Raw genomic sequence first — 113,835 nt, forward strand, 5'->3', positions numbered from 1 at the left:
TTTAGAAATGCTCTCTCACACTCTATCATTTGACACAAGACAATGGGCAATTAGTCTCATTACTGCCATCGCACCAGTCTTGCCTTAGAAACATGGAAGTGAGAGTCAGTCCGGCATGTCTGTGATGACTTGTTGACTTGCAAATGAGCATCATGACACTACAGGGAAGGAAAGGTAAAAGCCAGTTAAGGGTGAATGACAGCCAAGAGCCATGGCATCATGGTCTAGCACTGTAGATGTTTGGTAAGGGGGTGCTGAAAGCTGATAGCACAGCATTCAAGAGTGTCAGGGATCTAGTCATCTAAAAATAGCACTGCTGCAAGACCATGGGTAGGAAGGCATTTCCAGGGGTCAGGTCGAAAGGCGGGCAGCATGTTTAATATGCAGGGCGTGCGTGCCGCTCGGCGCGGTTTCCTTTTTCCACTGTGCAGCAGGAGCATGCCTATAAAAGCACAACACGCCGCGCACGGACATTAGCGTATTCGCATTGCTCGCGTGCTAGTTTCCATCCCAAATCAGTTTTAAACCAGCCCTTTTCTCTCCCGTGACCGTCACCTTCCAGGGTCTCTTTTACAGCTGAGTAACTTCTATGTGAACATTAACCTCTGCACTCAGTGACACGACTCCATTTGCGAGCATTTTTTCAGTTATTCTCTTTAGGTGCTCTAATTCTCATTTAAAAATTTTTTTTACATTTGGCTTTATGTTCATTGTGCCTGACATAAATCCAGTCCATTCTATCAGACATAATGCCTGACATTTAATAACATAATTTGTTCCCTGTTAATATATATTCCTAGTACCTGAGGAAAGCAGGTTGCATTGCTCACAAGGTGCTTAAGATGGACAATATTTGTGTCATGTTCACTGGGCCAGACTGACTCGAACTTGATTCTTTCACCCAGGATAATTTGATTGTATACCTGAAAAAGAACATTTTGAGGGCTCAAAATGGAATGTTATTTAGTGAGGTAACAGGTCTAACCTTGAGAGTGGCTGGGTTCCACATGACTCCAGGGGTCCTATTAGACAATGAGAATGGGGAACCTGACTGAGAGCCCAATGAGAGCAGGTAGGGTACAGGGTTGCCCTTGTTGTATAAGGGCAAACTGGGCCATGACTGCCCTTGAAAGGTGTCAGAAGGGAAAAGAATAACTTCCCAGCTTATTCAGCAGCTCGCTTATAGCAAAAGCTCCGGAGCTGTATTGTCGAAGGTTACCAGGTCAGATTAGGTTGCATGTAAATCCCCAGCCAAGCCTATTACAGGCCCTTGAATGCATAGATGGAAGCTGTCCAATGCCACTAGTCTGATGCCTAACACATTCTGGTGCATGCATTATGCTGATTCCCTCTTGTACTGAATATTTAAATGGTATCAAACGTCTCTTCAGCTAACTTTTTTTTTTTGCATGATATTTTTCAAATATAATCACTTTAATTCTGCTTCCATTTAAGAATGCATTAACATTACCGGGATATCCATCCTGGTTCTACTTCACTATTCACTGAATGAATCACTTATCCAGGATTAGGATTTATGGAAGCAGGGGGAATTAATGTCCAACCTAACAACATTCACCTCTAATGAATCTCAGGGAGTCCCGTTAGCCATCAGAGGCAACCAGCATGATTATCCACACGACAGAGCGTGTGGATTTTGGTTTGAGCAGCTGACAGGAGGCTGGGGGGACGGCGGTGGGATTCCTCAGCGAAGAGTAACATCCTATACTGCCAAGGCGGAAAAGGAATTCCAGTGAATTCCTAATTAAAGAGGCCCAATAATAGCCACCCGTGGACAAACAAAGGGCTGCATGCGCTCACCAGGAGACAGGATGCCACTGTAGATCAGCGATGACAAAACAATTAGAGCGAGTCCCCAGCCAGGGAAGTACAGCAAGGATATAGGAAACAGGGGATTGCACACAGGAGCGTGGCCCTGTCCCAATGCAGCAAGCCCCGCGCTCTCCCCCACGTACTCCTTCAGGTATTTTCCTGTTTACCGACCGCCACTCTCTCCGGTGTGGACGCATTTCTTCACTCCCCTTAACCGTTATCCTCCCAGCAGGCTTGCCTTTTGGCTGTCTGCCTGACTTAAGTGCTCTTTTTTGAGGTCCGGATGCCATTAAAAAAAAGGACTGCGCTTGTGCCCCTGGGAAGAGGGACGGAGCTGAGCTCAGCGTCGCATTGTTGTGACACCGCTGCGTCTTCGCGCCCCGCTATTTCGGGAGCCCTCGTTATTCTCCCCGCGCTCAGCTGTGCGAGGCGGTTATTTTACGCCCACGTCTGCGATTCAAAACAAAACAATGGCACTTCCAAGGACCGCTCTGTGAATAGGCTAAATTTCCTTTTCCGAATGACCGCTCGCTGTCTGGCGCGTTAGAACTTCGTTGGGTTTGAATTCGACCTTGAATTAGAATTCAAATTTGAATTATTGACCTTGGTTTTCACATGGGAAATGAATATTGCGTAATACCTGGCAAAGCATGAAAGTCCTTAAAGTGGGATTTTGAGAGGGAAACGTTGAACAATAAAGTTTTTAACGGAAAAAAAATTGACACGAACGAGTTGGGCAACAGGGAGCATGTTTCTGATCTTAGTCTGAATAGTGTATTGTGCAGGCAGCCACCCGGGTGCAACAGGCTCGTCTCACATCCGCTCTGCCTCCAGACAAGGCTCTGCCATGGCCTGGTCAAAGCTCTGGCCTCCAGTACTGGAGTAGCTCAGGTGCAATCCAGTTTGATCCACGACCTGGGTGAAACAACTACAGTGTTGCTAGCAGGACCCTATTATTAGATACCAGCCTTATCTGACTATCACACTAAAACAAAGTGTTGAGAGGTCCTTGATCCCAGCCAACTAAAACAACCTGTTGGCTTGTAGGGCAACCCAGCTGTGCTTTGATCTTGATTGACTTTCCCTAATGGCTGCAGAAAGAACGGTTTGATCTGAATAATGTAGCGGAAGCAGCCAAGCACTATGAGTGCTCATCACTGTCACCCAGCAGATAGTTTATTGAGGTTTGTGCCAATAGGATCTTTAGAGTGGGTGTACCTGTCAGAACTCATACATGCTACTGACACATATGGCACTGGCACAAATTATGGGAACACTGCGCTTAAAGAAGTTTTGTACTCTAAAAACTTTTGTGCCCTTATTTTGTTGTTGTTTCTCAGAGCCATTTTATCCTATAAAAATGTATTTGAAATAATTGACCCAATAGTAATGTCATTGTGACAATTATATTAAACATATCAGTACCATTTTAAATAAAGTATACAAGCCAAAAAAAATGTTCTTTGCGTGAATATTATCATTATCATCATTTTATGTAGAAAAATACTGGACAAATCAGTGGTTGCTTTAACGTAGATGTTTATTACACAGAAAAAAGAGCCAAAACAGAGGAAGAAAATACACAGGATTCTATAAACTCAGAAATTCAGAGTTCTTTTTTTCCCCATTTAGGATGAAAACAGGTAATGACCCAGACTTGAACCACAATAAAATAATTACTCTTTTCTTTGAGCCAATCTTCTTTCAATGTCTGACATGTGTGTTGTTTATTTCCACAGCCATTGCTAGCATTGCAGATTCAAAAACAAGATGTTCAGCAAGTTAGCTAGAGCGTGACATGTCACGGTTGAGGAGGGTGGGACGCAATTGCGGACCGAGGGGATCTAAAAAAAGTTAACCCTGAGGGGTAACCACAAAATCGCCGAGCGATAGAAAGGGAAGGGGAAATGCCAAATAATAAAGAGCTAAGTATTCGCTCCCTCCACTCACTGAAACTTCTGTCAGCGGGCTCAGAAAACTAAAAGAAATGAAACTTCGCCGCAGCGTAGCTACCCAGAAAGAAAAACCCCACTAGAAAAACAGAGTGGAGTCACTTACAAAAGAAAAAGGGCACGCGCAGCCTGGCAGGTAGAAAACAAAAGGAAAACTAAAGAGACGAGGGCAAAATGTCCTCCACAGCGCAAAGAGATAATCAGCTCGAGAAGAAACTAAATGGTGATCAAATCTGGCAGATAGGATCAATACGGTAACTTCTGTCGATTCTTACACCCCTACACACCAAGAGCATGACAAACAATGAGTCTGCACTGAACCCCAGAAATCAGGGGCTAGATATAGGCCTCCCACACCTGACCCTCATCAGGGACAATTAGCTCAGAGCAAATGCCTGTGAGGTGCCATCACCTCACCATAGCACTCACACACCTGCCCCTCGTCAGGGTCAATTAACCCACAGAAATCAGAGTGAGAGGTGCCACCACCTCACAGAACAGAAATTGCTCCTAGGGTTTAAAAAAATAAATTATTAGCCCGTGTGACAAAAATTCATTTTGATAAGAATGCCAAACATTATTTGTAGTTTGTCCTGCTATTTTATTCTGTTACAAGTGTCATAATAAAATTATGAACAACACACATTTATTGTGTTATTATTGCGGGTTTGCATATTATGGCAAAATTGTTATTTTTATCAGAACGTGAATTTTTATCAGAGCATGAAATGTCCTGCATTCCAAAGATGCAGCATTCCATGGGCTAGCAGAAACACGGACAAATAAATATATGCTCAAACTGATTATAAAATTTCCAACAGTAAGACAGATTAGACTGCTCAATTATGAATGAAGTAATCGATATAGGAAGGTGTAATGATTATTACTTGTTTAGTACAGATGATTCACTCTGTGAGGTGATCGTAGTGCTGTCCAGAGAATTGGACTGAGGAGAGACAATGAGGTTATCCAGCTACTAGTAAATCCAGCCACTAAGCCACAATGAGATCAAGGTAGTATGCAGTACATGGACTTTTAGCAGAGCTAGTTGACTGTGGGATGGTCCCTGGTGAGGGTTAAAAATAGAAGGGAAAGGAAAATAAAATCTAAAACAGTTGTTATCTGAAGCAAACTGCAACCGTTGCCTCAGAGTATTTTGGTGTTACATACCCTCTTCTCAATTTTAGTTCTGACTGATCTTGGGACATTTTCCACTTGCTAAATAATTGTCAGTTGTGCATGCTGTTTGGTATATTGTAGATACAAATGATACAAAATGCAATACCTGCAGCACTACAGAACTCTGGTTCTATAGAGATAGGAAGCCTTAGCCTAAAGCAAATGGCTTGCTCACGTATTTTGAATTCTATGAATTTCATGTTGACAACTGCCATACTTCACAGCAATGTTGGCTCCAACTTCAAATTACATTTTACACTGTCTGTTTCCCAAATGACCTCAAATAATCTCCCTTGGCTGGGGATGGAACTGTTTCAAAGCTAAATTTCCCATCAATCATGCCGGAGAATGAAAGCTAACAGGTCCTGAGATCACGCTGTATCACCGCTCAGACGTGTCTGTTTAGTCTTCCCAGTATTTGATCAGCGGGAGTCCGGAACTTTTCCTGAGATCATGGAGCAATGCTTCCTTTCTTCAGCCCCCCAGCCAGCAATAAGTCTCTCTATGGCAGCACTGGAGGAATGGTTGCCTATTTTATCTCCTCTCTCAAGCAAATATACTGGAGCAAGTTATAGGACAGTACACATTTCCACACAACTTTCGCACACCTGTGAGTGTGTGCGTGCGTGCGTCCGTCCGTGTGTGTGTGCACACATGTCTTTGTGTGTCCCTTAATAACATGGAGGGCTTTTCAAGTGCTGTGACTGAAGATCGTTTTACAGTCTATTCTGACTCTGAGATCAATAGAGCAAATTTACCTTAGCTAATGCTCTATAAATGGCCATGGCAAATCATATGCAGGCGTGTGAGAGATCTCTATAGGCTGTCGAATACAATTGGCAGGTACATGTCTAGAGCATGGGATTGGCTCCCCACCTCTGCCCTGCTGACCCCCAGCGGAGATTTGACTGGTGGGTGTTCCACCTGTTCCGACAACCCAACGCCTGATGCTAATGCTTAGCCTCTGTTGCCTTTGGAGTATATCTGGTTTTAATACTGCACCAGCTGTCTGCTGACAAGCCCTCTCCCAGGGCTTTTGAAAGGGTGATTACCTTTTCTAATGAATCATCGGAACTTGTGCATTGTCTGCAGGAGGAAAAGAGGGATATGAGTTAATTTTCGGTATGTCAGAGAATTGGAGCTATGCTCTATAATGCCTTCAAGATGTTAGGCTTAGGTGGACAACTTATAGTGGATGCAAAGTGAATGCAGTAATAGCTCTATTTTTTTCACCAATGCCCCACAGCCCATCTGTGTCCAACAACTGTAAACTGTAAAATAAAGAGACCCTGACCTGAATCGGATCAAACAGATATCATTCTCAGCCCAGTAATGTACAGAAAGCGGAGCACTAAACAGAGTTACTCTAATGCAGGAAGATACAGTATATGTAATCTAAACGAAACAGCCCGAATGACAGTCCACATTCTAACACCCTAAAGTTGTTCTAAAGAACAGGAGGCAGATACAGTGCATTATGGGTAATGTGAGTAGTGCCCAGTGTCTGTTACAGATTACCGGCTTGGGTCAAGCCAGCCGCTGATGTTGTACGTGACTGTGGTCACACAAAAGCTCAAGCAGTTTGAGATAGAAAGTTTTTCCACCATTGACATTCAGTCCCTGCCAGACCAACAAGGTCATACATGAGAACCAAATGCACAGAATTCAGCATGTGTAGACAGGGGAACCCACAGCACCCCTGTACCCTTGCTCGCCTGTTGACAAGCCTCCCAGGCCTCATTGCCGATGCATTCTGGGTACATGGCCGTGAGTGCAAGGGGTCCCTTGGCCATAAAGAGGGAAATGCGCATGTACATTGTTAGCATCTTCAATGATTAACTGAACATGCGGCATCGCACACAGAGGGTTTAAGCGCTCTGAAACCCTTCAAGCACTCTCAGCTGATTCTCTAGTCCACTGTCAAAAATGTTGAGTGGTTTTACAGGAAGCCATATATAAACCAAACAAACGTGTGAATGAGCATCACTGAGTCTACTGTTGGGTGATTTGTGTTTAATCACAATACTCAGTATTCTGGACTCTCATTTTAGAAACTGTTCTTTGGTCATTTGTGTTTACATGAATCAGCCGCAAATGGTTGGGATCAGTTGACTGGATAGCAGAGAAAGTATAATATCACCCTTCTCACCTCTCTGACCAGGGTACGGCCTCTTTCTTCCCTTCTCTGTTTGGCTAAAGCCACTCCATCTCACAGCAGGTCTGTTGCCAGGACTACCATTCATTCACATTTATCCATAATTTGGATGGATGTAGCTCTGATTGTGTCAGAGGAAAAAGCTTGTATCTATGACATAAAATCTACAATATAAAATGTAGGTGGAATATACTCTGTACTCCAGTTTCCTTTTGCTGTGTGCATGTGTGTTTGTGTGTGTGTGTGGAAGAGAGTGAAAGTGTGTGTGTTTCTGTGTGTGCAATGCACATGCATGTGTGAGTATGTGTTAAAAGAGCAAGTGTATGCGTATATGAGCATGTATTTGTGTATGTGTATGTATGTATGCATAATGTGTGATAATGTGTGCACGTATAATTAATGGAGGAAGGACGAGTGCATTTGTGTGTGCGCGTGTTTGTTGGTGTATGCATTTGCATGTGATACAGCTGATGATGTATGGCAAAATTTAACATAAAAAAACAATGAAGATTAGTGCTACTGTGGCAGCTACTTACTCAGTTATCTTGTCAGGTGGCTCCCTCTGTTGTTTTGGTGTACACATTACAGTTTCTGATGTAACATTTTTGTCATTGTTTAATGCAAATAAAAAAAACTTCTCGATGCCATTGGCATATATATTTCTACATAAAATGCACAATATAGAAAATAACAAGAGCAATAATATGGGGTACCAAATGAAAGTGAAAGACATCACGATTTCCTATGTTTTTTTCCCTCAGATTTAGCCTAAATACAGCATTTTCTTAAATTTAACAGTCATATGGACTAAATACGTTGTTTAGTTTATATTTCATATTGTCAAATCTCAAAATATATAAGCAAAATATACAACTTAAATTTTAAATGAGATTTTCAAAAATAAATATTTAATCAAAATATTAATGTTTACTTAACACCTTACAGACAGGTGACAGAGGAAAAACCAACATAAACTGTCTTGGTAAGATGTTGGGCCACCAGAACAGCTTCAATGCACCTTGGCATACATTCAACAAGCCTTTCAAGCTCTACTGGAGGGATGGAACACCATTCTTCCAAATGATAAGTTGCCACGTTGAAAGTCACTGAGCTCTTTAGTACGACCCATTCGACTGCCAATGTTTGTCTATGGAGATTGCATGGCTGTATGCTTAATTTTATGCACTTGTTAGCAAAAAGTGTGGCTGAAGTAGCCAAACCCACTAATTAGAAGGGGTGTCCACAGACCTTTGGTCATGTAGTGTATATCCTAAATCTTCTGTTCCAAATTAAATATTTAGTTTATATCCTAAATTCTGTTTTCTAAACCAAGATTTAACATTTAAGTTAATATTTATTTTATTACAAATCTCAGTTTAAAATGTGAATCCTTAACCAAAAAATTTTTCTAAATCTTATAAATTAAATATTTATCTCATCTTAAATCCTTTTGGAAACTAAATATTTAGCTAAATCTAAATCCTTTGTTTAAATCTTTTGAATGATATATGCATTAGCCTTGCCCCTTGATAACTGGTATCCAAAGGAGTGAAGAAATGACTGGCTTTAGTGATAGGGGCAATTTAAGGTCTTTTAATAAGGCTGTGAAACTTCACATAACAAGGACTATATTAATTCCTGTTCGGCACGGACTATATACAGTAGAAACGCAAAGCATGTGCCTATGCAGTATCTGAGAAGACACCTGTAGGTTACCTAGCTAGCTAGCTTGTGTACTGACTTCCACGTGTTAAATATAATCCATGTCCACAATTGCTAATTGTGGTCAGCATGACATGCCTGGCAAACATTTGGGGCATATTCATGGCCTGTTACTTCTGGTGACCCAGACTTATTTTCTATAGTGAAGTTGAAGTAGTGACGCAGTGAGATTGTGTCCTGCAGGTTTGTACAATCAGACCTGGCCCCAGCATGCTATTATCACTGTATCACTATCAACCATACTGATATGTGATGTGGCACTACAGCAGAGATACTGTACTGTACTCAACTCTAGTCATCGAGGCCAGGAGTACTGCCGGTTTTCATTCCTCCTCTCTAATCAGTGACCGATTTAAAAATGGAGTACCATATGAGTTAATTATCTGGCCAGTCAATGATTTTAAGGAATCAATTACCTATCCGGTGGAAAAGAAATCCAGGGATATTATTGGTCTCAAGTGCTAGATTTGAGAATGTCTGCACAACAGAAACAGCCATGTGATTTGTGAACCACAGCACCATTCTAACCACAAGAGGGTGATCTTTACCTCCATTTCTAACTACACTCTGTTGCCATTCAAAATGTTTGTCGATCAGATAAAGACAAATATCACAATTGTCTTCAATGCTGCGGTACCAAGCTCTAACCCAGCTAGTGCAACTCAAATGCTCCTGGTACAACAACTGATGTGTCACCCGAAATACACTGAGCTACAAAATATTGTGAAAGATGTGTTCAGCCTACATCAAGAAGGACCAGCCACAGACCAGGAACCTAACCTTTGGCTGTAGATTCAATTTTCTGTCAATTTGCCCATGCAAGGGAAAAGTAGTGTTATAGATACTATTTTACAAAAAGAGCCTTCATTCTGAATTTATTATGTACTGATTAATCAATTAAATTCTCATAATGATTAATGTTACACGTGCCACCTGTGATTATTCCTAATATAATGATCTATATCTTTATACAATTTGTTTTATAAGACAATGATGTTAAATAAAAATGTTACAATGGATATAATAATTGCAAGTGCCACCTTTATTTGTATTAATCATAAGATTAATACAAATAAAGGACTACTTGTCTCTTCTGGCCTAATAACATTTAGTTTCAGGTGGGATCAAATTCACAAAGATGAAAGTGAAATGACCTCCTGTAGACTTCGTCTCTCTGTTTGGATGACGCAAGCTGTGTATTCTCTCGTAGCAAGAACTACCTAACAATTAGTCCGCATTTCAGTCCTCACTTACGTAGAACAAGCCTGTCCGTGACCTGAGGGGACAGTCCAAGTGATCGATGTAGATACACTGTGGTAGCTCCCCTTCATTTTTGTAATATATCCTACATGATTCTGAATATGGCTTTATATCGAATACACTTCCCTGTCAATCATTGCGGCTGCTGTCATCAGTTACTCTGGGGCACTTTTGATCCTTTTGTGTGTTTTTTGGCCCAAAGGAGGATTTTCATGAAAGCCACATGCAAATACACAAAAAAGAAAAAAACCCCTTTCAGACTTCCAGGAAGTTACACGGAAGTGACAAGGCTGTCAGAAGTTCTCACTTTTGACTAGAGCTGTTTTTTTTTTTTTTTTTTTTTTTTTTTTTTCATTTTCTGTCTTCTTGATTTTGTTGAAATTTCTTGAAATCCAAGTTGTCCGTTGATCCACTATCAACTGAAATGCTTTTGAAAATGAATGTTGTGCTTGCAGTCCTAGTGAATTACCTGGACAAGTGTCAATGTATCACAGTTACAGTACATTGCTAATTAGCTGCAGCAATTTTATCATTATTACGTTTGGCTTTTACTGTATGCATATTTCACCATGAAATGGTGTCAGTGAGTGTACTTATATATACTTACAGTGAGCTATATAACGTTTCGGACAGGACATATTTTTTCTTGATTTGGCTCTGTACTCTAGAATTTTTGATTTGTAATCATTCAGTTGAAACATGTTTAAAGTGCACATTCTCAGTTTTTTTTTTTTTTAACACATTTTGGGTTCACCATGTATAAATTACAGCACTTTTTGGAATATCCTTTGCATGCGGTGACTGCTTGAAGTATGTAACTCATAGATATAACCAGGTGCTAAGCATCTTCTCTGGTGATGCTCTGCCAGGCTTGTACTGCAGCCATCTTCAGCTCCGGCTTGTTTTGGGGCCTAGCTGCTTTTAGTTTTCTCTTCAGCATATGAAATGCATGTTCAATTGTATTCAGATCGGATTATGACTTGGCCAGTCAAGAATTTTCCAGTTCCCGGCTTTGAAAAACTCCTTTGTTGCTTTAGCAGTATGGTTGGGATCATTGTCTCGCTGTAGGATGAAGCACTGTCTGGAGGCATTGGAATTTAGAGGCATTTGGTTAAACTTGAGCAGATAAGATGCTTCTGTACACTTCAGAATTCATTATGCTGCTGCAATCAACAGTTACAATATCAATGAAGACAAGTGAGCTAGCACCTATGGCAGACATGCATGCCCAAACCATAACACCCCCACCACCATGTTTCATAGATGAGGGGGGCAGGATGCTTTGGATCTTGTGCAGTTCCTTTTGGCCTCCACACTTTGCTCTTGCCATCACATTGATACAAGTACATTTTTGTCTCATCAGTCCACAAAACCTTTTTCCAAAATTCTGCAGGGTCTTTTCCAGTAGGTATTTCTTAGCAAACTGTAACCTGGCCATCCTGCTTTTGTGGCTAACTGGTGATTTGCATCTTGCAGTGTAGCCACTGGATTTCTGTTCCTGAAGTCTTCTGTTTTCTGTTACGATGCAAACATTGAATAACTGACCATGTTGGTCACAAATCTGCACCCTGAGCCGACCAGAGGATGGGATCCCCCTTGATCCTGGTTCCTTCCGAGGTTTCTTACCATCTGCCAAAGGGAGTTTTTCCTTGCCACTGTTACTTTAGGCTTGCTCCTGTGAGCGTTTATGCCAGGGTTGTCTGTGAAGCAATTACAGCGAAATACGCTATAAAATTTGATTGATTGATTGATTCTGTTGTCACCAGTCACTGACACATCCAAGCCTTTCTCCTGAAGAGTGTTCTGATCTGTCGGATAGGTATTTTTCCTTCATTCTTTGGTCATCAACTGCAGAGGTCATTATTAGCCTACCAGGCCCTTTGCGATGACAGGGCCCATCAGTGCTTTCTTTCTTCTTAATGACGTTTGAACATTTGATTTTGGTAAGCCTAAGGTTTGGTCTACATCTCTGACAGTTCTTTTCTTATTTCCCAGCCTCAATTGCTTCCTTTATTTTCACTGGCAGAACTCTGGACCTCATGTTGACAAATGGCAATAACAGATTGCAAAGGCAGTGAAAAGCCAAGAATCATAACTAGATGCTGAAAGCTCTCTGTTTCTGCATTCTCACCGTGATGCACTGGACCCCCAAGCTGTCCATTTAATGAGTGGTACTATACAAATAGTGTAAGCAGGTTCCTTCGTATAAATGCCTCTATGGGATCAATATGAACTAGTGACATAGCCAACATGGAAGACTGCCGGCACTTGATTGGATAAACCCTGGGAAGTCCTTGGTTTTGGCTCCCCTTTTCAAAATGGAACAGTATGGGAGACTGTTGGTAAACTTTTTCTTTTTCCACCTAAACTGTCCACTGAAATATATTTCTGAAAACATTTGAGGCAAGAAATAGGCAATGTATTTGTTTAATCTTGATTCATGTTTGATCTGCTACACCTAGTTTGACAGTATGATTCAAGTTTTGTGAGCCAGAGCGAGCTATGTTGGTTGCCTTCATTTGCATAGAACAAAGATAGAGTACATTCTATGCAAATACAGAACCGGTGATGGCAGCACACCACAAGCCAGACCACTTCCACCATGCACCGCGCAGCCTGTCTATAGAAAACAAATACGATGAGTTGAGTACCGGATCCGGTTTAAAACCCCCTTTAAACCTGCACTAACTCTCGAGCTCCACCGGAGCATTGTGTCACGTCAGCATTGCATTCGCCGTCAGTATTGTGTCATTGTCCCATTTGACCTGCTCCACAGCCCGCATTCGGAGCATGTTCAAGTTTATTTGCTTTTAGTGTTTAAAAAAAAAAAAAACGAAAAGCGCCATTAGTTATTGGAGATTGGTGTTCACTGTTAACTGGAGACCTAAAATGGGTAAAACTATGTTAGCTAGGTTGCACAATGTAAACAATTAAAAGTACTTTGCACAAATGTGAAGCTGACGAATTTAGGCCTGAAGTTTGAAATGCTGGTTTAAGTTGTGCAAATATTTAGCACAGTCTGAATACATTGTCCACGGATATATCTATATGTATGCAGCAGGCCACAACCACACAAACCGCTTTCAGAGGAGTGAAAACAAGTTGACTGAATTGAAAATGGAATTGACCTCCAGTAAAACAAGTGATGTGTTACTGCGCCTGTGTGCATGACAAGTCTCAGCTCACCCTTCCTGAACATGCAGGAGATAAGCTCACACTTAAATAAACCATGCCTACTGAGGTGCTGTCGCTAGGCAACATTTTGTCAGAAGTGCAGAGAAATGTGTTTGGTTTCACAAGGTTCCTGCTCTTTGCACGTTTCTTTCATTTCTGCCTTTTGCAAGACAGAAACCAAGTCAAGATATTACATCACACCAAAATGCAATGCACTTAGGAAAAAACCCCACAAATGCCATAAACCTTTGGAAAAAATTATTTTGTTAAAATATTGCCTCGTTCAAAATGTTTTTAAATGTGATAAAGATTTGTAGAAACTATGATAAAAGCAGACATGGAACCTGCTATTTGAATTACATGTCCAAAAAGCGCAAAGCTTTGTATAAATTTGGATATCTGTAAATACATTGTTTTGTTAGCACGTGAGCTAAACAGGAAGGGCAACAGTTTGAACTATAATCAAAGAAAGAGGACTCAAGAAACAATGGGATGTTGTAATCTTTGACATCATCCATCATGGTTCTTCCTGAAAAAACTAAGAGCATTTCCTGAAATAAGCTTGCAAAATCTCTTTCCTTCTGACATCACCCTTCACATAGCACCTAGTTCATCAACAACCTGCATGAGATGATCAACCTGAACACAAGATTTTCACTGGGGATTTTCCTGGTTATTTTTCTGCCATTTCAGACCCCGTGGTATTGTAATTGATCAGTATCTACTTAGTGCTCTTTCACTTTCACTGACGTGTGTTAGCATCGTTTGTGACATTCAATGGTTTCAAAGAATGTGAAAGACAGAAATGTACCCTAAATTATAAAAATTATAGTTTTTGTGTATGTGAAGTCTATATAATGTTGCAAACATAGTCACATTTATCAATCCAATCCAATGCAATTAAATATCCAGAACAAAAGTTCATATTGTGACACTGTTCTTTTTCTACATATGCCAAAACATAACTTCATGAGATGCCACCTGTCTTTATGCTGCACTGGTAGTAAACTGAATCGCTGTAACTGGTAACACTGGGCAGTTAATAATAGGAGGCTTCTCTTCACATCGCAGGAAAGCGAAACTGGGCCGATCTCCCACAAACAGGTGGTCTGAAAACACTGGTGGGTTAACAGCTCTGACTCATCTACCAGGCCACACATACACACACACCCACTCATACAAATTTGTCTTTGTTGATGGAGATGTGAGAAAAGCTGTATTTTTTTATATACTCTATAATGTACTGGACAAAGACATGTTTTTTTTTCTTGATTTGGCACTGTACTCCACAGCTATAGATTTGTAATCAAACAATTCACCCATACTTAAATTGCAGATTCTCTGCTTTTATTAAAGGGTATTTTTAAACATGTTGGTTCCACCATGTAGAAATAACAGCACTTTTTATATATATTCCGCCCATTTCTGGGCACCATGATATACATACACCAGATGTATGTTCTTCCTCACCCTTCCCAAGATGCAGACTATGGAGGGGTACATCCAGGATCCATTGGCTGCTGGACACGTGACCTTCCATGTTGCCAGCTGGCAAAGGCTTCTTCTTTCTTAGCAAGAATGGGGGTCTTCATTCGTGCATTAATTATCAAGGTCTTAGTCTGACACTATGGATATAGACTGTGGGTATAAGCCCGCTATTGGCCGATTATTTCATTCGGAATTTTCCTCCCCTTCCGCTATCTGCCTGTTACCGTTTTCAAGGGCACCGTTGCTGCATCCTGGGCTTAGCACCGCCCAAGACTAAAGATTGTGATTTGTTTAAAGAAGTACAAACAAGCCAGAGCGTTTTTTCCGCTATACTGGAATGATAATGGGTTGAGCCAGACCTTTCTCCAGTGCTGGCACAGCGCTGAAATTAAATGTGAAGATAGCTCTGGCTATGCGAGACTATCAAGGTCTTAACAAGCACAGAGAAATATATTATTGGTCACCTAATCTGAATTCCAGTTGAACATGAATTTCATATGCTGAAGAGAAAATTTAAGGAAACTAGGCCCCAAACCAGCAGGAGCTGAAGATGGTTGTAGTACAGGCCTGGTAAAACATCACCAGAAAAGATACTGAGCACCTGGTGATGTCTATAGGCCTCCAACTTCATGCAGGTATTTCATGCAAAGGGTATGTTAGGTTACAAAACATAAATATGTCACAAACGTTATAATGCCCTGTAATAAGGGGGCTATTTATAAAATGTGATGTAATTTCTACTCAGTCGTCGGAAGGGACGAGAAAGTGATCCAATCCAAATTTCTTGAGTCAGGGGATTAAAAGCCTGGCTAGACAAGAGCCTGCAATCTTAGCTGAAGGGCTGTGCCCAAGGGTGTCATTACTCATGTCACAAGTGGAGAACAGACTGGATACCTTGTTAATTCTGCAGGGACGTTTCTGTGATCTGCTCAATAACTGTGACATTTGTTCGCCTTCACTTTTCCACTAACCCAATGCCAAAAATAAGCTTGTAAACTGAGTCAGACAGTTTTACCTTTTAGTGCCGAAGGGCAAAGTCAAACACCTGGGCATAGACACGTTATTCCTGGGTCATTGGTCCTGGCTCATAACTACAGTCACAATCAAAGCCAGTTCATCCATTCTTATTTTGCTTAGTGAAACATCAACGCCATCCTGGTTGAACTGTCTCATTGCTCTATTTTCGACATAACCTCACCACTATCTTCACTTCAGCAGCATGTTTAGCTGCAAATTTCACACTTAAGGTTCATGCTTTGCATTTCCTGAGTAAAAGGCACAAATTTGACTGGTGTGAGAAGAACCTGTCAAGTCAAAGATATGAAGTAGTTAGTACTGATAAACTAAAGCTGAAACCCAAGGACTTTTTTTTTTTTACCTGTTCCAATAAATAAGGGAAATTTCTCAGTTGGAGATTTTTTCATGTAAATATCTTCATGTTCAAATGGATTTTTGGATTTTTAAAAATTATTATTCTTTACTCTTCTTTGTAATGAAATGCTCAAAAACATTTGTGATGATTTTGAAAGCCTTGACAGAGGCAAATATGTATCTCTTCACATGAGTGGTTTTTAAACAAGTAAATATGCTCTCAGTGTGTGTGCACGTATGGATAGGTGAATGTTACAATGTAGTTGCTGAACTGACAATGTAGTAAACAATGTCTGATAATTGCTATGTGAGTGGATATAAACCTGTTTCAACTGAAATTGGAAATTGCGACGTACAACAGCGTCTGCATTTCACTGTGGGTCAGCAGTTAAAACCTAGCAACAGATTTACGCCAGGTCTTTGACACTAGCTACCCAAAGGCATGCTTCCTGCTCTACCAGAATGCCATATTTGATACAGATACTTCCTGTGCAGTCATATCACTTCCTCTCCTCCTTTTGCTCCACTCAGAGTAACAACCTACAGTTTTCTTGTCTGTCTCATTTTGTCTGTTACTGATTACCACAGCGCTAGAGTGACCGGACCTTGAGTCGTCGTCAGTTGAATAGAGATACCCTCGTTTGCACGGCTGTGGAGAAATCACCCCTCTGTGTAGGATGCTTCGGCGGAAATCTTCCAACGCTTCTGAGAAGGAGCAGGGGCAGAAAAAGAAGGTGAGGTACTGGGGGCTGCTGGGGGATCAGAAGACAAGGGTTAAAGAGGTGGCTGTGACATTCAGCCACTTTAGAAGGGCTAAATGGGGCAATACTGCTCTTGAGAAAGATGAGGCAAATATCAAAATCCAATATAGTGTTTAATTGATGATGAAATAAATAAAATTCATTCATTTTGAAATAACAGGAGTAGCATAGGTTGGAGTGCAGTTCGTACGCAGGATTTTATGTTTAAAGTAATTATGTATTTGATTCTGTTTCTCAGCTGTCCACTCACTTGCAAATGTGCTTCAGATACTGACATTGTTCTATGGTATTTTGTGTTAATTTTATTTCCTCCAATAACACTGAACATTTATAGTGGCAGCATGTGAGAAACATGAACACTGATTGTGTATTAGTGGGTTTCACTGGGATCTTTTAGAGGTTAATTTTTTTTGCAAACAGGAAAACTAAGTGACAAAGGAACTCTGCCTATGAACACATACGTACCTATTTACAGGTAGTACGAGCACCACATCATGAAACAAATTCAAGTGATCTCTCTCTCTCTCTTTATATATATATATATATATATATATATATGCCAATTTCAATATATGACATGAAGGAATCCCTGAGCAGCCTTGTGAATGTTTACTGGCATGTACGATTAAATAGAAAACGTCAATAAATGCATGCACTTTCCTAGCTAAAGGATCAATACACCTACACATTGAGTCAAACGCAACAATGTTACATCAGCCAAGCTTTGGATTAAGAGGGACTGGTTTCCCTCCTTCTCTGCCCTAGCAGACTCATTTTGTACAATGTTTGTCATCAGTGTTGTCTGCTCCACTTCACTATATATCGCATCTCAGAACCTTCTCACTGCACCCAGTCGAACAGCCATTGCACTTTTGAAGCTGCTAATTTCACACTGTTATTTAGGGACAATCCATTACTCTTGTTGACAATTCAGCAGAAATGACTGCAAAGCAAAATTTCAGGTTTCACTAGACAATAGCCAGACTTATAAAGAAATTTTTGCTTGTAACCCACCCATTTTAATAATAGGTACTAATTATGATGATGACAGCATTTGATTTGTGTCCACTAAAGTACACTTAAATGTTACCCTGCGTTCAGATTATTAATAATGGCACCACATGAGAGAATTCCATGATGAAGAAATCAGCATTTTAATGGCACCTTGATGATTTTTTTAGTCTGGATGCAACTGCAGTGTTACATATCCATATCATTACAATGAATATTTTTCTTTTGTAAGTGGCACTAGAACTTCTTGTTTTTGGAAAGTGTTGTGTGCTGTATATATAAATTAAAAAAGACACTTGAACAAGTGTTTGGAAAAAATAAAATGCTATGAGTGCAGCAATTTGGTTTTTTCAGTTTCATTGTTCTTTCTTTCCCCACCCCTACTCCTTTTTTTCTGATTTCTGTGGTTGATGATAACGGTTTTGTGTGCTATTTGAGATGAACAGCGTTTCAAGAGGTCAGGACCAATTTGCAAGTAAAGAAATGAAAAGAAGAAAAACTTGTAGCAGGGAGCCGATGCTTCTCAAGGGCTTCCTGTCTAGATAGCTGCAGCTATACCCCGCCTACTCTTATGGTTTTCTCTGAAGCAGGAAGAATGGTCCAGATAAAGGTGCACAAACCACAGTGTGACTAAAAAAGTGATAGATGCATGTCTCAAACAGAAACCTCATTTTTCCGTGTAACAGTTTGGCAGATTAAGCAAAAGCAGGAGGCCTCAAACTTCTACAGTTAAGGAAGAATCATGCAGTCAGTGTGCTCCTAAATAACCATAGAAGCTGGTGGCTTAATTAAATGCCCAATGGTGTACATTTATAATGTATAGTGTTGCTCTTGTAGTCAATGGCAACACTGAAAAGCTAATGGTTACAAGGGTTCAGCTGCTGTTGTTGCATGTTATTGAGTTCATAATGATTATATACATGCTCTAAAAATTAATGACAGTGAACATTATAAAACCATTGATTTCTAAAACAGTAATAGCTCCCTTCTGTACATAATTGTCCGTATGTAATAGTCTGTAGGCCTATATAAATGACTTTCTTCTAGTAATCTGCATTTGCCTCAGGTGATATCAGAGTTGACATAATCATTAGAAACCAAAATGCAGTATAAAATGGAAATGATTTAGGATGCCTTTTTACTTTATTTACAATGTGATTTGAATTTCCAGTAGCCAATCTAAGTCAAACCATTGAAATGGTCAGAAAATGAAAGACCAGTAAGAACTGTTTGCTTGGAAGGTGTCATTTTCTTCCCTGTATGCTTCGCTTTGGTTTACAAGCTGGTGACCTTTGAGGCTGCCCTTGAGGCAATGCGTTAGGCGCTGATCTTAAGCGCGCTACCTTAGAGCTCTTCTGGGCAGGAACTCCGCCTGCAGATTTCTTGTAATCGGCGCTTTTCGCTGACGTGTGACTTTTTCTCAGGGCCCTGGTCGATTGATTTCTCTGCCTGGGAGAGTGAGCGCAGAGTACCTCCGGCACAGTCCCTCTTTTCTCCGTCAGCAGAGTTCAGACAGCCGAATGAGAGCGCAGAGCCTAATGTCTCACTCACACGTACAGTGTTCACAAAGACAAATGCCTCACTGTCACATGCAGCATTGGTGTTGCGAGCCCTGTAATAGCCAGAATAGACAGGGTTAGGACTGAATCATCCAGCTTGAGGCCAGTATGGATTTTTTTTTCTTTATCTTACTGTGAACCACTGTGACTTCTGTAAAGCCACTCTTTACTTAGAACCTGATTGAAAATGCTGAGCTCTACCAATGCATATAAAAGTACATTGAGCTCTGGCATTGAAGTGTTTCATGAAAGATCAAAGTGGCGCAGACATGGTTGGCTCTTGTATGGACATATGTCCCACTGACTCTTTATTTAAAATATGGAGATAATCCCAGTACTTGGGACACAACAGTCCCTAGAATGGTAGGGTCTTTTCCATTGTTTTAAGGTGCATGGATTTGGGAGAGTCATCATGTGGCAGGAGCCATGTGTCTGCAAATCTCTGTTGGGACCCTGCAGCTTCCTCTATGAATCTCAGAGTCATCCTACCGTGCCTTCATCTGCCTGGGCAGCAGACGCAGACATCCTGTCAGACCCAGCTAGCTTCCCCTTGGCCAACATGTGACGTTGCCCCAGAATTTACCTAATGCCCCAACAACATTATCAACTCAATTAAAACACGATACCACCTTGAGAGAACACTAGCACTAACATCAGCATTGCAACAAGTGTGAAGACTCCTGCGTGATCACTGTGTGAACCTGAGAGACTGCTGCATCAGACCAAGCCAGACAAATTGCGATACTTCTTGTCTGCTCTGAAATTCTGGGCAGTGATATGTGATGCAATTTTTCTCAGGAACTGAAGCAACAAGTGTGCGTGTGTGTGTTTTAACCAAATCATCCTCTTCACTGAGATGGTCCACAAGTTCTGTAAAAGCCCTTGTTTCTCTCAACAGCTCACTCTCCAGAGGTCCAGCAGCTTTAAAGACTTCATGAAGCCAAAGCCCTCCTCCCCCACAGTGGTAGACAAGCCATTTCCCCTGGAAGAGACTGTGAGTGTCTTTCTACCCATTTGCATGCCTTCCTACCACCGACTCTATTAGGTCAATTAGACAATTAAATCAAACACTTCATATTAAATTTAATGTTGAACAGGGCCAAAGAACTGTGAACCTGCATCCTTTCCCCTGTATTCACAATAAAGCTAGGTGATTAATAATTAAACAGATAGACCAACCAAGGCCCACTTTAATTCCACAATGAAAGATTTATTTGCATTTTCTTTTTTGTTTTTTTTTACAAACTATAGGTTGGCAAAGCAGTCTCATTCTGGGTGTACATTTTATGAAGGCATAATTTAAAACAAATTCTTCTAAAAGAGATATATGAACTATCAATCACAGCCAAAAGCAGCTCTTTGTATTTAATCGAAACAGTATCATACTGACCAACAAAACAACTCATTTTCTTCTGTTAACAGGATGTCATTATTTGAACTTCCCCTATTATAGAAACACGTATCCCATTTACTGAAACTTAGACTAAAGTTGAAACTGCATGCTTATTTTAAGCAAGGAAGAAGTATTGGTGAGCAGCCAAAAAAAGAATTGTGCAAATGTGACCATGGAAACGAGAACCCATCTTTTTGCACTTCCTCCTGCAAGTAAACACTCCCTGATTCAAGTACATTCATTGCCATAAAACAGCTCTGATCTTTAGGATGGCAGTGGAAGACAGATGAGAAAAAATGAAAGCTCTCTCTCTCTCTCTGACCATGGAAACGAGAACCCATCTTTTTGCACTTCCTCCTTCAAGTAAACACTCCCTGATTCAAGTAAATTCATTGCCATAAAACAGCTCTGATCTTTAGGATGGCAGTGGAAGACAGATGAGAAAAAATGAAAGCTCTCTCTCTCTCTCTCTCTCTCTCTCTCTCTCTCTCTCTCTCTCTCTCTCTCTCTCTCTCTCTCTCTCTCTCTCTCTCTCTCTCTCTCTCTCTCTCACTCTCAACCGCATTAAGTAGTACAAAGGTATACACTGTAAACAGGATGTCCTCCTGCTAGTCAGCCAAGCAGGAAACCTCTGAAGTGTAGTCTTTGCAGACACATCAGTTCATTAGAGTTAATTACTCCTAATGGCTGTACATGCTACAATGATGACGTTAATGCTCAGAACATCCCTAACAAGATTAATGTGTGGCGCATGCACTCACACCTGCCAAAAAGGCCTTTGTAGCTGTCAGCCTTTTTCCCCTCACACTGGTGATTGGACATGCAGCAGCAACATTCTGGCTGCAGTCACAGAAGGAGGGGCCACGAGTCACCATGGTGACGGCGCACCGCACTCAGCCCCTCGAGACCCGCCTGTGACGCACCAAGCATCAGAAGCGAAGATTTTACCAGAACTGCCTGCCAACAGTCTCCTTCTTGTGCCTCCAGCACTCAAGCGGTGTTCCCCCACTGCCAACCATGCAGGATTCTGGGTCCGGTGTATGCACATGACCTTTAAAATGCTCTCAGGGCGCAGTTTCTACACAGTGTCACATAAGTATCCAGGCAAACACCGTTCATGTACGAGAAGCCATCCAAACAGACTCCATTTCTGGCTGCTTCTATTTTTAATTTTGAGATGGTAAGATCGTGTTAAGCCTAAACTGCTGTGGCTCTATTCTTTATGATCCAGGAGGTCCCAGAGGATTCTGGGAAGAGCACAGGTAAACTAGGGAAGACGTGGCGGGCCGTCATCTCACGCACCATGACCCGCAAGACCTCCAAGATGGTCCAGAAGGCCCTGGCAGAGGAAGGGGTGAGTCCTGACCCCCGGCACTCATCCCCCTGAACCATTGATATATTGTCTCTGAATTAAAATGAGCTTGGGATTAAATAATTAATTTTGCAGCATGCTACATCTAAACAAATTGTGTATTCCACTAACATGCTGAATCTGCCCCAGCTCATACACATCTCATGGATGTGGATCACTAATTTTCAGAGAGAACCTGTTCTTACAAAGTCTAGCCTGAGTCAAGTAGCTCCCTCTGCTGGATGAAAGTGCATAATCAGGGAAAAGCACTTCACAGAAACGGTAGACTCAACTTAAAAAATTTAATTTTTACACCATTATAGTTTATTTTAAAAGAGCAAAAATGTTTAATGTAAAGATCAATTAATTCTTAAGATTACCTTTAAGATGAAGATTCCCTGGGTATGGTTCAAGGAAATAGGTTTCCTTCAACCATGTATTGCAGAACTCTGATGCAATACGTGTGTCATTTAAGTGCCCAGGGGCATGTGCAGATGTCTCTGAGTGTTGGAATCTGGTGTGTCTGGCAGATGGAAAGCACTGAAGAAGGTTCCATGTCCCCCTTGTCTTTCGATGGGATTCCTGACCTACGTCCAGGACAGCGAAGCTCTGTGTGTTCCACCGAGTCAGAGGACAGACTGCACAGTCCCCTGCAGCGCCAGATCTCAGGCTGTAAGTCCCTCCCCCTCAGTAATAATAGCCAACCCAAACCCCTTCCTGAGTTCGGGATTGGCAATTGTGCCTCTTGCGTTTCCAACGCCACACCAGCATACCTGGAGCACTATAATTGAAGGGCCATGCATTCTTCTGATGCAAGGCTATAGGTTCAAACCTGTAGTAAGCACCTCTTCCAACTAACTTCAGCCCAAGGGTTTCCCCTGTTATTAATCCCAACACCTGGATACATGCACTAGTGCTCTTTGTGTTGGCAATTAAAGTTTTCCTATACCCTGTTGCTCTGATGTGCAGGTGGAGACAGGCACAGTCTGGATAGCGGCTACAGTCAGAGAGACAGCATGAGGCTAGAAGACGTCCCCTACAACGGCCCCTTCTGTGGCCGCGCGCTCGTCCACACAGACTTCACTCCCAGCCCCTATGATATGGAGACCCTCAAACTCCAGGTGAGTTTTGCACCACTCAGACTTCCTGTGAGTCTGTAACTAGCCTTGCAGTCAGTTGAATGTTAGCTGGAGTCTTTCTGGTTGGCTTTACCCTCTTTGTCATGAAACCTTGGAAAACCTTCTGAAAAATGACCTTTCTATTGTCACTCCTGTAGAAAGGGGACATTATCGAGATCATTGAAAAGCCCCCCGTGGGCACCTGGACAGGGAAGCTCAACAACAAAGTGGGCTCCTTCAAGTTCATCTATGTCACTATCCTACCTGATGAGGCAACACCCCCCAGGCGAAGGAGGAGGAGCCACCACAGTAAGAACTGTAAACCCAAATCCCAATCCCTGGAGGAGGTATTGGAGAGGATCAACCTGACAGTGAGTACACTACTGAAAGCTGAAAAATGCACAGTTATTTCTCTGCTTCTCAGTCATGACTAGTCCTTCAAGATTGAATTGGAGAAATGATCACAACATTGTAACTACATTGTAAATGTAATGTACAGTATATAAGCTGTATGCACAATACATTGACTTTGTGTCCCACTTTAGTCCTAGATCTCACAAAGTGGAAAAGAAGTGCAAAAAAAGTAGAACCAGAAACATTTCAGCCCAGCTATTCTAAAGATCAAATGAATGGTTTTCAACATTCAAGACTGACATTTCAACATATTCTTCAAAACAATTGACCCTGAAGAAGACATCATAGCTGTTGAAATGTCAGTCTTGTCTTGAACTATTCATTAAATGTGCTAGCTACAAAGCTGGAGGGCTTTTTAATTTGAGTACAAGCCACACTTTGATTTGATGTGGCTTGCTGGGAAGTAATTACTTAGTATATGAAAGTGGGAAAGAACTTTAAGGAGTGCATTGAGCCAATGAAATGCAGTTAGTATGGTCACCCTCAGCTCTAGTCCTCAGGGTGCATCTCTCTGTCCATCTGTCCCCAGGAGCTGGGCTCTCTTCTGTCCTTCCATGGCTTCCAGAGCGTGGAGGACTTCAGGGGGCTGAAGGAGTCGCATCTTAATGAGCTCAACATCACAGATCCTGAGCAGCGTGTCAAACTCCTGACTGCTGCTGAGCTCCTGCTCGACTGTGACTGTACGTCCACCTCATGCTGCACCACACCTCCACCATTGTACATTCTGCCAGACTATCCCTCATTGTTACACCTTTACACACTTCTAGACTGTCCATCATTGATACACTGTTGCATATTGTTGGATTGTCCCTCATTGTTACACTGGCTCACATTGATACACTGTTGCACACTGCTGCACTGTCTCTCATTGTAACAATTTTACATACTTCTATACTGTAGCTCATTGTTACACCTTTAAACACTGCTAGATTGTCCCTCATTGTGACACTGGTTCACACTGCTCGACTGTCTCTCATTGTTACACCTTTAGACACTGCTAGACTGTCCCTCATTGTTACACTGTTACACACTTCTAGACTGTCCCTAATTGTTAGATTGAATTTAGAAAAGTGTCTATTTTTTTTCAGTCTGGGCCCAGCAGTCATCTACATAAAAAGAACATAAGACTTTATTAAATCTGTTATTGGATTTGTTTGTTAGGCAATGATGTTGATTAAGTGCAAAGAACCTCATTTCAGAGGAACATTACTATTCTGCGCACTGAACTGTTGTGGCTCTACTCTTCACAATTTTAGAAAATTTGTAGCAATCCTTAGCAAAAATCTGTTGCACTCATTATAACATGAACAGATAGTTCATAGTGTTGTCTCCATTCACCCCATGTACAGCTCAGCTGCGTGGTTTGTCACCTCACCCTGAGGGCAGCCTCATCAGCCAGTTCTGCTCTGCTAATGGCACCAGGACTGCTACAGTTCACATGGCACTAATAAGCTGTAACTAATAAGCTGAACACACGCAAACCAATTAAATGAGGGCAGGATCCATGCCTTGGCAGCCATGTTAAACCTTCATGTTCAATTGCCTAGATGACATGTTGTCAATCAACTGTGCATGCTTTACACTTATTGTATTTTTGGACAACACTTTCCCCTTCAAGATAATTAATGCAATTAAATCCTTGATATTTGCATTTGTTTTATCCTGTCAGTAATGCAATGATAGAGGGAATTATGGTAATGGTAAACCCCTTATTTAACACCAAACCCCTCATTTAACATTGCAGGACAAAGGTGGAATGTGGTGTACCTTGGGATGCTCCTTTACAGTAATTTTGCCTGTTAAGGCAGGAAGGGGGGGGGGGGTCTGTGCCAGAGATCTGAAGCATAAATACAAAGGGCAGCTCAGAAGCAGTACTGGCACAGTCTTGGTGATAATGACCAATTTCTACTTCACAGCTGAGGGTGAAGATGAGGTTGTGGAGGAGGGGGCCACAGAGGAAGAACCAGATATGCCCCGGGATTCGGGCTGCTTTGAAAGCACTGAGAACCTGGAAAATGGCCGTGAGGATCCAGACATGAAAGCACAACTGGAGAAGGAGTCAGAATCCACACTCAGTGGGATTCTGGAGGACATGGAGGCCCTGTCAGTGAAGGAGGAGCCCTGAGAGTTGATTTGGATCAAACTTACACGACATCTCCTGAGATGGAACATTTGTCTTGGTCAGGACGGGGCACTATTAACTGAAGGACAAGAATGTCCTGAAAAGTGACCACATTCTTCTAATACTGAACCAAAGGCATCATGAAAGTCATGTTTAATCCAGTGTTAGGTTTTTGAAACGATTTTTAGCAAGGGGTTTATGTGTGGAGGTACACCTTCATGCCTTCATGTCTTGAAAGCATCTGCAGCACAAGACGAGAAAACCCTTCCTTTGTTTTCCTAAAGAATATTTTTCTGTGCTAAACGGCCTCTACATTAACCTTCTCTAATATAAATGCAGTGGAAGAGTTACAAAAGAGGCATTGTGCATTTTTACCTGCACAAACTAGTACAGTCTGTTATTGTAATTAATATTCTGTTATTGTGTGGATTGCAATGTTACATTTTTTTGTAGAGATAAGACTATTAACATATGTCCAAAAGGCCTCCAGGAAAGCATAAAGGTTTTCAATGTTAAAAATAGGCTAAAAATAGTATCCCATTCAAAATTAATTGTAGTATAACTTGCTGTATAATATTACACACCTTGTTGTGTGACATACTGTTTCCTCTGGGGTCAAGTAAAATTTTCGACCAACCATTACCTTCAATATCTACGTTTACAGACTATAAATGTATATATTTTTATGTCCATCACGTTTCAATTTTACTGATGATATAGTATTTTATATCGACATGTCTGTCATTTTTACTTTTTTGCTTGTACATGAATTCAAATTCTTATGAAAGTAATGTTTTCCTGAGTAATAACTTTTTCTGTAGAAAGACTTGACAAATTTAATAAAGGGTTTAATAAAGTAAAATAGTTAGTTTTGCTTCTAAATATAAAAGCACTCACCAAGGTAATAGAAGTGCTCAGAAATTAAAAATGAACTTTTTTTTTACTTTTCATAACTGTAATAGCTTTTGACAATCTAAACAAAACCAAACTTCACACCATTATCAGATGTGCTCTGAGGGAAATTCATCACACAGTACAATGTTTTAAGACAAGTCACTTTAATTAACACACACTGAATCTTAATCTTAAAAAAAGTGTGAGAAGTAAGGAAAATGAAAAGTACATAATCACAGTGTTATTACAAAGCAAAGTGAACACCTATCAAATGCCATCAATGATACCTGCAATATAATACACTGCAATTCATATACCACACTTTGATATCTCCAGCTCGTCTGGCTTTGATGCCACAAACAACACACCCCTATGCTGTTTTGCATTGACTTGTTGTAAGTTAAAAAATCTGATTTTGACCACTAGCAGGTTGACCCACTTGCGTAACAACAAAAGGAGCTGCAAGTAGCTATTTGTAATGCTGCTAATTTCTTTCAAGTCTTCAATTAACATTTTAATTTCTCTATTCCTGACTTTAATGAAACTGAGCTCTGGAGACTGGCTTCCAAATTACTGAGAGGGCTGTGGTGCACAGCATTGCCACTACTAACTCCTGACTTACTGTACTTTTATGTGGTTGACAAAATTTAAAGAGTCTTCGGTAGGAAATCTCATTATCTGATTTTAATTGTGGCCATATTTATAGGCAAGGAGTGCTTTAAGAGTGAGAAGAGAACAGGGAAGTAGGCTAAATGATCTGAAACTGAAGGAATGGATCCCCGTGTGTGTTACTCCCAGCTGCAGGCTGAGTAAAGATTATGTGGCCAGTCTGCAGCCAGTCTGCTCAGTATCCATTCTTATGGAATATAACTTTTATATTCAAAGCACTCCTTACACTGGTAAACAGGAGCTAAGCGTGAATTGGGTTCGACAATCATGTAAATTTACAACACTCTTGTAGTAAACTTGGCATAGCCATGTAGCAAATTCTGTAGAACCGTTTGTCAGTCACACAAAAAATTCTAAAAATTGTTCCTTTTTATTGAACATACAACATTAAGAGTAAATTCCAAGCTGAATACCACTTTGAGATAAATTGTTTTTTTCATAAGCTTCATTTCACCACATATATTCGTCTCTGTGGGACAGAAATGCTGCAAATTGCAGTATCCATCAAAATTCTTATTCCACCAAATTGCCTTTCTCATTGCTGAATGTCTCCTGAATTTAAATGTGCACCAAATGCAACTGGCAAGAGGTATCAACAATCCAGTGCTCAGTTTAGTGTGAAATTAACAGATACAAGCAAAAAGTCATGAGTATAACACCCCCTTTTTTCAATGGGCCTCATTAACAAAACTTTTCTTCTTGCTTTTGTTTTTAAAATATCCTATGGAAAAACCAATGTGCGATTTCAGGAACAGACCTTTGATTTTGTGCATATCGCAGGTGTATCAGAGGATGAATTGCCATTTGTTCATAAACTTTAAGAACGTTATTAAACCATTATAATAACTATCATTATTACCACTAAAACGAAAACTAGGCGGGAAAAAACATAATCATAAACTGAAACACAAATGAGAACGATAACTGAAATAAAAAATGTAAAACTGAACAGCTCTTAAAACAAACTAAAACTTCAGTGAAACTGAAATCAAAACTGAAAACTAAATAAAAAATTCTGAGGTTACAGAGAAAGGCTAGTAAATTTGTTAACTCAATAGCCCATTTTATATTAATATATTACAATATTAATATAATATACTTGTATTAATAAACATTTTGTTGTTAATAGCTGTAACTATTTAAATGGACTCTACACAAATATTAAATCATTCTAAGTATAAACATCTACTGCATATATGCTTTTAAGCATGTTTCCAAACACACATAGATTTTGATTGTACCAAAGGACAAATTCAGATAAGAAAAAATTATGAATTTCGAAATGTTCATGAAAAGGTTTGTAAGCACAGTTGATGACTAAACCTCTTCGGAGGAATGTTTTGTGAATGAGGCCCAATTATTGTATTTTTCTAGTGTGATGCAACAAACTCATAAATAGTTTTTATATGGGCGAGGTAACCTTCAGCTACCAATATCTTTCTCCTGAAGAAAAGAAACAAATTGCTGCAGAAATGCAAAAAGCCCTCTGCCTCAAGCACATAAAAGAGGCAGGGACAAGAAGACAACAGGGGAATGCTTAAGTAAAGTTCTGGAATGAGCCATCAAATCATTTTGCTGAAATTGGAGGCTGTAAGGTCATGGCAAAAAGTAAACAAGAATGTTGAAACACAGAGACTGTGTGCAGCTAAGCATTTTTTCCCCTTCTATTCTTCTGTATATTCATCCCACACCTATTGAGACACTGGCCTTTACAAATAATGGCTTTTCTCATTTTTTGCTCCTCTATGTCATTTCTTCATTTATAAAAGGTCACATTTCTCATTTAATACTCCACACATACACAGCATTATATTTTCTCTCAGGAATGTTTTACAACCACCCATAAGTGAAGCCGATTGGCCGCTTTGCAGATGGCCTCAACTGCTTGGAAAGAGCAGTTCTGAGATAAGGCACAGTTTCTGACTGCCTGCAGCAAATATGACCATTCCCTTCACACGTGGCCCAGACAGGCTTGGGACAGAAACTGTCCTCAGTGGAAGAGGGACAGGTGATTCAAGATTTGAGGCTGAAATCTGGATCTCAAAACACCATTTTGGCTCTCTTGTGACTCAAAAGTGACCAAAAAGGGACCATGTCCATAAATAGCATAAATATAACATGAACTCAGCCAATGCCTGACTGAGCTCAAAGTGCAGCATGTTTAAGGGGTTTCAGTGCCAGTTCTGCTCATGATGTCACATTATTGGGGATAGGAAAACAATGACATCATTCAATGGTGATAACACTCCTACTGTGATCCAACACATCGCAGGTCTATTTCTTGGACTGAATAGTCATCATCGTTTTACCAAAAAGTAACAGATGTGAGCATATATTTTTTGCAAGCTGATGTTAGGCCACAGCCAAACCACCAAAGCTCCACCCTGCCAAACAGTCACACAATCTGTTGTGCCATTCTTACGATTAATTGCATAGGCGCTGCTTGGTACTGCAGAAGCTAAAAAGTTTTTCATATCGCTATTTAGTAGAGATACATAAGACCAGGAAGAATATTGTCAGTGTCAAATGGGGTATGGGGTAGATTTACACTGGCCATTAACATTTAGAGGTCATTGAAATACAAAAAAAAGAAAAATACCTAACAATCAATACAAGCCCCACGTAGCGGTAAACAATGGACTCCTAGGTAACTGGATCGCATTTTAAGATTTCTCAGTCCCCCGTTCCTAGAAAGTGTCCCATGCAAAGTTTGGGTATAAAGAACCAACCATGTCTCGATGAAAAATGGCATTAGAATGTCCCTCCAAAAACAGGCCGGTTTTCTGTAGTGTCATGTTCCTCAGTCAGTTCTGGCAAAAGATGGGAAAGTGCCCCCCACCACCACCACCACAGGCCTAATACTGCAAAACAGAGTATCCTCAGTAGTTTCATACAGTGGCTTTCCTGGGATCCCAAGCAATGCTGTAGAGGGACTCCCCTTCCCGATCCTGCTAGTAGGTGTCCTCTTTGTCTGGAGCACAGTCTGTGTTGTCTCTCAGTGGCTCAGGAGGCAGGTCCTGGGGAGAGGGTAACATCTCAGAGGAGGAAGGGCTCTTCTCGAGGCCGGATATGTCCGTAGTCGAAGTGCTGATGTCAGGCTTGACATCATCATCAGGACCGTGCTCTGCTTTGGTTTTCTGCCAAGTGACAAATAAGTGTGCAGACTCAAAATATAGTAGGAAGCACATATTTTGTGCACAGACACATATTTTAAAAACCCTGTGCAATCAAAATGTAACTAACAAGGCATTTTACACTTAATTTAAGTGTAGTCATTTAGTGGCCTGACAATCAGAAGCAAATTTAAAGTGAATATTTGACACCATTAAACAGCATAACTGAAATAAATATGACATGAAAGCATACAATGCCCAGATCTTATAATGCTAATTTAGTGACAGTGTTACTTCCTGATTTGCCTGAAAATCACATTGATAGCAAAACACTATCTTCCCATAAAGGTCTTTAGAGCATCAGTAGAGTCTACGCACAATACACTTTTAGTGAAAAATAAATTATTTACACTTTGTCCACATGACCAGTGTATCTGTAAAAGTTTGTCAGGTTGGTAAACTAGATTGGAGTCACATGAGAAAGTGCTGTTCTCTTGCCATTTCCTTCCCTCACCTCCTTCTAAAAATACCCAAGGTCAAAAAGAGATGAAAAATGAGTGTGAACTGAACACACTCATGAATCAAACAGTCCTAAGTTCCCACATTAATGGGCCATAAATACCTGCTTACAGTAGGTTTTTGGCTAGGCTACCAGTCTTGGGCTATTGCATTCTCACTTAGAGCATTCTTTGGCCACCTCCAACATGTTTGTCGGCACGATCAGATGAGCTGTGAATGAAAAGTGTGACCAGGCTTACTGTGGGCTGTGCCTCAGGGTTTTTGCTTTTGCTGACGTGTGTTAGAGCAGCCGTGGGATTGGTTGAGCCGGGCAACCCCTCAAGCATCAGGCCTCTTCTGTCCAGAACACTGGGAAAAGCAGAGAGGCAGTTAACCACCACTACAAAATCATTATGGTCAGGGAACAGGGGAGGGGGAGAGAGAGAAAGAGCAGAGAGAGAGAGGGGAGAGGAAGGGCTACAGACAGGAGGAAGCCAGAGGGGGACAGAGAGAAAGGGGGGGATTTAGACAGATGAAGGACAGAGAGAATGAGAGAGAAGGAAGGATGGAGACAGAGTGGAGACAGAATTAGAATTAGCCAAGAAATGAAGGAGATGGGAGCTGAGGCAAAATAGGAATGGAGGGATGGAGACAATGGTAAGAAATTGAAATGAGAAAAAAAGATAGAGATGGGGATAGAAAGAATGGAGACAGGGAAGGAAGGAGACAGAAAGAGAGAATGCAAGAGAGAGGATGGAGTCAAGGGAGGGAGAGAGGGAGGGAAGGAGGCAGGGAAGGAAAGAAAAAAGAGGGAAGCATTGAGACAGAAAGAGAAAAGGCTGGGGAGAAGATGCAAACAAGGAGGATAGAAATAAAGAGAAAGGAAGTTATGGAGACTGGTAGGGACAGAAGAAACCTTTCTTCTGTCCCTACCAGTCTCCATAACAGAGAAAACTGGAGAGAAATGGAGGGACAAAACTGTGGTCCTACCTGGGGTGCACAGGTCCACACAGCACCTCGCAACAGTTCTTCATGAAGTTCCTGTGACTGTAGGGGTTCTGAACTCGATTTTTGCCTGACCACGAACCTTTGATCTGCGTGACAAAACCGGCCCCAGTGCCATGGGACAAAGCAGGTCAGCTTCAGGCCAGAAAATCCAGCCTACTCAAGCACTCAGCCTGTGACTTTTCCCCAGACAATTTTCTGTGGTTAGTTAGCCGCGCTACTGAATAGAATGAATCACTGCCTTTGTTCAGAGTATTGCCTTGCTCTTATATCTTGTGCCAATGAACCAACAGGATGTGGATGTAAAAAATAAATACACCTGCATGCACTTGAGGCTATAAATATAGTAGTTCTACCTTAGAGTTGACTTGCAAGTGTACCCACAATTTAAATTAATGGCAGCTGTTCTGAGGATATTTTATTCTAAAAGTATCTGAAATAGTGTTTAGAGGACCATGCCAAGCACATACCGAAGTCAAAGAAAATACCTAAGTAAAGAGGAAGAGACCAACCTAGTACTTTCTTGAGGTTTTACTTTCTCACAGAAAAACATTGGTTTCAGAAAGGCAAGTAAAACACGGTGACTTATTCACGTCCACCGCCGACAAAGCAACGTTGGCTGGCAACTGGCCTGGACCAAATGGCTCCAGCGCTGCTGTGTCCCTTCCTTCAGCCCTCATTGTGGCTTCAATGGCGCATCAAAGATTTACAGTGTCCAGGTAGCCAGCTGCCAAACAGCAGCGACGTGGGAAGCCAGGAAGCCGCACGTCCACTGCGTTTCCGCTGCGAGCGCGAAGGTGCCCTTACGCCCCCGTACGCGGACGCATTTGGCTGCCACGTGAACCCGGCTGGTATCGATGCGCCTATTATTGGAGCAATCCGAGACGGATGCGACAAGCCAGTCCCAGACAAATATCCACTGCATGTCGAGCTCATGCCTCATTACCACAGAGAGGGACCTAGGAGCTTCAACTGAAATAGGGCATGAATTACGTACTGGGAGGGGGGGAGAGGGTGGAAGCACTAGCGCACTGTGCTCAAGTCTAAGAGGACAGTGTATGGGAACGCAGTACCCGCTGCCGTGGAAATTCACCGTCCTTCACATGTAGTAAAACACACAGGTTTCCGGGTAATTTTCCACTGGGCAATGCCATGCTGGGAAATCCACTCACAGATCATTTTCTCTCACACACAAATAATGTATGCAATGTGTAATGTTGAAAATTACAGGCTTTAAGAATGAGGTAAACAGAAAAAGCACTCACGTCTTCATTGGTGGTTTGGTTGAGGGAGATCAGGTAGGTGTGGAATCCAGTCAGTCCTACCACAGACCATAAGGTGAAGAAACAGACCACCACCTCCACCACCGTAGCAATGGGTTAAGGGAACAGCTGGAGCAGGAACAGACACACAGACGCAGAATCCTCCCCAGGCCCTTACAGCATTACTACGGCCTGAACTCATCAGAAGATCTAATCTTCAGATTAATATTTAATTGCATATATGGAAACAATTTCAATTACAGCAGCCACATATATCTGTGAGCATTAAGCACATATGCCTTTATGCATATCATGTGTCATGGGCTTTCCACAAAAGTCCTTACACAGCACAAATACACACACACACACACACACACACACACAGCTTTCAGGAATTCCCCATTAGATGTGCACCTGAAAGGATATGTTCCAGGAGTCTGCTTAAGTGCACCCACAAAACCAGAGTCCACAGAACCTGAGAGGAAGGCAAGAGGAGATATATTGTCAGTGTAAGATATACACACACAGAAAACACACGCACACACACACAGAAACACACACAGACGCACGTACACACATACACGTGCACACACACATACAAGCACACACTCTCACACAGACACACACACACACACAAGCACACACACACACATGCACAACACACACACACACACACACACAAGCACATGGTTTCATATGTGGGTCTTCCAATGATGGGACTCTGTGATGGAATGCAGGGATCATCCCACTCTAAATTAAGATGGCAGGCCCAGAGCTAATTAAGCACACTAAAAATATGCTCCTCCTTTGCTCTGCATGGCAAATGAGCTGCTTTTTATCTATGCTGTCTTCTCTTGCTGTGAAGAATGGGGAAGATGAAAGGGACGTCGCATCACTTTTACGATTACCGAGAGACGCCACGAGCTCCTGGGTGAGCTCGTGCCAATTTCCGCGCGTTCCATTTCCTTAAACTGCACCATGGCAACTGCCAGTGACTCTCTCCTCTTGAATCAATACAGTCCAGGCCATACACACATGCCCCCCCCCCCCACACCTCCACCCAATGTTCCATCGCAACCTGCCCTTCTCCCTTGGGACACTCACGCATCACCATGTGGACAATGTCGAAGGCGAAGATGAAGATGGTGAGCAGCGAAAGCGACAAGGTGAACAGGTAGAAGTAGCGGTAGTTTCTCTTGCCCACGCAGTTCCCTACCCAGGGACAGTGGTGATCAAAGCGCTCTGTTGGGGGGAGGGAGAGGGAGACAGAGAGACAGACAGAGAGAAAGAGAGATTAGAGAGACTATTCTCTTTATTATGTATTATTCCCAGCCTTTATGAGGAACAGCTGGGTAATTCTCATCAAACACCAGTAGCAGGAGATTCCTAGAGCTGAAGGCTCATTTTAAACATACTCTTTTCTGCTTTATGTCCTCCTCCATGGAACTAAACCACGCCGCCCTGATGCCAACAATGGACTGAATTTCACAACATAATTTGCATGAGGAAATGTGTGTATGAATACTGACTCATGCTCTTTCCTGCAAGGCATTTTCCATGTAAACACTCATTAATGCAAGCCTGTAGAAGGAAAATAAAGGCACCAGTCAACAATTGTTTAACACAGTGAGCTCCACTATGTTTGGGATAAAGACATATTTGCTCTTCATTTGGCTCTGTACTCCAGAATTTTTTATTTATAATCAAACGACACATGGATAAACACATTCTCAGCTTTTATTTAAGGACATACACCTTCAATATACATTTCCGTATAGAAATTTCCACACTTTTTATACATGTCCCCACCTATTTCAGGGCACCACAATGTTGGGGACACTATTAATGTTATCTAAATGAAAGTAGTAAAAATGAATGAAAGTATTTAGTGCTAGAGTCGCATATGCTTTAGCATGCAAAGACTGATTGAAGTCTGTGACCCATAGACATCACCAGATGGAGAGTATCCTCACTGATGATGATCTGTCAGGCCTGTACTGCAGCCAAGTTCTCACATCAGTATATGAAAAGCATGTTCAATTGCATTCATGCAGATCAAATGATAACTTGTCAAATAAATTGTGGAGTACCAAACAAAATTTAAAAAACAAAAAGATGTATTTTCCCAAACATTATGGAGCTTACTATATATGATACAGGAAGACATGAAGGGTCATTTCCAAAAGCAACAACATTCAGTAACAGTTCTATAAAACAAGCTGAAGTTCCCATTTTTAAACTTCCTGCTCCATCTTTGTCAACAGAACTGCAGTAGAGAAGTACAGACAGATTGTGCCTTCTCTGCTGAGTCATGCTGAGCTGTGATACAGACAGTCTGCAGCTGTGCAGGCGGGACAGCTGTCCTCGGTGCAGAGGGACAGGATGTGCACCGAAACCAGGCCGGATGCAGACACAGAAACTGCAGAGTCAGCAAAATATTGGCTCTGGCCACAGGGAGTCCCGGGGGGATGGGGGGGTTGCAGTCTATTTGCAGTCACCCCCATTCAAACTAATTTGCTACTCAATGAAATCTTGACAGCATGGCTCTTGCCTTCCAAGTCACATTTCTTCCACCTGTTAATGACCTGGCTGCACATAAATTCAATAGTCTTCAAAGTTTGGTCCAACTATTTTGGGATAGCTCATACTTTCCAAAGCAGAAAAGAACATGCATTCCTCATCAGGCAAATGGAAAAGCTGTAATCCCACAGGATGGAGGGATGAAGAGATGAGGGGGGGCTGTCTCCGCGTGTCACTCACCCACGCAGTTGTCACAGATGCTGCAGTGGGACGCTCGAGGAGGGCGAAAGATCTTGCAGGTGTAGCAGTACTTGAGCTTCACGATCTGGTTGTTGATCTGAACGTTCCTGATGCGGGGAGGGGGGCGCTGCCCTGGCGGGACGTTCCCATTAGCCGCCTCTGTAAGACACAGAAAAAAGGGGGAGGGGCATGTTGAGCAAGTATGGGAGAGGATGGGCACTTCTCCACCTTAAAGGATGTCATCAGCAGGAGGCTGCAGTGATCCAGTCCATGCAAAAGGAGCTACTGTCAAGGAAAAATTAGACATGGAACAAAGATAGTGAGAGAAGATTCCATTGATTTTCATAAAGATGTAATAATGCATGTGCTTGTGACATCATGATTGGTGAACAATGTCACAGTATGGTGTGTCACAGGGGACTGGACGGCAGTTGTATAATTCACTTGGATGGGCTTCAAAATGTACTACACCCCAAGAACATTCTTCATAAGCATTTTTTTTTCCAACTTCGACTTGAAAACAGAGAACCATGACATGCTGTGACTCTCGAAAGGTTTAGCTTGTACAGTATATACAATGAGAGCAGACTGTGTGACGCAAATTAAACATTCATAAATCAGATGGACTTTCAACACAACATTAGTCACCATGACAACTGATCAGGAGAGAAATTAAGCCCATTTCCCACAGTGTGAAGAACAGAGGCTCTGCAAAGAGTCATCATGGTTTTCTGGGCCACCTTTACCTGAAGCGTTTGCAGCACCACCACCCTGAAGGCCACCCTGAAGGCATTAGTTTCTAAAAGGAGGATCTCCCTCAGATATTAACGCCTATCTATTAACCAGTGTGTTTGAAAATATTTTTTAACAGCTCATTCAAAGCTACCCTGAAAATAGGGAATCTCTATGGCAGTCCATACCCCTTAAAGGGAACCCCGAATGCTAAGACTTGTAGGGCTTAATATGTTGTAAATGCCCTCAACTGTGGAAATATGTTGTAAAAACCACAAAAAAAGATTTCAGTTATTGAAAAAACCGAAGCCTTTAATAGAAATTTTGACCAATGGAGATCGCCATTATGGTAGACACGCAATGCACTTTGGGTAGATGACGTAAAATTGTTGCAGTGGAAGTTAACTCGGTTGTTTTGTCCAGCAGTTGCAGTTATTAATAATGAAAATGACAATGCAATCAATGCAATGCCACAGAATTTGTGTGTGATGTGATACACGAGATATCTGCGAATAGGAAGGATTCAATAGCTAAACATCTTAGTGTATCTGCGTGTACTATTATTAGGGATCATGCATTTAAAGGATGTATTATCACCGGCTTTAATGATATAAAAGTTGTATGTCTTAATTACAAACTAGTGACAGTGATTGCCCTCAGACAGCCTGCTGTTTGTCTGGTCTTCATTACCTATTCCTGGAATATTCCACCTCATTAGTATTCCTCCCTGACCATGGTGCTAACAGGCTGACGTGATTTGATAAACACAACTGGGGCTTCATCACCAAAACGCCCCTGGGTCAGGAGGCAATTTGCCACACTCATACATTCTGGCTCCCCATCTCCCTTGTGGTAAAACATATTGATGCACCCGGTGAAGACTGACGCAGGGAAAATGCTCCACTGGACTGACCAAGGGGGCCTGTTTAAGACCATTTGTGCTTGATATATCTATCCAGGCCTGTGTCATGTGTTGAATTCTAGATGCTTTGTTTTTCAGACAGTTTACAGTACAGCTCAGTCTTCAGTTGCTTACAGGCATCACAACAGACAGTGAGGTGAAATACAGCTCATTCTTATAGAAGCCAGCCGTTAATTCACAGACTGGTGATTCCTGGATTCCTCAGATTCCTACTTATTTACAAAAATGAGCCAGAAGTTGATTAAATGAGAGATGTACAGTAGCACCAGCCAGCACTCTCATTAAACAGTTCAAAATAAACCATGGTTAAATATGTTTGTTTGAGAAGATGTTCATCTAAATGGTGCATGTAGAATTACAGTATTTAATTGGATGGACATGGAAAATGAATAGCCTTATTCATTATGGAGTAATAATCCCATAAATGTTTATGCATGCATCCAAAAACAAGACTGTTGTAAGTCCCTCCTCTTCTACCACACTATCAAATAAAATCACGTTTTTTTAGCACTGTACAAGAGGGCTTTCAGTTTAATAAATGTATCTGACCATTAATATAACCATTTTCAAATGCCATTATTCTATCTGCTATATCCCCCTGAGAGCCGGTAGAAAATTATTTTTAAGTATTTACATTTTTGGACATAATACAAGTGTCTTTGATCACAAAAAGTATCTGCATCTCCACACAGATCTGCATAATGCTATGAGTCCTAGCCTGAAAGTTAGAAAATAATTAGATGGGATTCAAACAACAAATGATCAGCCATCTTAGAATGTAGCCCGCAATCCAAACAGAGATTTAAATACTTACATACAAACATATATTTTTATACAGTTGCAGACTCAGAATGACACACTTGAAAAAAACAGTAAGTAGCAAGCAAACTGTATTAGTCTGATCAGTATTGACGTTTGTAAATCTATGAAGCTATTCCCAAAAGGTGATGTTCCGTATTTATGTGTTCCAGAGTTTCTCTCTTCCGGGTTGTTAGTGACTTCATCCGCTGAGAAGACAAAAACATGGCTCTCTGGGGAAGGAGGAGGCAAGGAAAAAGAGAACATCCCCCCCCCCCCCCCATATAAACACACACACTCAAGTAAGCAAAGGAAAGAAAACAGCTACACCCTAGGCCTAGGCCCTACCACACTTTTACAAGCCTCTTCAAATTTTCAAAACACAATATTCATCAACATTGAATTTTTGCGCCCAATATTTATTTTTTAAATATACAAAAGGACCTTTGAGGGTTGCGTCAGGACTGATGGTGATAAAGCTTGAATTCACAGCGATCCTCCCGCAGCAGACTTTCTAAAGACAAGCCGCCTCCCTAGTCTTTGGTGGGGCTCTGACCACTTCGATCCGCCTGCCCCTCGTCCATAATGAGCAAAGGAGAGGACGCCTGGAGGGCACCGTAAATCTCAGCCACAGACAGGGGGATGGGGGGGCGGGGGGGTGGGGGGGGGGCGAAGGGGCCCACGGTCAATGAGCGCTTGTCTGCAGAGAACACTGTGGTCGTTTTCTCCACAGAAAAAGCAGCAAAGGGTGAAACTACTGAGGTGAAACACCATCAGTCCCATTACACACAGCTGAGGAAGAGCTACTCTATCCAGCCAGAAGCAATGATTAGCCAGCCAGGAAAAATACGCTGTCACAAAACAATGCAATGGAAAACAGGGAAGGATATTTAGCCACAATTATAATTCCTCATGGGGGGGACTCTCCTCTCCCAACTCTACAGCATGAGGTGAAGGGGGGGTGGGGGGTGGCTGGTGGAGAGAGGGTTTGACTAAGTTTAACTTATGTGCAAGAAACAGAAGAACAAAAGAGTGCCAACCGGAGCAGCTGTTGAAATGGGGAGGGGGGGGGGTGCTGGAGTTTGGGCAGATGAGCTTGAGTATATGGATGAGAGCTTCGGACAAACTTGATAAACATCAAGGACGGAGTGGAGGACGGAGTGTGGCACAGTGGGTAAGGAACTGCGCTTGTAACCGAAAGGTCGTAGGTTCGATTCCCGGGTAGGACACTGCCGTTGTACCCTTGAGCAAGGTACTTAACCTGCATTGCTTCAGTATATATCCAGCTGTATAAATGGATACAATGTAAAGTGCTATGTAAAAAAAGTTGTGTAAGTCGCTCTGGATAAGAGCGTCTGCTAAATGCCTGTAATGTAATGTAATGTAAACATAAACATAAATAAGTATGGACAGCTGCATGATAACCGCACCACTGGAGACACGGATCTGAGTAGTAGTCGTGTCTCTAAATTTACCTTTCACTTCAATTGGCCCAAACTTGTGCGACAGCTAATGAAGCATCACATACACTTAAATGCCCCCTTCACCATTACCCCCTTGCCTGAAGAAGAACTCACCAATCTCCATCTCAATGAAGGTGGCCTCTTCTGGCAGAGCACGAGGCAGCACGCCAGGATCACTGAAGCTGGTCCTGAACAACATAGCCACCACAAACAGGAAGAGCACGGCTCCAACTGCAGGGATGGCGGGGGACAGGTTGACAGCCAGGTATGGGCACCTGTAAGGGACAAAAGGTACAACTAAAATTGAAAAATGAATGGCGTAGCTATGGGTTGCATTTGCTATTCAGTGTTATAAATGGGTTAGCTGAAAACGGTACCAGCCAAAATAGAGATTAATTATTCTCCAAAAATAAAAATCAGATTTTTTGACTGATTTCAAAATAAGGATTTGTTACAATCCAACTGGGAACCAATCTAATTTTAAACCTAAATAATTGAGGGATAATACATGGTTTCAGCAAATCAGTCCATTAAAGCTTACACAGCTTGATTGAAAACAGCCACACTCATGCAAGCACAAACACACACTCGCAAACCATGGGGCCTAAAGACTTCACAAGGAATTAAAATGTCAATGTATCCTTGCAAGTGACCTTCAGATCAGTTTCAATGAGCTGCAGCTGTACCAATTTAGCAGTAGTTTCTGCCTGTGGCCCTGGCCACCCATTGGCCGTGCCAATGAATAAATTACAGCCAGGGACAACATTTACTGGGCCCTCAAGAGAAAAGATGCTGCAACCCATTAGCATTAGCATAAAGACAGTGAATGACTGCTGCAGTCTGAGAGCACTTAGCTCTGAGGGTGGCAAATCCTAAAATCCTGTATGCATCAGCAGTCTGGCAAGGGCCATGTGCAATCACAGTGTGGAGTGAACAGGACAGGACTGCAATCAATGGAGACTTCTACTAGTGTTTTACTGGTAGAAAAACAATCCTTTCCCAATTTTCAAACTTTCCTGTTGTAGAGACAACAGAATTACAATTCCATACATTCAACCACATTTCAAGTGACGTAAGACACTGTCCCAGATGAAATTTCCAGCATAGCAATTCATACAAAAATTAGCACCTCGGTGTAAATGCAAGTCCAGCATACAAACACAAAAAGGTGGCTTAATCATGGAAATGTGTCATCAATGGTAATAATTATTAAATTACACCTATTGAATTTTAAATGTTAACTTACAGTAGTTGGACATTAAATTTAAATTCTAAATTCACTTTATCTTATATAACAATGACCAATGAGGTTTCAAGATGTCTAAAATGATTTTAAAATGATTTTCGCATGTCCGGTTTGTGGACCCGACTGGTATGTAGCCGGCCAGTAATTTGTAATGAATATGCAAGTCTGTGACTCCCTCCTCTGATATCACTTTCCAGGGGGTTCCCCCAGGCACACGTCATTCCAGAGGGGTTCCCACCATCTCAAGGGAACCCCCCAGTCTGAGGCCCCCTGGACTGACAGCTCCCGGCTTTATACGCAATTACGCTTTCAACTATGCGGCAATGAGCAGCTCACACAGGAATCCATGGAACCGGTAAGCGGAAGCTGTCTCCAGTTCTTGTATATGGAAAATTCAATACTGTGTGACGGAAATGCATAGCTGGCAATAAAACTATAAAAGGGGCAACAACACTCTCCTCTCTCTCTCAACTTGCCACTTTCATGACTCGCTTGCTCCACTCGCGTGCCTCTCGCACGCAACACGCACACTGCGCAGAGCTCGCAAGGCCTGCTCAATCAAACAACGCAAGATCACCGAACACATATGAGGCGCCAAGAGGTTACGCGATTAGCCGTGGTCCAAGAATTACCACAAAGGGAGCCACATATCCAACAACGAACTCTGCAGAGCAACTTCCGTAAGTCCCACGAGGCAAGCGACCTGTGACTAGGATCCGGCTGTGTGCCTTGGAAGTGGATGAAAGGGCAAGCGCTTCCCCTTTTCCCACAACAACTCCTACAGATTTCACCCTGAAAACCAGAATGCATTCCAACAACTGAACCAATTCAGCGAACTCAAGTAAAGCTGTAACATTAGACATATAGCTTAATTTTCGCAACTTTTCTGACTGAATAAGCATAACTGTGTAAATGGTTAATGTGTTGAATGGTTACTGTAAATGTTTGGTGTTTTACCATTTTCATTTGCTTTCCTCTAAGTCATCCACCGAGCTGTCTTAGTTTTAACATACATTACACACAGAAAAGCTTGCATGCGATCTTGCGATTGGTATTAACACACCGATCTTTCATCTGTTTGGCACACATCACACGCCATTATCACTAGCTCCAGCTAGTTTCAAATCTCCCTCCAATTAAACTTCTTTGTTCTCCTGGAACCCATGTCTGCAGTGCGCACACCATGTTGCACAACCCCACGCACAGGAGTAGAACATACAAGACTCCTTACTTGCTTGTGCGCATGCACGCCCAGTGTTAACACACTCAGTTTACCGTACATTATAGCAGTGAATTATGCTTTGCCCTTTTCATTAATTTTTGTTCAATAAAATGTATTATGTTTTACATGATTGTCTGTATTAATATTACTCTTGTGTTGAATTAAGTCACCAGCTGCTAATCAAAAGAACTTCCAACATGCCTTTACCTCTGAATCTGAATCATTTATATTAATTTGGTATTACCTGAATATATAGTACTGTGTTATGATTTTCAGATTAACTATTATGCGCAATTTTAATAAAAGCATTATTAATAGAAATTTCCAATTTATAGCTAGTATATTTTCGTAATGAGACGGATTTATTATCCCTCAATTATGCCACCATTTTTTGAAGTACGGTATAACCATATAGAGGTGCAAATAGTAGAGGTACATCCCCTACACTATTTTCCTGTATCACTGTCAAAAAGCATCTTTTTGACAGTGTCTCTGTAAAAAAGAAACACAAATATGTAAATAAAATTTAATATAACTGAAGACTATGCACAGAAACGGTAAACATGCAGTCCATTTACAGAGTGTACTACAGGGTGTGAACCTTCTCTTATCAAGCCTTACACACAGAAGCAGTTACGTGACCTGACGCTGGCAACACGAGTTTGCTGAATAGAGGCAAACAAAAACAAGAGTGTCAACAGAGGGCCCGTTTTATTCATTAATAGAACCTCTCGATCCCTCCCTCAGTTACCGCATACACAACACTAACAGACAAGGAACAGGAAAATGAAACAGGAGCGATAGTTCAGCATGTGAAATCTTTTATCCAAGGCTGTTTCCGCATACAACAATTTGTTGATTTTTTTCCACATGTGAAAAAATGAATATGCTTTAGCATACCTCAGTATAATTATGTACACTAAAGTATGTAACAGTATATTTCAAAACACTATTTTTTCACATGGGTCCAATGACAAAATCTCAGGGTCAAAGCTACAGGACACAGGGATAAAATCCACCCTGCAGGGACACGGGTGGTACCTTCTTGGAGTCAACACATAGGCAGAGACTGTGCCCCTCCAGGCACAGTGTACGGACCATACAGGTAAGTCAACATACCTGCACTCCGGCTTCACTGCCAGACCAACAAGTCGGGTGATCACAGCACTGGCATGAATCCAGGTGATACGAGCGCTCAGAACTGCAAAGAATGTTCCAAGTTTGTTCGACCCTTTACCCTACTGTGATGGAGGAGAGTCAGTCAGTCTGCATGTTCTATGAGCAGGGCCTCTGAATGATACCACAAACTGTCAGCCATTACTATCTTAAACGCTGATGACCAGCAAACAGAGGTGCACCTTATCATCCACAGGCATCAAAACGGCAGGCTTCCCGATGGATCAGGATTAGTTTGGTTTCACAAGTAAGGAGAAACTCTGGTGCCACAGCTGTCAGTCAGAAGGAGGCGCAGGACAGCGGATCCGAATTTGAAGTGCAATTTCCGTTTCATTCCATGAGGAAGGCTCGGATTAAAACTGCAATCTATCACGGTCACACAGCAGACTCCTTATCTGTTTCCAAGTCGAGGTTCATAGCCCGCATGCCAAATCCTCTGGGTATTATTTCCTGTTAACTTCACTCATTGACATCTTGTTAAAAATGTATGGTACAGTGTGCGGTGTGTGTGACTTAAAAAAATGTCCCAGTTTCCTCTGTGGCATAAGACCGCATGAATACCTGCTTCCTGCCCCCAATTAATTTAGCGACCCAAAGGCTTTTGATTTAAATTTCAAATATTCCTCCTCAGCTTTCAAGTGCACTATAATTGGGAGTGTGAATAATTAAACTGGCTCCGTGATTATTACTTTTCATATTTGGAGTGGTATCAGTGCAGGACTAATGATTAATTGGTAAACGAGCAGTTGGTTTTACAAGCGTCTTCCACACATACAGTACAGCAGGATTAAACCAGCCTGGCAACTTCACATACAGCACACTATTCCCTCAGGGGCCTGGCAGTCCCCAGAGAAAATGCCACTGTGCATTCAACAGAAAACAGTGCATCAAGCAATGCAACCTTGCAATAACTTCAAGCAAGCAAAAGGTGAACAGTGTGCAAGGATTAACCTTCATAGCAGGCTAAAGACACTTACGTCCGAGACAACAACTTCAATGACAAGAAGGATTCAATGTCAATCCTGCACTTTTCACTTAACCTATTGTCCAGGGGTGTCCAATCTTATCCGAAAAGGGCTGGTGTGGGCGCAGGAGTTTGTTTTAGCCCTGCACAACATCTGATTTAACTACTTAACTAATCGTGGTCTTCAACCAAGACCTTTATAAGTAGAACCAGGTGTCTTGGTGCTGGGCTAAAACATAAGCCTGCACCCACACTGGCCCTTTTAGGATAAGATTGGACATGTCTGCTGTAGACAGACAGACAGACAAAAGAGAAATACATAACCTCAACTGTTCTTATGGTCAGTGGCAGAGGTTAAAAAAAAAAAAAATTTTTAAGTTTCAATTTGCACTTCCCCTCTCTTCGCCAAGGAGAGGGGAAGTCTAAAGAAACCATGCAGGCAAATGCAGTGACCAACCACAGAGAGATTCCTCACTTACAGTTCCTCTCCTTCTCCCCTCACATAATTCTCTCACTACGCACAGCCGGCCCCTACTGGGATATTAAAACATGCTGCCCTCCTGAGAGATAAATGCTAATAAAAACGGTTCTAATACAGGCCTGAAAAGCCTTGATTCTCTCCAGGGTTTTCTCTTAATCAGTGCAGCTGTGCTGGCTGGGTACACTATGGCCTTCTTGCAGACAGCAACAGATGGAAATGGGTATATGAGCGGTTGACGTTCTTATGGGTTTCCAGTGTTTATTTTGTTCACCTGGACAAGTTCTTTATCTGAAAAACTAAATTTTTGCTATGTGGTGTTGTCAGGGAAGCAATTTTTGATATGGATAAATATAATACACTCAAAGGTAAGCCTGGTTAATGTTTTACCCCATTATCAATACACCATGGTGAAACCAGTCCTTTCGTAGCAACAATTAATTTACATGATGTACAATTCCAGGCTGTGTCACACCCTCAAAATGAATCATAGAGCTCAACAGTATGGCCTTTCTTTTGCGTCTGTCACAATTTGTTAAAGAAAACAGTAGCGTCCTTCCCGAATTCCAGGTAAATTAATAGAGCATGGCAAAGAGTTTCTCAATTACACTGTTAAAAATATGGAATTCACTAGAAAGCAGGAAATAAACACGAGGGGCTTAAGGAATTGTGAATGCAGCACAGATGTCTGCAGCAAACCTCTCCATGGGACAAACACATCAACCGCTGCTGTCAGCACTTCAAGCACAGAGGCACTCTCTCTCCGAAGCATCCCACATCTGTTTTCCTTTTCTCAACAATGGCCCCTTGAACAAGGGCGAATGAAGGAATGACCGGGCTTTAAGAGCTCCCATCTTTCCCTGGGACCCCATCAAAAGTCGATCACGCCCGCTGCAGAGGCATGACTTCTGCATTTCGGCAGCTTGAGCTGTTGATGGGGTGTTGATCATAACAAAACCATTCAACTGAGAGGCTCTGCCTTGGAATGGTCTACACCCCTCAACTCCCGCCTCTACCCTCCTCCCCCTCCCCCCCGAACACACACGCAGACTGCCACTCCAAAGGTAATGTCACGGTTTAATCCACCCTGGCGTTCACCGCTGAAAACTATTTAATACCCTGCATTTACGCACACTTAATTTGGACTTTTAACAATGATGTGCAATAATGTTGCGCTCAGACACAAATAAAGAGGTGTGAAAAAAATCAATGCTGCTTTCCATCTCCACCATTCAGCCAGAAGATGAGGTGCGAGGGAAGGGCATCCGTCTAGTGCTTTGCAGCCAGCCTCACTGTCGTCCGTGGTGCTTCTGTCCTTTTCGATTCTGAGAGACCTCAAATCCCCAAAAAATGAAGAGCTTCAAACTAGCTACATTTCCTAGCCACTGGCTCCCTGAGTCATCCCTTCCCAGTCCTCGAACTCGATGGTGATGATCTGAGCCCTGGAGGCTCAGCCAGCACTGTTGCCTAGGCACAAATCCTATCTGTCAGTACAGTACTGCTTAATTAGGCTGTTCTTTAAGATATACTGTAGGTGTGATGCAACACATTTCCTGTTCCCTTAACTGCTCAATAAAGACTGTTACCTTATCTGCTCATTTTTTATGTCTGTGTCAACCCAATGTCTGTGTGCATAAGATAGTATGCATAATTTCAAGAAATGAAAAAGTATTGTAATGAATATCATGCTAAGAGCCTCCAAATATTGATAGATGATGTTTAGTCCATACTGGCACCGTCTGGGCTCATACATCCTCTACTGATAAATGGCAACACTGTTAAATTTATGAAATAAACATCTGAGTTCAAGTTATTTAATTATGACCAGTCTCATGGGCAGACACTGAATCAACATTCAGCATTTTCCAATTAAACATCTGTCTTGGTGATTGGTAGAATATAATGTAGTGAAGTAACAACTCTCTTTTCATTTAGGCCTCCCATCCAGCAAGCATAAGAAAATGGCGCTTTGGATAAAAGCACTATATAAATGCAGTCCATTTACCATTCCATCCATTACTGTGGCTATAATATTTTTGTAGATGTTCCATAATTACTAACCCCTATTCAGCCAAACTGAATGGTATATTATGGTTTAATTATTGTTCAATGGAGTGACAAGTATCGACACCGCTAATGCTAGCAACGCATCCTTCAGATATGTTTACTTTAGCATTAAAATAGATACACTGCTTGTTTTCTTTCCTGCCCAGAATAAGGTAGGTGAGTGCCTATTGTTCCCACACATTGCCAGACCATCACCCTGGTGCCCCCTGTGCAGTGGCATAAACACTGTTTCCTCTCAATGTCACCACTGTAGGTCGGACAGAAGGGACTTAGCTCCAGTTTTTCAAGTCATACCTACTGGGATAGTTGCTCCAAATATAAGAAATGTCAAAACCAATGGTATTTCAGGTTAACCAGGAGACTATATCCAACAGCCAACAAAATAAATATATTCAGCCATAAATTGCCAAACGAACATTTGCTTGTTTTCCCATGTTTATGAATTTCTGGGCAGCACCAAGCAAAGGCTTCCCATCACAATCAGAGGACCTGACAAGCTCCAACCTCATGTTTGTTTCTCACGTCACAAATGCTGCGCACAGGAAATGGTAGCGCTCATCTCATGGAATACTGTTTCCCCTTATGGAAAACAATGACTTCCAATTTTCCATTCTGCCTATGAGGTTTTGGCTGAAATGCAAAGCAGTGTGTAGAATGAGCCCCCAATATTGGTCAGGCTTCTGAAGACTTCCCTTTGCAGACTATGGCTGTTTTCATACCACTCCCATCTGCCATAATCTTCTGAAAGAAATATGACCTATAGCAGTCAAGTACACAATTTTTACACTGATAGGACATCAAATGTTTTAGCACGGACCCTGGTGTCTGTGTACGGACATGTTGCTGATCCCTGCTTATTGGAGATTTTTATTTTGCCAAGTAACTTATATGCTCTGAAAGCTAACCTGGATAGGATAACTTGCCAAATAAATAAATATGAACAATGCACAACCCATTATTTGTGGACCGTGCTCAGCTGGAATGAGGGACAGTGTCTTTCTGTTCTCCCACCTCCTGCTCTCGTGTTACACAAGCTAAACCAGCAGAAATCCCCACATTCCTCTTTTCTTCTGTTCTGCTACCTTGAAGAGTGCTTGCCAGTTGCAATTTCATGGCTAATGTAAATGACCTCAATAAGAGACAGCATAAATTGGTATTTGCATATAATTTCACACTGATGCTTATAAACCCAATTAGCTATACCTTGTTGGAGCCCGACTGCCTTATCTGACATTCCTAGCAGACTGCATTCATTGTTCAAGAGGCTATATCTGTTGGTACTATAGTGTTATATAAGAATCAGTATGAAGTAGAAATACTGGAGCCATAAACAGATATTGGAGTTCTCCAAAAGTCCCCCTGTGCTTACCTAAACCTGTCAATACCAGTTTTTCCACATAGCTTCAACACCTCTTGTCTGCAGTATCACGTAATCCCCAGCTCTTTCCTTGGTTTCCAGATCAATGTTGTCAAAAAGGGGGGAGGGGATGGTCAATAACCTTATCTAAATAACCAGATGCAGTTCCTTCCTCTAACAAATCCAAGCCAGAGATAAGCTTGGCATACAGATACTACAAAGACCAATTCCTTTTTGAATTTTTAATTTCCAATAAGCATTATTGCATTATGTGAAATTAGGTGTTTATACCCCTCACTACATAGAAGTGTCTTCCTTTGTGGTAATACACACATCAGTGATATTTTGTTTGCATACTTCCAACATTCAGATAATGCTCTCTGAATTCAATACCAGGCCTTCACTGATTGAATAATGCTGTGTGTGTGTGTGTGGTTTTTTTTTCTTCTGATGAGAACTTCATCACAATCCATCTGAAAGCTTGCCCTGTTTCAGCCTTTTGATTTAAAGGAACAGATATGAGTCTTCAGATGTGGCTCCCTACAGCAGATCTACAGCCTTTTATATCCTTCCTCTGGCCATAGTCATTGCACCATTGAAAAATATAATCAGAAACATATCTAATGGCTCTATAATGGGAAATTTTTTAATTATGCCTTTTGCTCAGTTCAATTTCTACGCAAATACAGCTCCCCCATGAGGGATAATTATGGATCACTGTAACATGAAAGTAGTGCTTATGACCCTCTGCTATTAGCCTCTGCTGGGCTGTTGTCCAAAGCTTGGGCTTTCATGGAAAGGATTGCAACTGTTTCCGCCCGGCAGTGGATGGCCATCTCTTCTCTACCACAGAGATCTGTCTTGGATCAGTATGCCGGTTACAAACAAACAGGAAATAGAACTAATGGATCTAGTGGCGAGAATGCAGGACTGCTGGACTGCTCACCAGCCTACTGGAGTCACACCAATGCTGTACAAGTCAATTACACACCCCGGGGGCACCAAATCAAGGCCTAAAAATGTATCTCACAGGGGATTGAGCCACGGCCACTGCTGGTACAGTGCCTTGTGGTTTGAGGCCTAATTAAATCAATCACAACAGAAAAATTCAACAAGGGAAATAGCAATGTACCACACGCAAAACCTCAGTCCACTTAAATGAGAATCACCAGCTTTAATTCTTTATGGAAATGAAACATATAGAGGTTGGTTTCCATCATCCTTCAGGGGATCTTTCATGGTTATAAGAAATAATGACATCTCTGGCACAGCAAGGATTCCTATTTCATCTATGTAATTGGAGCCTGTTTCATTTATAGTCACTTCCTGTCAGTTTCCTGTCTGAACAAGTGACTTCCCATTATTTCCATAAGGAGAGAGGGGCTGATAATAGAGGGGAATTTTGTGATGTCACAGTGACTAGTTGTGATGTCACAATTAAGGTGCTGCACACTAGATGTTGTCATTACATTTGTTTTGATTGGCTAAATAGTCAACCAAATTGTTATGTCAAAAGTAAAATAATTGAGGTGCAAAATATTACTGGTCACACAAATGACTGAATGGCAGTTCGTATGATTTCAGGAAAAACAAATACATCTGTATGCCTAAGGTCCCTCTGTCCACTAGTGAATTTCAAACAAAAATTCAACCATTCATAGCAAGACGCATTCAAAACGGCCAAGGGATAAGGTAGGGTACTGCCCAGAATAAGGATTAAATAAAGTCCATAGCACTGAATATTTATCAAGTCAGCCATTAAAAAGGGGCTTGGTGTACTGTACAACCTGGGCACCACCTGTATCGCCCTTCCAAATGAGCAGCTGGTCAAAGAACACTGGTCAGGGGAACTGTAGTGTGGCCAATGGAAACTTTAAAAGAGTTACATTTCACCCAACCAATCTGGCCTGCCACAGTGCTGCATCTGTACCGATTGTAACACTTTGCATTTGCCCTATCTAATCACAATTCATCCTTTAAATGCTTTGCAGTAAACTCCATAACATGATTAGAAGATAAGAAGAATAGAGGTGGGCTTTTTCCAGTAAAGGTTTCCTTCTTCCTGTTGTCGTAAAAACTTCATTTGTGGAGTGACCAGAAAATTCCTGGCTCGTCAGAATTTTTCAGTTATTTAAAGAAGTTGAATACTTACCCAATCAAAATTTCAGTTTTTAATGGCACAGCTAAACATATTATGTTAAATCAGCTCTGATAAAGGACAGTTTACTCTTAATCTCATCAGTCAGTTGAATTAACACTAAAACCTTTACTGTGTAATTATTCATTAACCATATCTACAGCATGTTTTTCTGCTGAGACAGTGTGGTGTAGGTTGTGCTGTCTTTAGCCCTGCCAGCCTTGGCCTCCCCAAGTCACCCTTCACTTCACACTATCTGCCAATGAGAGGGACTGAAATTTATCTGAGGATTGCAATCACACCACTGATCAGCTGTAATTCGCCACCAGTATCACAGAAAATCAGACATCGTCCATTAAACACTGGTACTAAGTGGACATTTAAAATCAAGCACTTCAGAAGAAGCATCTGTTAAGAAGGTCCACAGAAATATGATTTTAATTACTTAATTTAAGGGAATGTAAAACAGGGGTTTGAATCTCTATACACATATTTTAGTTCCAAAGCCAAAGCCAACTACAACCATCTCCGCACTTTGACCCATAGACACATATTATGCTATCATTTCTTTAGAAGACATGTGGACCCTATCCTGAATATGTATTAGAAATTAGGGGTCTGCTTGTGAATTTGGATGAATATCCCCTATCATCTCTTTACGCCCAATTAAATATAGGCTACTGACTTTCAGACAAGCACACCATTTTAAGAAAAGAGGATCTTCCTGCGTTGCAGGAAAGAAAGACGTTAGAAACGTATTGCCGATTTCAGAAAGGATTGTTTTGAGGTTACGCCCTAAATGTGTTAGTTATTTCCAACACATTTGGTTAAATTAACAATCACCTTTCCATCATGCAATTTTGAAAGATGGGCGTACTTACTCGAATGCAAAAAACAGAGCGCAGGTCCCGACGATTAAAAATAAGGTCAGATAGAAGACGCCTTTCTGTCTTGCCATCATCACACGTCCATCGCAGCAGAAAGTGTTCTTGCCTGGGAGATTTTCCCATTTTCGTTTTACCTTCTTTGCCACCATTACTGTCGACATTCTTAGCGTTTTTCGTAGTCCAATCAAACTTAAAAATTCGTTAAACAAAAACTGGAAGAAACACGCGTCTTTTGTTACGATTCAGATGTTCACAATATTTATGTTGCGAGTCAGAGAACGTGGTTTCGCCTCCTACCAAGTGTTAAATTACACTTGAATGACAGCGCTGCCACAATCAGTACAGATAGCATGGTTTCTGTGAGATTCTAGAAATATGCATTACTATTCAGTCAATTTCACGTGACATTGTAGTCTACAAATATTTACAACATCGATGCTGCACCTATAGGCTAGAATGTAAACATGTAGCCTAGTCTATCAATAACAATTCATGCACGATATTTAACAAAGAAGGAAACTCGTTAGTGTATGATAATGATTATTATATCGTTCTGCTGTCATGCGTTGGTTTCCCAGAAAACGACTCCAATAAATCTCCTTATGTTGATACAATGTATCACAACACTTGCTATAGCCACATTTCTACCAAGGCAAGTTTCCCCTTTTCAGCGCGATTCGATAGAATTTCTGTCCTCTGTCCAAATCTTCATTTTACGTCCAGAGTATACCGACGCACTGCTTTTCAATCGACCATTGAATAAAGTGTCCTGTTCGCTTTTTATCCAGATGCTTAAGAAATCCTCACGATCCCTTAGAAAGAAATCCATATATCTGCATATGCTCATCAGCATATGAATCTTGACAGATGTACATTCGGGTTATTGAAACTATCTGTAATCTAGCGTCCCTGATTGATGTTCCTTTTCCTATTTGCCCACACTATTTTCTTTCTTTGTTCGCATTTCTGACACAGTGGCGTTCGATCTGCAATTGCGGAGGTGAAGCAGACGAGGATACCAGTTCTGTGAAATTGCGACAAACTGCGCGGAGTATTTTGCTCTCTGTGCGCTGAGAGTGCCCGGCTCCTTCATTACTGATCAATGGGAGCAGGAAACACGCCTAGTATTAAAAGCCTTGTGTTAAAGGGACAGCACTATAGGCCTACTGTTATGACAATATACAGCACGATTCAAATAAATACGACAAATAATGCCATATTCATTAATGGAAGAGTATCAAAAAGTATAAGACTACTGTATTATGCAAACATAATAGCGAAAATGCAGCAACATCATTCGAAGAAAGTGATTATTCTTTCATTCAGCTTTAACACGCTATCCCATGTATTACCCTGAATTGAATGCAAAGGTACATCGAGAAAATACTATTACGGTATGAATGAGCAACATTAGGGTTATATATCTAGTTCAAATTACAACCTGAAATTACAATATATTCTTGTGGTCTGCCTATATCTGTAAAATGTATCCCAGGTGAACGTAATGAAAGAACATTGATGCACTACGCAAAATGAGAGAATTTCCTCAAAGAAAATTCTAATCTGTCCTTTTCAAGCATGACAATTTAATTAGACTTATGTTTGCTGAGCAGGAACGCAACCACCATCGAAGACAAACGTATGTGACAACATAGCTACCCAGGACTGATGGCTATGTATAACAGCCTTTGGTTCTTTGTAGAAGTTCTTCGTACAAAGAAAACAGTAAACACGGTTCTTTTGTGACTGTTGTACAGCATGCCTGGATATGTAAAATGTGCAAAACTGTACAATAGAGAACTTTCATAATCCATGAGTCATTCTTTCATGTGTCAGACCTCAAAATGTGCGTTGAAAAATGAGGCGGTGGATTGGAAAACTTGAGAGTTGCATCAAACTGAACGTGAGTGTTATCCAAGTGGGCATGTGTTAGTTGATTATTGAAAAGACATATACATTCTACACAGAAGCCCATATATGTATTTGTAAAAAACTGAGTCTAATATGTACATTGATTTTAGCAAGCTGAGTTTCAGTCCTAGTTTGAAACAAATGAGAAATAGTTCGTGAACGAAACAAAATGTGAATAAACAATATTGATACTGTTAGCACAGCCAGTGTAAATAAACATTTTCTACAAAAGGTCAATATCATCATATTAGATAACTCCACCAAGACATTGGAGTTAATAGAAGCATCAGAAGTCATATATGTTGTGTATTTTGTACACCACACACAAATGTTAAATTTATGCCACAAAATAAAATGGTGTTTGAAGATATTTTTTGGTAAATATAAATTTAGCTTAAATTTAACACGCTATTCTCCATCTCCATCTCATAGAGGGATACATTTAAAATGAAATATTTTGTGAAGTATTGGCTTGATATTGATCATGATATATTTTAAGGATTTTGTATCCAGTAATAATTTTCATAAGACACCAGAATGCTGAAATGCTGGGATTTGGGGGGAAGTAGACCCATCAAAGCCAGTCTGCATCACCACCAGGGATTCTATTTAAATCTGCACAAGATGGCCATGGATTATTTATGACCTGTCAGAGCTTGTCAAGGCTGAACTATAAAACTACAGGCTTTCTGTTTGATTCTGCATCCTCACACTTGTGCTTAGAAGTACAATACTACAGTGTTTAGATATCAGGGACATGGGACAGTGGGTCATTTTTGAACGCATTATGCTGGTCTGTGTCACTGGAAGCATCATTATCTTTTTCCAATGAGGTTGTTAGACCACTTCATAATGAAATACTGCTGTAATTCAAATCGACATAGTGTGGAACTATAATCTTTGTTCGCACTGGTCGATGCTGTGATGATGGCAACAAGTTGTAAATCTGGTCCTTCACTGTGTTGCAGCTGGTACATATTTCAATATTATGAATTGATACAAATGTGTCCTCATTTTTAATTTTCTCTGTGTGTTTCTGTTATATCTTCCCAGATTTCTTTCTACATGGCATTCAAAGAGAATTTCTTTGCCATTGTCACCACTCACTTGCTTTGTGGGGGTTTTAGCCAGGGAGCACTCTGAAGTATATTGTGAGTTCTTTGCAAAATGTGCTACTGTATATGAATACAAATTGATTTATTTTGACTAATTTCAAATATAAATATATGTCAAATATGTGCAAGAGCAATGGCCTACTGAAAGGATTTTATCAACAGTATTTCCATACTGCTAAACAAGCATGCATGCAACAATGTCGCAAGGATATTTGAAGCAAAAACGTTTTCTTTAAAATCACAGAGGGCTAGGCTGCAGCATGGTAAATACTTCATCTACACAATGCATTTTAGTTAATAAAGAGAGTGTTTCTAATCAGGTCAGTAACTATTTTTTTATAGGAGCTTTACATTATTATTAATTTTATATCTTTGTCTATGACAATATGGGAATGGCACCAAGCTGAATTGATAAGATAAAAAAAAATAAAAAATATTATATTCATAAAGAACAATGAACAGTTTGTTTGATGTTACTGGGATTTAATGATACATGTGATTGGCTTTTATCTGCTTGTAGTCAAAATCTCTAACAGTGTCATGCCTACAATTAACTGTAGGTTATAAATAGTCATGTACTTTATTAGAAACTTGCTTGGTCTCTCTGTTTTTCAGCAACAGTGGCAGTTACATAAGCTATTTCATCCTTTTTCTCTTGCAATGGGGAGATACAGTGCCAGATCCACACACGTTCATAAATCTGCAAACAACCAGTGGCTCAAAGCCAGTGTATACAACATTCCTGCCTAAGTAGATATAATTAGGTTTTGGGTGTGCTGTTTTATGCTTTGAGATTCTGGACAGAATATCTTCAAAATAATTTGTTTGAACCTTTGTTGCCACTTCATAAAGCTAGTAGAAGGGACATAAACTTAGAAATGTTAACAGGCTACTTGCATGGGTTTCACTGATACATGAAATCACTTGCTTTCACGTAATGTGCACATGGCCAATTTAATGCAGTCCCTGATTTGAGGGGCAGCAGGTACATTAATGTGTGTGACAGCATTTGAAAGTGTACCAATGGTCAGAAAATGTAAATATTTTATAAAATTCTCCCTATTTTCCCTAGCAGGGGGTTTAAGGTTCTCTGATTTTAATACATCACACCTATCTATTCTCATAGTTTTGCCTGTCTGGCAAAAACGGGTTCCATGTACCAGAAAAGGTATACATGGGTGTGCCAAAATCTGTTAATATTCTCCCAGGCACTAATTGGGTTTGTCGTGCATTGCATTCCCCAAATAAATTGTTCCTGATTTCAATGCCTAAACAACTGTTCAACCAATTACTATTACATGGATGCATTACTGCAATGCAATCTTATTGTCGATATAAGCCTGTACAATCCACCAAAGGCCTAAAATCATTAAATATGAAACACCCCATATGACTTAGTGTCCAACCTGGTCTCACCAGTGTCATATGGCAAAATAGTATAAAATGTATTGAATTGGTTTCAGTTTTGTATGTCAGAAGAGCAAGGTAACTTTTTTTATTACTGATGGAAAACTGGTAAATGGCTGCCAATTCTTCTGACTCTGCAACTCAGCACAGTTTTAATGTGGGAGACTAGGCCTTAATCGTGTTCCTTCAATGAAGAGCAGTGTTCACTTGCAGAATTGAAAATGCAGTTTGCTATCTCTGAATGCTATGTATTAATGATTAACTATGATGAATTTAAAAATGTATTGCCTTTTCCTAACTGATACATATACAAAATTCAAAACGCTATACATCATCAACAGTATATTTAGCTGATAATTCTCTGCAAAGAGAAGTAAAATGTATTACAACTATATATTCTTTGAATAGAAATTGATTCAGGACTCAAATACTGAACTCACAAAATACTGTACAACTCACTCATGTGTGTTCTTAAGAAAATATTTGTTCTTGGTTGAATACAGATCTGAATTGCTGTGACTCCATGTTCAGCAGTTAACTGAAGTAACTAGTAATACCCAACTAAATGTTCTATTCAGTATGAAATGTGATAACAGAAAACATTTGTTATAGGCAGCACAATAAGATCTGGATAAATAAAATACATGGTGATGTGTTGCCATGTATATTTACTGATTGTGGTCTAATGGAATTGAATCTCATTAGCAAGGAATACAATCCCTAGAAGACCATTGAACATATTGATTACAGTTGTAAAATGTGGTTTTATATTACTGTGTTTTATATTACTGTAGTGTGTCTGTAATGGAAATCTGTGGAGGAGGGTTCATCTTCAGAATAGTTCAATGTAAACAATGCAGTCCTCAGAGTCACATTATGCAATAATTTGCATTATGAAGAATAAAGCAGATGAGAGTTTACGACTATGTTTTTCCTGCGGTGTATTAAATGAGCTTGCTTCTGTATGCATGGAAACTAGTTTTCATGTGGGCATTATCAAAGGCACAATCATTCTTAATAAAAGCATATTTCTTTAGAAGGTCACCAAGGAAAGCAGGTTTCACTAAATGTAGTCTATATACATAAATCCTAAATTTTGCATCTAGTATCTAGTACCAGCCTTACATGATGTCCCTAAATTTTATTTTGCTGTTTTGTACAGTACGGTCTTCAGTCTCTGGTTCCACAGTACTGAGCATGCAGGTACACAGATCTACTTATTCAATGTGCAGACTTCTCATGGTCTACAGAATTTAAGAAGTCACACACTTAACCCACATTTTTCCTGTTTTTCCACACAAACTCTTGTAATTCTACTTTAGCAGAGTTAAGGGAAACCTTGCCAGCAAAACATCAAAGAATACATTTGACCATTGACTTTTAAAAATCCATTTTTTGATCCGCTCCAAGAAAAAAATACGGCTTTTTTTAAGTTAATATTTTTCACCTTATTTCCCCACTCTTTTTGGGCTCAGGAGGCTTAGCAAGTGCTCATAAAAATGCTCCACTCAAAATTAGCTAGGTGACCTAATTTCTGATTGGTTGGGAAACACAAAACATGGAGACAGACCAGTATGTCCTGCCACCATACATTTTTCACAACCTGCCTGCGTCACTTGGGAAAAACAAATGCTAGCCCACACAAAAAAAAACAAGCATCAGTACCATAGTTTCTCTATAAACTCCTGTCCTGTCACAGAAGCTAGCTAGCTATGCAAACTCGATAACATTATTTGACTAGCAAAGTTGCAAATCTGCTAATAACTAGCTACAGTAGCAACTGAAGAAAACATAGCTAGAGAACATGCTGCCATATGTGAATTCACAACACCGATCTGCAGGGCTTTCCATACAATTTTTTTGAGGGACTTTTGCTTGGTCATTAAACATTCCACGAACCAAAACTTTAAACTCTGTCTTCTTGTCATTTATTTATTTATTTTTGTCCCGTTTCATTATGCTTCACTCAAAAACTGCACAAAAATATGGATGTCACCCATTGACACCCAACCGCGATGTCACCCATTGACTCTCCATGGGCTTGTTGAAACGTGTTTCAAAGCCCGGGAAGCTGTTTGTGGGCGCCGTCATGTTGTTCAAGAGCAATGTCTCTCAACAAGACAAGGAAGTGAGCTTCAAAAATGCAGCCCAGTTTTGGCCACTTGGCTACACTTCATTTTTTTGCCATCGCTGATTGTTTTTAAACCATTTTCTTATTTTCCATGTATTCTCAATGACTGGAAAACAATCCACAAATTTTGGGGCAGAAATCAAGACAAAGTGACGTTTTACAATCTTCAGTCAGGTGATCACATGCCCACTGTAGGGCAGCACGACTGTGCAGTGGGTAGCACTGTTGCCCCACAGCAAGAAGGTCCTTGGTTCCCCACTGGGGCCTTTCTGTGAGGAGTTTGCATGTTCTCCTCGTGTCTGCGTGAGTTTCCCCAGGGTACTCCGGTTTCCACCCGCAGTCCAAAGACATGCAGGTTAGGTTAACTGGAGAGTCTAAATTGGTAGGAAAGTGTGAGTGAATGGTGTGTATGCCCTTTGATGGACAGGTGAACTGTCCTGCCTCTTTCCCAATGCATGTGGGGATAGGCTCCAGCACCCCCCATGACCCTGCCCCAGAATAAACAGGTATAGGAGTGACAGGAGTGGGGCCCGGCATGGTCTTCTGCTACTGTAGCCTACTGCTTCAAGGTTCAACGTGTTGTGTGCACAGAGATACCCTTCCCCACTGTTGTAAACAGCTGTTATTTGAGCATTTGTGGTCTTTCTGTTGGCTTGGACAAGCCTGCCCATTCTCATCTGACCTCTCTCATTAACAAGGGTCACAGAACTGCTGCTTACATGATGTTTATCACACCATTCTCTGTAAACTCTTGAGACTGCATTGTGTGAAAACCTAAACCTGAGAGGACGAGCTGTTCCTGTGACACTGCTATCACGATGTCTTGTAAAAACAATCATATCACAGTCAGTTTCTTAGATCACACATCTTACCCATTCTAATGTTTGATCAAATAAATAAATAAATTACACCTATTCACTATGTCTGCAATCTTCTATATTGAGTAGCAGCCACGTGATTTGCTGTTTGGAGGAGCAGGCTATTTGCATTAACGAGCAGAAGTACCTAAAAAAAAGTGGTCAGAGTGTATATAATGCACACTACTGTAGCCTATACAAAGGATGAACAACGTCTGTGAACTGTATAGCACTGTGCCCGTGAATAAAACCTTATCAAAAAGACGAGCGTGGTGGGTTCAGAATTTTGTTCTTGTCAAGCATGCAAAACACCTGATTCAGCTTACCGAATCATGATTGAAAGCCTTGATTAATTGAAGCAGATGTGTAACTGCTTGAAGAAACCCTGCACCGCCATCGGCTCTTGTTGAATTATACTGATATCAGCCTACGTTATCAAATAAAACATGATTAGATAGGAGCTTACTGGTTTTGCCGGAAGTGGATGCAAATAGTAGGCAGAACAAAAAGGAAAAACGTGACTGCGTGCACCTGTGTCTGTTCACGGGCATCAGTTACAGCGGGCCTTAACTGTGCAGAATGCTTACTGTGTGTGTGCTCCATCCGTTCATACAGGTGAAATAGTTCGTCGAAAAATATATTTGCCTGTGCCTGCCCAATCGACCTGTAAGAGCGCGCGTAGCATACGTGAACTAAAACATTCTACATGAGAGATGGCCACTGGACAAATATGATCACCGTTCAAAATATGACCACACAACAGGAAACTGGAAAGCTGTTTAAATGCAAACAGAAGTTCTCCAACTGCCGCTGTGATTGTCCTGGTAGTCGTTTTCAATGTATAGTACCATTTGAAACATGAGATCCCCACTGGTAGTACATTTCCAATAATGATCAGCTAGCTAATCATATTGTGAATGTTTTCCATGTGTTTGCATTAACTTGCACTTGTTTGCCAGATCTAGCACACTGAATCTGTTTCTCCTACGTCCTGAATACGAGCATCTCCTTAATGAAATTGCAAATTATGAAGGTCACATCGTGGCATTGTGTTTGTTCACCTTCTGATAGCCATTGTGAACTGTTTTCTAAGTGTCAGTTTGCTAAGTATGCTGCAGTTTGGTCTATGTCCTTTGAAATGTGCCTATCAACTTCGTCGTGGGAAAGTGTGCAAAGCCTTAATTAGGCAGTTTTGAAATCGTGCATTGCTGTTCTAAGTCATTGGTCGTGAAATGTAACTTTTTTACCTGGCGAGTTACTGCAGAAATTGTCTTGTACACCGCTGTTGTAATATTGTCTATTGTAGAGATGGTGAAAATGTTTTTCTGTGTGTTTTATTTGCATTTGTAATTATGTTCAAATTGGCTTGTCAAATGCAGGCTGTATGTTAATTCCTACATTTGATACATTAAAGAATGTGTGCGCACACATATGTGGGGAGAATCGAAAGCTTCTATATTTCGTTTCTCCACCCAATGTGCAATAAAAAGCCAATACAACATGGATTTATTATTATGCCTGCATATGTTTTAACATAATTTTGGTTTGAGGAAAAATCCTTAAAGGAAGACTAAGAGAAAATAACTAAATCTGATTGTGACGTTGGAATAAACAGCGAACAGGGACCAAGACTAAATGGACCTCTGTTATCTGGATCAATGGCTTAACTTGCTCTTTAACTCTTTAAAAATCTCGTCTGATACAGCTCTCCTATGAAATTGCAAATTATGAAGGTCACATCGTGGCATTGTGTTTGTTCACCTTCTGATAGCCATCTGTGAACTTGCCTTTTCTAAGCTGTTCAGTTGGCTTGAAAGTATGCTGCAGTATTGGTCTTCATGTCCCCTTATAGAAATGTGCCTATAAACATTCGTACAATGAGGAAATGTGTGCAGTAAGCTGTAATGTAGGCAGTTTGAAATCGTGGTATTGTCGTGTTCTAAGTCATCTAGGTCGGTGGGGAAATGTAAAGCCTCTTTTTTTACCTGCATTGGCTGAGTGTAAATGCAGAAATAATTTGTCTGGATCCAGCAACACACTGCATTGTAACGTTTGTGCAATATTGTCAGCTAGATGAAGGTGAAAATGTTTTCTGTGTGTTTTATTTGCATTTGTAATTATGTTCAAATTGGCTTGTCAAATGCAGGCTGTATGTATAATTCCTACATTTGATACCCATTAAAAAAGAATGTGTGCGCACACAAGTAATGTGGGGGAGAATACAGAAATGCATTCTATATTTCTGTATTCTCCCCACCCCAATTGTTTGCAATACAACACAAGCACAATACAAACATGGGAATTTTATTATTTATGCCATGCATAACTGTTTCTAACATAATTTTGGGTTTAGAGGGTAAATAATCCTTCTAAATGTGAAAAGTGTACCTAATTATGAAAAAATAACTTAAAATTCTGAGATTGTGACTGGTTGGAATTAAAACCAGCGCACACAGGGGGACCTCAAGACTAAGATTGGGAACCTCTGATCTATCTGGATCAATGGCTTAACTTTTGCTCTTTTAACCTCTTTAAAAATTCTCAAAGCCCTCTACAGAAATGGAGAAAAGGTCAACACATGCATCAATGGTCTTGTAATTCCTGGCATTTGGACTTTTGTGTCACTCTCCTTCAAAGCAAGGTCCTGTCTACTTCCTCTTACTATGACTCACTGTTACAGAGGTCATACATTTTATCAGTGATGCTGTGTATGAAGAATCAGTTCATATTTACTGTATTTGGATTGACCTATATTTTTGTCTATGAACACGCTTGGATGTCTGTATGGTTTTTTTTTTAATTTTTAAATTTTTTTTTTTTTTTTTTGGATCATGTATAAAGCTGGTAGATACACATAAAATAGAGAAATTTAAATATGCATCCGTTACAACACTGTTAAAAAGCTTACCCTATGCCAGGGATACTCAAACCTGGCCTGTGAGGCCAGTAGTTCTGGTTTTCTTTTCTGCCCAATAGTTAATTGATCGATTAATGCCTCTGATTGGGCAGATGTTTATCGCCTGTTATCCCTGGTTTAAATTAATCTTATTTAGAGAGGGAGAATGGAAACCAGCAGATCTGAGTATCCCTGCCTATACTGTTCAAGGTTTAGGTTGTTTATGAATGCCAGACTTTCTCTTACTCCTTTTACCAATACCTCAGATCTGTATGAATTAAGCCCTTTTGGCATTTTGTCTGTTTGCACTGCTGTCTATGGTCACCATTCAGTTGACCATCTGATAGGTAGGATGCTGCTCAGCATTTGTGACCCCAAAACCAGTGTAAAAATGCAGGGGGGGTGGAAGTATATTTTAGTGAACCCCTTGATGGTGTCCTTTTTTTTGTAGGAGGTCCTTTATTAGTAGGATGCTCTGGACATAGAGGATGGGCTTTTGGAGGGTGGAGCCTGAACTGACTTAAGAGTCACACAATTTGTCTCACTCTGTTGCAGTGATTCTGTTTTAAGAAACCTGGCACAGATGTAATTCATATTTTCATTAGGATCTGCATTTATTTATTTTTTATCTTTGCATTGCAGTGTGGAGTTGTGAGCTGCAGGTGATCTAAACCACTAAGCAACAGCCTTTGGTTCAGTCAGGGTGGCGTTCCTCTGAGGTTGGAGCGGGTGTGAGTAGAGGATGCTGCCAGATGGCGAGTTAATTTGTGTGGCTTTCCTGACGGACACGGAGCGGGAGCTGATCCTGGAGGTGCTCCGCCGGGATGAAGAACTGAGACAAGCAGAAGAGCAGCGTGTACGGTAAGACTCCACCACAACACATAGACTGCGGTCGGTGCAACCGCGCAGAGAGACACCATTCGGTGCAGCAGTACAACCACTACCTGGCCTCTGTGTGCTGTCTTCCCACTGCAGCAGACTTAAGTCGGAGCTGCTGGCCGTCAAGAAGAGGGGAGCCAAACACGGCAGCAGATACGACCACAAACGCAGCTGTGCGCGCTGCCAGGAGCCGCTGAGCCCCCTGGGTGCTGGTTATTGCCATGGCTGCAACCACCAAGTCTGCTCCAACTGCAGGGTCGTCCGTCCAGATGGATTCTGGGTGTGCAACGTCTGTGCCAAGGAAGCGTAAGTGTCACTTTTCCATTCCCTAGGGAAACTGTGACCCTGTCTTTCAGTACCGTTGTTCACAGTGGACTGGTTTGTATTCTGTTCAGTGGTCCAGTGGACTAATGATGTAAGTGAATGGTCAACCTGGCAATTACAAATATGTAAGTTCATGTGATTAAAATGTTTTTTTGCCTGATGTAAGCTCTCTTCTTCAGGGATTTGAAGAAGAGCACAGGCAACTGGTTCTATGACCAGAGGGTCAATCGTTTCTCGAGGTCTCCAGGACATAGCATGGTGCAAGCATCACTGAGGAAGAGACCTCCTTGTGAGTACAGGACATGAATAACCAGTGCAATTTTACGGGAAAGGAAATGCATGTATGCACACTGGCTATAGGTCGAAAATGGCAGCATTTCTTAAAATGTTTGGCCTTGTTTCACCCAAGTCTTGTATCACCACTGACAATGAGCTTCTGTTCTGCCTACAGTGAAGATGCGAGAGACTGTTGGAAAGGTGCTCCTCCAGAGCTCAGAGATGAATACAGCTGAACCTGTGCCTCAGGACAGACCGACCGATCAGCTGAACTTCGAGGGGTGCATATCCTCATTCCGCTGGAACGATGCTGTGGAATTATTACCTGAGGCACAGGACTGTAACAATTGGTCACCTGTGATGAGATGTAGGAAGCTCTGTGCTGACTGAAATGTGGCTTTATTCCAGAACCGTGGCATCAGAACCTTCAAAGACCTCCAACCCCTTTGAGGTGGGGGCTGAGCAGCACAGTGACGTTCAGTTGTCAGAGTCATCCATTGCATTGTGGTAAGGCCATCACGGCATCAACGCCAGTCATTTATTTTACATGGCCACCTGATCTTATCCCTTGTCTTGTAGGAAGGAGAGTCTGGATGCAGGGCATACTGGCCGGTCACGTTGTCCTGGTTTCCAAGAGTCCAATCAAACTGTTCCTGCCAAAGAGGGACATGCCTACAACTCCACCTCTGATCAGGTGGGTTTGCAATACCACTACATCTGGTTCAGGTTTTTAATCATTTTCTCTGATTGGATGCTGGTGGCCTTTCACTCGCATTCTATCTGCTATACCTCAGACTTCAACATTGGACAGAGTGAATCCTTGTAGAGGGAACATCTTTTTTGAGGATGAAGGCCTTTTTAAGATTAGCACCAAAAGAGCACGGAAGCATGCAGGTAAGACATACACCTGTTGCTGAACTGGTCTGTGTTTTTGCATGTAGTAAATCCAGAAATGACACAAATACGATGCACTTAATGTCTTTGTCTCCATGCCATGTCTCAGAATACAGTAAACCCACCTCAATGTTGGACCTGCATGAAGAAAGCACTGAGGTCCTAGGAAGGTCCATGGGGAACCGCAGCAAGTCCGTACCTGGCCTCAGTGTGCAGGTAATCTCACATTAACGCATTATATCACTAAAGGACAACTAGCCACATGTGGGAGTATATTAAATTCTTCTGATTAGGTGCCAAGAATATTCTAGTCAAATTGCTTTAAAATAATAATAATAATAATTTTAAACATACCTGTTTCTACAGTTTTTATGTGGCAATTCAATTCACAATTCAAATTGTCCTGTGTAGCCAGACGAATATTTGATTACTATTGAAATACAAATGTAATCAAATATTCGTCTGGCTACACAGGACAATTTTTGAATTGCTACATAAAAACTGTAGAAACAGCTATGTTTAAAATTATTATTATTATTAGCTTCCCAATGATTGATGCATTAAGTACGATATACCTGGCAACATTTTTGAGAGTTGTAAAAAAAATAATTTTTAACAGTGAAATTTTCCCAAAATACATAGTTGCTATTTACCTAGGAACTTAAATGCTTGGCGTGATATTCAGTTCTCCTACTTAGCAGTTTAACCTTAACATACTATATCCTTAATTTCAGGAACTGCCATTTTTATAAATAAATGATGACACAAGCATGGGGTGATCTCAGAATATTGTCTGTAACTCAAAATAATTACAGTATGAAAGCAGATGTCTTCAGGTTCAGTTGGAAATGAACCACTTGCCATTCTATTACCTTCTCAATAATTCACCCCAACCAAATATGTTTTGTCAAGGGCAGACGATCAACAAATAATAAATATGAATCGCCTATTAAAATTCATAACCATGTCTCAAGTAAAGGTCATACATGGACCCATCTCTGTGGGCAAGCCTGAGGGGCCTGGGCCTGCTCAGAATGCTGTGATTTATCACCACCAACCCCCCCCCCCCCCCCCCCCCCCCAAAAAAAATGTATATGAACATTTTCATGTATAACCGCAATCACAATCTCTCTGCCTCCGTTCCATGATTGCTATCTTCCCTCGTTGCATGAATACAATATCAGGCATACAAATAAATAAATTGTGCCCACCCATGAAGGTTCACCTGTCCCCCTTTAAGCCCTGGTGACAGGTCTGGTCATATACCATAATTGCATTGCTGGACCCTGAAGAAGAACAACTTATTTTCAGTTTTGGGGTGGGTGGGTAAATCTTTTCACACTTGGCTGAAGTTGGGGAAGTTCTCACTAATAGTGCCAAATATAATTGTTAAATATTTTGAACTGGCCCATGATTATGGTAGTTCATTTTGGAATTTTCTGTTTGAAGGAAAAAGAGGAAGAGGACATTGATAATCTGGTGAAGTTCCATAGAAGCTCCATATCCAAGGTGATACACTTGGTGGTCTTTTCTCTCTTCAGAGTATCTCACATTCTTTTATTTGTCACAAATTTAGTTCTGGTTGTAAATGCTGTGAATCCACCAGGACAGTTCTCGCCTTTTGTACTTATTAGCTTTGCGTATATGTTTAATCCACAGAGCTCATTGGGTAGTATCACAAGCATGTACAGTCAGGCAGGGGACTACATGTGCGTTGAGGTCACTGGGAACATTGTTTTCTCCCTGGCCTATGACGAATGCACCCGGACCTTGTCCGTCCTCATCAAGGAGTGCCACAACCTGGCCTATGGGGAAGCCATTAAACAGCGGACCAATCCGTGAGTCTTCTATGCAGAAGGGGGCGGGCTTACCTGTCTCCCGCACCATTCATTCAGTCATTCATTATTCAACAAATTGATTCTTTGCAAACTCCCTCATTATAAAAAGGGAACTGCTATGGTATCTTCTTACTTCAGCTGCAGTGGTGAATGAGTCATTACACCAGGTGCTAATAATGGGGTTTGAATATTACATCATCAAATGTTTTTTTTGTGTTCTGTCCAAGGCAGCTTTTAATAGCACAATGAAATCAAATGGTGTCTTGTCTATGTGTATCAAATTTTCAAAATGGGCAGATGAAAATATTTAAATTGATTGTCTGTCTGTTGAAGCAGCATCCTGCTTATCTTAATAGGTTGGATTTCAGCAAATGGATTAAATGTCTAGTTATAATGGATTTGTATGTATCTTGGAGATGGATCTTTTATGTTGCTGTGTTATCTTATTCAGGTATGTAAAATGCTACCTGCTACCAGGAAAGTCTCACCATAACAAGAAAAAAACTTCCATCAAGCGCCACACTGTAAACCCGGCCTACAATGAGAATCTCAAGGCAAGGACTTTATCCCTGCTATAGAGCAGTATGGGGTGGGGGGAAGACTCCTCTCATTCTATAATATTTTCTGGTATTCACTTTTTTTTCACGTTCAGTGAGCAATAACTTGTATGCCAGGATCAATTTTATTTAAAACGTGTATAGCAGGATTCTTAGGTCATCTTGCCAGTTATAAATCCACAGCTAAAATACAAAAAAGGTAAAGCTGTGCACAGTGAGCTTTAATAGTTTGTCTCTGTTCTGTGTTCCAGTTTTCTATCTGCCAATCGCAGTTGCTCATGCGCACATTGCTACTCTCCGTGTGGCACTATGACCTCTTTGGCCACAACGCGTTTCTAGGGGAAGTGGAGCTTCCACTGGACTGCAAAGACCTGGACTCTCCTCACGAGGAGTGCATTGCACTGAGGGGAAAGGTAAGGCTGCGAGAGCTAATGCTAAATTCCTGGTCTCCCATCCCACACTTTGGACATGCCAGGGTGCTACAGTTGTTAACCTAAGTGGTCACACTTTTTTTGAAGGTTATGCCACACACCCAGCCCTCTGCCTTCGCTCAGTACAGGGGACGGTTGGTGGTTTCTCTGAAGTACGTCACTACCGACACGCCGTCTACAGACGGTGCCAAGGGTGAGGGGGAGAAGCAGGGGGGAATTGCCGCTTACTGGCGCATCGCCTGTCTGTGAACCTGCTCACTGTGAATGTGCTCTGTGCAGCCCTTTCTTTCCTGAGGAAAAAGAAAAGTGGAGAGGGGGAGCTGCACATTCATATCAAAGAGGCCAGAGACCTGATTCCAGTAAAAGCAGGCGCTGCATTGGATTCCTTCGTCAAAGGGTGAGTTCCCAACGTAGACTGTAGAAAAATATGGACAAAGTCACTGCCATCACCCGTTGATCTGATCTCCATGGGCTTGGTGAAAAGCATTTTGAAGCCTGGGAAGTTGTTAGTGGGTGCTGCCATGTTGTACAAATTTGAGCCAGAGACTGCACAGTAGGGTTAAGAAGTCCAGTCGTCCACTAAGCATGTGTGATGCAACCTGTCCCTGATTCGGCCACTAAATATTAGTCCTCCAAATAACACAACTTAACAAATCGGCAAATGGGGAGACATTAGACTAAGAAAAAACACTTATTGCGACTACATTTTCTTGTGGGGAAAAAATTATTGACTTTGTATTTTGACCATATTGTTACCATTGACTTGCATTGAAACGGGTGGCTGAAACGCCTATACTGAAGCCAACCACACTGGCACTAGTGTACAACATCACTCAAGCCGAGGAAGTGAGCTTCAAAAACGCCACTTGGGCTCCACCTTTTCAGGGCCACTCATTCGCCCCTGGTCTGTTGCTCCAGGTACCTGCTTCCAGCTAAAAGAAAGGCTGCCAAGAAGAAAACCCCAGTGGTGAGGATGACGCTGAACCCCCATTATGACCACACCTTCATCTACAAGGACCTGAGCCTGGAGCTGCTGAAGAGCATGAGCCTGGAGCTGACCGTGTGGGGACACGAAACCATGTCAAGCAACAACTTCCTGGGGGGCGTCCGGCTGAACTCAGGGACAGGTGAGGGGCAATCCAGAGGTCTGACTGCACAGACACAAGTGATAGCTGAACTAAGGGACAGCAATTAAAAACCTACATACCACCTACACTTCCTCCTCAACTGCCATACTCCTGGCTTCCTCCCAACACTGTGCTGTTGGCATAGCAACCTGGAGCCAGTGAGAACTCAATGTTTCCCACCTTTTTAAAGTAGAGCTATCCAAAGCAACAGCAAATTACACCCAACATACATGTGCATATGTAACCACCGCTGCTTGTTCAATAAGTCACTGGTGTAGGAGTGTGATGCCTGTGTAGTGGGTGATTATTTTACATGGGTGATTCTTACAGAAGAGAGGTCAGGCTCCACTGAGGAGGTGTGTCTGTGGCAGAAGATGATGCAGTACCCTGACTCGTGGGCAGAGGGCGCACTCCCGCTGTACTCCTCAATGGGCCACAGCAATTGAGGATGATTGCATCTTACGGAAAGGGTTCCAAAAGGAGGGAAGACATCATGCACATTGAGGGGGATCTATTAATATATTATATTTTTCTATGTGTGTTTTCTACAAACATTTAACTGTGCATGACTCATACAAAGGCACCTCTGTTCTGTTTTTCATTTTAAATGCACTACCATACATGGCAAGGTTTTTGTTCTTAAATGTGTTTTGTTATTAAATTTAGAAGCAATGACATTAATGATTTATCAATGAAAGGGGTGGGCAACAACCATTTTTCTTTGGGCATAGCCATTTTACAACAAGTCTGGTCAAGTTCAAAAAAGTGGATCAGATACAATATGTTTTTTTTTTTTTTTTTTGTTTGTTTTTTAATTAATAGGTCAACTGACCCTTAAACTTTCACATGCAACTTCACACGTGTTTAATTTATTTATTTTTAAGTTTCCACTAAAGTATAAATGTGTGCATATTACTGTGTGTAACCGAAATGTTTATATACCTATCCACAACTTTAAAACTTTAGACCATAGCATATACCATTCTCCATTTTAAAGGGATAATGCATCTTCTCTAAATGAAAAGAATAAAACAATATTTCTTTACTGTATTATTTTCAGTGTTTCGAACAATATAATAATAGGTCAACTGGCCCTTAAACTTACAGATGCAACTTCACACGTTTACAATTTTTTTTTTTTTTTTTTAAGTTTCCACTAAAGTATAAGTTTCCACTAATGCATATTACTGCATGTAACTCAAATGTTTATAAACCTATCCATAAGTTTAAAACTTGACCATAGCATATACCATTCTCCATTTTAAAGGGATAATATATCTTCTACAAATAAAATCAACAGATGCACTATTTCTTTACTGTATGATTTTCAGTGTTTCGAACATTAAAATAATGGTTGGAAGTGTAGCTTGTTTTTATGCAGTGTAATAAATTATGTTGTAATAAATATAATTATATCATTGAATGGAGCACATTGACCTTTTTCAGTGCTATATACATGCTGATGACAGAGATTGATAGACACTAGCACTGCCTGTTCTGCATCTGTGCTGTCTGGTAGTTACTGTGGCTATCAAACTTCCACTACCAGTCGATCTTAACTAAAACAAAATCCCTGTGATTTCACCCTTGAACAACACTCCACAAGTGTCCCTCCAGTTTCCCACAAGGAAATTACAGGTTACTGCACCTTCTTAGATTGCTGCTAAGTGGCACATTCATGAATTTTTTTCCATCCTACAGGAAACCTAAGGCTAGTTTACAAAGAGGTCTTGGCATCTGTCCAGTGCTCTGTGGAAAACATGACTTCATATTGCTCTTAGCCATGGATTGTGGTGGTGGGGAATGTTCTGTAGTTTCCCGTCTGTCCACTTCTAAGCCAGCAATGCAGGGCAGATTATGCCACACCATTAGGGGGGCGACAGTGCTCTGAGGTTCAGTCGCAGTAGTCTCTCTTTTTCTCCAGGCGTTCTCTTTCCTCCTCCTCCATCAGGTAAGTGTCGATGAAGGAGTAGAGCTCGTCCGAGGTGGTGGGGTTGATGAAGCGCTCATGATCGACGCCGTGCTGGTCCAGCAGCACCATAGAGAAGTAGCTTCTGGAGATCCTCAGGGCCTGCCTGCAGGATGCACAGAAAGGATGATGTAATGAGCTACTGTATCTAGCTTAGGTCACTTGTGTGTTCCTAGATATGTCCCCACAGGCCTCTTAACAATGTATGTATGGATCTTCCCCAGCTAACTCAGTTCAGGGGACCCACTTTGAATGCTGGTTTTTGTTTTGGAGGTTAAGATTGTTGAAAACATGCATTTCGATTCTAACAATTTTTTCCCTTAAACATATTTTTTGACATTAGGTTTTCCGCACATGATTTGTTTGCAGGAACCAGGCGCCCACACTTTCAACAATTAGGATCCCATCGATTTAACTTGCCAGTCTGTAATTGAACCAGTTACAAAAATGTAACCTGCTTTCAAAGGAATAATTCGTCATGTAGCACATTATAGAATACGAAAGCATTCATTGATCTGACTGATTAACATTCCTGGAATGAAATACAGAGTGGTTCCCCGGGACCAAAGTTTTGGAATAACTGTCCTAAAATCTTATTTGGTATTCCGTGTCATCTACACACGCATGCCACTTTTCTCAAGAAAAATTACCATCTTTAAGTTTTAGTCTGTCATAATTGCAGTTGTCACCTTCGCAGCTGTTACCTGAGTCCTTCAATGACCTCAGAGTTGAGCTGCCGGTCTTTTATGCGGCCCACTTCTCGAGGGGGTAGTCCAATGAGCTCGATCACCGTCACCTGTCTCAGGTCCAGACCACACCCTGCTCTCTGCACAATGCAAATGGGCATCAAATCCACTGGTCTGTCCACCCCCCTCCTCCCCCGACCAGGAGAATTACACACCTGTAACATCACGTTCTGCAGTTTGTAGTACTGGTTGGAAGTGTCAGGCGTAGACATGATGAGCAGTCTCCTCTTCTCGTAGAACTGGTCCAGCAGGGCGGCGGCCGTCTTCACATCTGTGTTTATCTCCATGGCTGTGGACACAGGAACAATGCTCAGCCCGTGTCCGACGAGAGACCTCGAACCCCGGCCCAGTGGAACAGAGCTCATCCTCCTTAACTACAGTTATTGAAGGAAAGCACTTTCTGACCAGGGAACTCCTGAAAACCTGGAGACCCCCAGAATGCTCTAGAACAGCACTGGCATCACTGACAGGAAGCATCAGGTACACAGCTCCTATATGCATGCTATATGAATGCCAGGTTACACATTTTAAATACTTCTTCAACAAGGCCCCCTGGGTGGTTCATCCAGCTAAAGTACTAGTCCCTTGTATAGTGTCCCACAGTCCAGAATCAAATTCTGTCTACCTCTGTGGCAAGTGGCTGACAGCTGCATGGGGCAATGCCCAGTTTGATGTAGCACACATACAGAGGGAGTGTTTAGAGCAGGGGTGTCCAGCTTAATTCCCAGAGGGCTGCAGTGCCTACAGATTTTTGCGGTTTCCCTTCAATCGGCTTCCAGTTAAGGCCAAGAGCACAAGGGGAGTGGATTCTTCAGCCAATCAATGACTTGAACCACTGGGGCCAACAACACCCAGAAAACCAGCAGACACTGCGGTCCTGCAGGACTGGATTTTGACACCTTTGGTTTACAGCATGTACTGCCTCATGGAACATTAGCAACTCCTGTAGTCTGCTGGAGCCAGCGGTAATTGACATGAAGTTCTCTGGCACAGTGGCTGCACAGCTCAAATAGTGCTCTGCAGGCTAAAAAGAAGGGTGGCTGAGAAGCCTTTAAGGGAAAAGCATGCTGCTCTCCCTGTGTGACTCAGTTTAAGTTAAAAGACAGGACAGCAAGTACTACTGAACATTCCAACACCGGGAGAAGTGTCAAGACCAAGGTCTTGGTGTCAAGGGTTCCGTCTGCCATTTTTACTGTTCTGACATGTTGAACTTTAAAGTTCTTGCTAGTTTATTGTTTTTATCATTTAGAACTTCATAAAGTGTGGAATTACACCCAGATTTTAAACTTCTTACAAGTTTCACACCATACACATGTAAAGAATGATAAATACTGATAATGATAAAAAATGTTTATATATATATAAAAACCAGTCCTTGACTGAGATAGCTGATATAACAGATTCTCAATATGAATATTGTGGACAATTCTTAAATAACTCAGCAAAATAAGATGTGCAAAGTACGGGGTTTAGTTAGCGATACGCACTGACACAGACTGGAGCAGACATAGACCAGCTGCGGTTGAACTGGCACACCCGGGTCTCGGTCCCGCGCCGCTCATAGCCCCCGTCGCAGTGGTGCTGGCACACGGCCCCATAGTTGTTCCGGTCCGAGGAGCAGGTGAGGTAGCCGTGCAGTGGGGCTTTGAGCATGGGGCACCTCCTGACTGCAGGCAAACAGAGAGCAGACCGGGCATTTCAGTGTACTCACGGGTACAGCAGTCTAGCTTTGGTTACCTTCTGATCATAGGACATTGTCAGAAATATCAATGAAACAAACATTATGAATGAGCAACACCTTTTGCTAATGAAATGGCTATCATTGAGTTAAATATTTATTCTTGTGACACCTACTAATTTCCTTAGCATCTCACTTAGCATCACAAGGCATTGTAAATAGTTTATCCAGACCCAAACGCAGTCCCATCCCTCCCACCTCCTCGGACGGTCACCCTGGTTTCATACCCTCCACACGGACGATGAATTTGCAGGCCGCCTTGTTCCTCGCCCGATCGTAAACTTTGTAACGGATGACATGTATTCCCTCCTTAAAGTCTGATCCTGGCTCTTGGCCTATCAGAGTAATGCTGTAGGGAGGGACAAGTAATTAGCTCCTTTCATGAAAAAGAAGGATGCTCGGAGGGTATGATGGGACAGGGGAGGGGGAAAGTAAAATATTTTCCGTACTCTGTCAGTGTTGCGTCAGCGGTGTCCTTGACCACCGGGGGCTCCCAGGACACCCTGGTGGTTCGCCTGCCTGGACTCGCAAGCCTTACCCTGGAGGTGGGGCACTTGATCGTGGGAGGGTCATTATCTGCAACACAAATTTTAAGATAACAGTACTACTTTTTTGTGTAAATTGTTTCAGGCAAAGGTACTCGCAAAGTAAAGTTTAAACTTCCCATCCTCTCTGCTTACTGGTTTAACTGCTTTCTAAGATCTGGAAGCAGTGGTTTGAAAAACAATTATATGATCCTTCTGTTGAGCTGAAAAGTCAGAGAAGGGATGCGACTGGGCCCACAAAGGACTGCAGCATTTCAAAGGATAAACACTAGAAAGCATCAAAGAAATGACAGAGAGTGAATGTCTTCCATTTATTACACACTATTGAATCTGAACAACTTTTTTTCTGCAGGTGAGTGTTGATCTGGATCTGAGCCACATCTGTACCTGTGCAGGTGGGCTCTGTGCCACTCCACACGCCCCCCTCGAGGCAGGTGCGGGTGCGGTCCCCTTCCAACTCGTAACCCTTGTCACAGGCATAGTCGCACCTGGAGTCCACCGCCACACCTTCAGTGCAGCTGTAAGTCCCATGATCAATAATGGGCAAGACATGGCAGCGAATCTCTACCAAAAATAAGAAAAAAATTATATCAGAAGTGTTGACTGAAAGGGAATTACATTAAATGGTAAACATAGATCTGAATAGACACAACAAACAGCAGAATTGTCATCACAGATGCTGAAGTAGAGCTTTTGTATATAATGAAGTTAATTAACAAAAGCTGCACAGATGATAAGATACAGAAACACGTATTTGCACAGTATTTGCAGACTATGTCTTTACCACTTTGATGCAACCTAGACCTCTGGTGGTAAAATATTGTAACTGCTTGACGGTGATTTACCTTAGCATTCAAAATGAGGTCAAATCTATTTTCACTCCAATTTTCCGTAACCTCAAAAATAGAGTGACACTTCCAGAGTTCCAGTTCCAGAGTGTGAGCTTAGTATGCAAGTATATACTTTCACGCTGCTCACATACGTATTTGAAGGGCTTTTTAGACCAGATTCAATGAGGCTGACTCCCTCCCTGAAATGCAACTTCCTGTCAACAGTCCGGCGCACCACAGTGTTACTCACGGCGACAGTGGGCGGTGCCTGACCATCGTCGGTTGGCCATGCAGTTTACGGATGCTCGCCCCACCAGCCGGTATCCGTGGTCGCAGGACAGCTGGCAGCGTGTCCCCAGGGTGCTCCGGTAGCGCCCCCCATGCGGGGAGAAGCAGGTGGCCTCCCCGTTGGACAGGCTCAAGGTGTGGCACCAGTGCGGATCTGCCACCCGGGCAGATGTGACACAGCTTATTAACACAGCGGGGTCCACAGGCCAGCTAACCTTAACAATGCCCCCAACACCACGTGACAAAGTAGCCTGCATTTGCAATACTATCAGGTGACCTATCCTTTCAGGGGAAAAAATACCATCTGCACTAACTAGGCAAGTAGTATGCTGCCCTAATCCTGGAGATATATAATACTGAGGAATTATAGTACAGCAATTTCTTGATTCTTGGCATGTGGGAGGGTTCAAATTTCCATTTAATCAATTGCTCCAGAAGGCCATGCATTCCATTCCTGCATAGTAGAAAAGGGTGAGCATTCTGCACTTCAGACTGGGACAGGTTTCCTCACTTACTCCTGTAGTCCAGTTGTGGGATATACCAGGTCACCTCTGGAATGACCTCATTGTAGCTGGCCTCTGTATTCCCTGATCCTGAAAGAAAGAACAGATTGCTCTTAACACAGCATCATCCATTACTTCTTTATCAGCATTTGCCTGGAGGAAGCTGCAGACCACAGCATGGGGGAAATTTTGCTAACACTAATTTAATGACTATCACTATGACTTTTAATGACTTTCACTAATTTAACTTAATTTTCTGTCTATGGTTATACCTATTTGTGGTGTTCTGTTTCCATGTAAGAAACACAGAATAATATTTGTGGAAAACACTGTTTTTGTTAAATAATAGAATAAATATCATAAAGAAAAAAAAGCATCCCTTAGGATGTGTTTTTAAAGGAATTTAGGTCAGTGACTGTTCCCTGCGTGTAATTGAGTGAGTGAGTGTTTTTCCTGATGGTTTCATGTCTTGGCCCCAGTATTCAGTCTCCAGCTCTCAAAAGGAAAAAGTAAAGGAAATACTTTTTGATGTGATCCAGTAAAACACAGCAAGTAGTAACATATCTGTTTTTGCAGTTGGACTGCTCTAGGGGACTACTGGAATATTTGAGAGTCTGCAGTTCGGGACACGATAGAAAAGGAAAATATGCGTCCAAGTAAATAGCAGCATTTTAATTTACCACAGACATTCAGTGTGATGATTCACTGCCAGCAGATTTCACAGAAGGTCTGGCTGTATCCCCAAGAGCACCATGACTCAGAATCCACACTACATACTGAATATTTATGTTTCGTCTTTACTTTCCAGCGCTATAGTTTGATTTTGATGATCTAAACACACGCTTTCATTCCAAAGCAACCCGAGGAGGATTCCCCATCAGCAGTTGTGGTTAATTTAATTTCAAGTACTTATTCAGTTGTAGGATGTCGCTATAATTACATGGCTTGATAATGATTATTGCCCCATAAAATTACACATTACTGAAATTTCATGGTCCTCTGCCTCCATATATCTGCCTTTTAAGTTGGATCCAGGTGTAAGAATAGCTTATTTATGTTGACATCACCCACTTCAAACAATATGTTGTCAGTGGCATGAATTGTTTGTATGCTGTAGATAGCTAGCTGGCTGAGCACACTGTTATTGTAGTCCTGGTAATAAATACTAAGGGTTGATTCATTTCGTCTGAATTCATTCTACTTTAGTCAACTCTACCTGGAAAAACAAACAAACAACAACAAAAAAACCGCACAACTACAAGTGTAAAATCACATAATTTCCTTTTATTTCACTCTCTAAATAGGAATGCCTTGTATTGTTATGGAAGGGTTTGTTTACCCAGCTGTGTTTATGGCCACAAAGTACAAACAGAGTTAACCACTGGGGGTGTATTTTTACACACTGAAACAGCCGGCAGATTCAACACAGACAGGAACACACACGCACACACAAATGACCACTGTACACTATGACCACAAAGACACTCGGCACGTTCAGACAAGCAAGTTAAGAACACGGCAAAAGCTCACAAAATTACTGCTTCATTACTGACTTCCTGTAAACCTGGTTAATTCACGTCATCTTTTAACTGAAATGTTTTGCAACGGTTGTACTATACATGTCACTTCATATTCAGACAAATGCCTTTAGCCACATCTGTTCCACCTGCACTGGAACTTATACAGTTTAACTTACAACTGTGACGACGTAAAATACCTAGACTGTGACAGAATTGCCAGGAATGATCTCTGTACAGTCTGGTGCTTGAACTTCTACCCAAGCATCTAGTTACTTTGCCCAAGAAAATCGACCAATTTCTAAATAAGAGCCAGGACTCCCAAGGCCTGCTGGCTGTCATGTTTGGGTACAGTTGCTATGGTGAAATTAAATGAAGATGTGCCTGATGTGACTAGTATAAATAAACAACTTCAAATTCTCTTAAGTCATAATTTGAATATGTGCTACATCTGTTGCTAAAACATGTAACATATCGTGGTTTCAAAGGTTCAGGAAGGGTGGTTTTGTCCATGCAGCATATATAAGCACAATAACCCGGTTTAATCGCGCACTTACAGAGGGTCTGCTTCACAGCATAAACCCTGAACAATGTTACATGAGCTCAATATTTGTCATGATGGAAAATCTAGTGATCAGTAATATTCGTTAAATAATTATGAGGGGAAAAGCATAGACAGCTAATGCAGGATGAGCTTTATTTACTTGAAGCACTGCATTGGCTGTGGATGAGAACATTTGAGTCACTGGGTTAAATCAGTGGTTCCCAAAGTGGGGGTGCAGAGAAGCCAACTGAAGGGGGGGGGGCAGGCATAGAGAGGGCTGAAAGAAAAAGGCATAGCACAGGATGTGTGTAGGGCGGTGTGTGCTTAAAATCCCTTTTACCAAAGGGCGCTAGACTGGAAATGTTTGGGTTAAATGAAGGCCTTGCTACATCTACCTATGCAATTCACCTGTTATTACATCTACCGTGTAACTTGGATTATATGGTTCTGTGGGGTGGCATTCAGATGGCATAATGGCTAAATGAAGTACAAGACTAAAAACAACAGATTACAATGGGAAATGGTTGGCTTATCATTGTACTGTTATTTGAAATTACAGGAGAAAAAAAGCTAACAGCTGGAAAAAATCGAATTTTTCATCTTGTTTGAAGGAGAATCTAGGTAACTATTTTCACTGAGAAATTCAGCACAAGGGATGAAGCATTTGCTTTTGCTACCTTGAGATAACAAATCTCACCCATGAGCCTGCTGGCCAGAGTTTGATAGGACTTGGAGGTCATGCCCTATAAGGAATGTTTCTAAATACATAGTCTGATGTGATACACACATGTTTCCAAAGAATCAGTTCAGAGAATGCTGATCTATTTCTTGGCCTAATAGCACATATAGAGAAATCTGATTTGTTAACTGGTTTGGATGTGAATGTTATTTCTGATAATCTTGGAATTCACGCGGCCAGATCTCAAGACACCTTCACCGTCTGGGAACAACACTTACTGTAGCAGCAATACACCATGCCAGGGCCGTGCCAGCTTAAGACACTGGTCAGATTCTCTGAGGGAAGCGTGGAAGTGGGACATATTTGACATACTGTACGCCTCCTCTCATTATTCAACCATTTCCCTGTGTCGCATGGTTTGTTTGAATCACTGGTTTCAACAGCAGCCCTAACCTTAGCCCCACCTTCACTGAGTTCAATAGCAACATGAAATGGCCAAAATGTACAGACTGACATTCTATCTGGGTCATGGTTCCCAAACTGTGGGTGAGGCCCTGCTGGTTGGTTGTGGATGGGCCTTATGTTGGTCAGGAGATTAGACAAAAACAATTAATGGCTGTACATAACATGCATTCCACTGAAATTTACATCAGTCAAGTGAAACACTGCACCTGTTATGTACACTACTGTAGTTGTGGTGTACATGAAGTTCTTCTGACATGCAAAACCATTTTAACTCCACATTTAAACATGTCAGACAGAAATTTAGTGAAGAAATTGGTCACAAAAAATTAATTTGCTCATTAAGTGGGTCATGGACATTCACCCACACAAACTGATGTGAACTAAGACGTATGAGTAAATGAACAGGTATCTGGTTCAATCACACATTATAGGCCAATAGCACAATGATGTCTGTGCACAATCAACAGTTTTTTCTCACCAATGTGTCACACTGCTAAATATTGCTAAATAAATATAAAACTATGACATGCAGCGCAGATTTACAGCTGACATCTCAGACTATGATTCACCCATAACTTCCATGACTACTGATGAATAATCATCACAGCTGTGTCGGATTTCAACTCAGCAGTCACATCATCTCTGTTCAGACTCATCCAGATGTTCAATCATTTCAGTACCAGAACTTTTGGAAAAAACCTCTTCATGGAAGACTTTAGACAAGAGCTTGGCCAAGAGCTCAGTAGAGTAGTATGTGTATATATATGGCATCTGCATTTAGATCTCTGGGAAAGACATCAGTAAATAGGGTCAAAAATTGCGGTCGTAAGCACACATTCGATGACCGTGATGCTCATTCATTAGTGTGATATGTAAAAAAAAAACAGAACAGCCGCTCTTCCTCAGGTAACTGAGAATGACACAGAAGGATGTGATCAGACTGTGTCAGCAAGAACAGTCCACTGACAACTACGTAGAGAGGGATATTATTGTATGGTTGCAGTGCATTAAACAAAGCCAAATGCACATTTGAGAGTTCAGTGGAGCAAAAACCATGGTCTGGTCATGCACTGGTCTACAAAGATGTGAGAAATGGTGATATGGTCCGATCAGTCATCCTTCATCATCTTCTCGACAAGTGGGCGAGTGCATGGCATACACCAATAGAACAGTACAGTAGAATGGGTCGTACTGAAGAACTCAGTGACTTTCAACACAGCACTGCCATAGAATGCCACCTTTCCAACAAGTCAGTTTGTCAAATTTCTGCCATACTAGAGCTGGCCCAGCCAACTGAAAGTGCTGTCATTGTGAAGTGGAAACATCTAGGAGCAACAACAGCTCAGGCGCGAAGCGGAATAATTCAGTGATGTTTTACAGCATCACTGCAAACACATTGTAGAACTAAATGTAAACCAAACAGAAATAAATTAATTGAAGAAGTCATATAATTATATTGACAATTTTAATAACTTGGCATTGCACATTAACCATTAATCATTCCTAACTAAAAATATTTACAGTATGCATGCATCGTTTAACATTCGAAAACCAAGTGTAAATTCAGTTGCCATTTCAGTTGTCATGTTTTGAGGAAAATAAAGACAAACTATTAAACAATGAATAACAAAACATTTGAATAAGGAATATAAACTGTACGAATCTGTATGAGTAGTTACTCAACTTTTGGCTTAAGGAATGAGGGATTCAGAACATGCCTTACTTCTTGAAATAACTTTTCAGCAACTTATTTGCGTAGTTTATTTACTATAATTCGTCATCCCTTCTGATTCAGTGGTTTGGTGGCAGTCTGTGGTTAGACCAGAATCAATTTGACAATGTCCCTGTGTGTATGTGTGTGTGGATGGTGCCTCTTACAAGTATAGCAATTACACAAATCATACCCATGATGAACAGGAAGTTTGGCCACAAGCATGGTACAGTGGTAATAGAACTCCACTTCAATCTTTTGTGGAGCACTGCTATTGTACCCACGAGCAAACTGTTTAATTCAATGGGTCGTTTGAAATGTAAGTAATAGTCATGTGTCTTTTAAAGACTTAATATTTTAGTTTAATGTACAAAGAGCTACTTTATACTTTCTTGTGTTACTGGAACATTAAGCTCCTCTCGGTGTTTCTGAGGCATTTAGACCCCCCAAAACAGCTGTTTTTAATACAAAACGTTTAACTTTAGCTCTTCCGAGGGCTTTCCACATTTGTAAAAGTGAATCGACTGCATGGTATGCAGGCATAACCATTAAGCAGGAACTGAAAGGAAAATATCTACACCTACGCGACACAGCACCACTGCTATTGATCTTAATAAAATGAGGCTCTACAGGCAAAGTGGCATATGAAGCGACCACGTAAAACACAGATAATATCTTTCGATTTTAGTTTTAGCCTTACCTTCATACTGTCCGTGAAGCTTGCCTGCAGTGCAAACGTAAAGTAGTAATTGAAAAAGTTTTGACATCTTGGTCTCTTTTCGGTCTTTGCTGCAGAAAAAAAGAAAACGGAAATATATATTTCAAATATAATATATATATATTAATACATTATGTGAAAAAGTTTTGCGAACTTGGAGTTTTAGTGAATCAATAGGCTATTAGAACACGGTCAGGTGAAGATAAGCAATGCATAGGTTTAACGATATGATAAATTCGTATTGGCTACACAGGCTATCCGCAGTGATGGAAAGCTACCCGTGACACTGATCACAATAGGCTAAACGAAATGATTAGCGTAATCTCACCGCAGTTCAGTTTGAGTTGTATTAACTGTTTCTATAATCAGCCATAATAATATAATCAAGTATTGGATTTTGCCATAGCGGACATGTAATGTAGCCTACTTACAGTTGCGTGCAATCTACCTCTCCTGTTCGCACGAAGTAACAGCACTGGCCTGTTAGAAAAAGTTCGCATCACTTTACAGACCATCCATCCATTCGCTGCGAAGAGAAATTCGCGGCCCTTTACTTGTTAAAGAAACAGTGTTTCTTTAGAAAGTTTAGACAGTTTAGACAGTTTTCACTCAAAGATATTATTTCAGGACACAGTCCATATAATTTAAACTTTTTCAGCGATTCGTCATTTTAAACAAATGTGCTTTAATAAATAACCTATGGCTTGGTGAAGCTGGTCCACTGCCAAAAGACATTTTTCTTTATCATGTCTTTTATTAGAAAAGTTTCAAATCAAAAGTAAAAGTTCAACGATTTGATCCAATCAATATCTATTTGCTGCACGAGTCAGTTGCGTTCAGTTGCTTCCTTAGTTCAGGAGGTATACGACAATTTTCCATATCTGTCTTGATTCTAGGCTTTTGATTGCCTTTGGAGTCTTTCATTGGTGTGTGTCAACATGAGGACCAGGGTTGTTCCACTAAAAGTCAAGGAAGCCATTATGAGGCTGTGAAATATATATATAACTGCTCTTCATCCTACAGCAAGGCAATGATCCCAAATATATACTCCTGGTGATGTCTACGGGTCACAGATTGAAGCAGTAATTGCATGCAAATGATAAGTAACGAAGTACTAAATATGACTACTTTCATTTACATAAAAGTAATTTATACGTGTTGAAGCCGAAATGGATAAAAATGTGCAATCTAACCACATGTGAATTGTTTGATGACAAATCTAAAATTGTGGAGTTCTAAGCCAAATCAAGTTTTTTTTTAAATCTTTGCCCAAACATTATGGAGCTCACTGTACCTAGTCACAGAACTTCTTACAGCAGCAGAAATGAAATGTTGAATGAACACATTTTAAATGTTTAAAATGTAACCACTGAGCAATGGACTAAAGGAACACTTTCTTTGACAAATTATCAGTAGTTTATGTCGCAACTGTCTGAATAATGATCAGCAATGTACTGTATGTCACAGATCGTTTAAGATTGGTAGCTAAATGTAGCGTTGTACAGTAGGCGAAATAATCTGAATTCATATTAACCAAGAATTTTCAGTGAAGTTGAATCTACAAAATTGTTCCGGTTGTGTTTATGCTTCCAGATTACTGCTTGTAGGTTATACTCATACTGTATAGGTTATACTGTTCACACTTTGCACAAGGCCACATAAGGATAGATTTAAAAAAGGGATAGTTTTTTTTTTCAACTTCATTTAAACTTTCATGAATTACATTTTCAATAAGTAGCCTATAGCATACATTTCAAAACGGTCACCAAAAGATTAAATGAAGTAGAAAAAAGCTTTGTCACAATTTTCATACATTTAAAAACTAAAATTGAATGCTCGGGGGAGAAAGTTATGATTTTGGCAAACTTTTGCACAGATGTTTTTTGTTTTGATAGCTTTGCTGTTTTGGCTTTTGCCCAGGGTTTCCAGATATAATATAAATGTGGCTTTGAATGTGACAGATCAAAAAAGCATTGCTCAAAAACACTGATGAAAAGCGTTGGTTCATTTTTTTTAACACCGGAAGTTGAATTGAGAGTCCGTGACGACATTTCCTTTCTCTTGAATCCAAAAGTTTTTCCTAAAGGAACCGTGAGAAAAGTTGAAGAATAATCTCCGAAAAGGATAAACACTCCGAAAAAATACGCCACCATGCCTTCGCCTTCCAGAAGGCTTCAAACCAAGCCTGTGATAACATGTCTCAAGACGTTTCTTATTTCGTATAGTCTCATATTTTGGGTAAGTCTTGCAAAGTCGAAATGATATTAGTCTACCCCCAACTCACTGGCAATCTGGCTACGTGGAAACAATGGACAAGCCGAAAAAAGTATTGGCAGAAAATTTGCCTGGTTAGCGGTTAGTTGCTGTTGGGTTATAAACAGTTCGGACATAAATCGGGTTGTATCGTGCCGGATAACTTTCATATTAAGCATGCGTTTACTTAATAGGAAATGGTAGGTTGCATTAAGCTGATCAATTTTGCTTCAGGTTTTGTCCAGACTGAGTGTGGCAGCTGGCTGGCTTTAAATCACATTCACAGCGCAACTGGCCAGCATTACAATACAAAGAAATAAGACCAGCTTGCAGACACATATGCGGATTTGTCGTAAACAGTCTATTTTGAGAACTTAGTTATTTTTGTGTACATGCTACAAGTTGGCAGGTCATTTGGATTATATACCTTGTTTATTTAATATATAGTTTTTTCAGTTTTTGTTGTCAATAAAAAAATGTCAGCAATATCCAACAGAATGGCGTTAACCGGCTAGTTCGGATAGATAGCGAGCCATTTGCTTAGCATTGTTTGCCATTTAGCCACGCTGTGAAATTGAATTACAAAAGTTAATTTAAGCCTTACATGAGCTGTTCGGTTACACGTAAATAGGAAACTAATTTCCTCGAAAAGCCCACTCTAACTCTCTAACTCTTAAGTTTTGATTAGCTAGCTAGCCAACTTGGATATCTGTAGCCAGGCATTATATCTCCAAAAGACTGAGACCCTCCGGTGAAATTCCGTGCATGGGATGTTCATTAAATGTAAACACCATATTCGTAATTAATATATTAATTATATATGCATGAATTATTAACGAGGAAATATGTGCCTCTAAAGTAGTTACATTACGTTTATTGCTAACTAACATTAGTGAACTTGCTACTAAGCTGCATTTCTGGTCCTGCTCCTAGCTGTTGATAAACTTGGCTAACTGCTAACAAGCTAACGTTACTCGGTTCCGGTTGGCAGACTGAATTTAGATCCCTAAATGGACTTTAGAATCGGGAGCTGCGTATCGGGAGACAACTTCAGCTTAGTGAAAAAATATAGGGGGCAGGGAGGTGAATCACTTAAACGTGTACGATAGTATGACCGCCTTCAACTAATTGCTCTGCTTTTACCACGGGTCCTGGTCAGGTTGAGTGTCAGATGCAACAAATCCGGTTTTGAATAGTCCTTGAGTGATCAACGGTAATATGCCTGTTTTTGCTTTACCTTCATTAGCAACCAATTTAGCCCATGTATTAAACCATGTGATGTGAGCTGTGTACTATATATTACAGAAACGGTGAGGATTTTCTCTGGAAACAGCAATATGTAGTAAAATGTACAATCTTCAGAGCAATTAGTTGCCTGCTTTGAATGGCAACTACGTTTTTTGTACGTCGCTTTGGATAAAAGCGTCTGCCAAATGAATGTAATGTAATGTAATGAATGGGAATCAGTGGGTATATTTCCCAGTCAAGCTATCTTGCTCACAGAATAAATTAGTCATAAGTTTGAACTAATTTGTGATGAATGCGGTCAAGCAAGTATTCTGATTAAAATGTGCATGTGCTGTGGAAAAGTGCTGTCTCTCATGCATATTTATAAGGAGGGTTGACATTTGTTTAAGACATTACCTTGTTGGATTGAATAACTTAAAAATGTGTTCATGTTGTCACTTTCTTACAAGACTAATAAAGTTGGCTCTAAAGATCATTGTTTGTCTTAATGCCTACATCCATTTTGACGAAATTCACGTTCCAGTTTCAACCCCCTCCAGTAAAATCCTCGACAGACTACAACCTACTGCTAATTTCTTACTGTCTTCCATTGACCTTCAAGTTAATGTTTTTATCTTGTCATATTCTTCAACATCTTTGTACCTAATAATAATGCGTAGTTATTATCAGTCCATCTTGGCTTGTTATACTATTTTAAATAGAAAAATTATATGGTGATGAGCATCAGTGAAAATCAGGATGTCCTGCCGCACTTCACAATCAGAGTTTGCCGGCACCAGGGACACTTTGAACACTTATATGTTTGTATACACTTGGTGGAATTTCCCTGTAGCCAACCTTAAATCTCACCTTGATGTTGCACAAATGATTGTGTGTTGCTGCATGGTTAGCTAAACCATTGGCCTCTTGTCCAGACTGTATTTAGCCACCTGTTGAAGTGTTCAAAGCTGACACAGTATGGCAAATTACAGAGAACATCCTGTAGGACTAAGACCTGAGAGTACATTGATGTTTCTTCCCAGTTCACAGGAGTGATTCTGCTGGCGGTGGGTGTGTGGGGGAAGGTAAACCTGGAGGCCTACTTTTCCCTAGCCACAGAGAAGAGCACCAATGCACCCTACGTCCTCATCGGGACTGGCGCCATCATCATCATCTTCGGCCTGTTCGGCTGCTTTGCCACTTGCCGTGGAAGCCCCTGGATGCTGAAAATGGTTAGTTTTGTTCTGCCTTTTCCATTGCCATAAACATATGTGCTGATGTCCCTCACTACGGTATGATTGTGATTTGTGTGCTTTGTTTCAGAGAAAAGGAACTAGCTAAAGCAACTTTTAGAAGTGAAACTGTGCACAGTGCATCAAGCCTTTCTGTTAATTGGAGCCGAACTGAAACTAATTTGTAAATTAAGCTGATTATTATTCTTCTGAAAATGTGCAGGATTAACGGTACTCTCATGTTCTCTTTTCAGTATGCCGCTTTCCTGACGCTGGTGTTTCTAGCTGAGCTTGTGGCTGGCATCTCTGGCTTCCTCTTCAGGCATGAGGTAGGGCATTGTAAACCATCATTGTAAAGCACTCCTTCCTTTTTTGCTCTTCTGTACCAAAGAGCGTTGAGTTTTGTGTATCATATGAATGGTAACTCATGGCTATCTTTTTATCTTCTAGATAAAGGCCATATTAGCTGACACATACCAAGATGCTATTAATACCTACAATGGCACCAGCCCCCGGAGCCAGGCAGTGGACACCATCCAGAGAACTGTAAGTTATTTATTTATTTATTTATTTATTCATTCCTGTCCTAAACTTCCTCAGAAGTTCACGTTAGTTCATTTATTTTTTCTTTATCAAGGTAATATGTCATCTATTTGACTGATGATGCAATAAATACATTGATTACTGCATTCTACACCATGCTAGAAAGACTTCTCAATGAATCTTTCTTTTATTACTATTATGATGTATGTTATTTAACCAAACTAAAATGCAGCTGCCTCAGTTTTTTTTAACAAATATCAGAATGGATCAGCTATGTACAGAAACTGGCCATGTACTGTTGTAGCCTTCAGCAGGCTTAAAAAATGTATGTTGTGCAAACTTTTTTCATCAGTTACAATCTGCAGACCCCAAATCTGAAGTCTGCAGTGACAATGAAACGTTTTGTTGTTGTTGTGTTTAATGTGCGCCACCTGCTGGTAAGGCGTGCTAATGCCATGTGTTCCTTCGTCAAGCTGAAGTGCTGCGGAATGAGGAACTACACAGACTGGCCAGACACGGACTACTTCAAAGAAAATGGCATCCCCGTAAGCTGCTGCAAGGAGTCTTCAAACTGCACTGCCGAAGTCCTCAAAGATCTGAACAGGGCTGCCCAGGAGGTTTACAGTGTGGTGAGGATGCTGTTTCTGTTTGCCAGTCTGGCTTTCCCTTCACATAGGAATATTCCCCTGGGTATTTTATATGATATCTCGCTCTCCGTGTCCATCCAAGTCTTGATTTCAGTGTGTACACTCATGGGCACTCCTTTGGAGAAGGGATGTGGAATTGTTGTGGTTTGAACAACAGGTGTATGTATTTTGTGAAGGTGGTTCATGTTCTGTCATAGAAGTTGATGTTAAAATTAATCTTACTGTGACCAATATGTTCTGTTTAATCTGTGAGGTTTTATTTTCATAATAAATTTTTTACAGCTCTTCCCAACTGTATACCTTTAATTAGTGAGTTGTTGTTCACACAGTTTTGAACCTGTTCTGTTGTATCTGTCTCTTCTGTCAAGAAGAGAGGATTGGACAGAAATCAGAAAACTGAACAGTAACCATAAGTGTTTCATCTAGATGTTCTGAGAACAAATATGTACAGCGGCCAGTAAGCAGTTGTTCAGGGTGTAGTTTATACAGCTACACAGACTTTATTTGACTTTAAATGTACACATTCTATTTAACATTGAAACTTTAGTTTTCTTGCACCCTTAGTTGATGGAAAAAACTTAGGTACAGTTAATTAAATTTTAATTAAAATTCATAGTGTTTGGCTCATAGAGAACTGGAATACTTCCTTGGGTTCATTCATTTGTGCAGGTTGATTGGCAGGTTTGTGAATAAAATGGCTGGTGCATTAATGCAGGTTGATATTTCACTGTAACAAAATTATTAAATGTTGGTCGCAATGTATCCATGCTTGATGCATAAATGCATCCTCTCTCTATGCTTCCGGATGGAGTTTGCCCTCAAAATAAGAAAAATGTAGCATTGCACAGCAGCTCCTCAACCTCAACTTTAAAATAACCTTGTTTGTTTCTGGCATAGTAGAGTGATGAAAATTCAGGACTGTTCCCCAAAAAAACTATACACTGCATAGTGTTTACACCTGACTATTTACTTGGCAATGGCAGCGTAATCTAAACATTTGTCCAATAAACAGCCCAATAAATTGTTAATGTAAAGCGCAGGTGAAAAGTGAGTTTGGTTAAATCACTGTTTTGTCTTCCTTCAGGGCTGCTTCGCAATGATGACTTCTGTGATGGAGTCCAATCTTGGAATCATTGCAGGGATTTCCTTTGGAATAGCATTCTACCAGGTACAGTACACCTGAGAAAGGTAGAGTGGTTGGCCAGAAACTATAAACCTTTTCACGAGCAAGGAACTGACTCATTCAGCTACCTGTCCAAACTCTGAAATATAAAATGCCGCTCTAAAAAAGCAGGAGGGAGGAATTCTGGGATGGGAATTAAATGGGGGATTGGCAGACTAGTGATGATAGGTTTGACTCAGCTGATGATGAGCTGAGATTTTTTAAGGTAGGCAATGTGTCATGCATGCATTTTCCATTATGACAAAATTCTTAATTGAATTTTCTGCCACAGCTCATTGGTGTCTTCCTGGCTTGTTGCTTGGCCCGTTATATCACCAACAACCAGTATGAGATGGTCTAGCAGCACCTCGACTCAGGTATTGTTTCACATTTGCTTGGTGGTAAGATTGGACGTGATTTGGTGCAGGTTAGTTCATTAAACTGTGTTTAATTAAAGTCCTTTTTAATCCAGGGTGATTGTTTAGGTTGAGATGAAAGAGGCTGAAACCATACCTTACCCAATGACTGCCCTTACTTTGTTTCTGTGTACTTCCAGTGACTGTCACTCAAACATTTAAACATTTCAGTTACTTTTGAACCTGCAATACTTGTGCATTTTCCTGATGGTAACTACTGATGTTTTCTACTTTGTGAATCACTCAGGATAAGAGCATTTGCCAAGGACATGTAATGTAATGTAGTACAATACCAGTACGTTTCACTTCCCAGTTTTATTTTGTGAAGCCTAATTTTTCTTAAATCAAAATAATTTTTGTATGTCAGCACATTGTCTGAATATTTGGACAAATTGTTGGCTAAATAGTTGTTAATCTGATCTGTGGAGATCCAAATTTGGCAAAAGTGAATTAAAGCAGAGATTGCCAGTGCATCATATTTCTTAGCAAGGTTATGTTATAATATTTTCAATGTAAAATCTTGCATAATATGCCTTTAAAGTTCATATAGAAGCAGTTTTCGCCAAAAGGTTTATTATGCTTGGTGTGGCACAATGTGGCACCTGGTCATGGTACTTGTATATTCGATTCCCCAGTTTAGAAGAAGCTTTGTGATTGCTTGACAATGGGCTATTCAAATAATTGGTATGCGGATCAGTAAATCAATATAAATTAATACTATTTCGACAAATTGTATGACAAATTGGAAATCATGGTTTCAGCCTGCTCTTTTTCAAGCTCAAAAAGTGCTGCTTATAATAATAGTTTAAAACTCTAGCATGTGTTCATCACAGTGAATATAAGGACAACCAGTGTTGGTAAGAATGCTGTGAATTTGAATAAAATACAAATTAACTGTTGAATGTGTTAATTTACAAACAAGCCTTGTGAAACATTGCTTTCTGTTTCTGCAGTATACACATGGATTTCGCTGCCTGTTCAATGAAGATGCTGGAGTAAAGGGAACTCATATTTGTACCTTCATTTCTTAATATACAGTACATGTATATATTTTTAGCCATTTTATGTAGATAATTCTGGTGCTCTTGCTAAGAATGTTTTTGTTTTGTTTTTTGAGGGGGGAGAGAAAAAGATGATGAAACATGAACACAATGAGGGACTTTATTTTATTTGTTAGAGTAGTAGTTAGACTTTTAAGGCCTCTCCATATAGAGAATTCTAAATGCATCGAACAAAAGCTTATTGTAAGAAATACTCATACTTTTAGTTTTGAAAGTGAGCATTGTGTAAATTTTGATCAAGGGACTCATGTTCATTTCTGTGTTGCTGTTATATTTTGTTGTTTTTTACGATCTATTAAGCCAATGTCACTACACTCTCCACCCATCCAGATGTGATATGAATCCTGTTGCTAGGCACTCATCTCCACCTTTCTCGGCTTTCGCCTAGACCAGGGTCAAAGTCCACAATTTTCATTGGTTGGATTTCCAGTACACCACTGTGCACCCCCCCCCCCCCCCAAATCTGCTGCCATACATTCCTGTAGTTTAATAGTTTAATGTTGTTACTTTTTGCATTAAAATATTTTTGTCCAATTTGTATTTTAAGAGATGTTAATAAGCTATGTTCTTCATAAGCTACAGGTTTTTTTTTTCTGCCAAATATGTACTACCTGAGATCCCTACCCTTTTCACAAATCAGCAGTAAACCTGGATATAACCAGCTTCATCCTGTAGTCAGCCATGTATGCATTCATTTTTCATTCTGATTTTTTCTTAAGTTTAGAAAGAAAAATGGAATGGAAAGCTTTATTGCTTGTAAGTCTTTCTAAGATTCAGTATTAAGTGTATTCATAGGATTTGAAGATGGGTGTAATTTTTGAAAGGCTGGAAAGAAAATGGACTCGTGAAATGATCTTAGAAGCAGCTAAACGACTTGTTCATACACAAAAACTGCTTGCAGAATTTTATCACCTTTGGAAATCTCACAATTTTAGGCTGTTTCCTGTGGATTCAGAATTTTTATCTTTATGTTTTGTAGACATCACATTACATTTATTTGGCAGATGCAATTATCCAAAGCGACATACAGTAAGTGCATACCAAATGCCATTGGAACAACTACAAACACAGGTCTGATAAGGTACAATACTAATTTTGTACAGTTATTCATAGACATGAAAACATTAAGTGCAGTTCACACAGTGAACTTTACTGTGACCTAACCTATGCTAAGTCAAACTAGGAGGACCAGACCAGACAATGCCCTGTTTTTTTCTGGTTTGTGTTCTTGATGTTTCAGTTCCAGGCTGGATCCCATGCAGGCCACTTGCCTCAGCTCCAGTCTGGCTCCTCCTCAGCTCTCTCTCACTGCTGTACTCATTTTGATTGGCTTGTACCTGCTTCTGAGCTACCTCTACATTGGAAATGGGTGTATCCCTTCCTGTATTTGTGATTAGTTAAGGTGATCACTAACTGTGACAGGAGCCTACTATGATGTCAAAACAGGCAGTTGATGAGGCTGTAGAAAATGTAGTTAAACCAGAATTTAGTTTCATCAGTACAGATCAATAAAAATCCGTTACCTTTGCATGGCACTGAGTAATTGATTATATCTCGCGCTTCTTCAGCAGAAGGGCCGTAACACTGTCCCAGTCCTTAAGTCTCCGTCAGAATTGGCTACCGAGACGTAAGTGTAGGCTAGCCCTTATGAAACAATTTCGTGAACTTTCCCTTTGAACGATATTTCCTGTGCTGATCATGGATGATAGAGGTTTAAAATCAACGGTAGTCATTCCCGCTCAGACGCTGGATCCTCTCCTCTAGTCGGGTATCTGGTGCCGCTCCGAAGTTTTAACGAATCGCTAGATGGCGCAGGTCAATCGTTTTCTGTATTTTCACAGTGCGTGGTGATTGTTCATGGCCGTTCTTTATTGATGGATGAACTGGAGTCGTCGTCGTGTATTTAGGAAAGCTCCGTGGAAACGGCCAGTAGGCTACCTATTCTGAAGTTTTTTTTGTGAACAGCTTGTCCTGTTGTCATAATGTAAGATGATACTGGTAATTCTGGTCACCAAAGCCAGGTCTGTTACGGGATGCGGGCGTGGGCCGTAGCTTATCTAATAAGGTGCGCCCTTTCATGCATTCGTTTTTAGCTGAAGCATTGTTTGCAGCCGCTATGGCTAAGTTCAGCGCAATGGCACTCACTCCCATGGACGGCTAAAAGTTATTTTATATTGACTTATTGTTAAACATCAACAACTTCTCCACTTTTTTGCGTCTTATGTTGAGGAAATTTGGCGTGATCAGCTGGATAACCTGATTTAACGGCAGCTTTTTGAAAAACCAGGTCGATAGAATAGATCTAGTTTCCTGGAGTAAACATACATTATGCTGTTAATTTGATTTTATAAGCGTGTATTTGCATGTCAAATAAATACATTTGGAAACTAATAACATCGTGATATTAATGGTTTTGTGATGGGCAGGGTGGTGTGGTCACAGAGCTAAACCCCTGAATTGTTAGTATAGGCTATCATTCGCCAGGAGGAGACGCTCCTGTTTTGTAATTGGTTACCGTTGCACTCAGTCCAATAAAATGTGGGCGTTGTTAGTGCAGTCTGCGAAACGGGGAGTATCAGAGTGGGAGAGTCCTTTTTTCCGCCCGGCGTCCCGTATAAATACCAGTGTCGCCTGCAGACTTTTGCTGGGAACGGTTACCATGCTAGGGGTGTAGCAACTGAAGCCGAACAGTAAAATCTACTGGCTTCCTTTAGGATCGCATTGAAACTGATTTTCTTGCATCCTAGACTTGTTCAGGTAAGTAACACTTGCTTTTTGTTACCAACTGAGCAATCCTGCCGTCATCGATAATGTTGCACCAAGGTCTTTTTGTACAGCTTGCTAACAGAATAGCAATGTATTGTACAGGTTATAATAGGCGAGCCATCTGCTTCCAGATCTGAATAAATTCTTTTCACGCCGGTTCAGATTGCAATGTTGGCCTGCTTCCAGATCTGACTAAATTCTTCTTAGGCCGGTTTAAATGACCATGTTATGACCTGAAAATTGTCATGGTGCTAATTACAGCGTCACGGTATGAAGTGAAATGTGCTATTGTTTCATTGTATCTTCATCTTGACTATTTGACTTGCTAATTAAAGCGCGTAAAACGGATAAGCCGAGTGACGTATGGCTTTGCTAAGCGCTTAAGCCGTCTCCATGTAGAAGGAAGGTCTCTTTGGGTTCAGGTTTAGATGTCATTACTTTTTTATTTTAATTTAAAATAATTTTATATCCCTCTTTATTGTAGCCGTTTACACTCTGTGGTATTTAAAGTAGCTATCTAAAAGGTGTACGTTTGGTAATTTCATACGATTATCGATTTCAATTCATAATACAACTTTGACAAAGGCCTCTGATGCTGCGTTTCAGTTGTACTTTTGCATTGCTCAGTGAGGTGGGTGAAAGCCCCAGATTTTTCTTCCTGAATATTATAGTAATGCATGAAATCAGGACCCCAGTCATATTTTTTAAAAATCAAAATGTTAGGGCAATGTTTATCTACAGTTTACGCACTAATTTTGCACCATTAAAATCTGCAGGTCTCCAGCCGGCAACTTTTTAGTTGTTAACACCTGTGGTGTCGTAAAGTTCCCAGTCTTCCCCGAGTCTACCCGAAGATCCATCATGATGCAGATTAACAGTGACTTCTTCGACCACAAGCACTCCGTCCTCAACGTGATGAATCGCTTCATCGCTGCTGCCAACAACATGGATGAGACCATCATGGTGCCCAGCCTGCTGCGGGACGTCCCGCTGGAGGAACAGGACAGTCCAGTCATGGTGGTTGACAACAACAACAGCATTGAGCCTTACCGTGGCAAGCAGAAAGATATGTACGAACACTACCTTCTACTTAAGTCCATCAAGAATGACATGGAGTGGGGTCTCCTGAAGAGGGAGATGGGTGGGGGTCCCAGCTTCCTGGAGATGGCCGTCAAGCAGGAGGAGGAACAGCCGAAGGGGGTCGGGGTGGTGGCCTGTGAGGAGACCTTGGACCTGGAGAGCCAGTTCCACTATCACCTGCGAGGGCTGTTTGGGGTCCTTTCCAAACTCACCCTACAAGCAGACCACCTCACCAACCGCTACAAGAGGGAGATTGGAGGTGGCAACTTCATGAGATAGGGTCTGTCCTATTCAACATGAACTCATCTCTTTACATTTCTACTGTTGTGCACTGAGCAGGTGTGCAGTGCGCAGAAGTGGGCAGATGAATAAAAGGCCTCTGGCCTCCCTTCTTCACTACATGCAACGGGCCATGAATCGAATAGAGCAACTAACATGTCAAACGCATCCCACCAATCCTGCCTGGGTTGGCCCCGCCCCACCTGTTGCCTCAAACTGTCACATTCTGCAAATCAGGCCTGCAAACCTCAAGAAGACCATGGAAGTAAAATATAGAACCGGGGGAATTTTTCAGTCTCCCAACTGAGACACATGGGAGGTCTTAGTTTGTGCATAGCTGTGCTTTTTTTATTTTTCCAAAGCCAGAACCAGGGCTCAAATTGACCACTGAATGGCACATGCTGTTGGCACAAAAAGATTGTACACTAAATTCATTGGTAGAGTTGTTGAAAGGACAGCGAATTTCACTCAAAGCAAGGGGCTTGTGTGTCAGTCCAAAAAAAAAACCCCAAGACGTCTCATGGGTTTACATTGGACCCCACAGATGATCTGACATGCTCAGCTGGATCGGAGCAGATTTCAAATAGATTCGGGGGGTTACAATCAGTTCAGTACTGTACTCTCACTGTCTATGTGTATGCTGACAATTAATATGTCCTTGGGGATTTTTTTGGGAAGGGCAATATATTTTCTCTGAGGCAGCTCTAAACTGTAGCTGTTCACTCCTCGGTAACGCTGTCAAAGACAGAAATAAACACACAAAAAAAACGCTCTCACGTTTACTGGTGTTTTCTTTCAAGACGCACATAAATCTATGTTGTTCCCTACAGAGTAGAAGTGCACGATTGGGTGTGTCTGCAAGACCTGGGAACAGCTGCCGGTTAGGTGGGTCTCACCGTTACAGGACGTTTTTGTTATGCAATCTAACCAAATTCTAAGATGAACCCCTTACGGGCAGTTTTGCTGTTGAAATGGATGACTGGTGCCAGTGTTGGTCCTTTTGTGTTTCCCTGGGCTGGGTTCTATACCACTCCCAGTTCTGTCTGGCACTGTGTCACAGCCATGTAGTTGCTTGCAGATTGAGGGAGTCACTTGCTCCTGTAGTTTTAAAAGCTATAAATTGTATCCCTCCTTCGCTCCCGGTTTAAAACTCCTGGAGAAGACCATTAATCTATATGAGCAGGCTGTGCTGTATTGTTTCTATTTTGAATGACATGACTCATATGACTGCCTCAGTTTTAAAATGGGAGTGCCCCTACCTGTAAAAAAAGATTGGGGTGCAGGTGCTGCTCTCTTGGAACACTTAATCAGATTAATTTTGACTGCACACACAATTATTTTGTACTTGCTTTTACCACATAATAGGCCAGAAGAAGCACTGATTTTGGCTCACACCTTCATCAGGGGCAATGTAATGTGTTCATTTCTCAGTTTAATTGAGATGTGGTACTCACAGGTGTCTGCAGTCATTACAGTAGGAGGTGCCCCAAAGTCCATTCAACATTTATATTTACATACCTGCATATTTCCTTTCTTTTCTTTTTTCCAACATTTAAACAATGACTTGGATCAGCAATTCATAATCAACAAGTGACTGTAACTACTTTTAGCAGTAATATGACCACAGAAGGTTATATCACATGTGTTTTATTGATTTTGGGTATTATAAATACATTCTCAAATTAATATCCACCATAAAAATGAATCGAGAGCCTGCCATCACACTTTGTGCAGATGTATCATTGGTGACCACATGAATTACCTTATATTGCTGATTTTGTTACAGTTCTTTAAGGACCACCCTTCTCATAATCCCTGTGATGCCATGACGTCATTTATGCCAGGGATCTCAAAGTCCAAAGGGCCACAGTGTATGCAGTTTTTTGTGGTTTCATATCAGTCAGCAGACAGTTTAGGCCTTTGAAACAAGGTATATGGATTCAAGTCAACCAGCGACTTAAAGGGGAATTTCACTTTATAACACTTCTGGGGTCATTTTCACACCTACCCAGGCTTTTGAAATTCCCCTTTAAATCAAGCACTGAAATATACCCAAAACTAACAGACACTAGAGCACTCCAGGATGTGAGTTTGCCATCCTTATATATGCACACATATGGTTCGATAATTCTTGGCATTATTCCAAATAGGCGCTTTTTGAGGCAATTTAAGTCAGGGAACAAAAGCAAAAGGAACTTTAATTCTACAAAAGATTTTCTCTTGTAAAAATCTAAATGAAAACTGCTTTTTCCAAAAGGATCAACGCAGTTTTCCCTCTAAAGAGTTTCTGCAGACTGACATGATTGCATTAAAACTGGGTTACAACTTGTGCTTTGACAAAGAAGTTGAGCTTAATGACATTAATTTAGTCTCCTCCACTAAATGTGATTTAACTAGTGAAAAATGTTTCCAGCCACGTGTCCTCTGTCAACACAGAAAACGCATAGCTCACTTTTTATGAGACTTCACTCATTACTAATGTGTCAAAGAAGTTGTAGTGGCCCTTTGGAAGGATTACAGAGGTTTGTGGGAGTATAATCATAACTTGGTAGCTTGGTCATTTATGTGATGATCTTCAAACCATACCAAGCCAGTCAGGAATATTGATCTCAGTGATTCTCGTCATCCATCACTCTCATTACCAGACAGCTTCTGCAACTGGATGCCACTGGCTTTTTTTTAGATTTGGATAGAACAGTCCACATTACCACATATCATTGATATTAGAAAGCTATCAGTCTGCACGTGCTCTGTAGAAAGTTGCATGCTTGTGATACAATGGTGAAATGTCACTGGCACACAGATTGTGCATCTGTGCAAACTCCAGATTCATATCATATAAGGAGCATTCGAAACAGATAACTCTGTTTAAAGGTGATAACTGTTTAACAATGCCGATTTTGCACTGAAAGAAAGGAATAGCACTTGCTTGATAATTACATACAAAAAAGTCTTAGACCTCCTTGTGCATCTTTTTTCTTCCTTGTTCTTATCAGCTTAATGATTTTATGACTCGGCTCTGGGTGAAGATTCCAGAGGTTGAACACAAAAATGTGCACCATGCCAGGTGCCGTTTATTTTGAAAATAATGGTGGAAACAGCTGGGTGTCAAAGAATAAAGAAGTAACCATGAATAGCACCATGACTTCCCCAAATGAAGTGTGTTTTATATTTTATCACATGACTCCTGCAGGTTCTGAAAACAGGTAAATTTATCATCGAATGCAAAACATTCTTCCAATGTTTCCTGACTGCAACATTTTTGCTACAAAAATCATATCAACTATCAAAACTATGCACAGTGTGACCCTCAATAAAAATCATACACAAGGCTCAAAGAACACACACTTGCATAATGACATGGAGGAATTATGTTGCACAGAAATATGACCAGTACACTGGGCCATCTGCCACAGCCACTTGTGTTGTGCAAACTTCCTTGCTTTGAGCAAACTCTCCACCCCTCCCCATAGCAACAGCTCCCAGTCAGCAGCCAATAGGATGACGACACAAAGGCAAAGATATCGGAAGGTTGAAGAGTGGCGAAGCGCCTCCGGCAGTTATGGAGCTCAGAGGGAGAATAGCTGGAGTACAGCCAGCTGAAAAGCAAAGCAGCAAGTTCCCTCCGTGCTGCAGTCACCAATAGCCCAACACACAACCCAACCTTTGGTGCACACAAGCAGCCAGGAGGGTGTCTGCTCAGTTGTCTTGGCACCATTGTTACAGCCCAAATAAAACTGATAAGCCTTTTTGTTCCTCCCATCACACCGGTGAACAGAGGGAGCAGAACCACAAGGCTCATCAATCCTTCAACCTGCTCATGCAAACTGGGTCAGGCACGATAATGCACTAATTGGAATCTAGTTGTGGAAGCGGCTGTGAAAGAGGGAATTAGCACTGAATACAGTGAAGTACTGCATTAACAGCCAGAAAAGAAAATCAAGGGGAGTGATTGGAATCCTAAAGATTTTAAGATCCCAGGTGTGGACCAGATTGTAAGACTTTGGAATTGTAAGGTTGCCTGACATTTTTGTCCAATGTGTAGTTGAGAATTTGCTTGATATCTCAAAATACACTATCTAAACACATAGAACCTTGTAATTCTTCCATCTCTGCTTCCCATTGGCTTGTGGAGCGCCTCAGTTTCTATGTCAACCAATGGTAACTGAATCCTTCAGACATCTTGTGCAATACTGCTGTTGGAGAGTCTTGAAATACAAGCTGCCCTGTAGGCTTTCTCACGTGGAGAGGTGTCCAAACGCATCCCTGATGGTGTCGCAAGCACGCAATACACCCAGCACTATAAACTGAGCGGCCAAGCTGAGGGTCACGCCCCGCCTGATGTCAGCCAGCCAAAACACTGAGTTATTGCCGTTTAGTAGATTGTATTTCACCCTGTCATTCTGCACACTGGTGAGGCTTGGAGGGCAAAAAATATTATGAAGATGATGATGACATTACAGGCATTTATAGCAGACGCTCTTATCCAGAGCGACTTACACAACTTTTTACATAGCATTTACATTGCATCCATTTATACAGCTGGATATACACTGAAGCAATGCAGGTTAAGTACCTTGCTCAAGGGTACATCGGCAGTGTCCTACCCAGGAGTCAAACCTGTGACATTTTTTCAGGATAGGAGACCAGTTACCCATTATACTGCCCTGCCGCAACCGATGACGATGATGATGGTGATAGCAGAGCACCGGGGGATCGGCTGCATCTAACCAACTCTCTGCTTTCTTCTCTCAGAACAACCTGCTTGACCCCCACCAGTCTGGCTTCAGGCCTGGCCACTCGACCGAGACTGCACTCCTCTTGGTCAGTGAGTCACTCCATGCCGCACAAGCAGCCTCCCTCTCCTCTGTCCTGATTCTTCTAGACCTCTCCGCTGCATTTGACACTGTGGAGCACTCTATCCTCCTGTCCTCCCTGGCAGCAACAGGGATCTGCAGCACAGTCCTTGACTGGATTGAGTCTTACCTCTCTGACCGTTCCTTCCAGGTTGCCTGGGTGGGTAAGGTATCACCACCCCGTCCCCTCGCCACCGGAGTTCCCCAGGGCTCAGTCGTCGGTACCCTTCTCTACTCCTTATACACCAGATCCCTTGGCCCTGTAATATCTGCCCATGGCTTGTCCTATCACTCCTATGCCGACGACACGCAACTCTTTCTCTCCTTCTCCCCATCGGACACACAGGTCCCTGCCCGCATCTCTGCTTGCCTGAGGGACATCCAGAGCTGGATGGACAATCACCACCTGAAGCTCAACCCGGGAAAGACGGAGCTAATCTTTATTCCTGCTCTATCCTCTCCCCTCCTCGACTTTTCCATTTCCCTAGGGGACACCTTAGTGACATCATCACCCTGTGCCAAGAATCTCGGAGTGGTGATGGACAACAGGCTGTCCCTCTCCAAGAACATCGCAGCAGTAAGCCGGGCATGCAGATTTTTCCTGTATAACATCCGGAGAATCCACCCCTTTCTCACCACCTACTCAACCCAGCTCCTGGTCCAAGCAATGGTTCTATCCCGCCTGGACTACTGCAACTCTCTTCTGGCTGGACTACCGGCATCTGCCACCAGACCCCTGCAACTCATTCAGAATGCTGCAGCTCGTCTGGTCTTCAACCTCCCCAGACACTCCCACGTCACTCCCCTGCTCACTACCCTCCACTGGCTGCCTGTTATAGCTCGCATCAAATTTAAAACATTGGTCCTAGCATACCAGGCAGTCAAGGGATCAGCCCCAGCATACCTCCACAAGATATTCAAACCCTACATGCCAGCCAGATCCCTCTGTTCTGCTACCTCAGGACGCCTGGCACCTCCCCCTCTTCGCACCTGTACTTCCAGAACACTCCTGTCTGTTCTGGCCCCACGATGGTGGAATGACCTCCCCGTGGAGGTCAGAACAGCTGAGACACTGACCCATTTCAAGCGACGACTGAAGACTCACCTCTTCAGGCTGCACCTCTCCCCATCCCTCCCTACCCCCCTGTAAATGACTGTAAGCTTAGGGTTGTAACTAGGCAGCTGTTTCGTGGGTGACTTAGGTGCATTAACTGTCTTAACTACTGCTTGTATTTTTTCCATAGACTGCGTTGTTGCCGTTCTCGTTGTGTTAGTGTTAATCAGTTTAACCTTCAGGGTCCAAGTTGAACTATGCGGTTGTTCCCTGCACTTGGACCAGTACTTCTCTCTAGGGTTTTCGTCATACTTGTTCCTGGTTATGGTTATACACTTTGTTGTACGTCGCTCTGGATAAGAGCGTCTGCCAAATGCCTGTAATGTAATGTAATGTAATGGTTGGGACAAGCTTGGATTGAATTCTCCTCTTGCTAAAACACAGCCAAAGGGTGAGAGAGATAGGGCAAAAGGAATAAGATAGTGGTAGGCACATTCATGGGAAAGGGTGTGAACAAAGGTTCCAAATTTGGTTATGTAGGTGTATGCTCATGAAAGGAGCATGCAAACTGCACAGCCAATTTGAAACTTGGCAGGCATCATCTGCCATTAGCTTTCCCTAAGCCAGCTGGCCACAGTTTTCCTTGCCCATCCCACAATCCCCCGCCCTCTTCTCTGAGACACACTGCAGGGCATTGCTTAATGGTTGCCGATTGGTCCACTGGCATCTGTACAAGTCAGATCTGCTCAGACAAGCCTTACTGACAAAAAAACTGTAAGGTCTGTGTGACAAAGAGTGCCCTGGTAACTGAACTTGCAAAACCAGATCCCTCAAGTTCACGTTTTTTTGTGTATGGTCAAAGATCTGTGAGAGATAACAAGACCCCAGTTTAGAATAATATGTGTTGAGTTAAAGAACAAGTAAAAAGAAGAACATAGCGGCAAGCAGGGATAAACAGGGCCCGAGCAAATGGCTATAATAGTGAAAGAATAATCAGGTACTGTCATACTGTCAAACAATGTGCCAAGTTGCATAAGTCTCACTCGTGGTTAGGCCAAAACTGGGGACAGAGGGAAATGGATAATAGCATTACAAAATGTGACCAATTGAAGATGGCGGTGACACCTAAAATACACATATATGTTCTAGATGACGAAGCTGATCGCAACAGCAAGTTTGAAATATCTTAAAGACAACAGTTGCTTTTCATGAATTGATGAAGTTAAAAGAAATATTGTTCTTTATAGTACCCCCTTGTAATTCAGTTGGGCCAATAGTTTAGTTGGGAATAATTTTTTTTTCATTTTTTTATATTTTTGACAAATTCAAAATGACAAAAACCATAAAATTGCGGATATAATATCTCCAAAGTATTTGAATTGTTAATGAGGATAGATATCTTTGAAGGCAGGATTGAAATCTCTACCCCAAATGGGCCAGGAATTACGATTGTTTGAATATTGGAAATTCAAATAAACGTATGAGATGCATCTCTTCAGACTATACCTGGACTAACTATCACCACTCTGCACTTCATGTTACATGTACCTCCATCCAGCACTTATATTGCATTTGTATTGTTATCTTGATGATGTAGCTTGTTGTCATGCCTCCTAGTATGACTTAACATTACTCTCTGACCTAGCCTATTCTTACCGTGTGAACTGGACTTAATGTGTTCATGGCTATGAATAACTGTTTTATAATGAGTATTGTACCTTATCAGACCTGTGCTTTGTAGATGTTCCAATGACCTTCGGTATGCACTTATTGTACATCACTTCGGATAAAAGCGTCTGCCAAATAAATGTAATGTAAATGACAGTTACAGCGCCATCAAGTGACCAATGAGTGTCAAAATCACTCAGTGGCCATCAAGAGTTACTCCCTACTAATAAGCCAAGTTTCATAGGTCTCTGGTATGTGGTTAGGCCAAAACTGCGGCAGGAAAATGGCTAATAACATTTCCAAAGTGGCGGCAATCCAAAATGGTGCCAATCCAAGATGGCGGCAAAAACTAAAGTAAAGATATATGTTCCAGATAAGGACATTGATCACTAGAGTGAGTTTTAAATGTCTAAAAGATTACTTTGATTTTTCATGAATGTTTTTTTTTTTTTTAATATTGTGCTCTATCACAACACCACGTGTTTCAGTTCAGTAAATACTTTAGCTTTGGGCTTTTGATGTGACTGCCAATATCGGTATCAAATGTCATCAATTTATGTCAAACCATTTGGTAGTTATTAGCATTTTTTGTGTTAAGCCCTCATAAATGTTTATTGGCCTACTGTGGCCATGTTTTTTGGAGTATCAACTTTCTGAATAGTAACTTTTTAGGTAACTTTCTTCAGAAAAAATGTATTTAAGTTGCATGTTGACTCGTCAAATGGAGTAGAAAAAGATAAAGGTTTTCAACAAATTCAAAATGGCAGAAAAACTAAAATGTGGGCACAATGGTTCATTGAAGCATGTTTGTTCTCAAGGCCAAGACACATCTAAGAATATGAAGTTTATGTCGGTATGTAAAACAGGGTGGGAAATAACCTTTAAATTTATCAAGTTTGAAACATTGCTGTAGCGCCCCCTATTGGCCCTGAGTGGTTTGGTACTGAGTTCCTGTCAATACATGTGTACCAAATTTCATTCTGTTTGATAGCTAGTGTGTGTCTAGTGACTGCTGATATTTCATTGGCTGATGGTGGCCATATTTTTCACCATGTCAACTCATCCATTTGTGCTTTTATGTAACCTATAACTAAGCCCCGGCATGTACAATTTGAATTTAATTAGCTATTTTGGTTAGGAGTTGTGAGCATTTTCCCAAAATTCTCTATAATAGCGCCACCTATAGGCCAGGAATAACCAAAGTGAGTGCCCATCCAGCAAATCAAAGGTTACATTGTCAAGTTTCATTATGATCGAACCTTATGTGAAATTTTCCCATGGCCTTAAATTTCATTGGCTTGTAGCAGTCATTCTGTTGGTCCAATTAACTTTTCTTATATAACTTTTAAAGAGCTTCGAGCAGAGAGTATATTAAAGGAGTACCATGGTGGTTGAACGTGACACTTCCCAGTTGTCTTCAGGCAACAACAAAACAAATGTGCATAATTTTTTTATTCTTCAGTCATTTCAATGTACTTTAAAACGTATTTTTCTAAACCTAAATTTCCCACTATAAAAATTCACCCGAACCGTCTGGGCGTGGTAATGAGAACTGTCAGTTAGCTATGATTGACAGACCGTTCCCCGTTACCATAGCTACCCCCATGATACGCGCTCTCTTTGGGAGACTGAATTTTCACAAGCTAGCTAGCTTAGTAGTATATCAAGTATCGATAGATAGCTAAGGTAAGGACGTTGACTTGTATCCAGTTACAATTTTTGCTATCTAGCTAGCCAAGTTAAGATAAAAGCACAACTATAACGTCCTCATAAAAGCGAACTAGCAAGCTAACGTTATCGATAACATTGCCTTATGAAAGCAAACCTCCTAGCTAGCTAACGTTAGCTAGCTAGCTAAATGAATATAACCAGAAATAATCTAAAGGAACTCTAATTTAAGTGAACCTAACGTTAGTCAAATATTTGCATTGTCTGAACAGCAGGACGGTGTGTCCTGTCAGATTTCTTTACGGGGCGTGGAAATAGGAGTGGTTACTGTATTCGTGATGTAGAAAAATGGCAACTTTCTCAACCGGTTGAAAATGGGACGATGAATTTAAAACGCATATTTCTCCAAAAATACAGAACGGACATATTTAATACTTTGCTCATTGTGTTTCTTCAATGCCTCTTGTGCAAATAGCACATAAAACAGAGAAAGTGTGAAAATCACCATGGTACTCCTTTAAAGCAGGAATTTTTCCGTTCAGTCACTTGATCAAATTCCAAATGGCGAAAAATCTAGTCAGGTGCAAATGAAAATGCTTGGCACCACCTTTTGCAGACTGAACCGAGGAATCGCTGGAAAAAATAATTTTCATTCTAGGCCAAATGTCTCAAGAGTAAAAGTGGCCACCTATGGGCCAGTCTGGGTAAGTTCAATAACCTGCGTAGTGGGCGATGAAAGTATTAATGGTACCATGTTTGATAGCTCTAGGTCTTACATTTTAGGAGCTATAAGCCTCAATAGAGCAGAAAAATAAATAAATAAATAATCAGAACAAATGGACTGCATGTATATAGAGCATTTTCAGCAACAACTGCACAAAGTGCTTTACAATGAATGCTTTACCTCCTGAGCTAATATCACCCCCATACAAAAACAACAAAAGAATAGGGTTCCATCACTTCCTGCTTGAACCCCTAAATATAGCTGCAGACCTTTCAGTTGCCAGACAACAGCTCTACCTCCTGAGCTAATGTCACCCCCATACAAAAAGAACAAAAACAATAGGATTTCATCACTTTGTGCTTAAACCCCTAAACATAGCTGCAAACAGCAATACACTGCATCCAAGCACACACAGCCAGTATTAGCATGTGGTGTATCAGTGCCAAAATCTCTCAGTGGCCATAGGGACATACAATGCAGCACTGTGCCAAGTTTCAAAGGTTTTTTTGATGATAAGACAAGCCCACTTGATAATAAGACTTTGATATTTGATATTTATTAGCTCCTTATTCATCGATATCTAAAAATTCAAACAAAAAACCTGCAGGGCTTGGACCCCTAAAAAAGTTCCCTTCGCACATTTACACTGTGAGCTTAATGTAATCTTAACCGACAGACAAGGGCGTAACTTTGTGTCTTGAGAAACTTGCTAAATTTCAGATCAGTAGTGGATTGACGTTTTTACATTAATTAGAATGAGCAGGACTGTGATGCAGATTAGTACATTTCTGTTAATGCAGACTGCCTGACCACTGTAAGTGATTACTTGTCCTTGCATGCAATCTGTTGGGGGGGTCTGCCTAGAAACAACTTTCATTATGCCTCATGCCGCATAAACTAATCAAGCACCACATGCTCATTAAGTTATTTTCAGCCTTCACTGGGATAGGACCACTTGAATGACAAAACAGGGAGCTACGATTATAGCAGTGCATTCTACACATTTTTGTTTGTTTTTTTCTTTCGTAGACACAAAAAAAAGTTAGGTGCATCATATGGATCACACATTCAGTTCAATTTTAATTCGTATAGTGCTTTTCACAGACACTGTCATATAGATGCTTAACAGGAAAATCAAGGAAGTCAAGAAAATTAGGAAAGACCAGGCCTTAATTCTGTATTTCTTCAGACAGTCCTCTGTGAAATCCTAAAGGGAAAAGTAAGTATGTTACTGGGCTCACAAATCTCTTACAAATCTCTTAAATCTTTACAGTGCACTGTTTGGTCATTTTGAGGAGGTTCCTGTTTGATACTCTTTTTCTCTTTAGATGCAGGCCCTTGCTGTAAAGATAAACTGACCTTGCAAATGCAGGACAAAGCCATTAAATGCAGAGCTACCCGCCAAATGATTTATCACTTATCATAGCACGTCACCTTTATCTGAACATGAAACAATATAGGAAAGGTCAAAAAATACTACAGGCTGTGAAAGCTATTTGGACATTTCTCCAAAAATACCAAACTGTGATTCATGGTCTTGAGTCCAAAGTGTGTTTGTTCTCTGTGACTGTGACAGGTAATTCTGTAACTGTAGAGGACTGTTCAATAATAACAAATGAATTTCTACAAAATATTTTAAAAGACAACTGAAAAGCGATCTGAACAACCATAATGTGCAATAATGGTCAGTCACTCTTATTTTATCCTTCAGGCTATTGTGACCTTGTGCCAAATCCAACATGCCTGCTTTAATAAAAATTACATACTTTTTTTACACAAAAATCTTATTCATACCAAGCCCAGAATATGGTTGCTTGCTTGATTTTCTATTTCAATAAACAATAGAAAGCAGTTTTTCTCCAGAGGTGAACAGTGTAGAACCATGATGATTAGTCTAAGGCCATCATGACTCAGGCACAGAACAACCCAAATTGGCTTTGCAGTATACTCATGTCCATATAATTGCTTTTGTTGCAACTGAATTGGTATTTATCCCTGGAAGCCTGGTATGATGCACTTCTTCATCTGGCTCATCTTTGTCTAACAGTCTGGCACTGATGCGTGTCGCACAGTTGTGTTTATCTTCGCTTTTCTGCCCTGAGCTCCATACCAGGCAAGGAACACTTATGTGAGAGTTAAAGCTCCTGCGGATAGAGGGGTCATGGATCATATTGGGATTGGACCAAGAACATTTCTGGATACAAATAAAATCTATCTCTAGCAAACACATAACCCACACTGAGGGTTAAAGGAAAAATGTATTGTATTTTTAAAGTACTTTCCCATTTTTTCTCCAAACTTTTCAGCATCGCTCATTGCAACCTCTGTTGTCGATCTGGGGAAACAACAGAATGTGCTCTCTTCCAAAGTCAAGCTTACAGAGACAAAGTCAAAAGAAGCCGTTTCATGTGCTGCTCAATAGGCAAAACATGAGCTCCAGGGTTTGATAGTGCACAATGAGACATCATCATCCTGGCTGACTGAGAAGTGGGGCTCATGCACAGGATTACATGTTGATTCCTGATATGGACTTAGTAGGGATTCATCACCCTGAACTAAAGAGGAGGTAATGAGTATACGATCAGGATATTGGTGTAAGGTTACAAAAGCCTATTAGACTGACAGAGAATGTAATCTCATCATGGGTTCATACTGGGGTAGGGGATCAGAAAGCAAGATTGAGAGCAAGACCCTGCATGTGTTAACATCAAGGCAATACTGTACTCTTTGGCTCTGGCTGATCTTGAGGAACAGACCTACTTGTTATTCTGCACTATTGTACTCTGTTCTCCTAGAACAGTGCTACTCAACTCCAGGTCCTGTAGGCCACAGTGTCTGCAGCTATTTCCTCCTACCATGCAATACACCACCTGATTTCACTATTTTACCTCCTTGGTTCAGGAAGTAGGATCATTAGTGAAATCAGGTGGTGTAGTACATGGTTGGAAAAAATACCTACAGTACAGACACTGCTGCCAGCAGGACCTGGTGTTTAGTACAGCTGTTCTAGAAATATCTATCTTGTAAACATGCAATCCGAATGCAGGCAGTTTATCTTATTTTCTTATTCCTTCTCATGGTGATACAAAATAACTTTATATATTTTAGAAGTTCCACTGTTTTACCAAAGTGACAATCTGCATATTATATGCATGGTTGCCACTTCTATACATCCCAAAATTTACCATAGCAGCTCTGGATCATTACATTACATTACATTACAGGCATTTGGCAGACGCTCTTATCCAGAGCGACGTATAACAAAGTGTATAACCATAACCAGGAACAAGTATGATGAAACCCCTATATATATCATATATAAACCCCTATATATACCCTATCATATATATCATATGTATCATTGGTGATTATAACCTATTTTAGCCACAATTAATCAGTGTGCAGATTTTTTTGATAACTTCAGTGCTACCACCAGACAGAAAAACAAACTGAGCCTAATGTGAAATTATGAGCTGTGGTACTGACCATAGATGGGCACATTGATTAGCCTTCATTACTTTTTCACCATGTTATAACATTGCCTCAACCTCCACCAATTTGTAGCACCAGTCTGATCAATGCACAACAGCCATTCTGCACCAGAATACCATTTGGCAGGAACAGTGTACATGGTTGTATGGCTTGTGGCTAGATGCAATAGATGACTAGACAGGTGCATTAATAATAATTATATAAAATGAAGACAGTGTGTATATAGTGAATGCTTTGTATTATCTCTCTCATATTTTTCCTGCATAAGCTGAAAAGAGCTGCCTCTATACATTTCCCTCCAGTCCACTATACATTTCCTGACTCTGCTGGAAGTCCCTGGAGCTGGAACACTATGTTCTTCCCAGCCGGTCCCACCGGAATGTTCATGCTTAAAAGGGCCCCCTTTCCTGCCCCCCAGTCTTGCCTGTCATGTATGCAAAGGAGCAGGGCCTTGGAGTGCATTCTACTCACTCTTGGTGAAGTTGTGCTGCAGAGGAGAACAGAGCGACTCTTAGGATTGCTGTCAAAAGGCAAGTTACTTATAACCTGCCAGTGTATCGTGCAGATACATCTCCGAAAAGGAACTGAACGTTTTTCAAAAAAGTACGGACAGGCAAATCACTCAACCTGCTCCAAATGACTGTACCTGAAGGTGGCTGAGTGTCTACAAAGTGCATTTTGTGAGTTGTTTAGGCTCATGGTCTCTAACTATGGCAAGCCCTTTAGCCACTCTTTCTGCCACTGCTCACATTTTTTTCTACAGCACTGGAAGCCTGGCCTCTCTTACTGTGTCTGCAGTGTGTTCAGTGCATACATGATGAGGGGCTCCTGCATGCTGATCGTACGACCGAGGAATGTTCTCTCCGGCAGCGGTTACATAACAGGCAAGTGGGTGGAGACCCCAGCTGCCGACCGCCCCGCCAGACAGTGAGCGCAGTTCACTGGGTTTCCATTTCCCGACTCAACCCACACAGCATTCACCCATCCCCCTCTCCATTCCCCGCCTTTCACAAGCACGGTCCTCTGTGCCATGCACCTCCCCCCCCTCCCCCCCCCCCCCCCCCCGCCCCGCTAAATGATTTAGGTCAGCGTGCAATTTATATTCCGGGATCATTGTTGTTTGTTTTTTTCTCTCCAAAGCCGAACATTTGCATTTTACCAAGCACCACCTGCACACATCAGCTAAGGTTTGTAACTGGTTTTAAAATGTAGAAGTGACTCATTGCAGGGCTTCTGCACTGTTTTTCTTTTTCCAGAAATGAGCATAGTCATACTAGAGTAGAGAATAACCAGCCACATTGATGCCCTTCCAACCAAAATACAAAAGGGGCACAGATCTCTGCGTAATTCAACACCAGATAAAAGAGGCACGTTCTCCACGTGTCCCTGTCTGTAATCACTCCTTGCAGCACAATTCTCTTTTATCTTATCTTTCTGACAAAGGTACCTCAATCCAGTAGCATTCATGTGTACCAGTAAGCAACTGAACAATGATTCTCTATGAGAATTAGGTTGCCGTGAGACCCATATATTTTTCCATATAGGCAAGCGTGTGGCTTGAAAAGGTAGGAGGACAGTTCAGTATATAAACTGAACATAATGGTCGTCCCGATGCAGGACAACACAAAGTTTCCTCAGATCTTTGACTTCGCTAAAAAAAGAAAAAAAAAAAAAAAAAGAAATTAACACAAGTGAGATTTAAACTATGCAGGGAGATTAACTTCCCAATGCACAAAAGAAATCAATCTCAGTAGACCCTATCAACCTGCCAATGGAATTACTTGAGATGAAAGGAGGCACACATTTCCAAATCTAATATTTGGCATTCAGATACATTGTGAACAAATTATTTTACAAATTATTTTTTTTTAAAGACTTTGTTTTTAAAAGTTAATTGAACAACCATACAATATCATTATCATTATCACAATACAGTTGGAACAATGGTAGAATAGCGACCTGGAGTGAGAGATTGGGAACCATCCAAGGCAACAGACGTGCTAATTAAATCACAACAGGATGGCCAGCACACTACGGCCTAATTGATAGGTGTTACAAAACTGACTATATCCTTCTTAGTATGTGTATTCAACACTCCTGATCAAAGCTTTGAAAACAAATAAGAAGCAGCCTCTGGAAAGGTTTGTGGTTCAGTCGGACTCTGCTGAATCCAAAGTGTCATTCGTGTGCTTTGTCACTGCCGGTATTGGAAATAAACTTTGTACATTTTCATCACGTTCGAGAGACGTCCGTTTTTCCTTACAGTACACACATTCCCCTTTTCATCAATATTATTTCTTGGCACATACTTGCTTTATCTGAAGGGCAAAGTAATCAGGTTAACACTTATTATAGGTTATAGTGTATGCCTTGGAAGCCATATCACAGCTTTTCCATTGTAAAACAAGGGACTCAGGCATCTTATTCATACCAAGCACTTGGTTTGGTCTTTTGTATTAGATGCTTTTTGGGTCCAACTGCAAAAGGGGAAAGCATGAGAGAATGCATTCAGCCGGCCAAAGTCAAATTTCAGATCAGGCATTGTTCAACTAGCGTTTGCCATATTCAACCTTCAGAAACATGAAGTATTTGCCAAGAGTAGATTCATTCGAAATTAGATAGATCATATGGCATTAAAAGCAACTGAATTTAACAACCTATAATACTAGAGAAGAACTTAAATACATTCCCCCTGCTATGCAGGCCAGTTCAATTTGATTCCTGAAGTGGCTTGATACCCAATGCACCTGTCTGAAATCTCAGACACCTAAAAATATCAGTGACATTAGGATGACTGATGTTTTTAGCATAGATGCAAGGAAAATATCAATCTATTTGAAGAGTCATGGAAGAGAATAACATTTATTTATACTGTTGTTTCCATATTTACAGAATTAGATATGTATGTGGCAAACACTGAGATGAATCGCTGTTTACAGCTAATTAAAGGAATATCCATCCTGCAGAAATAGACCCCTCTGGGTGTTAATATTAAAATGCCCCAGTCATAGCTCAAGTCTGTAACCCAATAACCAGATCAAACACTAATCGCCTAAACAAATTTCTGTCAGTCATTGTTACTGCAAGTTTCTTAACCATCTGTAGCATGCCTACTGCTTTCCCATGCCATTTTTACTGATGAATTTCAAGAAGTAAAAAGCAAATCATTTTAGAAACGTTCAAAGCACTTTGTGTGAACTGCTAACTGCAATTTAAGTGGCATAATTACAAAATACTTGTGATCTTTACAAGTGTCACTGAATAAATTCTTGAAATGAAGGCTCTAAATGTTTCTTTAGTCCTGTTCGGCTGTGCAAGTCGGCAGGCTGAGAGGTTGTTAAGCAATGAAAAGGAAGTTTCTGGACGGAAGAGTATGGGGCCAAAAAAAACCCAACGGAGCTCCCCTTTCTTTGCATTTAAAAAAAGGGTGTTGTGTAACTGTGCTTCAAAAGCAAATCCCCAGGAGCAGTTGGCTGCAGGCAAATGCAAAAACCTGTAATCTGAAAAGGGGCTGGACAAATTTTCCTTTTTACTTTTCAACTCTTTTTTTCTTTCAAACTCTCATGTCTTTGGTCTGGCTTCCAAGCCTTGCTGAAGGTTACTAATTATAAAATGAGATCTTAAACAAGGATTTGTCCAAGTATTAAGAAGGTATTTGCAGCATCAGGATTAAGTGTCTGACAAGATACCACATGGATTATGATGCTCAGACAGTGAGGGAGTGTTTGAAGGGAATCATAAATGAAGGAGAAAGATGTTTCTTGAATGTATGTTTTCACATGCATTGTGCATATGTTACTTTTTTGCTGTTATAATCTTCAAAGTGAAATGGCTGTTAGATTTCAACTTGAAATGGACAAAGAAAAGCATGTTAAGGTAGAGAAGGAAAGCAGGGATAATCCACAAAATCAAAACATAGAAGATTGAAAGATTGTGGTAATTGTACTGGGAGCCAGGGTATTGAACCATCTCCAATCTTGCACAGACATTGTTTATGGCTGAAAGTGCAATTCCACAGATAAATCAGTCTGTTGGCATTTTGACGCCTGCCAGGTTTGTCTGTTGGCCCTTTCGCTTTATTCCACTTCAGTCAGACAGCATGGATGCGCCCTGCCCTCGTTTTAATCCAATCAAAATTGACTGCCTTGCAGCTAAGAGCCAATGAGGACGGTAGAACGCTGGGGGCTTGGTGCTAGGGCTGTTCTGAAACCTGAATCCGGCCGGGAGTGATGTCAGCGAACAGGCATAGCCGCAAATGCAATGGAAAACGTATTCTTTGTTGAAGCATTGTCCTTACAAGGACATTTAGGTGTACAAGACGAGGACTATTCACATCATATTGAAACTGTAGTTGCGATAATCTCGGAAAAAATGTTACAGTCAGGCAACACATCAAAGCTATTAAGATTTAGCCTTCCAATGATGTGTGCATCTAAGAATACCCATCCCCCTCCCCCGTTACGACGGTGCGTTTTTTGTAGAGTAGCCGAAATGACAAAAATGGTGTCAGTGTGACAATACTAACCACAACATATAAACATCTTGCTGCAATAATTTAGTGCTTATGGTGCGTTTACATAGTTTCAGGTGCGTTGTATTCAGTACAGTGTAACAACTAGTTGACACTGGATAATTTAAAATGATTTGGTTTGAGTATTTGTCAATTTACCTTTAATACAACAGCACTGGCTGTGATGACTAAGCAGCACTCCTGAAGTAAAGCCAGGCTCGGACCAGGTATTCATAGATCCGTAAATCTGGAAAAGCTCAGTACACCCACTGCTGTGAAGCACCGTCTCTACGAGACTCAGCAGGCTCCGGTGAACTGCAGTAACCCTTCGGAGCTGCAAGAGTCGGGCATACACGGTACGACATTCATGAGCTGCCCGCCCACGCGGACTTCACTGGAACCCAATGAGGGCCACTTTGATTTATGTCTTGCACCAATCACGGGGCTTATTTTTTTAGTGAATTTGGCAATAGCACATATTGATGTTATTGACTCACTGTGTTTCTGTGGAAACACTCCCCCTTATATTCAGTGAAAGATATCACCGTTATAATTATCATTGCCCGGAAAATCCATGTATTTATATAGGCTATTGCTTTTAAAAATCCAAATATAAAACCATTCAATCATTTTATGCAGAAAATAGCCTAAATATAACTGCCAGACTATACAAGACCATAAGATAACCATAGGGCAATGATTTCAGGCAAAGTGGATCCAATTCCAATTTTGTTGCAAAAAGTAGCCTATATGAGGATGAAACGATGGAATCCTCATATCAGATAAAAATAATTTTCAATTTAGAAACTAACGGCATAAACTAAGCGATACAGTTGTGTTTTCCCAATGGTAAAACTGACCTCCAGTGCACGACATCGGTATTACACGCTATCAAGGTAGTTTCTTAGGCCAGCGCCTTTGAGTGCACCGCGAATCAGGATGTTGGGCAGTGGTGGAAAATTCCTTTTCGAAGGGCCAGTGCTTTTGCAGGTTTTTGTTTCCATGATTTACCCTGACTCAATTATCTACACAATCCCGGTTCATTCGTAGATTGTGCTACGTTTGCGTCCTCTCAGAATTATCGAGTTTCCAAAACTCAAATAGTTTAAGTGAACGTGTATCAAAATTACAGTCTACCACTGGTACACCTGTGATATAATCTGTATCCCACTGGCACGTGCATTGCCCCCCTGTCCCGAGACAGCAAAACCTCCCTTGTCCCTGCTGCGATTTTGTAAAGCACCGTTCCCCAGTCGTAATCCAATATCAATGTAAAATTCAAGCAATATAGTTGTCTGCTCATAATCCGTCATTTTTTCTCTTTTGCATCCATATTGGCCATTTTCCAAGTAAATATTTGGCCTGTATTAAAGAGTTCCCATCTTTGAATCATGGGTAAATGAATATCAAATGAATTGCAGCCTAATTTGCCTGTCTCTCTTTTATACTAATCATGCCAGGGTAATAACCTGTTTTGATAAAAAGAAAGATCATTTCAAACATCTATGAAATTATGGGATGCCAGTTATAATTAGGGGCAGGTTTTTGTGTCTTGTTGTGATGATTAGGGGCAAGGGTTTGTGCACACTTTTAGTTGTGCCACTTATAGGCGAGATTAAGTCCAAACTGTTGTTGCCATATGGTATACTATTAGAAATAAAGTGCACTATTAGAAATAGGCTACTTTTTAAACAAAATAGTCCAACATTTTAAATATTTCTAGATAAAATAATGATCTCTCTACATTCTAGAATGCCACTCCAGTCCTTCATAAAATAAAACAAAATACACATAAGTGAAAGACACTGAAGCTAAGTCTGTGGGGCATGGTAAATGCACTTAAAATGATGCTCCCAATTTGTATACCATCAGCAATATTCAAACAATATATCATCAAATACTCAATATGGAAACGAAAGAGGCCACACATTAATAAACTGAAAATGCATACATCCCAAGAAAGTGGAGGACTAGGAATCCCACATTTAGAACTATATCATTTAGTATTTGCAATGTCTAAGGTGGTTGTAATAGGTGTCTTATCAAATTGATGACCCCTGTGTTTAAGTTCATCATTATTAGGGGGCCAAGCATCAAGGGTGCATAGGATCCCTATCGTTTTAGCTAGGATTATTAGGGGGCCAACCATTAAGGGTGCGGAGGACCCCAATTGTTTTTACGATTATTCTTCTTATTATTTTCCTTCCGGCTCTCACTGCATTTTCATCCCTTTCCCATGCTTAAAAACTCACAAAGTTTGGCAGGCATACTTGGTATGACTGCCAATTTATTATGCATGACGCCCATGGAACTCACACGCAACATTGAAAAAAGTTATTACACCCATCCCGCTTCACATACATGCACCAAATTTCTTCCACATATCCACCTCCTCATGCTGAACAAATAAGTTCATAGAACCCATAGTGTCCGGCATATTGGATTTTCCGCCATTGTGAATTTGACATGAGCGCTCCCAATTCTTCCCTCCAACAGATCTGAGAAGTATGTCTCTCTCAGTCAAGATTCGTAAAGATAATCAAATATGAATACGAAAAAATTGTGGAAAATATATTTGCCCACACCTCCTTTAAATCCAGCCACTGTTAAAATTATGTAAATATACCCATTTTGCAAAATGTATACAAGGTTCAGCACTAGTGACTGTCTCAGTGTGTGCACTGAGTGTTCACGTACAGAATAACCAACTGTGAACCCAGGGAAGATACTCATTATAATCTATAGTCTAGATTTTTAATTTAGGAGTAACTTGCTTTACTTGCATTTC

General features: G+C 41.0%; 6 protein-coding genes and 1 long non-coding RNA gene across 8 annotated transcripts; 5 read left to right on the forward strand and 2 right to left on the reverse strand.

The window, feature by feature from the left end:
* Positions 1-16,619: 16,619 nt before the first annotated feature.
* Positions 16,620-26,725, forward strand: LOC135262993 (SAM and SH3 domain-containing protein 3-like). The gene is made up of 8 exons (XM_064350505.1): positions 16,620-16,868; positions 20,364-20,459; positions 22,090-22,212; positions 22,740-22,881; positions 23,179-23,330; positions 23,486-23,698; positions 24,271-24,421; positions 25,658-26,725. Exons 1-8 carry the CDS (start codon positions 16,812-16,814, stop codon positions 25,864-25,866), a joined length of 1,143 nt encoding a protein of 380 aa, XP_064206575.1. The 5' UTR covers positions 16,620-16,811; the 3' UTR covers positions 25,867-26,725.
* A 179-nt stretch (positions 26,726-26,904) lies between these two features.
* LOC135262994 (palmitoyltransferase ZDHHC9-like) lies at positions 26,905-52,605 on the reverse strand. The gene is made up of 9 exons (XM_064350506.1): positions 51,508-52,605; positions 40,094-40,254; positions 36,065-36,223; positions 34,409-34,546; positions 33,731-33,779; positions 33,308-33,410; positions 32,028-32,131; positions 31,298-31,406; positions 26,905-30,563 (listed from the first exon to the last, which is right to left on the reverse strand). Exons 1-9 carry the CDS (start codon positions 51,672-51,674, stop codon positions 30,378-30,380), a joined length of 1,176 nt encoding a protein of 391 aa, XP_064206576.1. The 5' UTR covers positions 51,675-52,605; the 3' UTR covers positions 26,905-30,377.
* LOC135262995 (uncharacterized) lies at positions 40,773-42,572 on the forward strand. The gene is made up of 3 exons (XR_010332367.1): positions 40,773-40,959; positions 41,423-41,580; positions 41,764-42,572. It is a non-coding gene; the product is annotated as an uncharacterized LOC135262995 (long non-coding RNA).
* Positions 52,606-61,462: 8,857 nt separating the features above from the next.
* Positions 61,463-69,285, forward strand: LOC135262996 (synaptotagmin-like protein 4). Of its 2 annotated transcripts, none has more exons than XM_064350508.1 (17): positions 61,463-61,575; positions 62,473-62,691; positions 62,809-63,015; positions 63,213-63,322; positions 63,485-63,590; positions 63,718-63,816; positions 63,889-64,003; positions 64,104-64,203; positions 64,313-64,419; positions 65,653-65,712; positions 65,863-66,041; positions 66,493-66,595; positions 66,850-67,011; positions 67,117-67,222; positions 67,309-67,426; positions 67,948-68,156; positions 68,487-69,285. In XM_064350508.1, exons 2-17 carry the CDS (start codon positions 62,573-62,575, stop codon positions 68,600-68,602), a joined length of 2,016 nt encoding a protein of 671 aa, XP_064206578.1. In that variant the 5' UTR covers positions 61,463-61,575; positions 62,473-62,572; the 3' UTR covers positions 68,603-69,285. The 2 variants fall into 2 exon arrangements, with proteins under 2 accessions (XP_064206578.1, XP_064206577.1); XM_064350507.1 differs by having other exon boundaries at positions 61,464-61,575; positions 62,806-63,015.
* On the reverse strand, positions 68,941-80,969 carry LOC135262997 (sushi repeat-containing protein SRPX2-like). The gene is made up of 11 exons (XM_064350509.1): positions 80,841-80,969; positions 80,392-80,480; positions 74,788-74,865; positions 74,235-74,426; positions 73,542-73,718; positions 73,059-73,185; positions 72,837-72,958; positions 72,359-72,538; positions 71,027-71,160; positions 70,830-70,951; positions 68,941-70,231 (listed from the first exon to the last, which is right to left on the reverse strand). The coding sequence occupies exons 2-11, from the start codon at positions 80,456-80,458 to the stop codon at positions 70,051-70,053; spliced, it is 1,380 nt and encodes a 459-aa protein (XP_064206579.1). The 5' UTR covers positions 80,459-80,480; positions 80,841-80,969; the 3' UTR covers positions 68,941-70,050.
* A 1,474-nt stretch (positions 80,970-82,443) lies between these two features.
* On the forward strand, positions 82,444-89,484 carry LOC135262998 (tetraspanin-7-like). Its single transcript, XM_064350510.1, has 8 exons — positions 82,444-82,647; positions 84,933-85,121; positions 85,376-85,450; positions 85,572-85,667; positions 86,138-86,293; positions 87,396-87,479; positions 87,766-87,850; positions 88,843-89,484. Exons 1-7 carry the CDS (start codon positions 82,561-82,563, stop codon positions 87,832-87,834), a joined length of 756 nt encoding a protein of 251 aa, XP_064206580.1. The 5' UTR covers positions 82,444-82,560; the 3' UTR covers positions 87,835-87,850; positions 88,843-89,484.
* A 2,032-nt stretch (positions 89,485-91,516) lies between these two features.
* LOC135262999 (mid1-interacting protein 1-like) lies at positions 91,517-93,847 on the forward strand. Its single transcript, XM_064350512.1, has 2 exons — positions 91,517-91,707; positions 92,493-93,847. Exon 2 carries the CDS (start codon positions 92,578-92,580, stop codon positions 93,073-93,075), a length of 498 nt encoding a protein of 165 aa, XP_064206582.1. The 5' UTR covers positions 91,517-91,707; positions 92,493-92,577; the 3' UTR covers positions 93,076-93,847.
* The last annotated feature ends 19,988 nt before the right edge of the window (positions 93,848-113,835 follow it).

This window comes from Anguilla rostrata, chromosome 9 (assembly GCF_018555375.3).
Source record: "Anguilla rostrata isolate EN2019 chromosome 9, ASM1855537v3, whole genome shotgun sequence".
NCBI classification, from domain to species: domain Eukaryota; kingdom Metazoa; phylum Chordata; class Actinopteri; order Anguilliformes; family Anguillidae; genus Anguilla; species Anguilla rostrata.

Bases quoted from the DNA above. Each gene is read 5' to 3' on its own strand.
- LOC135262993 (XM_064350505.1), top strand. From the start codon at position 16,812: ATGCTTCGGCGGAAATCTTCCAACGCTTCTGAGAAGGAGCAGGGGCAG. The intron at 22,213-22,739 runs GTGAGTCCTGAC...TGTGTCTGGCAG, and splicing joins AGGCCCTGGCAGAGGAAGGG to ATGGAAAGCACTGAAGAAGG. The intron at 23,699-24,270 runs GTGAGTACACTA...ATCTGTCCCCAG, and splicing joins TGGAGAGGATCAACCTGACA to GAGCTGGGCTCTCTTCTGTC.
- LOC135262994 (XM_064350506.1), bottom strand. From the start codon at position 51,674: ATGTCGACAGTAATGGTGGCAAAGAAGGTAAAACGAAAATGGGAAAAT. The intron at 40,255-51,507 runs GTAAGTACGCCC...TGTCCCTTACAG, and splicing joins GCTCTGTTTTTTGCATTCGA to GTGCCCATACCTGGCTGTCA. The intron at 33,780-34,408 runs GTGAGTGTCCCA...CCTTCCTCTCAG, and splicing joins CATTGTCCACATGGTGATGC to GTTCTGTGGACTCTGGTTTT.
- LOC135262996 (XM_064350507.1), top strand. From the start codon at position 62,573: ATGCTGCCAGATGGCGAGTTAATTTGTGTGGCTTTCCTGACGGACACG. The intron at 63,016-63,212 runs GTAAGTGTCACT...TCTCTTCTTCAG, and splicing joins AACGTCTGTGCCAAGGAAGC to GGATTTGAAGAAGAGCACAG. The intron at 63,591-63,717 runs GTGCATATCCTC...GCTTTATTCCAG, and splicing joins GATCAGCTGAACTTCGAGGG to AACCGTGGCATCAGAACCTT.
- LOC135262997 (XM_064350509.1), bottom strand. From the start codon at position 80,458: ATGTCAAAACTTTTTCAATTACTACTTTACGTTTGCACTGCAGGCAAG. The intron at 72,959-73,058 runs GTACGGAAAATA...CCCTCCCTACAG, and splicing joins GCTGACGCAACACTGACAGA to CATTACTCTGATAGGCCAAG. The intron at 70,232-70,829 runs GTAACAGCTGCG...TGCATCCTGCAG, and splicing joins GAGGTCATTGAAGGACTCAG to GCAGGCCCTGAGGATCTCCA.
- LOC135262998 (XM_064350510.1), top strand. From the start codon at position 82,561: ATGCCTTCGCCTTCCAGAAGGCTTCAAACCAAGCCTGTGATAACATGT. The intron at 82,648-84,932 runs GTAAGTCTTGCA...GTTTCTTCCCAG, and splicing joins CGTATAGTCTCATATTTTGG to TTCACAGGAGTGATTCTGCT. The intron at 87,480-87,765 runs GTACAGTACACC...TTTCTGCCACAG, and splicing joins TTGGAATAGCATTCTACCAG to CTCATTGGTGTCTTCCTGGC.
- LOC135262999 (XM_064350512.1), top strand. From the start codon at position 92,578: ATGATGCAGATTAACAGTGACTTCTTCGACCACAAGCACTCCGTCCTC.